The sequence below is a fragment of the Aquarana catesbeiana genome, linkage group LG05, assembly GCF_042186555.1.
Source record: "Aquarana catesbeiana isolate 2022-GZ linkage group LG05, ASM4218655v1, whole genome shotgun sequence".
NCBI lineage: Eukaryota > Metazoa > Chordata > Amphibia > Anura > Ranidae > Aquarana > Aquarana catesbeiana.
In genome coordinates, this window is record NC_133328.1 from 435,725,053 (window position 1) to 435,869,231 (window position 144,179).

The following is a 144,179-nucleotide window of genomic DNA, read 5'->3' on the forward strand; positions in this document are numbered from 1 at the left end:
AAATACCCAACATCAGACATAAAATAATCAGCACGAAACATCATTCCGAGTACAGAGAAGCAAATAAAGGAACCAAGATTTGCAACAACAAACACTGCAAACCGTGCAGCAAAATCAATCCATCAGAAAGTGTTGCACATGCAAAAGGGCACTTTAATATTACACAATCATACAACATCATGTAATTCAGGTAATGTCTACCTCATTCAATGCAAAAGATGCAACCAAGGATCTTATATTGGTGAAACAGGGCAGAAATTACAAAAAAAAGAATGAATTTATGCAGACACATCATAAAAGAACATAAAGAAGATGATTATGGAGCACCTGTGGGGCATCATTCTTCATAGCCAGACCACTGTAAGGAACACCTATATTTTTTTTTCTTGTTCAAGGGTTTTATTGAATTTTCAATAATCAATTATCAAATCTTACATTGACAGTAGCGGTTATATAATGCCCTGTACACACGGTCGGATTTTCTGACGGAAAATGTGTGATAGGACCTTGTTGTCGGAAATTCCGAACGTGTGTGGGCTCCATCACACATTTTCCATCGGAATTTCTGACACACAAAGTTTGAGAGCTTGCTATAAAATTTTCCGACAACAAAATCCGTTGTCGGAAATTCCGATCGTGTGTACACAAATCCGACGCACAAAGTGCCACGCATGCTCAGAATAAATTAATAGATGAAAGCTATTGGCTACTGCCCCGTTTATAGTCCCGACATACGTGTTTTACGTCACCGCGTTTAGAACGATCGGATTTTCCAACAACTTTGTGTGACCGTGTGTATGCAAGACAAGTTTGAGCCAACATCCGTCAGAAAAAAATCCATGGATTTTGTTGTCGGAATGTCCGATCAATGTCTGACCGTGTGTACAGGGCATAACTCTGTGTACACAAGTTAACATACAATATATTACAAAAAGTATTGGGACGCCTGCCTTTATATGCACATGAACTTTAATGGCATCCCAGTCTTAGTCCGTAGGGTTCAATATTGAATTGGCCCACCCTTTGCAGCTATAACAACTTCAACTCTTCTGGGAAGGCTGTCCACAAGGTTTAAGAGTGTGTCAATGGGAATGTTTGACCATTCTTCAAGAAGTACATTTGTGAGGTCATGTAATTTGTAATTCATCCCAAAGGTGTTCTATCTGGTTGAGGTCAGGACTCTGTGCAGGCCAGTCAAGTTCTTCCACCTCAAACTCACTCATCCATGTCTTTATGGACCATGTTTGAGCACTGGTGCGCAGTCATGTTGGAACAGGAGGGGTCATCCCAAAACTGTTCCCACAAAGTTGGGAGCATGAAATTGTTCAAAATGTCTTGGTATGCTGATACCCTAAGACAGTGGTCATTAACCCTGTCCTGAGGGCCCACTGACAGGCCAGGTTTGCCAGATAACTGAAATACATGACAGGTGATATCATTTGCTGCTCAGTGATTGCAGTATTCTAGTCTGCATCTCCCTAAGGTAATACTTAAAACCTGGCCTGTTAGTGGGCCCTGAGGACAGGGTTGATGACCACTGCCTTAAGATTTCCCTTCACTGGAACTAAGGGGCCAAGCCCAATCCATGAAAGACATCGCCACACCATAACCCCCCCTCCACCAAATGATTTGGACCAGTGCACAGAGTAAGGTCCATAAAGACATGGATGAGCAAGTTTGGAATGGATGAATTTGACTGGTCTGTACAGAGTCCTGACCTCAACCAGATAGAACACCTTTGGGATGAATTAGAGCAGAGACTGCAAGCCAGTGTAAAGGCAGGTGTCCCAATATTTTTGGTAATATAGTGTAAATCAATTACATTAACAGCCATAGACTAAATGTGGTCTGAAAGGTAACATGCAAAAGAAGAGACAAAAAAAACAAAACAGAATAATACCATGACTATGACTTATTTAGGTACCACGCTGAAGTAACAACAAGGATTTGTAAACTGAATTAACCATAAATATTGATCATCAGAGTCCTAAACATATCCATCATTATACAGGCATACCCCACTTTTAGGTACACAATGAGGTTTATTTACTAAAAAACGAATTGAACAAGCTGGGGTTAGAAGCTCATTGGTTTCTATGCAGAAGTAAGCCTGATTTTGTACTTTCCAGCTTTAGTAAGTAAACACCATTGCGTACTTAAAAGTGGGGTATGCCTGAGGGGGCGTAGCCTGGCGCGGACCTTGATGGATGCCTGAAGCCTGAGCTCCGTGCCGCTGACAGGATCCGAAGCGACTGTACGCCACAATCCGACCCCCATTCTGGCCACAAGGAGAGGGAAGGATATCAGGACCAGAGCGGGCATGTCTAGAAGGCGGAATAAGCCGCCAGCACCTCGCCGCCTCACAGATTACTATCCCCCTGCAGCCATGAACGAGGCCCAAGATGGCGCCGATGCTGGGAACAACACCTCAGGAGCGTCCCGCTCTGCACAATCTGAGGCACAGATGGCAGCTCCCCCTCAGGACGATCTTCAGTTCCAGCCACCTGAACTCTCTCACAGGGAAAACATGGATACTCTCCCATCGCCAGACGTCTCATCCTCTCAGCACAGCACAGATAGAGGTAAGAGACTGGCATCCTCCCCAGCCATCTCCCCCAGCAAGGAGCCACAATACAAAAGACATCAATGGGCTGACAGGGACCTTGACACAGCACATACACCAGCTCTAGCGACCATCCCTGCATCTGACAGCCCTGTGACAGAGTCCATGCTGAAAGCTATGCTCCTTACCCTGCAAAGAGACCTGCACAGAGAACTGCAACTCTCTGTCTCTCAGATACATGGCAGGGTAGATCACCTTGAGGAGAGAACGACTGTACTTGAGGAGAACATGCAGGATCATGTCAGGGCCCACAATGAGCTACTAGACGCACATGACCATCATGCCTCTGAAATACACCATATAAAGCTGAAATTAGCAGATTTGGAAGACCGTTCCAGAATGAATTTAATATTGTTCTGAGGTGTTCCTGAATCTGTTAAGCCAAATGAAATCACGCCCTACCTACAACAGATGTTCTCCAGTTTACTACCTCGCTTAAACGCACGAGACATCGCGATTGATAGAGCACACAGAATCGCCAAACCAGCACACCTCCCCCGTGAGACTCCCAGGGACATATTAGCGAGAGTGTACTACTTTCAGGTTAAGGAGCAGATACTGCAAATTGCCAAAACCACTAAACCGCTGCCAGCACCGTATACAAATGTCCTCATGTTTAGTGACCTCTCCAAGGCCACAATGGAGATGAGAAGAGCATTCACCCCCATAACCTCTGTGTTACAGGAGAAGAATATTACATATAAGTGGGGTTTCCCTACAAAGCTACTGGTAACCTACCAGCAACAGATAATCCCCATCCTCACTCCCAAAGATGGGTACAAAAAGCTGACTAATTGGGGATTTCTCCCCGTATCTGCCAACCAAAACGAATACAGGGGATCCTACTTGCGTCCTCCGCCAGAACGAAACGGGATACGTGATCCAGGTGATGTCATTAACAACAAGAAGGCCCTCGGTCCTCCGCATCACCAAGATCCCTGATGGGCGCAGTTATAGAAACAAATCCACTTCCTAAGGTTATAGTGTGCAAAGCACACTGATATAATTGTTTTGTTGACTTTCTTTTCTTAACAAAATATATATCTTTTTTTCTCTTTTTTTTTTATGGTTCTCCTAATATCGCTTACTCGTTCATACTGAACGTCTACTCACCGTTTGACCTACTTTTGCATTGTAATACCTCTGACAGTCCCAAGTAACCTCAACAGGTGTCTCTCGTGCGATTTTGGTGTATAACAGTCATACTCTGTATACTTACCTACTCTATTGTTTGCTTCCTATGTAGTCAGGACGAACAGAAGAGGTGTGCAATCTCGCTCCTATCATTATCACCTCGGGTCACTCCCCACTATCATGGCCCTCAAAATCACTTCCTTGAACGTAAAGGGCCTAAACTCACCCTTCAAACGCAACCTCCTCTGGAAAGAGGCACTATCCCATCAAGCTGACGTATTTTGCATACAGGAAACGCATTTCGCTAAAGATAGCTCCCTGAAATGCTCACACAAGCGATACCCACACTGCTTCTTTGCCAGTGCCCCCATCAAAAAAAGAGGAGTAATGATAGCGATTAGTTCCTCTGTCTCCTTCCAGTTGCATCACGGTGAGACTGATGAAGACGGCAGGTACCTGATTCTCTCTGCAACGATTGAAAACCAACGTCTTACCCTGGTGAATCTATACGCCCCTAACACTGGCCAAAAGAAAATTTTCAACACACTGATCTCCAAACTGTCACCATATAGATCCAACCCAGTGATACTGTGTGGAGACTTTAACGAAATTGTTGACATATCCTTAGACACCACTAACCCAACTAAACGTAGGCCCTCCGCCTTGTTCTCTCTTCTACACAAAGAAGATCTCTATGACCACTGGAGATGTACCCATGATACAGAGCGAGATTACACCTTCTTCTCCAGCCCCCAGCAGTCTTACTCTCGAATCGATATGTTCCTCACAGACAAATTTCTCCTCCAATCGATTACTGAAGCACGCATAGGTACAATCATGTGGTCGGACCACGCGCCCATATCCATCACTCTGTTCAATTGCAAAAAGACTACAAGTCATAACATTTGGAGACTAAACACGTCCCTCCTTACCAACCCATCCTATGAGAATGAGCTTCGATCCAAGATTGAGACCTACTTTGATAATAATGTACACTCGCTCACTGACCAATCTATTGTTTGGCATGCGCATAAAGCTTTCTCACGGGACCTCCTTATTAAATACGGAGCACAAGCTAAAAAACAACAGACGGCCACCATGGAAAAACTACTACAACAGATCAGAGCACTAGAACATGCCAATAAACAAAACCATCTGCCAAACTATCCCTAGACCTCAAAAATCTAAGATATGACCTTAGCGAACACCTCCACAAGAAATTTGACTATTACGTTAAATGCCTTAAGCTACAATATTACTCCTCAGCCAACAAGTCAGGAGCGTTCCTGGCCAAGCAACTACAAAAACACAGAGCCAATAATAAGATACAATACTTATCCAACTCCCAAGGTAAAAAAGTACATAATCCTCCTAGATATAGCGAACAAATTCAGTGCCTTTTATGCCAAACTTTACAATCTCAATGACCTAGACCAAGAAACCAAGCCAAACTTAGAAGATATAGATGCGTTTCTCTCCTCTATTCACCTTCCTTCACTATCCACCGAGCAACTAGACTCCATCTCTATGCCCTTCTCCCTGAGGAAGTTCGCATGGCCATCAAACGATTACCCCTAAACAAGGCCCCGGGACCTGATGGATTCCCAAACGAATACTACAAACATCTTTCTGACATGATCACCCCCTACTTATGCACCACCTTTAACCAGTATACTCTTACAGGCAAAATCCCCACGGAAGCCCTAGAAGCCCTCATTGTCACCATACCCAAACCAGGCAAGCCCCCTGATAACCCAGCCAATTACCGCCCAATTTCACTCTTGAATACTGATACCAAACTATATGCAAAATTACTAGCCCAACGTTTATCCAAAATCATCCCCTTCATCATACACCCTGACCAAGTCGGTTTTGTAACCGGCAGACAGGCCTCCGATGGTACCAGACGGCTTATTGATTTGAGCCAATGGGTGGAGCACAGTCAAACGCCTTCTCTCTTCCTCTCACTGGACGCAGAGAAGGCGTTTGACAGGGTGCAATGGAAATACATGGAAAAAGTTATGCTCAAGTTTGGACTGACAGGGAACATCCTCCAGGCTATACTCAACCTTTACTCCTCCCCCAGTGCCCGAGTATGGACCTCAGGAATAATATCGGACCCCTTTCTCATCACTAATGGCACTAGGCAGGGGTGTCCACTTTCCCCCCTGATTTTCGCCATGGTAATGGAACCACTTGCACAAGTCATTAGATCCACGCCAGCAATATCGGGCATCACTGTGGGGGATGTTGAACATAAAATTGGTCTTTACGCGGACGATGTTATCATTACCGAGGACAAAGTGATGCCGTGGGGAGGGGACAGAGGGACGCCATAGGGAGGGGACAGAGGGACGCTGCTGGGAGGAGGCATCTTTTAATTTGGGGGAGAGGGGGGTAAGGGGATATGTGCTGGGGGTGCTTTGGGCAGGGAGAGGATATGTGCTAGTGGGGGGATCAGACTAGCACATATCTTCTGCCATGGGATGAGGACAGAGGGATGCCGTGGGATGAGCACAGAGGAAAACTATGGGAAAAGGGCAGAGGGACGCCGTGGAAGAGGACAGAGGGATGCTGTGGGAAGAGGACAGAGGGATGCTGTGGGATGAGGAAAGAGGGATGTTGAGGGAGGAAGACAGTGTATATATATATATATATATATATATATATACTAAAAATATAGCATATACTATGTGTATGTATATAGTATCAGTAAACCATTGTGGGGGTCTGACGGACTTCGAAGAAATATATGAAGAAATATATGCATATCATTGTTCATTCTCTGTTACCAAACCAAGAATATACATGACTCGGGTACTTAACCCGTACTTAATTTAATTTGGCAGGGCTTGGTTTAGAATTTAATAGTGTCCAAATATTCTCAGTTCTCAGTAAAATCTTTTATTTTCACTGCAGCTCAGCAATGCTCAGGTCCATTTTTGGATTATTTTTTTCACAGCAGGATAGAATTCTGATTTCTGATGTACGAAACAAACCCAAGGATAAGGATATACATCTTGCTGTTATTACTGTAGCTTAAATGCCACTTCACTTATAAAGGCCCACATTACAGCAAATTCATGAGACCTAGATGCATAGTCAGTCTGACACAAAGCACCTCAAACAAACACAAAAATGTTTGAATCATTTGTTACTGATAGCTATTATTGTGTAGACCTGAAGATGGTAATCAACTCTTTGTCCTTCATAAAAAAAATAAAATAAAAAAAATCATTGTTAAAAGGTAAGCCTAAGTAACCTAGTATATGCATTCTGACAATTCTATTCTAACTTGTTATCAAAATCTAAACAGTTGCAACACAACAATTAAGGGCTGACTATTTTCAGGGAATTATGGAATATTCTTTTATGTGTTTAATTGTTCTCCATTGTTTGCTTAATAATGGCATTGCTGCATAAGATGAGATAATGTATGCTAATAAATATTGTGTACAATATGGCACGAGCTCCTGGCTGACATAAAGTTTATTTCCTTGTCAAAAGAAGTTTATTGAGTATACAATGTTATAAAGATACATAAAGTAAGTTTACAAGGATCTATAAAGTAAGCTCATTGTTTTACAGTAGGGTTTATATAGGTAAATATCATGAAATTTCAAATATTAAACATTGGGTTCACGTAAATCTAAATTAAAGATATATATCATTTCCTTAGTTACTTTTGTAGGTATTTAAATGATTTATTCCTACTATACATATTGTTTACAGGTAGAGTGTATATAGGTCAAATAAATTCTGATAATGAGCTTTAATCGTAAGGTGGAGAAAAGGAAAGAGAAAGAAGAAAAAGGGTTGAAAGGTAGAGGTATGGTCCACAAGGTTGTCCCGCTCGTCAGTTTATTATTCTTTTTAGTTCTCTTTGAAGCCTTAGAATGGGTGTCTCTGTAAGTCATTTAATCTGTTACCATGGCAACAGGACAGAGTCATTGAAGTTTGACAGGAACTGTTGTTTTATCCAAGGATGCCAAAGTTTTTCAAATTTCGGAATTTGATTTTGATCGATGGCTACCATCTTAGCATGGGACATTGTATTATTCATTCTGTGAATTGTTTCTGCTAGTACCAATGTAGGAGATTTCCATGCCTTGGCCACTGTTTGTTTTGCAGCCGTTATTAGTTGGATCATAAGTTTGAATTGAGAGAGTGTTAACCATTCCGGTTTTAGATTAAGTAAAGTTAAATATGGATCTGGTTGTATTATTTTTTTAAATATTTTAGATGCAATCACGAAGACTTCCTTCCAGAAGGTTTGGATTACTGGGCACGTCCACCATATGTGTAAATATGTGCCTATTTCTGGGCATCCTCGAAAACAAAGAGCTGAGGTATTAGGTGAATATTTTGCCACTCTAGCGGGTACAAGGTACCAGCGAGTTAGGACTTTATAATTTGTCTCCAGTGCTAAGATGTTGGGTGAAGATGACTTAGATGTGAGCCATATGTTAGACCAGTCCGTGTCTTCTAAAGTTCGTCCCAGGTCCTCCTCCCACCTCTGAACGTAAGAGGGTCTATTAAGATTTGCTACTCCATAAAATTGATTATAAAGTGATGAAATTGTACCTTTAGCAAATGGATCTTTTGTACAGATTGATTCAAAAATGGATAATTGGGATAATGGTGTATCCCCCTTTAGGAATGGTGTATAGAAATTTTTGATTTGGAGATATCTGAATATCTCAGAGTTTGGTAGATCATATTTTTCTCTAAGCGATGGGAATGAAAGGAATGATTTAGATGCTATGAAGTCATTTAGTGTCTGAATGCCTGATGTTGTCCAAGCTTTAAAAGAATTTGGGTAGATCCATGCCGGATAAAAGGCCGGATTTCTGATAAAAGAAAGGAGAGGATTGTGTGGAGATTGTAACTGATATTTGGTTTTTAGTTTATCCCAGAGAGATAAGAAGTGTTTAGTTATGGGATTCTGAATTTTAAAGCGGTCTTTAGGATCAAGCCATAATAAATTTGATATTAATAGAGGGTCATTTTCTGAAGCCTCTATAAATACCCATAATGGGATTTCCTGTTTTGCATGGTATTTGGACAGACTGGCCAAATGTGCTGCTCTGTAGTAGTTAGTAAAATTAGGGTATCCCAGGCCTCCTTTATTTTTGGGAAGATGTAGTGTGTGTATAGGTATACGTGGTTTAGAAGAGCCCCATATAAACGAAGTTGCTCTTTTTTGTACTATTCTCAAAAAATAGGAAGGAATTGGAATAGGGAGGACTCTGAATAGATAAAGCAATTTGGGTAGAATAGTCATTTTGATTGCATTAATCTTCCCTATCCAGGATAAAGGAAGTTGCGACCATTGTTTTATTAGATTTGTGATCTGTCTTAATACAGGAGGATAATTGGCTGAGAATAAGTCAGAATGAGATGCTGTTAAATGAATTCCAAGATATGGGATTGATTTTTCTGCCCATGTGAATGGGAGTGCAGCCCTAGCCGGGATCAATTCCATGTTTGTGAGTGAAATATTAAGCACTAGGCATTTCTTAGGATTAATCATAAGGCCGGATAGGGCTGCAAATCCATCAAGAGCTGGTATTAAGTTAGGACCAGAGACCTGTGGTGATGATAGAAAAAGTAATATATCGTCTGCAAATATACATAATTTGTGTGTAATACCTCCTACTTCAATGCCAGTTATAGTTTGGTTTGTTCTGATGTATTGGGCCATGGGTTCGAGTATAAGGGCAAATAATAAGGGAGATAATGGGCAACCCTGTCGGGTACCTCTTTCGATATTAAAGGCTTCAGATTTGTATCCAGCATATTTTATATAGGCTTTGGGTTTATTATATAATGCTTTGATCCATGTTAAAAAATGGGGTCCAAAACCCCATTTTTGTAATGAATATTGCATATATTGCCAGGATACTGTGTCAAATGCCCTCTTAATATCGAGAGATAGAAAACATAAAGGGATTTTCCGTTTTTTAGCAATATGTGCCAATAACACTGCCCTGCGTATATTATCGCCTGCCTGTCTATTTGGCATGAAGCCTACTTGATCTCTATGTATTAATTTTTCTATAATGCTATTGAGGCGTTTTGCTATTATTTTTGCTAATAATTTAATATCGAGGTTTAACAGAGAGATAGGCCGATAATTCACACAGGAAGTATCATCAGAAAGGGGTTTTGGGATCATACAAACAATTGCCATTAGTGTTTCTTGCCGAAAAGAATGTCCATCTAGAAGTTTGTTAAAAGTTTCAGTGAGAATGGGAGAGAGTATTTCTGAGAATGTTTTATAGTATAAAGCCGAGTAGCCGTCTGGGCCTGGTCTTTTGTTAAGTTTTAGGTCTTTTATGGCGTTAGCAACTTCATCTATAGTTATAGGCTCATCCAAACTGCTTTTTTGATTCTGAGATAACTCAGGTAAGGTTATTTTTGAGAAGAAGGATTCAGCTTCTGTAGGATTAAATTCATTGTTTGTCTTGTATAAAGTTGCGAGATGTGAGTGAAATTTATGGACTATTTTAACTGGATTACAAGTGTAAACATTTTTTGATAATTTCAAACGTATTGGTTTGAAAGATTTGTTAGTTGAATTTAATGCCCGAGCCAAATATGTACCTGGTTTGTTTGTATTCATGTAGAAATTGTGTTTGGAGCGTTTGAGGGATTTATCAACTGACTCAGTGAGAAATAGATCGTATTCCAATCTAGATTTTTCCAGATGAGATTTTGTACTCTGAGATGGATTATCTTGAAATGATATGTAGGCTGCATTAAAATTGAGTTCTAGTTTTTTTGCTAGATTTTTGCGTTCCCGTTTAAATAGTGCCATTTGTCTTTGTATTGTACCACGCAAGACAGGCTTATGAGCTTCCCACAGTGTTATTGGGGAGATGTCTGTTGTATTATTAATTGATATGTATTCCTTTAAAGCTTGTTCAATGGCCATCTGATGTAGTGGGTGTTTGAGCATTATGTCCGGTAAGTACCACGTTGGGTCATGCGCTTTTGGTATGGCTGAGGCTATAGTAGTGTATACTGCATTATGGTCAGACCACGGAATCGGAATAATATCTGATGCAATAATTTCTGGTATCATTCCTATTGTTAGAAAAATATGATCTATTCTGGTGAAGGTTTGATGAGGGTGCGAGAAATAAGTGAATTTCTTTTTCATTGGGTTACTTTCTCTCCATGAATCTACCAGATTGTATTTGGAAAGAAGTTGAGAAAAAGGTAATCTAGAGGTTATTTTGGATGGTGTAAAAGGTGATTTATCTAGAAATGGGAGGAGGACCTGGTTCGAATCCCCACACATTATCACTGTTCCTATTTTGTGTGTATTAATCACTTGTAATATATGTGAGAGGAATGGTGTAGGTTGTTTGTTAGGAGCGTAGTAGGAAATCACTGTGATTGCTGTATCCATTATATAACCCATGAGTATCAGGTATCTACCTTCTGGGTCTTTAATTTCTGATGATAAGGTGAATGGTGTGGATCGGTGAAATGCAATTAGAGTTCCCCTTTGCTTGGTACAGGCAGAAGCCGTGTAAATTTGTTGATAAAAAGGAGAAATATATTTTGGAGTAGAATCTTTGGTGAAGTGTGTTTCTTGGAGGCATACTATGTGAGCCTTCTTGTTATGGAAAGTACGGAAGGCTTTGGTCCTTTTTTGAGGGACATTTATTCCCTGAACATTCAGGGAAAGTATATTCAGTGGTGCCATGGCAATAGATCAAATAGTTTTGACTTACTTTTTGTTATGCAGAGCTGACTGCGCAGATCAACCTGTGTGGACTGAAGAGATGAATAGATAGAAAAGAAACCAGTGAATTCTGGAGTAAAGAGTAAACAAAAAACATATGAGATTAGATGATACATTGTATAAATTATTTTTTGCAAGTAATCACAATTTACCCGTGAAAGAGAATAAATATCTCTCTCAGGGCAATAAGTGCCTTCGTCACACTCCCACATAATATGGTTGGGAGAATGAGGAGGGCTAATGGGGGTACACGGATCTTCCGCTTACAGGAGAGAAGTGCTATGTCAAAAGACATCAAATGATGTTTCATTAATTGGAGTGCAGAATATAGTTTTTGTTGAAATTATTTATTCCAGGGTGGTTGTATATGGTTAGTCTTGCCCTAGGCTAAATAATTCAGTTAGAAAGGTACTGTTAATAACTTTGGTATTGATGAAGATAGTTTGAATTATTTTGGGATTTTAACCCTTTTAGAGTAAACAATTACATATTTTATTCATATGTAACTGTTTAGATATGTTAACTCATAAAATTGAGGTTGTATTGCTTCAGATTAGAATAAACAAAAACATAATTCTAGGAACTAGTTAGGTAATAATATATTTGTTTTAAGAAAAGAAAGAAAAAGCTTCCATTACTTCTGGATTATTGAACATATTTGTCCTAAAAAGTAATAAATCTATTGTTATTACCTGAAAATATATAACTGAACAAGAATTTCCTTATTTCACTTATATATTCTAAGGCTATATGAATCAGAAGTAATAAGAAATATAACTGGAATGTAACATGATCCCACACAGTGTGTGACTATCAGAATGCAGTTACATTCAGTTATAAATATAGGTTTTTTTATAGAGAACCATCTCTTAGTATAATAAATGAAGAGATATCAGGAATTAGGATGTCAGTCCATTGAATCTTCTTGGTCCATGGATGATGTGGCATAACGGCCTCTTTTGTGAGAATGATGATTCCCATTTTGTTCTGAAATTTTCTGGGTGCTGCCTGAAGGTGAAGATGACGCCATTCTTCTGCGTGTGGGAATGTTGCTGCTTGTGGGTTCTGTCAGATTTAATTTTAAAAGGGTTTGTTGTAGTTCATCTGCTGATCTGCTTCTGTAAATTGTACCTTGGTAGTTAAATCTGACTGAAAAGGGGAAGCCCCATTGATACATAATGTTGTGGCGTTGCAGTTCCATTAGTTGGGGTTTCATGGATCGTCTTTTAGTAATAGTAAGTTGGGATAGGTCAGCAAAAATTTGATAATTGTGTCCTTGAATTTTAAGTTCCTTTTTTTCTCTTGCAGCAATTAGTATTTGTTCTTTCGTTCTGTAATAATGAAATTTTGTGATTATATCACGTGGGGGTCCATCTTTCTTTTTGGCTGTGAGGGCTCTGTGTACTCTGTCCAGTTCTAAACGTTCAATAGGGATATCTGGCTTTAGTTCTTGTAATAGAGCAGTAATAGTAGATTGCAGGTCTGTCACAGTTTCAGGTATTCCCCTTATGCGCAAGTTTGAACGTCTGGCTCTATTTTCGTAATCTTCGAGCTTAGTTTGAAGTATTAAATTCTCTTTTTTTAATTGTTCCAATTCTGTTATATTTTCTTGGGTTGTAATTTCAATTTCATCCATTTTTATTTCTAAGGCTGCGGTGCGGTTTCCCAGCTCTCTTATTTCTTTGGTTAGGCTTTTTGTTATTTGGTCTGAGGTTTGTTTTAAAGCCTTATGAAGCATCTTTTCAAATTGTAATAATATTACTGGGGATACTGAGGAGGCTTGTGGAGAAGTTTGTGAGAGAATTTGTTCTGTATCTGACTCAAATGGAGAGTCTTGCTGTGACATTTTCTGTCTGTGAGAGCGCCCTGATGCTGTATCTTGTGAGGTGACTGGAGCTGCTTCAGCTGCAGTGAGTGCCTGTGAGCTCTTTGTGAGGTGATTTTTATTTCTGCCACGGTTTCCTCCCAGTACCATATTTCCTGCCCAAACTTTCACAGTTTGTTCCCTGGGGCAAAAAGGTTCAAATGGATACCTTTTGAGCCTGCAGGCTCCGCTTTGTCCTTCTCTTCTCTCCTCAGCGGTGTGGAGCTCTAACAATGCATGTCTGCTCCGCTAGGCTCCGCCTCCTGCCCTCCCCTCGACATAAAGTTTATTTCAACTTCTTTATTGATTTTCTTTATAGCAAATATATATAACAATAAAAAACACTTTTCAAACACCATCACAATTTACAGTTATTATACCCCCCACCATAAAGTTTATATACTATTCATTTGCTTATTGTTCATGGTCACATATTTTCATATTTACAGTTGTGCTCATAAGTTTACATACCCTGGCTGAATTTATGATTTCTTGGCCATTTTTCAGAGAATATGAATGATAACACGAAAACTTTTCTTTCACTCGTGCTTAGTGTTTGGCTGAAGCCATTTATTATCAATCAACTGTGTTTACTCTTTTTAAATCATAATGACAACAGAAACTACCCAAATAACCCTGATCAAAAGTTTACATACCCTGGTGATTTTAACCTGATAACATGCACACAGGTTGACACATAGGGGTTTGAATGGCTATTAGAGAGAACCATCCTCACCTGTGATCTGTTTGCTTGTAATTAATGTGTGTGTATAAAAGGTCAATGAGTTTCTGGACTCCTGACAGCATCTTTCATCCAGTGCTGCACTGATGATTCTGAGTCATGGGGAAAGCAGAAGAATTGTCAAAGGATCTGCGGGAAAAGGTAGTTGAACTGTATAAAACAGGAAAGGGATTTAAAAAGATATACAAGGAACTAAGAATGCCAATCAGCAGAGTTTAAATTCTGATCAAGAACTGGAAAATGAGGGGTTCTGTTGAAACCAAACCACAGTCAGGTAGAACAACTAAAATTTCAGCCACAACTGCCAGGAAAATTGTTTGGGATGCAAAGAAAAACCAACAAATAACTTCAGGTGAAATACAGGGCTCTCTGAAAACATGTGGTGTGGCTGTTTCAAGATGCACAATAAGGAGGCACTTGAAGAAAAATGGGCTGCATGGTCGGGTCGCCAGAAGAAAGCCATTACTATGCAAATGCCACAAAGTATCCCGCCAAACAGCACAGAGACAAGCCTCAAACCTTTTGGCACAAAGTCATTTGGAGTGATGAGACCAAAATTTAGCTTTTTGGCCACAACCATAAACGAGACATTTAGAGAGGAGTCAACAAGGCCTATGATAAAAGGTACACCATTCCTACTGTGAAACACAGAGGTGGATTGCTGATGTTTTGGGGATGTATGAGCTACAAAGGCACAGGAAATTTGGTAAAAATTGATGGCCAGATGAATGCAGTATGTTATCAAAAAATACTGGAGGAACAGCAAGGAGGCTGTGCATGGAACGTACTTGGACATTCCAACATGACAATGATCCAAAACACAAGGCCAAGTCGACCTGTCATTGGCTACAGCAGAATAAAGTGAAGGTTCTGAGTGGCCATCTCAGTCTTCTGATCACAATATCATTGAGCCACTCTGGGGAGATCTCAAATATGCAGTTCATGCAAGACAGCCTAAGAATTTACAGGAACTGGAGGCTTTTTGCCAAGAGGAATGGGCAGCTTTAGCATCTGAGAAGCTAAAGAGCCTCATTCACAAATACCACAAAAGACATCAAGCTGTCATTGATGTTAAAGGGAGCAATACACGGTATCAAGAACTAGGGTATGTAAACTTTTGATCAGGGTCATTTGGGTAGTAGACATGTGCATTCCCTATCGTCCGAATGTGTTTTCGTCCGAATTTCTTGGATTTTTATGTTCGTTTTAACAAAACGATAACAAATGCGCAGAATCCGAAATCCAAAAGATCCAAAATGAAAAAATGCTTTATTTTCATATCCATTATATTTTCGTATTGTTGCGACAACAGTTTGATATAGATAGATAGAATATTTGACATGAAGGTGACAATAGCGATCTGTGTCTATCGAACCTGCGGTCGAATGTGCCTAACCTAACTCTATTAGTCCAAGATTATTCGACAAAGAGAGAAAAGATTTGACAAGGTCGGGAACCAGTTAATTAATTCGGATTTTTGTAAGAATGCATTTTTAACTAAACAAAATAAATAAAAGCGAATTTCGGGAGTAACTAAATGAATGTATTTTTGAAACCGAAATTCCGAAACAAAATATTTCAGTGTGCACATGTCTATTGGGTAATTTCTGTTGCCATTATGATTTAAAAACAGTAAACACAGTTGACTGATAATAAATGGCTTCACCCAAACACTAACCATGTGTTATCATTCATATTCTCGCCAGGGTATGTAAACTTATGAGCACAACTGTATTTGTATTTTTTATTTCAATCTTTACAATTATCAGATCATGCAATTAGCCTTCAAGATAAATACTATTTCTTATGTTGATTAACTGTAAATCTGCAGTCATGCATAAACATATTTTTTTATAAATAAAGGTACATTTTCATATATTATGTCATGTATTATTTAAAACATTTAAGGCTCAGCTGGATCACCCTATCCACTTGGAGCAAACCAGCTTGATAATGAGTACACATGAGGTATGTGTCTGACACTCTGGGCTCAAAGAAAGTGAGTTGAATGAAATTGGCTATGCTTCAATCTGGAAGTGGAGCAACAGCAGAGATTGAAGGAGGAGTAGCACTGGAGAATAAGGAGAGTGAATACTCTTTTGGAACCTTTTTTTTAAATAAGGGGGGTTATTTAAAAAAAAAATGTGGAGTTGGGCTGATGGTACAATGCCTTAAGCCAGCCAGACATTTAAAGATTTTTTTTTTCATTCAGCCTGCAGGCCGAATTAAAAAAGTCTGATTGATATCTCCATCCATGCTAAAGAGAGCAGATAGACTAATTTCCTGCTGTAGGTAATGTATTTTGTTAACCAGCCTCAATGGCTGTCAAAATACCTGAACAGCCGACCTGAACAGCCGCTGCTTCTCATTGAATGCATTCACCGTTAAATGATAATTTTCTGCCAGGCTGTCAGAAACCATGAATCAGACTGAGACAGATGTACAGTTAAATCACACTTGTTTAATAACAAGTGTGATTGTAAACAGAGTAAACGTAGTCAAAACATGGTTCAGGGTTCAGGAACCGGAACGGATATTCAGACAAGCCAAAACGTCAGGGAGCTAGAAAGAATGTCAGCCAAGCAAGTCTTTAACAGGAACACAGGAGAGCGTCTCTAGAGATGTGACCAAGGCGAAGTCAGAGATCATCTGGACTGGACGGCTTAAGTAGGCAGGACCGACGAGCAGGATCATCAACAGTTGAGTCACTGTGGAGAGATAGGATCTGGCAATTAGCCGACAGCTGAGCGACCAGCTAAGAGAAGGAAGGGCTGGGCCCAGCCTTGACAGTACCCCCTCCTCAATGACCCCTTCCCCTTGGCGGACCACCAGGCTTGAGGGGAAAACATCTATGGAAATCACGGAGGAGGACAGGGGCATGTACGTCCGAGGATGGGACCCAAGAGCGTTCCTCTGGACCGTATCCTTTCCAATGCACCAGGTACTGTATGCGCCCATGAAACCTACGGGAGTCAACAATGGACTGTACTTCATACTCCTCATGGTTCTCAACCTGAACAGGGTGAGTATGTGGCACTGAGGTGGTAAAGCGAAGAATACGGAAAGGCCCAATAAACCGAGGTGCGAACTTCAGAGAGGGAACACAAAGTTGGAGGTTGCGAGATGACAGCCAGACCCTGTCCCCAACCTGGTAGGTAGGAGCAGGCAGGCGTCTACGGTCAGCATGGAGTCTGTACCTATCATTAGCATGTCACAAAGCCTCCTGGACTTATGCCCAAGTGGAACGAAGACCACGGAGATGCTCCTGTAACGCAGGAATACTCTGAGGAACAAAACAGTCAGGCAACATGGAAGGTTGGAAAACATATTTTGCCATAAACGGGGACAATCAGGAAGCAGAATTCAAGACACTATTGTGAGCAAACTCTGCCCACAGTAAGAAGTCTGACCAGTTGTTATGATGGTCAGAAATATAGCAAAGTAGGTATTGCTCCAAGGACTGATTGGCTCGTTCTGTGGCCCCATTAGACTGCGGGTGATATGCAGAGGAGAAAGCAAGCTGTGAACAAATGGCTGGCCAAAACCGGGACACAAACTGACTACCCCTGTCCGAGACAATCACCTTGGGTAGCCCATGTAAGCGAAATATCTCGCGCGCAGAAATGGAACCCAGTTCCTTAGAAGTCAACTTTTGGCAACTTTTTAAGTGGAATACTGTCAGAGAGCTCACCTTGCTGGTCGCGGGGCTGGTGCGCGCCAGTGCACACCGGTGCGCGTTGGCACGTGCATTCCTGTGTGTGCTGCTGTGCATGTCCCTGCAGGCGCTGGTCAGTGTACTGGTGTGCGGGCGCGTGCGTGTGAGCACGCGGGTGCGCGCGCGCCTGTGAGCATCGGTGTGCACGTGCGTACGCTGTTTGGAGCCAATCGGCCTATTTAGGTTTGCCATGCACTCTGCTCGGTGCTGCCTGATCAACAGCTTCTGGTTCCTTAGTTCCCACTACCTGTTCCAGTGTTCCTGTATTCCTGATCTCCTGATGACCCGGCCTGCCTCTGACTTTCCGCTGATTGCTGCCCGTACCCGACCTTGGCTGGTTTAACCCTTCTTCTGCCTGCTCCCTTGTACCGTGCTGCCTGTCTGTTGCCAAACTTTGCCTGTGTCCTGACCTGCCTGCTTGCTCCTGCTCAGCACCTGTTTGCCTGTGTTCCAGTTCTCTATCTGCTGCTTGAAGATCCCCTTCCACCCAGCACCTGGATCCCTCATCAGGCTCTCTTACCATTCCTTACTCCCGTGCTTCCTGTCCATTCTACCAGGGGCCGTGAGTGGGATACTTACGGGAGACCACCCTCTGCCCAAGCGGACTCACCGGTCTGGTAAGTAAAGTCTGACAGTATCAGGCAGCCATGACTGAGTCCGGGCAGGGGGCCTCCCCAATGGATGAACTTTGCAGACATCTGGCGGGTCTTACCCAAGCCGTGAAGAGCCTTCAGGAAGGCTATGCAAGATTGGAGGAGCGAGTTTTGGTTCTATCCTCTCCCTCCAATCCCCAGGGAGCATCTTTTGCTGGACTTTCATCTGCACCCTGCGTGGTAATGCTTCCTCCTGAGCCCAGAGTACCCACTCCTGAAAGGTTTCCCGGAGAGCACAGCAAGTACTGTGCGTTTCGCAACGCCTGCGAGCTCTATTTTGCTCTGCAACCACATACCTTTTCGTTAGAAGCAACAAAAGTGGGTTGTGTCATTTCATTGCTGTCCAGTGAACCCCAAACCTGGGCCCACCACCTACTGGAACAAAAATCAGTATCCTTGGATAGCTTAGAGGCTTTCTTCCTGGCCATGTCCCAACTGTATGAGGATACACAGTTGACTGCAACTGCGGAAGCCGCTCTGCACTCTCTACAGCAGGGTCGCAGGGCAGCGGAAGATTATGCGGTGGAGTTCAGACGCTGGAGCTCTGACACCAACTGGAACGACTGCCGTCACCAGTTTAGAATGGGACTTTTGGATCCCCTAAAAGATGAGCTGGCATGTGTTGGAATACCCCCCTACTTGGATAAACTCATCAACCTGTCCATCCAGATTGACCATCGGTTGAGGGAACGCCGGTCAGAGAGGTCTTCTCACCAGTTCCGCCCTACATGGATGCTACCTAAGGTTCCCAGTTCGGTCAGTCCGCTTCCTCCCATCTCTACCACACCTGCTCTAGATGCCCCAAAGCCTATACAGCTTGGCCTGCTCCGCCCCACACTGACTCCTGAGGAAAAGCTGCGTAGACGAGCCCGCAACCTTTGTCTGTATTGCGGTGAACCTGGGCACTATGTGAGGGCCTGCCCCAACAAGATGCGTAAGTGCCTTCCTGCTTCTTCATTTTGTGCATCTATTGTACCTAAGACCAGTTCTCACCTTGCTCTCTCCATCACTTTGCAGCTTCCAGGAGGGACTACCCCAGTGATGGCCATCATTGATTCCAGTGCCTGTAGTTGCTTCGTTGACCTGACTTTCGCTGCTAATCTCCGCATCCCACTTCAACCTAAGACCCAGGGACTTACAATACACCTGGCAGATGGCTCCATGCTTCGTTCTGACCATCTCTTTACTGGCCATCATTGGCACCAATCACCAGGAACTCCTTCATCTGGATGCCATCTCCTCTCCCCTCTTCCCCATCATCTTGGGAATACCTTGGCTGCAAGCCCATAATCCCAGTTTTAACTGGACCACAGGGGAAGTTACTTTTCCTTCCGAGTACTGCCAACAGCACTGCCTGTACAGGTCCTCTACTGAAACCTCTCCACTCCTTTGTATGGACTCAGATCAGGAACTACGACAGTCCATCCCTGAACCCTACCGAGACTTTGTGGATGTATTTAGTAAGAAAGGAGCTGAAACATTGCCTGTGCACAGGCCTTATGATTGTCCTATAGAACTCCTACCGGGAACTGAGGTTCCTTTCGGAAGAATCTTTCCGCTAACTGAGCAGGAGTTAAGCACACTAAAAACCTACATCGACGTAAATCTGGAAAAAGGATTTATCCGCCCTTCCACCTCTCCAGCCGGTGCGGGCATCTTTTTCTTCAAAAAGAAAGACCATTCCCTACGTCCCTGCATAGATTATCGGGAATTGAATAGGATAACTATCAAGAAGCGTTATCCCTTGCCCTTAGTACCAGAAATTTTTCAAAGGTTGGGAACTGCAGTCGTGTTCACGAAGCTTGACCTTCGTGGAGCTTATAATTTAATTAGAATCCGGGAAGGGGACGAGTGGAAAACGGCATTCCGCACTCGATTTGGGCACTTCGAGTACCTTGTCATGCCCTTTGGCCTCTGCAACGCCCCTGCAACATTCCAGCACTTTGTCAATGGCATTTTTCGTGACTACCTGGATTTATACGTAATAGTGTATCTTGACGATATTCTGATCTTCTCCTCCTCACTGGCCGATCACCGCAAACATGTCCGGAATGTCCTAACCCGGCTCAGACTACACGGTCTCTATGCAAAATTGGAGAAATGTGAATTCAAACTCCAGAGCATCCAATTCCTAGGTCTAATCATCTCGGTGGATGGCATCAAGATGGACCCTCAAAAGGTGTCCACCATCCTGGATTGGCCTGCGCCTGTGGATAAAAAAGGTGTGCAACGCTTCATCGGCTTTTCGAATTTTTATCGGAAGTTCATTAAAGGGTTTTCAGCAATAATCGCCCCAATAACCGAACTAACCAGGCAGGGATAAATAAAATGCTGCGCTGGCTCTCAAAACAAGTGAAAAAAATATGTGAAAAAATATAAATACAGGTTAAATGAACAGCAGCTGACACACAAACAAACCAAGTCAATACTAATATGCAAATAATAAAGTGCAGCGCTAATGTCCCCAGTATGAACTAGGAACATAAATGAAACATGTGTATATCTGTGCAGGGTTGAAAAAAAAAATATATATTATTAGAAAAATAATTGTTGAATAACACAGTGAAAGATATACAAAGAGATATGGGCAAAAATGTCTAAATTGAAATGTGGTATAGTATGGGACCAGAGTCTGTAAACATGGGATTAGTGGTAATCTTCTCATAGAGGAAGGTTATGGAACACTAGACAAATTGTGTTGATACTCAGATGTAAGGCAACCACAGGTAACACGCCACAAACATCATCACGAAAGAGATTGAGTACTCTTACCGGATCCTGTGGGACGTATCTGCCGTACAGCAGTACGTCTATTTAGGCATAAGGAGGTGACCTCCCGTAATATCCACCCAGATGGTATCCCGCAGGTCACGATCACTGATGAGGGGTGGTTGTTCTGGGTGGGAGTTGGTCCGCTGTCAAGCACACTCTCCAGTTCCGGAACGGAAGGGTCAGGAGAAACTAGTTGAAGATGGAACCATGGAGGAAGAGAAGAAAAGGACTCCACATGGTGTAAGTCAAAAACGAGTGTTTTTAATAAATAAAAAACCTTACAGGATAAAAAGTGATCACAAGCAGGTAAAAAATGGCAATGTAGGAAGCTGAAACGCCAGCCCTATGCATTTTGACTGCAAAGTCTTCAACAGGGGCAACTTGCCCGGACGAGCACCCCCCCTCCTGAGCCTTACCAGGCCGCATGCCCTCAACATGGGGGGTGGGTGCCTTGGGGAAGGGGCGCCCTGTGGCCCCCCCACCCCAAGGCACCTTGTCCCCATGTTGATGAGGACAAGGGCCTCTTCCTGACAACCCTGGCCGTTGGTTGTCGGGGTCTGCAGGCGGGGGGTTATCGGAATCTGGGAGCCCCCTTTAATAAGGGGGCCCCCAGATCCCGGCCCCCCACCCTATGTGAATGAGTATGGGGTACATGGTACCCCTACCCATTCACTTAGGGAAAAAAGTGTAAATAAAAAAAAAACACAGTACACAGATTTTAAGAGTAATTTATTAGGCAGCTCCGGGGTCTTCTTCCGACTTTGGGGGTCTCCTTCTGACTTCTCCCGGTGTTTGGCCTCTTCTCCCGGTGTTCCGCCTCTTCTCCCGGGCCCCTCCGCTATCTTCTTCCAGCTCTTTTGCCAGCGAGGGGGCCCGGCCTGCTGCCGCTGTCTTGTCGCCGCTGTCTCGTCACCGCTGTCTTGTTGCTTCTTCTCTTCTTCTCTTCTTCCGATGTTGACACGACGCTCTCTCTGGCTGGAATGCTGTGTGTGAGCTGCGGAGCCATTTATATAGGTGGTGACCCCGCCCCCTTGTGACGTCATGGTCCCAGCATGCGCAGGGACTCTGGGGTCACACCCCTTATGACGCCAGAGTCCCTGCGCATGCTGGGATTGTGACGTCACAAGGGGGCGTGGTCACCGCCTATATAAATGGCTCCGCAGCTCGTACACAACATTCCAGCCGGAGAGAGCGTCGTGTCAACATCAGAAGAAGAAAAGAAACAGCGAGACAGCGGTGACAAGACATCGGCGACAAGACAGCGGCAGCAGATCAGTCCCCCTTGCTGGCAAAAGAGCTGGAAGAAGATAGCGGAGGGGCCCGGGAGAAGAGGCGGAACACCGGGAGAAGACCCCAGAGCTGCCTAATAAATTACTCTTAAAATCTGTGTACTGTGTTTTTTATTTACACTTTTTTCCCTAGGTGAATGGGTAGGGGTACCATGTACCCCATACTCATTCACATAAGGTGGGGGGCCGGGATATGGGGCCCCCTTAATCCAGGGGGCTCCTGGATTCCGATAAGCCCCCCGCCCACAGACCCCAACAACCAACGGCCAGGGTTGTCGGGAAGAGGCCCTTGTCCTCATCAACATGGGGACAAGGTGCTTTGGTGTGGGGGGGCTGCAGGGCGCCCCCCTCCCCCAAGGCACCCACCCCCCCATGTTGAGGGCATGCGGTCTGGTACGGCTCAGGAGGGGGGCTCTCGCCCGTCCCCACCCCCTTTCCTGGCCAGCCGGGCTGCGTGTGCGGATAAGGGTCTGGTATGAATTTTGGGGGAACCCCACGCCGATTTTTTCGGCATAGGGGGTCTCCCTTACAATCCATACCAGACCTAAGGGCCTGGTATGCCCCTGGGGGGAATCCACGCCGTTTTTTTATTTAAAATTTGGCGCGGTGTTCCCCCACAGGATTCATACCAGACAGCTGTCAGCACCGCCTGTCGCTCATCGCGAAAGGAAAAAAAACTTCCTTTCCCGATGAGTGAGCCATCTCGGCGCTGGCTCCCGTGACGGGGCTCGCAGGTGTCAAATCTCACCGAGAAATGCGGCGAGATTGACACAATATTGCGGTCACCTACTGTACCATCCTGAAACGCCCTAATCCTGCTTTACCGTTTGTCCTGGAAGTCGATGCCTCAGAAATAGCAGTTGGAGCGGATCTTTCTCAGCGGCAAGGTGCCAAAGCTCTTTTGTACCCAGTGGCATTCTTCTCACGCAAGCTCTCAATATCGGAAAGGAACTATGATGTGGGAGATCAGGAACTTCTTGCTATCAAATCGGCTCTGGAGGGTGGCGTTACCTTCTGGAGGGTGCTGCTCATCCCATCTTGGTGTTTACAGATCACAAGAATTTGGAATATGTGAGGACAGCCAAAAGATTGAGACCACGACAGGCCAGATGGGCACTTTTCTTTTCCCGATTCCAATTCCATATCACCTATAGACCAGGTTCTAAGAACATTAAGCCAGACGCACTTTCACGCATGTTTTTGGATTACGAAAAGACTCTGCCTCCTGACCCGATCCTTCCCTCTGGGAACTTTTTGCTCCTTCAAGTGGACCTTTTAACCCAGATAAAACAGCCCTCTGTGGGAATGTCCCCATACCCTGAAACCAATCTGAGTGAGGGTCTGTTTTGGCATGAAGATAAGATCATAGTCCCTGCACCTTTATGGGTGGCGGTGATGGAACTTTGCCACGACCATAAGTTAGCCAGACATTTTGGTGTGTTGAAAACTACGGAGTTGGTGCAGCGCACCTTCTGATGGCCCCGACTGTCTAACGATTGCAAAAGTTATGTGGATTCATGCACCACTTGTGCCCGAAGCAAAAACAGCCAGACAAAGGCTTGGGGCCTACTAAAACCTTTACCCATTCCAGAGAGACCATGGAAAATGATATAGATGGACTTTATCGTAGAACTCCCTCCATCGGAGGGATTTTCCACCATTTTTGTTGTCATAGATAGGCTATCCAAGATGGCACATTTCTTGCCCATGAAGGGCACACCCTCGGCCATGGACACTGCAAAGATTTTTGTTAAAGAAGTGGTAAGGCTGCATGGAGTCCTGGCAAGTATTGTGTCCGATCGCGGTGTCCAATTTACCTCGAGGTTCTGGAAGGCTCTCTGTGGTTCCCTGGAAATTGAGTTGGTATTCTCATCAGCCTACCATCCTCAAACAAATGGGCAAACAGGGAGAACCAATCAAACCCTAGAGCAATATCTCCGCTGCTTCTCGGCGTTCTCTCAAAACAACTGGGTCTCTCTACTACCTATTGCAGAGTTTAGTTACAACAACTCATTGCATTCTGCTATCAACCAAACGCCATTCTTTGCCAACTACGGTTTTCATCCTTCCTTCTTGCCTAGCTCATTACCCGAGTGTACCGTTCCTGCAGTTGCTGAAACCATGAATTTTTTCTCCTCTAACAACAAACTTTTGCAGGAAATTATGGCCAAGTCTCAGGAGTACAGCAAAAGGATGTATGATAGGAAAAGGCATGGAGAACTGATCCTGGAAACCGGCAACCAAGTTTGGTTGTCCACCATTAACCTAAAAATGGCCTGTCCCTCAAGGAAATTGGGCCCCAAATTTATGGGTCCCTTCGCTGTAAAGAGGAAGATAAATGATGTTGCATATGAGCTTGATCTGCCTGATTCTCTAAAAATACACCCGGTATTTCATGTATCTCTATTAAAGCCTGCTATTCCGAATCCCTTTACTGGCCATAGGCCCACCTAAACCTGTCATAATTAATGATGAAGAGGAGTTTGAGGTTGAAGCAATCTTGGATTGTAGAAAGCGGAACAACAGAATTCAATATCTCATCAAGTGGAAGGGGTATGGGCCGGAAGACAACTCCTGGGAGCCAGAGAGCAATTTGCATGCCCCAGAACTTTTACGGTCTTTCAAGAATGTTCATGCCTCCAAGCTGGCTCAACTGGGCATCCGGAGGCTGCCCTTTAGGAGGGGGCACTGTCAGAGAGCTCACCTTGCTGGTCGCGGTGCGCGTTGGCGCACGCGTTCCTGTGCGTGCTGCTGTGCATGTCTCTTCAGGCGCTGGTCAGTGTACTGGCATGCGGGCGCATGCGTGTGCACGCGCGGGTGTGCTCGCACGCCTGTGAGCGTCGGCGTGCATGCGCTGTTTGCCACCAATCAGCCTATTTAGGTTTGCCATGCACTCTGCTCGGTGCTGCCTGATCAACAGCTTCTGGTTCCTTAGTTCCCACTACCTGTTCCAGTGTTCCTGTATTAATGATCTCCTGACGACCCGGCCTGCCTCTGACTTTCCGCTGATTGCTGCCTGTGCCCGACCTTGGCTTGCTTGACCCCTCTTCTGCCTGCTCCCTTGTATCGTGCTGCCTGTCTGTTGCTGAACTTTGCCTGTGTCCTGACCTGCCTGCTTGCTCCTGCTCAGCACCTGTTTGCCTGTGTTCCAGTTCTCTATCTGCTGCTTGAAGATCCCCTTCCACCCAGCACCTGGATCCCTCATCAGGCTCTCTTACCATTCCTTACTCCCGTGCTTCCTGTCCATTCTACCAGGGGCTGCAAGTGAGATACATACGGGAGACCACCCTCTGCCCAAGCGGACTCACTGGTCTGGTAAGTAAAGTCTGACAAATACAATGAGACATTTTTGAGAACCGGTCAACCACCATAAGGATAACTGTGTTGCCCTGGGAGTTGGGTAACTCCACAATGAAATCCAGAGACAGGTGGGTCCAGGGCCTCTCTCCATTGGGTATGGGTTGTAGGAGACCCACTGGAAGGTGTTGTGGAGTCTTACTCTGAGCACACACGTAACAGGCAGCTATGAAGGCGGCTACATCAGCACGTAGACTAGGACACCAGAATTGTTGGGAAATGGCCCAAAAGAGTTGATTCTTCCCAGGTTGGCCAGCAGTCTTGGGAGAATGATAAGTCTGGAGCACGGCAGTGTGGAAACTCTCTGGGACAAAGCAGTGGACACAAGGTTTCTCAGCATGGACCTGAGCAGCAAGAATTTTGTCACCCAAAGGAGAAGTGAGACTGGTGTGAACCATAGCCAGAATGTGATCAGGAGGAATCACAGGAACCGTAACCAACTCCATCTTGGAAGTGGAGGAAAATTGTTGTGACAAAGCGTCAGCCCTTACATTCTTAGTACCAGGTAAGAATGAGACAATGTAAATGAAACTTGACAAGAAAAGAGCCCATTGTGCCCTTCTGGGAGAGAGGTGTTTAGCCTCAGACAAGAATGTGAGATTCTTATGGTCAGTAAGAATGAGAACCGGCACAGTGGTACCTTCGAGGAGATGTCTCCATATTTTCAGGGCTAAAATGATCACTAACAGCTCTCTGTCACCAATCTCGTAATTGCACTCCACAGATGAGAATTTCTTGGAAAAGCAGCTGCAAGGATGCATAGCGCTCTCAAAGGTAGGACGTTGAGACAGAAGAGCACCAACTCCAGTCTCAGAAGCATCAACCGCAAGGATAAAAGGTAACATAGGATCAGGATGTGCCAACACAGGAGCAGAACCAAAGGCAGCCTTGAGACTATCAAAGGCCTTAATGGACTCCGGAGACCAACTCTGTGGGTTACTGTGCTTTCTGGTCATATCAATCAGGGACTTGACCAAAGACTAGAAGTTACGAAAAAAACTTCTGATAATAGTTGGCAAAGCCAAGAAGATGCTGCAGAGGATGTAAACCCATAGGTCAGGGCCACTGTAGGACTGCTGAAAGTTTCTCTGGGTCCATCGAAAAACTAGCAGTGGAATAACATAACCCAGGATTTTAACCTGTTCACAATGGAATTCGCACTTCTCCAATTTAAAATAGAGATTGTTCTCTCTTAGTTTCTGAAGCACACAACAGACATCTGTGTGGTGGCTCTCCAGGGACTTGGAAAATATGAGGATATCATCGAGATAAACCACCACACATACCTGCAACAAATCTCGGAGGACATTGATAATAAATTCCTGGGCGTTACAAAGGCCAAAAGGCATTACAAGATATGCATAATGGCCTGTTCTGGTATTAAACGCAGGTTTCCACTTGTCGCCCTCCTTAATCCTCATGAGATTGTATGCCCCTCTCAATTCAAGCTTGGTGAAAACCATTGCTCCCTTGAGGCGGTCAAATAAGTCTGTAAACGGAATCGGATAGGCATTCTTAATTGTGAAACGATTGAGACTCCTATAATCAATACAAGGTCTCAGTTCACCACTCCTCTTCTTCACAAAGAAGAAACCAGCACCAGCAGGAGATGAGGATTTGCGGATGAAACCTCGAGAAAGTGCGTTTGCAACATACTCCTCCATGGCCTTATTCTCCAAGATTGACAAAGGGTAAACCCAACCACAAGAGGGTATGACACCAGGTTGAAGGTCAATTGCACTTATACCACCAGTGTGGAGGCAAACTATCTGCTTGACCTTTGTCAAAGAAACCGCTAAAATTGCGGTACTCCTCCGGCAGGGAGGAGAGTGAAGAGGTGCACAGGACCTTGGCTACCTTCTGGACGCATGTCTTACTGCATTGTGGCGACCAGGAGAGAACCCCAGCACGGAGCCAATCAAAAGAGGGATTGTGCCTCTGTAAACAAGGATAACCAGTAACCAGTATAAACTTAGGTGAGATAACTTGGAATTGGATTATCTCATGGTGAAGAGCCCCTCCGGCCATGGACAATGGAACAGTCTCATGACTCACATGGGCAGGCTGTAGAGGTCTCTCGTCAAGAGCCTTAATGGCAAGTGGAGTGTCACGCAGCTACAACGGAATCGAGTGCTTCGATACAAAGGCACCATCAATAAACAGGCCTACAGCCCCAGAGTCGATTAGAGCCTGTATCTCGATGGACAACTCAGGCCAAGAAAGGGTAACCAAAACCAGGAGCTTATCCTTCTGGATAACTTGGGAGGAAACAACGCCCTCTAAGGTCTGTCCATGACAGGACCTCAAGGTTTGGGCGTTCCCTGGATGGGTAGGACAAGACTTCAAAAAGTGACCTGCCTGGCCACAATAAAGGCACAATCTTTCCTTCCTCCTAAAAGTTCTGTCATCTGCAGAGAGACACGTGAAACCCAAGTGCATGGGTTCACCTTCACTAACTGACTCGGTACCAGAAGGCATGGGAGGTGAGGGAGGCAAGAGTGGGACTGCAAAGCTCGGAGACAAATGTACAGGAGGCTTCCTCAAGTGCTCCTTAAAAGAGAGTCTTTCTCTGAGTCTGGAGTCAATGAGGATGGCAAAAATGATCAAGCTCCAGCTCGGTGGGTATATCTCAGGCTGCTATTTCATCCTTGATGGTATCCGAGAGACCATGAGAAAAAGCAGCCACGAGGGCCTCATTATTCCAAGCAACCTCTGCTGCCAGAGTACGGAATCCAATGGCATAATTGGCAATAGTTCTCATACTCTGATGGACATGAGGCACTTGGCAGCAGAGGCATCAAATATCCTTTTAAAAGAAGCCACAAACTTGGGGTAACTCAAGACAACAGGTTTTTGTGTCTCCCATAGAGGGTTTGCCCAGGCCAAGGCTCTCTCAGAAAGCAAAGATATCATGAAACCTGCTTTTCTTCTGTCCGTGGGAAATGCCTGGGGCAGCATCTCAAAGTATATCTCAACCTGGTTGAGAAACCCACTGCATTGGACTGGAGACTTGGCGCCCCCAAATCGTTGGGGAAGAGGAGCGGAACCAGACATACCTCTTATAGAGGTAATACTCGAGGCGGGTGGCTGCACAGAGACTGGAGCAGCAGCAGGAGGCCTGCAACACAGGTTGTACCAGAGCAGCCACAGTGGGAGATTCCAGGTGTGCCGTGTGACTCAGGAGTGTTTGTAACGCCATGGCAAACTGATCCATGCCGTGATCCTGCTCATCCAATGTGGAAAAAATATTGCCAACAAGTGGCTTGACTGCATCTTCTGAATTCATGGCCTTCACCTACTGTCAGAAACCAAGAATCAGACTGAGACAAAAATACAGTTAAATAACACTTGTTTAATAATGATAAAAAAAAGGTAAACAGAGTAAACGTAGTCAAAACATAGCCAGAGTTCAGGAACCGGAACGGATAGTCAGACAAGCCAAAACGTCAGGGAGCCAGAAGGAATGTCAGCCAAGCAAGTCTTTAACAGGAACACAGGAGAGCATCTCTAGAGATGTGACCAAGGTGAAGGAGAGATAGGAGCTGGCAATTAGCTGACAGCTGAGCGGCCAGCTCAGAGAAGGAGGGGCTGGGCCCAGCCCTGACACAGACTCTACTTTTGATTTTTCTATCAAAGATATCTTGAAGAACCTCTATGTACCAATATAATGTGCACCCAAAAGATCACAGCCCAAGCACCTGTCGTCCAGCATTTTCAGCTGTATCTGAGAGTTCTCCTCCCCAATTACATCTCTGATCTTACCACCATTTATTATAAGCAGACCTTCTGCATTGGAATCAATGGACTGAATCTCTGAAATCCTCACTTTCTGTAAGTGATCTATTTAACACATGTTAAGGACATAATTTGTAGGTCTTTCCTATAACAATATTTAGGCATCATTTTTGTTTCCTCTGTCAGGGTCAAGGGAATGGAGATTCTAGGGTTTTGGGGACTTTCAGACTCTGACATAAGTCAGAGTGACACCAGGGTCTCAGGAAGGGAAGAACAGGGATCAGGATTAATGCATATCAGACAAGGATGAGCTTGAAACTCAGAATTTAAAAAGGGCCTGATTTTCACCAAAGCAAACTGCAAAGGGTGATGGAGTTTGCTGCAGTATATCTTGTATGGATGGAGAGACCCAATGCTAGATCAATGCAAATAGTCTACAAAGTCTACAAAGTTTTATATATAAAAAATGTTATCTACTTATTGTGCTCTGATTTCTGAAATCATAAATTGCAGGTGTTCCTATCCTTACTCCCCTCTACCCTCCCCCTTTGGGTTCACAACACATGACTCCTTGCAAGCCCTGTGGATTGGGGGCTCATTTGGGTGGACATTGAGAAGGCATGCAGAGGTCCTGGATCATTTGATTACAACTGTTTTTAAGTCTCTGGTTTAACAAGGTCTACCAATTGAGGGGTAAATATATCATGAATTTAGAGCAATGTTTGGTTGATATATGATAATATAAATGAAGTAGTCTTCTACACTTGTTTTAAAAATTTAAATATAAAATGGTTAAAAAAAACTTTTTTTGATGTATCTTGTAGAATGCAAACAACACCCCTGAAGAAGACCATGAATATAGGGGTTGAAATGCATCAGGGTTTTCTCATGCATCCCATGATGTAATGTAACCTATAACACATTTGGGCTGATTTACACAGCATTTGCGTCATGAGTTGCGGCGCACGCTGATGCGCAAATGACATTTTCGTATCTACAAAACATATGCACCGGTAACACAGCGAAATTCCCCATTTACTATTCTCTTGCCGGGGCATGGAAAGAGGCGATCGGTACGCCACTATAGACATGGCGCACGGCATCTTTAACTGAAAACTTTAACAAGCTGGAAGTGCCAATATTATGGGGGTGATGTGGGAGATGTGAGGAAGTATGGTACTAACTGCCCAAGTCACAAATATGTCCAAAATAGAATGAGAAAGTAACTTTCTCTGAACAAGCCGGCTGCGCCGGCAAATACATTTCTAACTGCGGGAGGTCAATTTATGCACTGCACATGCTCAAATGGCATTTGCGCTTGTTCAAATGCGTTGGTTCAGTGCAAAATAGTAAATGTAAATGTCAAGCAACGTAAATGCATTTGCATAGGTTCAATGGGCGCAACTCTACACTTTTTTTTTCTTAACGCTGGTTCACTTCGCGGCTATAATGAAATGTCTGTCCGGCAATACACGTAACAGTTCATTGATAAAAACAGCAATAAGAAAAAAAAACAAAATTAAGACAAAAAAATGCATGGGGTTCCCCCCGAAATTCAATACCAGGCCCTGCATTCCAGTGCGTTTTTGGTGCGTTTTTGATGCAGTCCAGTGCTTTTTCCCCCCTCTTTTTTCTTAACCTTAAATAAGGACAAGTGTGTTGCAGTGCGTTTTTGGTGCATTTAGGTGTGTTCCAGTGCATTTTTGATGCATTTTACAGCGTTCCAGCACAGTCCAGTGCATAAAAAATGCAGCATGTTCTACTTTTTTTTGGGGAACTGGGACACACTGGAAATGCAAGCACTGGTGTGAACTATGCCATTGAAAACCATATAACCGACTTTCCATGCATTTTTGATGCATAAAATATGCACTGGACTGCACTGGTGTGAACTGGCCCTTAAGCAATTTGGCACATTTAAAGGCATTTCTCCTGTTTCGTTTTTGGGGTTGTCCAATTGGTGACATTGATATATGTCCCTTAGGGTGGAACCTGGGCCCCATACCCATTTTAAGGCCAATAACTGGAAGATAAGCCAGCCAAGTGGGGACTAGTAAAATTACCAAGTCAGTTCCCTTAGACTGCAATGGTATATGTTGTATAACTTTTGCACATGTTAGGCTCTTTAGTTGCCCCCCTGGACTGGGGGGTGTTTTGTCCCATCTGTAATTTTGGTGCATACTGGATGATGTGCTTAATTTTGGACAGGGAGGTGGCTTATTTTGTGCTAGCTGCATCTGGGTTGTTCTGGGCATGCTCGGGGACTTTGTTTTTTACCTGTGCCTTTTGGTGTGTGAAATGCATTTGGGTTGGTCTGGGCATGCTCAGGAATGTTGTTTTTATGTTGGTAGCTACTTTACTGGTGCCTTCATGGTAGCACGTGCATGGATTGTGCGAATGCTGCCATGGATAGTGACCAGGAAAATAACATTTCAGAGTGGTAAGTATTCAATTTTCATTTTGAGCAGTGGTTTGCAGCCTCGGTCCTCAAGTACCCCCCCCCCCCCCGACAGGACATGTTTAGGAAATGTATCTTATCTAAAATAGCTGTCCAAAATACAAAGCCATTGCCTTTGATTTAAAGCACCTGTGCAAGATGAAGGAAAACCTGCAAACGTGGCCTGTTGGGGGTACTTGAAGACAGGGTTGAAAAGCACTGATTTAGAGCACTAAACTAAAATCAAGCTGAAAACAATCCTGTTCTAATTGTGGACATTTGAGGGAAATCAAGAAATTTTTTTGGGGGGGGCTTTGTGTCCCTTTTTCTTAAAATTGGTTTTTTGTCACACAGCCAAACAGGAAGTGAGAGTAAAACCCTAACAATATTTTTCCTTGGGGACACACAGGTCAATCTGACTAGTGTCCCCATCATGCAAATTGCACTCTAGCACTTTGTTGTTTACACCCCAAATTATTAGGTATTTTGGGGTTTATTAAAGGCAAATCCTTTCTGCAATACAAGTGTAGTTGATGAAAATCAGAGGGGAAGCACTGGTGCTTTTATCATCCAATCATGTAGAGCCAAAGATGCTGTTTTTTTTCTTTTCCTTGCATATCCCCCTGGGATCTCCAGCAACTGCACTTTTAAGTGCACTTGTAGTGCAAAGTGGATTTACCTTTTAGTAAATAAACCCCAAGATACATAATAATTTGGGATGTACATGGAAAAACGCTAGAGTGCAATTTGCCGAATGGGGAAACTAGGGATGAGCTTCGTGTTCGAGTCGAACCCATGTTCGACTCGAACATCGGCTGTTCGATCGTTCGCCGAATTGCGAACGTTATGGGCCGTTCGCGCTAAATTCGTGTGGCGCGTCACGGCCCATAATTCACTGCGGCATCGCAGTGCATTGCTGGCTGATGATTGGCCAAGCATGCACTATGACCCGCATGCTTGGCCAATCACAGCGCCGTCAGTAGAGAGAGCTGTAATTGGCCAAAGCCAGGGTGCCTTTGGCCAATTATGGCTCAGGGGATTTAGTACACACCCCACACTATATAAGGCCGCCTGCACGGCGGCCCTGTGTAGTGTGTGTTCCGGTGTGCTGAGGCATAGAGAGAGAGAGAGACAGTGTCATTTGATTTGAGTTAGATAGATTAGGCAGAACAGTCAGTCAGTTAGCTGCACTTACAGTGTATTGTGTATATATATGCATCCCAGGTGTTGCATATATATATATACACTGTATTCAGTTTAGCTAGATCCGTTCCTGTTATCTTCTATCTAGACTATTTACATTTAATGCAGTGCGTCCTGCTCACAGTGTTCAGCTAGATCCGTTCCTGCTATTTACATTTAGTGCAGTGCGTCCTGCTCACAGTGTTCAGCTAGATCCGTTCCTGTTATCTTCTAGACTATTTACATTTAGTGCAGTGCGTCCTGCTCACAGTGTTCAGCTAGATCCGTTCCTGTTATCTTCTAGACTATTTACATTTAGTGCAGTGCGTCCTGCTCACAGTGTTCAGCTAGATCCGTTCCTGTTAAATTCCTACTGACAGGCAGGCTTGTCTGGTTACAGTATATAAAGCTACCTGAAGAAAATTACAGGTGTTCTATTTGATCCTATTAGTACCACGGTCAGGCAGCTAGACTATTTACATTTAGTACAGTGCGTCCTGCTCACAGTGTTCAGCTAGATCCGTTCCTGTTATCTTCCTACTGACAGGCAGGCTTGTCTGGTTACAGTATATAAAGCTACCTGAAGAAAATTACAGGTGTTCTATTTGATCCTATTAGTACCACGGTCAGGCAGCTAGACTATTTACATTTAGTACAGTGCGTCCTGCTCACAGTGTACAGCTAGATCCGTTCCTGTTATCTTCCTACTGACAGGCAGGCTTGTCTGGTTACAGTATATAAAGCTACCTGAAGAAAATTACAGGTGTTCTATTTGATCCTATTAGTACCACGGTCAGGCAGCTAGACTATTTACATTTAGTACAGTGCGTCCTGCTCACAGTGTTCAGCTAGATCCGTTCCTGTTATCTTCCTACTGACAGGCAGGCTTGTCTGGTTACAGTATATAAAGCTACCTGAAGAAAATTACAGGTGTTCTATTTGATCCTATTAGTACCACGGTCAGGCAGCTAGACTATTTACATTTAGTACAGTGCGTCCTGCTCACAGTGTTCAGCTAGATCCGTTCCTGTTATCTTCCTACTGACAGGCAGGCTTGTCTGGTTACAGTATATAAAGCTACCTGAAGAAAATTACAGGTGTTCTATTTGATCCTATTAGTACCACGGTCAGGCAGCTAGACTATTTACATTTAGTACAGTGCGTCCTGCTCACAGTGTACAGCTAGATCCGTTCCTGTTATCTTCCTACTGACAGGCAGGCTTGTCTGGTTACAGTATATAAAGCTACCTGAAGAAAATTACAGGTGTTCTATTTGATCCTATTAGTACCACGGTCAGGCAGCTAGACTATTTACATTTAGTACAGTGCGTCCTGCTCACAGTGTTCAGCTAGATCCGTTCCTGTTATCTTCCTACTGACAGGCAGGCTTGTCTGGTTACAGTATATAAAGCTACCTGAAGAAAATTACAGGTGTTCTATTTGATCCTATTAGTACCACGGTCAGGCAGCTAGACTATTTACATTTAGTACAGTGCGTCCTGCTCACAGTGTTCAGCTAGATCCGTTCCTGTTATCTTCCTACTGACAGGCAGGCTTGTCTGGTTACAGTATATAAAGCTACCTGAAGAAAATTACAGGTGTTCTATTTGATCCTATTAGTACCACGGTCAGGCAGCTAGACTATTTACATTTAGTACAGTGCGTCCTGCTCACAGTGTACAGCTAGATCCGTTCCTGTTATCTTCCTACTGACAGGCAGGCTTGTCTGGTTACAGTATATAAAGCTACCTGAAGAAAATTACAGGTGTTCTATTTGATCCTATTAGTACCACGGTCAGGCAGCTAGACTATTTACATTTAGTACAGTGCGTCCTGCTCACAGTGTTCAGCTAGATCCGTTCCTGTTATCTTCCTACTGACAGGCAGGCTTGTCTGGTTACAGTATATAAAGCTACTTGAAGAAAATTACAGGTGTTCTATCCCAGCTTAGTGCAGCTACAGGCCATTAGTATGTCTGGAAGGCCAAGAAGGAGAGGCAGACAGTCACAAGCCAATAAGAGAGGGCAAGCAGGCTCTGTGTCTAGTGCTGGTCGTGGAGACGGTGCATCCTCATCAGCACGTGGCCATGGGACACGCTTGGCCTTTTTTTCGGCAGCTGGCCGTGTTGAGCCGCAACATGCGGAAGACTTGGTCGAGTGGATGACCAAGCTGTCCTCATCCTCCTCATCCTCTCTCACCCATGCCCAGGGTGCTTTGTCTGGCAAAGCAGCGGCCTCTTCCCTCAGCTCAATGTCATCAGTGACTCCTTCCCTAGCTCCACCATGTCCTCATGAGGATTCCCTCGAACTGTTTGACCACAGTGTTGGGTACATGCTCCAGGAGGATGCCCAGCGTTTGGAAGGCTCTGATGACGATACTGAGCTCGATGAAGGCAGTAACATGAGCACGGACAGAGGGGGTGCCCAAGAAGGACAGCAATCTGGCAGTCATGCTCCCCCTGCTGCAGCATACTGCCAGGTTTGCTCCAGTGATGAGGAGGGAGGGGATGATGAGGTCACTGACTCAACGTGGGTGCCTGATAGGAGAGAGGAGGAGGAGGAGGAGGAGGCGGCACATCACCAACGAGGCAGGATGCCCTCCAGGGGCCAGCCTAAGGGCAGCACATTGACTGCATCACACCCCAAAGCTCCACATGTGCAGGGCGCTGCAGTCTCTGCGCGTTATTCAAAAAGTTCTTTGGTGTGGGCCTTTTTTGAGACGAGTGCATCAGATCGCACCGCTGCTATTTGCAACATATGTCTCAAGCGTATCTCGCGTGGCCAAAACATCTCCCGCTTGGGTACCACATGCTTGACCAGACATATGTTGACCTGCCATGCAGTTCGTTGGCAAGCGTATCTAAAAGACCCACACCAAAGAACAAAGAGGATCTCTCCTTGCTCCTCATCAGCTGAGATTTCCAACCCCACTAGACCTTCAGTCCTCTCTGAGACCTGCAGTGAGAGGAATGAAGGTGTAGAATTAGGTGTGTCACAGCCAAGTACTTGTGGGCAATCTGCTTTTGGTACACCGACGTCAGATTGTACCAGGCAAATTTCCCTGCCCCAGCTGCTGCACCGCCGAAAGAAGTTTGCTCCCAGCCATCCACATGCCCAGCGGTTGAATGCTAGCTTGGCAAAATTGCTAGCACTTCAACTGCTGCCTTTTCAGTTGGTAGACTCTGCCCCCTTCCGTGAGTTTGTGGAATGTGCGGTTCCTCAGTGGCAGGTACCCAAACGTCACTTTTTCTCACGGAAGGCGATTCCGGCTCTCTACCGGCATGTGGAAGGCAATGTCCATGCCTCGCTGGACAGGGCGGTCAGCGGTAAGGTGCATATTACCGCTGACTCATGGTCCAGCAGGCATGGACAGGGACGTTACCTAAGTTTCACGGCGCATTGGGTGACTCTGCTGGCAGCTGGGAAGGATGCAGGACAAGGTGCAGTAGTGTTGGAGGTTGTTCCGCCACCACGCCTCCAAAATGCTGATTGTGACACACCTCTCTCCTCCACCCCCTCCTCTTCTTCTTCCTCCATGGCCTCTTCCTCGGAACCAGCGGTGCTCCGTAGGCGTTCAAGGGGCTACGCAAGTACGCAGGCCAAAAGATGCCATGCGGTGCTTGAGCTGGTGTGCTTGGGGGACAGGAGCCACACTGGGGCAGAGGTTTTGTCAGCTCTGCAGGGGCAGGTTCAGAGGTGGTTGACGCCACGCCAACTTAAGGCAGGAATGGTGGTTTGCGACAATGGCACCAACCTCCTCTCTGCCCTCCGACAGGGACAAATGACCCATGTGCCCTGTTTGGCTCACGTCCTTAACTTGGTGGTGCAGCGGTTCTTGGGCAGGTACCCGGGCTTACAGGATGTCCTGAGGCAGGCCAGGAAAGTCTGTGTGCATTTCCGCCGGTCATATAATGCCAGTGCTCGGCTGACGGACCTCCAAAAGGAGTTTAACCTGCCCAAGAACCGCCTAATCTGTGACATGCCCACCAGGTGGAACTCAACGTTGGCCATGCTGCAGCGGCTGCACACGCAGCAGAGGGCCATCAATGAGTACCTGTGCGACTATGGCACCAGGACAGGGTCAGGGGAGCTTGGTTTTTTTTCCCCACGCCAGTGGGCCATGATCAGGGATGCATGCACTGTCCTGTCACCATTCGAGGAGGCCACGAGGATGGTGAGCAGTGACAGTGCATGCATCAGTGACACTGTCCCCCTTGTCCACCTGTTGGAGCACACGCTGCGTGGAATAATGGACAGGGCACTTGAGGCAGAACAGAGGCAGGAAGAGGAGGACTTCCTTAGCTCTCAAGGCCCCCTTTATCCAGACAGTGTTCCTGCGTGCCCGCCGATCACACAGGAAGAGGACGAGGAGGAAGAGGACGAGGAGGAAGAGGAGGAGGAGGAAGATTGTGTCAGTATGGAGGTGGAGCCTGGCACTCAGCATCAGCAGCAGTCTTTAAGGGATCAGTCCCAAGAAACACATGGACTTGTACGTGGCTGGAAGAAGGTGGCTGCGGACCATGTCGTTCTTAGTGACCCAGAGGACTCCGGACCGAATGCCTCAGCAAACCTACGCTGCATGGCCTCCCTGATCCTGCAAAGCCTGCGTAAGGATCCTCGTATTCGTGGTATCAAGGAGAAGGACCAATACTGGCTGGCAACCCTCCTTGATCCACGTTACAAGGGTAAGGTTGCGGACCTTATCTTGCCATCGCAGAGGGAGCAGAGGATGAAACATCTTCGGGAGGCCTTGCAGAAAGGTCTGTGCAACGCGTTCCCAGAGACTGGGAGGTTACAAACTCCTGTTTCTGGACAACGTGTTGCTGAGGCTTCGGTCAGTCAAAGAAGGAGCGGTGGAGAAGGTGGCCGTCTGACCGATGCGTTCAGACAATTTTTTGGTCCGCAGCCCCAAGGTATGATCGGTTCCAGCAACCATCGCCAGCGTCTGTTTTACATGGTGCAGGAATACCTAGGGGCAAGATCAGACTTGGACACCTTTCCCACCGAAAATCCTCTGGGTTACTGGGTCTTGAGGATGGATCACTGGCCAGAGCTTGCACAGTATGCAATTGAGCTACTGGCCTGTCCTGCATCCAGCGTTCTTTCGGAACGCACATTCAGTGCTGCTGGAGGCGTGGTAACCGATCACAGGGTGCGTCTGTCCACCGACTCGGTCGATCGGCTGACCTTCATAAAAATGAATGAGTCTTGGATCACCACCAGCTACCAAGCACCTGATGCTGATGTAACCGAATAATTTTTTTTGAAATCTCAGATCCCTTCAAAGACTGCCTATGCTGATGCTGAGTGACTATCCCTGAGTAATTATCCTCTTCCTCCTCAATCATCACGCTGATAGCTTGTAAGAACATTTTTGGTTCTGGGCGCCACCACCAGTGCCTAAGGCACAATTTTTCAGCCCCTGTTTAACAGGGGCGTGTAATTACAATTTTTGATGTAATACTTTGCAGCAGGGCTCGTTCCTGCATTCCAACTAGAGTGTCTGTGAGGGGTTGCAGTGTTGTGGCACCAGCACCAGTGCCTAAGGCCCAATTTTTCTGCCCCTGTCTAACAGGGGCGTGTAATTACAATTTTTGATGCAATACTTTGCAGCAGGGCTCGTTCCTGCGTTCCAACTAGAGTGTCTGTGAGGGGTTGCAGTGTTGTGGCACCAGCACCAGTGCCTAAGGCCCAATTTTTCTGCCCCTGTCTAACAGGGGCGTGTAATTACAATTTTTGATGCAATACTTTGCAGCAGGGCTCGTTCCTGCGTTCCAACTAGAGTGTCTGTGAGGGGTTGCAGTGTTGTGGCACCAGCACCAGTGCCTAAGGCCCAATTTTTCTGCCCCTGTCTAACAGGGGCGTGTAATTACAATTTTTGATGCAATACTTTGCAGCAGGGCTCGTTCCTGCGTTCCAACTAGAGTGTCTGTGAGGGGTTGCAGTGTTGTGGCACCAGCACCAGTGCCTAAGGCCCAATTTTTCTGCCCCTGTCTAACAGGGGCGTGTAATTACAATTTTTGAAGCAATACTTTGCAGCAGGGCTCGTTCCTGCGTTCCAACTAGAGTGTCTGTGAGGGGTTGCAGTGTTGTGGCACCAGCACCAGTGCCTAAGGCCTAATTTTTCAGCTCGTGTTCAACAGGGGCATGTAATTACAATTCTTGATCTAATATTTCACAGCAGGGCCCTGTGAGGGCTTACAGTGTTGTGGCCACAGCAACACCTAAGGCCCAAATTTCTGCTGAGTATATAGGGCAGGACCCTACTTTCAAACATCTAACTTACAAACGACTCCTACTTGCAAACGGAAGGAGACAACAGGAAGTGAGATGAAATCTACCCCTAGGAAGGGAAATTCTTTCCTGTAAGAGTTAATATGGGAAAACAATTTCTCCTTTCCACTGATGCTTTCCAATCCTTGTTCCACAAAAAAACCCAAATTTTCAAAAAACATTTTTCATTGGGACAAAAAAGTGAGGTGAAATCTTCTGAAGAGGAGGAAAGACAGCAAAACAAATGTCACAGGGGTGATAACCCTTCCCTATGTTTTCCAAAAAGCTTAGAAAAGATTTTTTGGCTGGAGCTAAACACGTTAAAAATGTTCAAAATTACAAACAGATTCTACTTAACAACAAACCTACAGTCCCTGTCTTGTTTGCACCGCCTGTATACTGCTGTTCAGAGTATATAGGGCCTGGTGGCCCCACACCTTTCCTTATTTTAATTTGGGTGCGGGGTTCCCCTTAATATCCATACAAGACCCAAAGGGCCTGGTAATGGACTGGGGGGTACCCATGCCGTTTGTCTCACTGATTTTCATCCATATTGCCATGACCCGACATGACATTGAACCCGCAAGCAGTTTTAAATGAGATTTTTTCCTTTAAAAATGACATTTGGTGCAGGGACTGTTCTAAACATGGGAAACACGCGTCACTTTACAGGCATACTATAGACACCCCCCAGGTACGATATTTAAAGGAATATTTCACTTTTTTTTTTTACTTTAAGCATCATTAAAATCACTGCTCCCGAAAAAACGACCGTTTTTAAAAGTTTTTTTTGCATTGATACATGTCCCCTGGGGTAGGACCCGGGTCCCCAAACCCTTTTTAGGACAATACCATGCAAATTAGCCTTTAAAATGAGCACTTTTGATTTCGAACGTTCGAGTCCCATAGACGTCAATGGGGTTCTAACGTTCGTGCGAACTTTCGGTCCGTTCGCGGGTTCTGGTGCGAACCGAACCGGGGGGTGTTCGGCTCATCCCTAGGGGAAACTATTTAGATTGACCTGTGTGTCCCAAAGGACATACATTGTTAGGGTTTTACCCTCACTTCCTGTGTAATCTTGAATGAAAAATTGGCAAAATTTGGAAGGTGTCTTCACCCTATCAGGGGTGTTGATGTCTGACAAAATGTCTATCCCCAAGCAAAAATAAGAAAGGATTTTAATTAGTTTAACTTTGCAAAGACATATTCCTAAGTTCAATTGTGATGCATGTTAATGGCCCATTTAGACCTTTAAGAGAAGGTCATCAGTTGCCTTTGACTCTAAACATTATTTTTGGCCAGTCCTAGAAATCTGCATCTGTTTTTCTATTAACCACTTGGTGTCTGTGCTATAGCCAAACAACGATCACAGCGTGTACCTGAATTTCTGGGAGGCTGTCATAGGACAGGCTCCCTGTGTGCTTCCATGCGTGCACTGAGTCACTGAGACTGGGGTGACCACAGATCAAAGTAAGGGCCGATCCCGGCCCCTTACCACGCGATTAGCTGTCAGCCAATGACGGCTGATCACATGATGTAAACTAAAGCTCGGTAATTGTTTATTTTTTCTCCTCACGCTGACAGCATGAGGATAAAAATAAAAGCTGATCACCAGCTTAGGTGCAAGGGACATTGGTCCCGAAGAGGCAATTCTGCCTCATCTGTGCTCACCAGTACCACCTGCCAGTGGTCCCAAGCAATGCTGCCTATCAGTGTAACCATTCAGTGCCGCCTCATCAGCATACATCAATGAAGGAGAAAAATTACCTGTTTGCAAAATTTAATATCAAAATATCCAAAAATATACAAAATTATTTAAAAATATCTGTCTTTTTTTTTTTTGAACAAAAGAAAAAAAAACACAGAGGTGATCAAATACCACCAAAAGAATGCTCTATTTGTGGGAACTTTAAAAAAAAAAACAAAAAAAAAGATTTGGCTAAGTATGACCACGCAATTGTAATTCAAAGTGCATCAGCGCTGAAAATTGGTCTGCACAGCAGGGGGGTTTAAGTGCCTAGTAAGCAAGTGGTTAATTTCCATGCCAAATATGGATTTCTGTAATAAAGATGTGTGCACACTGTGTATACGGCATGGGCGTAAGCAAGCCGCACACATATGAACGGTACTCATTGTAAATCATGGGGTAGAACTTGTGATGCAACTTTTCAGTCCAAAGTGGCATGACAAGTTGCAATAGTGGAAAACAAGCCGAAAAAGCACATTGTAAGTCACGCAACTTTGGGGTTGAAATAGTGGAAAGAGAGCATTAGGCTAAAACAGTAATAGGAAGATGCACTATAAGAATTACTTCTAATTGTAGAAAATAAAACAAGCTCTTGCACTGAATCTAATTTATAGAAGATCTAACTGATTGGCCAGTGTATGGTGACCTTTAAAGATATGAAAACTTGAATTTCTGGGGTTTAAGCCTCATACACAGGATGGGACTTTGTACAATCTTTCCCATGGATTTTTGTACAAAGGGCTATGGCCTTAGGGTTCTTTCACGTGGAGCCCGCTCTGCTCAGCGGGGGATGGCTCCGTGGATCCCCACTGAGCAGTCAGATAACAGGTCTGTCTCTGCACACTGTGCAGGGACGAACCTGTCAAAGTGCCGCTCTCCTCTACGGGGGATCGGATGTTGATGGACCGAAGAGTCCGTCATCACCCGATCCGATCCACAGACGGATAGAAAAATAGGTTTTTCCTCCACTTTTTCGGATTGGAGTGGGTCGGATGTCAGCGGACATGTCACCACTGACATCCGACCCTCCATAGAGGTCTATGGAGTGTCCGTTTAGGTCCGCAGGTTCGAGGCGGACCTGAACGGTCCGGCCGTGTGAGAGGGGCCTTAGGCCCCTTTCATACTTGGGCGGTGCGGGCGGCAGCGGTAAAACCATAGGCGTGGCGCAGGGGGTGTGCCAGGTGTGCCTGGGCACACCCTAATCACCTTGTATGGCGCAGATTTCCCCTGCTGATAGTTCACCAAAGCCCCTAAACAGGACTCCTAAAAAGAATTGTAAAAAAAAAAAATAAATAAAAAGAAAAACCTACTGACACCATCCACTGCCCTACTGAAACCAACCTTTGCCCTACTGACACGTCCCCTGCTCTACTAACACTGTCCATGTTTTATTACATTTGAGGTGCACACCCTAATGCAATAGGCTGCGCACACCTATGGGTAAAACAGTGCTATTTTAGCGCCGCTTTACCGGCAGTATTCGGCCGCTAGCGGTTTTAACCCCTGCTAGCGCCCGAAAAGGGGCTTATATAAATCCGCCCGCAAAACGCCGCTCCAAAGGTGCTGCTAGCAGGACTTTTTTCAGGCCCCTTTCATGCTGGGGCATTTTTAGGTGCTACAGCGATAAAATTGGAGTGTGAAAAACGCCCTAAAGAAGCGGCTCCATTCACTCCAGTGAGGGCTTTCACACTGGAGCGATGCGCTGGCAGGGCGTCACAGAAAGTCCTGCCAGTAGCTTATTTGGAGCGGTGAACTCACCGCTCCTCCCTATTGAAATCAATGGGGCAGCGCTGTGATACCGTCGGCAAAATTCTGCTCCAGCGGCGTTTTGCGGGTGGATTTTAGCCCTTTTCGGCCACTAACAGGGCGGTTAAAACCACCCCGCTAGCAGCCGAATAACGCTGCTAAAACGACAGTAAAGCAGACGCCCCCACTGCCCCAGTGTGAAAGGGGCCTTACTGTCCTGCTAGCGCACCGCTCCAGTGTGAAAGCCTGATTCACACTGGAGTGAATGGAGCAACTTCTTTAGGGCTCTATAGCGCCTGAAAAATGCCCCAGTGTGAAAGGGGCCTTAGGCCCCTTTCACACGGACGGATAGAATTGTGCTTTTAGCTGCGTTTTCTACCTTAGCTAAACACACACAATGCTTTCCTATGGCCCCATTCACACACTGTGTTAAGCTGCGTTTTGATTACATGTGGTTTGGTGCGGATAGAAAAAATAGAATTAACTGCATCCAGGAGCAATTTAGCGCAGCTATCCGCACAAAACTGCAGGTAATTGCAGTGCACTGTGTCAGCTGCAGATAGCATCGCTGAGCTGGCTCGCTCATCGGGAAAGGAAAAATTTTTTTTTCCTTTCCCAAAGAGCAACAAGCAAGGGGATCTGACTTGGATCCCCGCTAATACCAGGCACTGTGGTATGAATCTTGAGGGAGAACTCTATGCCAAATTTTACATAAAAAACGGCATAGTTTCCCCTCCAAGAGCATACCAGGTCCTTCAGTCTGGTATTGATTTTAAGGGGAACCCCCTATGCCGAAAAAACGGCATGTAGTCCTCCCAAAATCCATACCAGACCCTTATCCGAGCACGCAGCCCGGCCAGTCAGGAAAGGGGGTGGGGACAAATGAGCGCCCCCCCTCCTGAACCGTACCAGGCCGCATGCCCTCAACATGGGGGATGGGTGCTTTGGGGAAGGGGGGAGCGCAGCAAAGCACCTTGTCCCCATGTTGATGAGGACAAGGGCCTCTTCCCACAACCCTGGCTGTTGGTTGTTGGGTTCTGTGGGTGGGGGGATTATCAGAATCTGGGAGCCCCTTTAATAAGGGGGCCCCCAGATCCTGGCCCCCCACCCTACGTGAATGAGTATGGGGTACATGGTACCCCTACCCATTCACCTGGTGGTAAAAAAGTGTCAAGAAAAAAACACACTAGACTAGTTTTTAAAGTAATTTATTAGGCAGCTCCGAGGGTCTTCTTCCGACTTCGGGGGTCTCTTCCATGCTCTCCGGCCTCTTCTCTGCATCTTCTCCCGGTGTCCGGTTCTTCTGGGCGCTGTCCGGCCTCTTCTCCCGGTGTCTGGTTCTTCTGCCGGGCTCCTCTGCTATCTTTTGCTCTTTTGCCGCTCTTTTGCTAGCGGGGGCCCGGTCTTCTCCCGCTGTCCGGTTCTTCTCTGCTCTCCGGTATCTTCTGCCGGACTCCCCCGTTTTCTTCTTCCAACTCTTTTGCTAGCGGGGGCCCGATCTTCTTCCCCTGTCCGGTTCTTCTGTCGCTGTCGCTACCCCGCCCGCAGACCCCAACAACCAACGGCCAGAGTTGTCGGGAAGAGGCCCCTGTCCTCATCAACATGGGGACAAGGTGCTTTAGGGTGGGGGGGCTGCAGCTCACCCCCTTCCCCTAAGCACCCATCCCCCATGTTGAGGGCATGCGGCCTGGTACAGTTCAGGGGGGGCGCTCATCATCCCCACCCCCTTTCCTGACTGGCCGGGCTGCGTGCTCGGATAAGGGTCTGGTATGGATTTTGGGGTGGCCCCCCCACGCCGTTTTTTCAGCGTAGGGGGTTCCCCTTACAATCCATACCAGACCGAAGGGCCTGGTATACCCCTGGAGGGGGAACCCATGCCATTTTTTCTCGCGCTGCTTTAATAGGAAGATTTATTTTTCCTATTGTAGCGAGTGCGATGTACCTCGCCGAGAACCAGCATGATGGGATTGCGCTGGAAACATTCTCGTGGGCAGGTACTGCTGTGCGTGCGCTGGTTCACATGCTCAATTAAGGATTTATCCGGCGTACCAATTAAGGTGTGAACCAGCGCAGCACATTCATCTTAGTAAATAACCCCCATTGTGTTTATGAAAAAGAGGGGGAGGTTGGGACTTTAAATGAGGTGCGCATGATGAAGCCCAATCACTCTCACAGAGGTGCAAACATATATATGTTTATTAAGGACCAATGATCAACATGGCATAAAAACGCATTGCATACATTAAACATAAAAAAATCGCATATAGACAATAAATCTATGTATATACAACCATGGGACATGGGTGAGTACAATTATGCATCTTAATCCCCCAAACAAGATAAAAGTCATGTGAAGTAAAAAACATCTGAAAATTGGTCATTGTGTGTTTGATGCATCAAAGGTAGGCCCGACGCTGCGTTTCATGGACTTCAATCCACTCTTCAGGAGCCAGATGCATCTAAATTCTATAAAAGATGTATGAAAAGCAATATAGTTTCATGGGTCTAACAAAATCAGAAGAAAAGGGGGAAATTTGGGCATAATGGGCCATGCCAAAAAGGTTTCTCACATGATAGCCAAAACTGGGACCGTGCGACAAAACAAAGCTAGGGGTAAGCCATGGAGCCTGGCCCGGGAGCTGAGAGGGGGACCCCAATGAGGACCACCGGACCGCACACACCACCACCCGGCAGTGGAGGGGACTTCTATAATGTAGGGAATATATAAAATGTATCTATGATGATACAAGTAACAAAAAACAAAATGATATAAGCTGCGGATATCACCAAGGTGATTGAAAAAAGCACCCGGACGATTACCTTGGCGAATACATATGATGTTTGAAGCCACATAGATAGGAGAGGATCAGGGTGTGCATAGGTTGTATCAGCACCATCTCTGAATACCATGAAGCAGGAAGTGAGATGCAGCCCCAGTATGGAACGCCAGCTCCCCCTCAGCGTCACACAGGCACGACACAGTGGAGCAAACCTCGGCAAATGCCAGAGAAGCTCACCGCATGTCAGTCCAGCTGATATACCGGACATCTGTGTGTGCGATGCCCGACCAAGGAAGTCACATGCACAGTGCCGGGGGCGTGGTGCCGATGCACGGTGGAAAGATCCGCCCAGCCACCCACCCCCAACCCTGTGGAGGGGAGGTAGGAGGGCGGACACCAGCATGCATCGCAGCTCCCGGGAAACAGGACATCTGCCCACCCACCATCAATGAGTCACATAGACCCAGTCTGGCCACAGGGAGTATAAGATGTATGAAGTAGTGAGAGATCAAAGTATGTGATCTGTCAGTGCAATGAACATTCCATGAATTACGGCCGGACCCGGTAGGAATCCACCATAAGAGAGCAATGGGCTACAATCATGAGCACCTCCATCCCTAATCAATGCAAGCAATGGAGGGAAAAGCGAACTTAGGACTTTAATTGGGATGCAAGGGAAAGTTTGCGCCCCCATCCTTAATATCATGAAAAAGAGGGGGGGAGGTTGGGATGTATAATGTCACCCATCAATTTTGGCGACCTCGCCATACATGTATTGACAGAGCTCATATTTTAACTTTCTGTATAATTGAATCTTTGTCACATAATAAAACAATTAATTTTTTACTATAAATGCTTGTCCATTCTTGCTGCTAAAAAGCCCAGTAGGGAATTTTCCATGTTTTCAGTTTTTTGGGGTGTGCAGCTTCCCTGACTCTCACATATGTGTTTTTCTATGCAATAGTCTACAAAGTAATTGTGACATCCCCAGAAAAAGAATTGTGGCATTACATTTTTTTTGTCATATACTTAAAGCATGAATTTCCCCCCCAAAAATCTAAAAATAATTTTTCATCATAGATAAAAAAATGAAGCTTATTTGAATATCCAATAGAACTTCTTGCTGATATTTACATGCATCCATGTTTAGTACCATATTAACACCTCATAATCAGAGTATGCTCCCATGAGATGGAAAGTAATTGCTCATTTTGTAGATGTGGCACTTCTGGATCAAGAAGTGATTAAAATATTTATATTGCGCAGCTTGTTCAATTCACTCTTTTTATCACATTAATTTTCTTTAATTTAGTGTACAACAACGATTGCACGTTTTTCTGATAAATGATACTTGAAAGAGTACAAGATTGTATTACTTAAGATAAACACTTTATACAGTGTGTGTTTTTGCATAACAGTAACACAAGTACATACTCATAATTAACAGTTTTAAAATTATTCCATGGGAAAAAGATACATACAATGCATGTGTAGAAAATACTTATATATTGTCTTTAAAAGTTTCAAATTCTGTTTGCTATGAAGCAGCACTTTATTAATTATGATGCCCTTAACCTGCCTGTGAAGTAGTGCATCTGTACAATGTATAAAACTGACTGCAGCAAAACTGACATTCATAAAGAAAAAAACCTTTAACTTGCTGGCAAAATGATAGCTTTGGTGGCTTTACTTCCATTTGTAAGGAAACAGCCTTAGATGCCTTTCATCAATACCTGATCCTTATCCTAAATGAGGGTCTGATAATGATGTTAATAGGGGGAATGACATACAATTAAAAAAAAGAAAAAGAAAAGGAATCTTATATGAATATGAGGGGACAATTCTCTGTTTCTCTTTTTACACAATGGAATCCCCTTTTTACAACATGCTTAGGTTTGAAGCTGCTTGCTCTTTGGTTTTCTACATTCTTAATGGTTCATTGTACATGGTTATGCAGGGTGGTTAACCACTACTCTAGGTATCTTATCACATACCATATTTTTCAGACCATAAGACACACTTTTTCCCCCAAAAAATATGGGGGAAAATGTCTCTGCGTCTTATGGTGCGAATATACCACAGGAACTGCCCCCTGCTGCTTCCGGCACAGCCCCCCATCACCATCGCTACAGACCCCCGCCGCTGTTGCCATGTAGTACTGAAGAGAGACATCCCAGGCCCCCGCGACCGCCGGGTGATCTCCTGGCTGGGCCTGACACCTGCAGAGATAGAGGACAGAGCAGCCTGAGCAATGGCGCAGGTCAGGCTGCATTAATGGGAATGTTCAGGCTGCATTAATGGCAATAGTCAGGCTGCATAAATGGCAATGGTCAGGCTGCATTTCTTTGGCCCAGGTCAGGCTGCATTTATGTGCAATGGTCAGGCTGCATTTATGTGCAATGGTCAGGCTGCATTTATGGCAATGGTCAGGCTGCATTTCTTTGACACAGGTCAGGTTGCATTTCTCAGGCACTGGTAAATATTTTAGTAGACAATTTGGTTCAGAATATTTTTTTTCTTGTTTCCTCCTCTAAAACCTAGGTGCGTCTTATGGTCAGGTGCATCTTATGGAGCGAAAAATTCGGTAAATGTTATCTTCACTCTCCTGCCTGACGTGCATTACACCACATTGAGCATTCGGTTGATCTTCAGTTGCACTATGGGTGTCATCTCAACATTATCTTTGTATTTGAATGGTTCTTTTTCTATGATCTATCTGGTCAGGTCGCTACCATTATGTATGTGTTGTTTGAAAATGTGCACATTACTACCTGGAAATATTTGCTTATTACCCTCCCAATTTGGGGAGGTCTGGAGTTATCTTATGTTTTTACTACTGTTATTATTAGAAAATACCAATAAACATATTGAAATTTAGATGGGGATGTCATGGTTGTCAGGATAAACAATAAATAAAAATTGCCTAGCTAAAAATAAATTCTCCAAATATTTTGTCATATAGAGCAACATAAATTGGACAACAGTCTCATTAATCAGGTTGGAGTCCTTATGCCGCGTACACACGGTCGGACTTTTCGTCTACAAAAGTCCGACAGCCTGTCCGACAGACTTCCGGCGGACTTTCGGCGGACTTGCAGCAGACTTTCTAACGAACGAACTTGCCTACACACGACCACACAAAAGTCCGACGGATTCGTACGTGATAACGTACACCGGACTAAAATAAGGAAGTTCATAGCCAGTAGCCAATAGCTGCCCTAGCATGGGTTTTTGTCCGTCGGACTAGCACACAGACGAGCGGATTTCGGGGTCCGTCGTAGTTACGACGTAAAGATTTGAAGCATGTTTCAAATCTAAAGTCCGTCGGATTTGAGGCTGAAAAAGTCTGCTGAAAGTCCGGAGAAGCCCACACACGATCGGATTACCAGCCAGCTTTAGTCCGTCGGCGTCCGTTGGACTTTTGTAGACGAAAAGTCCGACCGTGTGTACACGGCATTAAGGATATTCAGATCAATTCCAAATCCCTAAAAGGATTATTCAATCAAATCCAATTGCTTCACAGATGATCGTTAATATTACCCTCCATGTAAAATAGATAAATTGCCCGCCCATTAGAGGTAGAGGCTGCCTTACTTAAAAGTGCCGCATGAATGCATTAAACAGCAGTCTCTGAAATAGAATTCCAATCCTCCAGCTTCCAGTAGACACCTTCATTCACTTGTAAACTTGGCGCTCATAAATCATCAAAAAATAAATAAAATAAATACTATATAGTGTAGTATACTGTACGTGATAAGGTGCAAATCCAAGACTTCCTCCATCACACTTATACATGCGCACTCACCGCCAATACATGCTGCCAGATGAGTGTGCAGCAAGAAAGTGTACTCTTGTGCTCAATTAACACCATACAGCAATGAAAACAGAAAATGCCATATAGTGTAGCATTTATTGTGCTATTAAAAGCGTAACAAGAAAATCAAAAGCATACAGCTCCTTACTGGCAGATTAAGAATACATAACCATTTAAAAGAGAGTCTGGCACATCAAATACCACCTAGAGATGGGCCAAATTACCCCCTATTCGGTACGCACCTGAACTTTCAAACATTGCGAAAGTTTGGAACCAAATAACGAACCCCATTGAAGTCTAAGGGACCCAAACTGGAAAAATCAAAAGTGCCCATTTTGAAAGCTTAAATGCAAGTAATTGGGCATACAATGGTTATGGGGTCGGGGTACTGCTCTGAGGGACATGTATCAATGAAAACAAAGTTTGTAAAAAACTTCATGTTTAAATGAGCAGTGATTTATTGATGCTTAATGTAAAAGCATAAAAATTAAAAATTCCTTTCAATATGATGCCTGGGGGTCCCCTTAGTCTACCTGTAAAGTGGCACATCTGTACTGTGTATAGAAGATGCTGCAAGAATAATTACATTTATAAAGCCAAAAAAATGACATTTTCCCTGCAAGCTTTCTTTATTTTGTAAGCAACGGCTTGGGGAGCCAGTCTGTATGATGAATCCACAATGTAGTGCACTGGGAATACAATTAGAGATTTTTGGATACATTCTGGTGTTTCTTCCACAGACTTTGGATAGAAGTAACAGGTGTGGAAAAAAATTAAAATGATATGCACCTGTCAAACAGGTGTGGAAAAATTGCTCTTTGGGTGTTGGTGGCGCCTTCACACCATAACCCTATAGAGGTACTCTTGGTGAAAGCAAGAATTGGGCTTACTATAAAAAATTGCAATAATATGCACCTGTTAAACAATTGACAAAAATTGGTCTTTAGGTGTCTGTGGGGCCTTCACACTATAACCCTATAGAGGTAATCTTGATGAAAGCAAGAATTGGCCTTGCTGTCAAAAATTGCAATGATGTCAAACTGGTGAGGAAAAATTGGTCTTTGGGTGTTAATTGTGCCCATGAAACCTACACCAAAAATATTCTTCCAGATGACATCAACACCTACAATGCTGGGCAGCCTAGAAATCCTGCAGAGATTCCCCATTCCAAAAACACTTATTCAGCAACATCAGCATCAGGGGCTTCATAGCTGCTGGTAATCCAGGACTGATTCATTTTAATAAATGTCAGACGGTCCATGGAATCTGTGGACAGACGCATTCTATTATCAGTAACAAAACCTCCAGCAGCACTGAATGCCCATTCAGAAAGCATTCTGGCCAGTGGTCTATTCTCATGACCCAGTAAGCCAGTGGATCGTGTACTGTAAAGCTCTCCATCTCTGTTTTTGCCCCTAAATAATCATCCTCCATGTGATGCAGACACTGCCAATGGGATGTGGAAGCTGACAGTCCTAGGCTGCGAGGACTAAACATTTTTTAAAATGCATCACTTAGGTGGCCAACTTCTCCACTGCTCCTCTCTTGACCAACAGAAGCCTCAAAACTACATTTTCCATGACACTGTAACCTACCAAAGTCAGGAAAAGTGTTAGATAAACTCCTCTTTAAGATGTCCTCAAGAGATTTTATCTTCTGCACTCTGTGTGGGGATGGTACGAGTTCTGAGACTTTCCCCTTGTAACAGTAGTCAAGGAGGGTTGCCAACCAATAGTGATCCTTCTCCTTTATGCCACATAGTCTTGGATCCTTTTGCAGGCTTTGAAGCATGAGAGAGCCCATGCACCGCAAATTTGCAGAGGCATGAGAAGCAGACTCCTCGGGGCCACTGAGGATTATAGTATCTAAAACTGCCTCGTCCCGGCCACATACTACTCCCAAGGGTTCTGGGGATGGAAAACCTCAAACTGTTTGATGTATGTCTTCCTCTGCTTCAATGCCTCCAAAACTGCCAGAATCCTCCTCCTCCTCCCTCTCCTCTTGTGTGTTCGGTGACGTAGGAACAATGGTGTCTGCATAAAGTGGGCCTTGAGAGGAAAGGAAGTCCTCCTCTTTCTCCCTCTGCTCTGCCTTGAGTGCTTTGTCCATAATACTATGCAGCATTTGCTCCAGCAGGAGCACAATGGGGATTGTGTCACTGATGCATGCATTGTCACAGCTCACCATCCTTGTGGCCTCCCTAAATGGTGACAGTACAGTGCATGCATTTTTTTATCAACCATTGGTGTTGTGAAAAAAAGCAGAGTCAGCCTGAGTCTGTCGTTGTGCCATACTCACACAGGTACTCATTGATAGCTCTTTGCTGCACGTGCAGCCACTGCAGCATTGCCAAAGTCGAGTTCTACCTGGTGGGCATGTCATAAATCAGGTGGTTTACGGGCAGGTGGCATTCCCACTGAATTTCAGCCAACCTAGCACTGGCTGTCTATGACCACCTGAAATGGCTGCAGACTCCTCTGGCCTCCTTTAGCAGATCTTCTAACCCTGGTATGGCACATGTGTCAACTTTCCCTGTCTAAGAGTGGATAAGAGGTTTGTGCCATTATCGCACACCACTATTCCTGGCTCCAGCTGACATGGTGTAAACCACCTCTGGGTCTGTCCCTGCAGAGCTGCAAGAATCTCTGCTCCGGTGTGGTTCCTGTCCCCTAGACACACCAGCTGAAGCACTGCATGGCACCTTTAAGCCTGACTCACTGAATAGCCCTTTGAACGCTTAGGGGTTACTTGTGGTTCATAGGACAATTCAGCAGAACAGGGTATAGAAGAGAAGGAGGAGGGGGGTAGAGCTGAAAAATCTCACATCATTACCACTAGCTGTATGTAGATGTGGCGGCACAACAAGCTGTGGCACTGAGCCCTGTCCTGCATCCTTCTGAGTTGCAAGCAGAGTTACCCAGTATGCTGTGAACAAAATATATCGTCCCTGACCATGCTTGCTGGACCCCGTGTCAGCAGTAACGTGGACTTTGCGGCTGACTGCTTTGCCCAATGATGCCACAATGTTGCCTTCTATGTTACGGTACAGAGCTGGCCTTACGTGAAAAGAAATAGCGATTGGGAACCTGCCATTGTGGTACAGCAGATTGTGCAAATTCATGGAAGGGGGAAGCCACCAGATGGAAAGTCAGAGGTTGTAGTGCCAGCCGCTTTGACAACATTTGGGTGGCAGTGACTATTTTTTTTTTTTTGCTGCAGCAGATGGGGCAGAGAAATTTCCTGGCTATAGTCTACAGCTGGTGGTGTGCTACTGGCAGATGTGCTGCAAGGACCTGGGACACCCTGCACTATACTATCATCCCTGTCAGTGGAGGCTGCTGACGTGACTTGGTATAGCGGGGGGGCAGACTGAGGTGAGTAAGGAGGAGGAACAGAATTGTGCCACTTTGTGCGGCTTTCAGGGGCTCATGCCAATGGGTTGAATGGTGTCTCCACTGCAGTGTCTATAATAAAAAAAGCACCTACTTATCTTAAGATCTGGACTAACTGTCTCATCATATGTCTTGTTTTGAGACCCCTAATCGAAATTAACAGAATGGTGCCTGTGACTTGGATACAGTCCAGTGGGCTCCCAGCCAGAGAGACAAGAAACTCACGTTGAGCAGACAAGTGGCCACTAGGAATGAGCCGAACACCCCCCGGTTCATTTCGCACCAGAACCTGTGAACGGACCGAAAATTCGCACGAACGTTAGAACCCCATTGAAGTCTATGGGACTCAAACGTTTGAAATCAAAAGTGCTAATTTTAAAGGCTAATTTGCATGGTATTGTCCTAAAAAGGGTTTGGGGACCCAGGTCCTGCCCCAGGGCCATGTATCAATGCAAAAAAAAGTTTTAAAAATGGCCATTTTTTCGGGAGCAGTGATTTTAATGACGCTTAAAGTGAAAAAAAAGTTAAATATTCCTTTAAATATCATACCTGGGGGCTGTCTATAGTATGCCTGTAAAGTGTCGCGTGTTTCCCGTGCTTAGAACAGTCTCTGCACAAAATGACATTTTTAAAGTAATAAAAGTAATTTAAAACTGCTTACAGCTTTAATGTAATGTCCGGTCCCGGTGATATGGATGAAAATCAGTGAGACAAACAGCATGGGTACCCCCCACCCAGTCCATTACCAGGCCCTTTGGGTCTTGTATGGATATCAAGGGGAACCCCGCACCCAAATTAAAAAAATGAAAGGCGTGGGGCCCCAGGCCCACTGAACAGCAGTATACAGGTAGTGCAAACAAGACAGGGACTGAAGGTTTGTTGTTAAGTAGAATCTGTTTGTAATTTTGAACTGGTACATTTTTAAAGTGTAGCTCCAGCCAAAAAATCTATTTTTAAGCTTTTTGGAAAACATAGGGAAGGGTTATCACCCCTGTGACATTTGTTTTGCTGTCTGTGCACTTCTTCAGAAGATTTTACCTCACTTTCTGTCCCAATGACAAATGTTTTTTGACAATTTTGGGTTTTTAGTGAAACAAGGATTGGTGATAAAGCATCAGTGGAGAGGAGACACGTTTTTCCCATATTAACTCTTACAGGAGAGAATTTCCCTTCCTAGGGGTAGATTTCATCTCACTTCCTGGGGTCTCCTTCCTTTTGCAAGTAGGAGTTGTCTGAAGAAATTGAGGCCTTAGATGTTGGTGTTGCCACAACACTGTAAGCCCTCACAGTTACCCTTGGTGGGCGCAGGAACGGGCTCTGCTGTGAAATATATTAGATGAAGAATTGTAATTAAATGCCCTGTTGAACAGGGTCAGAAAAATTGGGCCTTTGGTGGTGGTGGTGGTGGTGGTGCTGGTGCCACAATACTGTAAGTCCTCACAGTTACTCTTGGTGCCTGCCTGTGGTATTAATAGGAGCATAACAACAGCAATTGTCTCCAGGTAGTTTTAGGTGCACACTGTGCAGAGGACGCACTACACTAACTGTAAATGCTGTAGCTGCCTGCCTGTGGTATTAATAGGAGCAGAAGAACACCACGAATTTTCTTCAGGTAGCTTTAGGTGCACACTGTGCAGAGGACACAGTGCACTAACTGTAAATACTGTAGCTGCCTGTCTGTGGTTTTAATAGGAGCAGAACAACAGCAATTGTCTCCAGGTAGCTTTTGGTGCACACTGTGCAGAGGACGCACTACACTAACTGTAAATACTGTAGCTACCTGCCTGTGGTATTAATAGGATCAGAAGAACACCACTAATTTTCTTCAGATAGCTTTAGGTGCACACTGTGCAGAGGACACAGTGCACTAACTGTAAATACTGTAGCTGCCTGCCTGTGGTATTAATAGGAGCAGAACAACAGCAATTGTCTCCAGATAGCTTTAGGTGCACAGTGTGCAGAGGATGCACTACACTAACAGTAAATGCTGTAGATGCCTGCCTGTGGTATTAATAGCAGCAGGAGAACACCACTAATTTTCTTCAGGTAGCTTTAGATGCACACTGTGCAGAGGACGCACTGCACTAACTGTAAATACTGTAGCTGCCTGCCTGTGGTATTAATAGGATCAGAAGAACACCACTAATTTTCTTCAGGTAGCTTTGGGTGTACACTGTGCAGAGGACACAGTGCACTAACTGTAAATAATGTAGCTGTCTGTCTGTGGTATTAATAGGAGCAGAACAACAACAATTGTCTCCAGGTAGCTTTAGGTGCACACTGTGCAGAGGACGCACTACACTAACTGTAAATGCTGTAGCTGCCTGCCTGTGGTATTAATAGGATCAGAAGAACACCACTAATTTTCTTCAGGTAGCTTTAGATGCACACTGTGCAGAGGACACAGTTCACTAACTAAATACTGTAGCTGCCTGCCTGTGGTATTAATAGGATCAGAAGAACCCCACTAATTTTCTTCAGGTAGCTTTAGGTGCACACTGTGCAGAGGACACAGTGCACTAACTGTAAATACTGTAGCTGCCTGCCTGTGGTATTAATAGGAGCAGAACAACAGCAATTGTCTCCAGGTAGCTTTAGGTGCACACTGTGCAGAGGACGCACTACACTAACTGTAAATACTGTAGCTGCCTGCCTGTGGTATTAATAGGATCAGAAGAACACCACTAATTTTCTTCAGGTAGCTTTAGGTGCACACTGTGCAGAGGACGCACTACACTAACTTGTAAATACTGCAGCTGCCTGTGGTACTGTACTAATAGGATCAGAAGAACATCACTAATTTTCTTCAGGTAGCTTTAGGTACACACTGTGCAGAGGATGCACTACACTAACTTGTAAATACTACATCTGCCTGTGGTACTGTACTAATAGGATCAGAAAAACACCACTAATTTTCTTCAGGTAGCTTTAGGTGCACATCGTGCAGAGGACTCACTACACTAACTTGTAAATACTGCAGTTGCCTGCATTACTGTACTAATAGGATCAGAACACTAATTTTCTTCAGTTAGCTTTAGGTGCATGCTGTGCAGAGGATGCACTACACTAACTGTAAATACTGTAGCTAATAGGACTAATAGGATCAGAAGAACACCAGCAATTTTTTTCTGGTAGCTGTAAATACTGTAAAAACACCTGACTGCCTGTCAGTAGTAGGAATAGAATAACAGGAACGCATCTAGCTAAACTGAATACAGTGTGTGTGTATATATATATATATATATATAAACACCTAGGATGTATATATACACAATACACTGTAAGTGCAGCTAACTGACTCGCCTGCCTACTCTAACTAACTTAAATCACATTAAACTGTCTCTCTCTCTATCTATCTCTCTCTCAAAACCGGAACACACCACACAGGGCCGCCGTGCGGGCGGCCTTATATAGTGTGGGGCGTGTACTAAACCCCCTGAGCCATAATTGGCCACAGCCACCCTGGCTTTGGCCAATTACGGCTTTCTGTACAGATGGCGCTGTGATTGGCCATAGTGCATGCTTGCCCAATCATCAGCCAGCAATGCACTGCGATGCTGCAGTGAATTATGGGCCGTGACGCGCCTCTCAAATTTGGTGTGAATGGCCCATATTGTTTGGAATTCGGCGAACGACCGAACAGGCAATGTTCGAGACAAACATGCGTTCAATTTGAATACGAAGCTCATCCCTAGTGGCCACAGTAAGAAAACTGTTATTCTTACTTATTCTGCTCTTCGTGGCAAGTACTTAGTCGGTGTCTGGGGTCCATTGGCTGAAGGAGTCTTATGCTGTTGATGAGATGGTGAGATTAAGGTAAAATTAAGTGTAAATTAGAGTAATTTTGATGTTACATAGTTTGACCCAAAAACCTCCTTTACTTTACCTGTTGCAGAAATAATAGAGCCAATATTAATTATCAATGTTGATGTTTTGTTTTTATGCTTGGGGTGTCAATAGATTTATGAGACTTGTGAGAAGGTCTGACCAGAGGACCGTAGTAGTGAGCCTGTGTGGCGAGTAATGTCTATGTGGCAAGTGTACAGGCCTGTGTGGCCAAGTGTAATAAGTGCCATTTGACGGCTAGTGTGTGTAGCCCGGAGAAATGTATATATATATATATATATATATAATATATATATATATATATATATATATATATATAAATATATATATATATATATATATATACACATTTTTGGGTGATGACCCACAAATTGTTAGAGACTCGAGAGTGAGGACTCTAGATTGAGAGCATGGCACTCTCATGGGACTAGTTATGAGCCTGTCAAAGTTTTAATAATGCAAATGTTTAACAAATGTTTGAGAAGCAAAAAGATAGCTAGGTATTGCCGAGTTGAAAAAATAAGAGTAAGAAATCATTTTGGGGATGAGAGAAGCTTTCTTACATATTCCTCACCCTGCCTTTGTGTTTCAGTGTAAGGAGTGAAGAGAAACAGGTGGTTTGCAGAGATTTTCTTAAAAAGATTGTGCCCATCTGAAGCCAGAGATTTTTTTTAAATCTAAGTACAGTAGAAAATTGTAAATGAGAAAATTGAACAATACAGAAGAGAGAAATCAGGTTATTGATGGTTTAAAGAAGTAGATAGGAAACATGAAAGTGAATTGCACTGAAAGAAAGTGGACAGAATGTTGTAAAATTATTAATGAGGACTGCTGAATGTGAGACAAGAAAATGCTGAGTAGGAATGGCTCTCGCTGACTGCACTAACGTGAATGCCATAGGTTGTAAGAATGCTGTTGTGATGGGACTCAGAGAAGCAATAAGGAAGCGGCTGATGGCAGCATAACCGGTTTGGAAACAGGGATTTGACTGGGCTTTGCTAAGAGAAGTGTGCAGTAGCATTGAAGCCCAGAGAGAGGAGAGAAAAGAGAATAAAACAGACTTGATGTTTTTATAGCCCAAAATAATGATAAATATGTCAGTAAAGCAGCATGAACTTTTTGAGCACACAGAAATTTATTTGTGCATCTCTGAGACGGATGGTAAAGACACTTTTGTAACATTATGCTTTCCACAACTAGCAGATCAGGAAATGCTTAGTCGATTCTGGCTCTGCCAGGACTATAATTCAAAAGTCTGCCTATCAAAAGACATCCCCCTCTCAAGGAAATATCCCCCATATAAATTGGAATTGGAAGCAACAATATGTTTCATAAGCTGCTTGTCGCTGACATTGTACCATGCAACCTATTGGGAAGAGACCTACTGAGTTACTTACAAGCCTGTGTACAGTATACACCCAACGGAGTAGAAGTACATGTTGGAGAATTTGATGAAGAAATTATATGTGGAATGACAGCAATTGAATTAGAGCAAGAAATTGGAAGTAATATTCCACCTGAAATTGTTGCTCAAATACCTGATATTCTCTGGGCCAAAGGAAAATATGATGTATGTGTCTACAAGTCCCTCCGGTTAAAGTCAAAATCAAATCCCACGCATACCACAGTATTCACTGTACAAATAAAAGAATTACTTGAAGCAGGTGTCATAAAGAAAACAAAGTAGAGCACAAACTCCATTGTTTCCTGTAAAGAAAAAGGTCAAAAAGGGAGAAAAGCCAGTATATTGAATATTACATGATTTAAGGGTCATCAATCAAATCAAGAAGGAAGGCACTCCTGCTGTTCCTAATCCCAGTACTTTTCTCAAAGACATACCTACAGGAACACGGGTGTACACCGTAATAGAGCTGGCAAATGCTTTCTTCAGTATCGCCTTGGATGAAGAGAGCCAAGAACTCTTTGCTTTGAAGGAGCAAATGTTTATGCTCATCTGATGCTAGAGACCAGCAACATGAAGAAAAAGATGGTGATGAAGGCAAAGATCAGACTGGTGCCAGTACTTTAGCATTAAGTTCAACTGAGAGGTGTCCAATTTGTCTGAACAGTCTTTCCCTGGAGGTTGGCTTTCCAGAAGTATGTTGTCATGTTTTCTGTATATCCTGCATTTTTAAATGATGTGAAACCTCCTCATCCTGCCCTGTTGACAGCAAACCCTTTCAAACCGTGTATGAAATAGATCCTGTTGGTGGATGTACCAAGATCCATGTTGTGGCAAGAACACAAAAAGAAAACTGCAGCTACAACCTGTGCCAGTGGTGCTGTACAAAAGGGAAGATATGTTTTAGAATGGATGTTATGAAGAAATTTGCAAACTAAATCTTGAAAAGAGCAAGGACGAAACATTTGTCATCAGCATGGCTGAGCAAGTATGAAGCAATCCTGCTTGAATTTAACCATAGATTTTTATTGTAAATTTGCATTAGATACATAAAATACAAAGCTTTGTTTACAACAAATGACATAGCAGGGTGAATGATAAATGTCAGATGTAATTCTACAAAGAGATATGTCCACCTGAGCCACCCATATCTACGTAGTTTACAACCTCAACAGGAGGTAGGACCTGTCACCCCTACTGGGTACATACTGTGAGCAGGAACCTCTGATTGTCTTGAACAAAGTAGCTCTCTAGCGACCTTAATGAGGGTCACTAGTGGCTGTTTACAAGATATGCTTAATTTTTACTTTGTAGATAACTATCTTAAAAACTTCAAACCGTGATACTGTCTTATTATAGTAATAACATAAAACACATACTTTATAGTGTAGTCACAACCTATTAAAATCCGTCTAGGTTCTGCTGATGTGACTACTCCCGGAATTGTTATTTGTTTATTGGTTTACTTATCATTTTCTCTACTTATTTAAAGTCTTAAACCACTATCTGCCTAGTTGTTTTACTACATATCATGAAAAACAATTCACATTTCACAAATGAGAGGGAGCAAACTGAGAAGATTTCCAGACATCCCAGTGTTTATGGAAGGCCTGGGTTCTTCTTTCCTTATATGCAAGCATTTTTTCCATTGTGTAATGGGTATTCACTCTAAAAAATTACTTCCTCAATTTTTGGGGGGGTTTGAGAGTGCCATTCTCTTGCTAGTGATATTCGTGCCGCAAATAGTATATTAATAACAACCTTTCTCGTCAAGTGAGGAAAGTTTTCTATGCCCAGACTTAGGAGGGCAAGTTCAGGGTTAAGCGTGACCATAATATTTGTGATTGTATGAATGATGGAAGCTACTTCCTGCCAGAATTGTTTTATTATCTTACAGCTCCACAAAATGTGTAATAGGGTACCTGTGTTGTGACAGTTCCGCCAACAGAATGGTGGAGTGTTCGGATTCATTTTATTGATGCGTAGAGGTGTAAAATACCACCTGTGCAGTATCTTCTGTGCGTTTTCCCAATGATCTATGCAAGCTGAAGATTTGCCATTGCTTTTTACAGCTAGATGCCATTGGTGCAATGGGAATTCTTTGTTTAGTTCCCGTTCCCACTTTCTCATATTGGGCACCTTAGTCTGCATGTATAGGGGGGTAGCAAATTTGTAGAATAGAGATATTCCTTTGTGTTTCCCCGGGTTTTTGCTTAGTAGATAATGCCAAAGTATTTGGGGAATTTTTAGTGGTCTAGGGGTATTAGATTTAATGTAGTGCTTAATTTGAAACAATTGATATCTTTCCAGTGTTTCCTGTCCCTGTAGGTCAGATGTAAGAAAGTGTTCCCCATTCCTTTGAAAAGTTTGGGTCGAGATATTTGGAATCAGATATTCATACGTTGCTAATGGAATATGTATTTCATGCATTGTTGTATCCGTAAATGGGTGTCGTAGCATAGAAGACCACGCCATTATAGAGGCTTGTATAGTGGGGAATTGTGGTGTAGTAGGTCTGTGATGTATGCCGGCTGCTAATGCCAGTGCTGGGAGATTATGGCCGGGGGTAATTTCTTGTTCTATTTCAGACCATCTATTGTCCGTTTGACATGAGAACCAGTATCGAGTTTGTTCTAGTATAGCTGCTTGGTAATAAATGTAGGCGTTGGGAAGTCCTACCCCACCTAGATGTTTGGGTTTGTACAGATGATTCAGTGAAATTCTGGGTTTTTTTCCTGCCCAAATAAACTTATTTAGTATTTTTGCCAATTGTGTGAAGAATGATTGGGGGATAGGTATGGGTAGTGTTCTAAAGTGGTATAGGAGTTTGGGTAGTATCTGCATTTGATATGCAGCTATTCTCCCCATCCATGATATGTGCAGTTTGCCAATTTGGACCATCTCTTCTTCTATATTCGCAAGTAGGGGAGGGTAATTGCTAGGGTATAGCTTAGCGGAAGAGGAGGTGAGTTGCACACCGAGATAGGTGAGTGATGGGGGGTTCCAGTTACAGGGGAACAAATGTTCGATAGTATGCTGTTCCTCTGTGGGTAAGTGAAGTGTTAAAGTGAAGCATTTATTTGTGTTGATTTTGTAAAAGGAGACTTGACTGAAAGTTTGCATTAGCTTTTTAAGTTCTAGTATAGAGTCTGCTGGTTTAGATAAAGTCAGTATTATATCGTCGGCAAAGAGTCCAATTTTATGGTTTTCTTTACCTATTCTAATGCCATTGATAGCTTCATTGGACCTGATACTTTATGCCAGAGGTTCTATAATGAGTGAGAAAATTATTGGGGAGAGAGGGCATCCTTGTCGCGTACCATTAGATAGTGGGAAAGGATCAGATAGGAGACTAGAGGTATAGACTTGGGCTGTGGGGTTGGAGTATAGGGACATAATCGCTGAGTGTATCAATCCCGATATTCCAAATTTGAGTAAAGTTTTTGATAGGTAGCCCCAATGCACCCTATCAAACGCCTTTTCGGCATCTAAGGCTAGAAAGATACTCGGTACTTGATTGACTTCTGTGAATCGCAGGAGGTCTAGCATCCCTCTAGTTCCATCTGGCGCTTGTCTGCCTTTTACGAATCCTACCTGATCCAGTCCTATAAGAGAAGGGGTAATTTCTAATAATTTATTTGCCAATATCTTTGCATATATCTTCAGGTCAGAGTTAAGCAATGATATTGGCCTATAGTTTTGGGGGTGTGAGTCGTCTTTGCCGGGTTTGGGTAAGGTAACTATTATTGCTTGGAGCATTTCTCTCGGGAAAGATCCTGTTGTGGCTGCTATGTTAAAGACATCTACAAGGTTAGGTGCTAGGAGGGAGCTAAAAGCTTTATAGTACTATAGAAAAACCGTCCGCTCCTGGTGATTTGTGCATGGGAAGAGATTTGATAACTGTCTCGATTTCTGCACTAGTGATTGGTGCATTAAGGGTTTGTAGTGTTGTTGAATCTACTAAGGGCAGTTGGATTCCTTGAAGGAAATCATCTATTTCTTTTTCTGTAGGTTGGTAGGTGGGTGGGTCTTTGTTGAGGTTGTAAAGGGATTTGTAATAGTCCCCAAAGGCATTAGCTATGTCTTTAGGATTGTAGAATGTGGTGTGGGAGTTATGTTGTTGAATGCGAGTAATATTGGATTTAGCATGTCTTTTTTTGAGTTGTGCGGCCAGAAGTTTGCTAGCCCTATTATTTTGGGAATAAAAGGATAGTTACAGCCTTTTGAAATAAAGGTCGTAATCTGCCCTAAGTTCCTGTCGCAATTCTTCACGACAGGAATTAAGGCGTTTCAAAATGTTGGGGGATGTGGTGCGGGGATCCTTGTGTTGGGCCTCTAGGTCTGCAATGGACTTGTGGAGCTGTGCTAAATGTTTTGACTTCTTTTTTCTTTCCCTAGAGGCAATCTGAATAAGAATTCCCCTAGCAAAAGCTTTGTGTGCGCACCATATTGTTGTTGGAGAGCATTCCCCATTGGCATTGAGTTTAAAATATTCTTTAAGTTTCTCCTCTATCTCAGCTTTGATGTGGGGGCATGACAAAAGGTAGGTATTGTTGCGCCATAGTGGTTTATGGGAAGTTTTGTCATCCGCCTCCACCTCAATGGCTACGGGTGCATGGTCAGACCAGGTAATATTGAGTATATCAGCTTTTTTCACCTTCTGCAGTGTGTACATATCTGTTAGGAAGAAATCAATCCTAGAGTAGCTATTGTGCACTGTGTAATAGTATGAGTAGTCCCTCTCGGTGGATCTAAGGCAGCGCCATGGATCAAAGAGTCTTTCTTCATGACTCCAGGATCCTAAAGAGGGCCTCTTCCTCACAGCCATCGAGGAAGAATCTAGTACATCATTCATAACCATATTGAAATCCCCACATATTATAAGATTGCCCTTTTGTAAGGATTTGGCAAGTGTGACAACTTTACGTATAAACTTCAGCGGTTTAACATTTGGGGCATATAGATTTACCAGTGTGTAGAGGACCCGGTCTATTTCAGCAACCAAAATAATAAAGCGTCCATGGGGGTCATTATGAATCTGTAATAAAGAAAAGGTTAGTGTGTCCTTAATAGCGATCAATACCCCATTTTTTTTTTGAAATGTCATTGGCGGTGAACACTTTGGGGAATTTCTTGTGCGTGCACTTTGGAGGTTTGCTGCTGGCGAAGTGTGTTTCTTGTGCACACAGGATGTCACATTTCAGGTCCAGAGCTGACTTCCACATGGCCCTGCGCTTGTAGGGGCTGTTTAAACCTCTCACATTGTGTGATACTATTTTAATGTTCATTCAGTTCAATTAGTGCCAGCTGCTGCCATCTAGTGGTAGGAACCAATAAGCAATATGCTCCTGAGATGTTGAAGGGTATGTGTATTATTTGAGGTAAAGATCCTGAGGTAATTTTCAGAATATCAAAAAGAAAAGAAAAAACATGAACAAAAAACCAAGCTGAGTTATGCAGCAATATGGAACAGTCAAACAATAAAGTTTGCATAGAACAGTTCACAGGAGTCATCCTGTAATTGAATAAGGGGGATAACTAGGGTTCATTTTAGCCGAACAACGGCTGCTTCTTTAACCTACACTTAAATGCAGGAGAAGTTTGGAAGTTGTCAGGGGTTAATGGTGCTGAGATTGGTACCGCACATTCAGAAAGGCCATCAGCCGCAGTGTTCGTGTAGCATAGCTGTGCCTATCTGCCCCTTCTGTTTTGACGGTGATTATTTCTTTTGTCATGTCGGGGATCAGGTTCTGCAGCTTCTCCGTCTGGAGGTAGAAGACGCCATCTTTTGAGGAGCTCCATCCCTTTTTCAAGTGAAGTGATCGTGTGCGATTCGTTCTGCATTTCTAGCAGCAGTTTAGCAGGGAATCCCCACTTGTAAAGAATCTTATGGTTGCGTAAGATTTTTGTAATGGGGACCAAATTGTGCCTTGCCGTTAGTGTCGCTTGCGATAAATCTGCATACAATGCGATTCCGGTGAATGGATCAGGGAGCGTGGGGTGCTGTCTGGCGAATCGCATCAGCTGATCCTTTATGTGGTAAAAATGGATCCTAGCGATGACATCCCTGGGGATTTGGTCAGACAGGAATGAGGGTTTTGGCAGTCTATGGGCTCTATCTATGATTATGTCGTTAGGCCCCAGAGACGGCAGAACCGTGGTCATGAGCTTTTGGAGGTACGCTGTAAGTTCAGCTGGTTTGATTGATTCAGAGATCCCTCTGAATTTAATGTTGTTCCTGCGTGCCCTGTCTTCGATGTCTGCCATTTTGAGGCACATGGATTTGATCTCATCTTCCACATCAAAGTGAGCATCCACCAGCTCATTGTGTGCTAATATGAATTCCTCCATTTTTTTTCCACATAAGTGACTCTGCTGCTGATCGCTGACAGTTCAGTTTTAGTGTTCTGCATAAATGAAGACATGTCCTGCTGAAGGGCCCCCCTGAGAGTCAGTAACATTTCCTTCATTGTGGTATCTAGGATGGGCTGTCCTGAAGTGGGGAAAGCATCTAGCTGCTGGCCATAAGGGGAGGATTCCTCCATTATGTCTCCCTCCGTCCCTGCCTCATCCTGATTCTCCTCTTCCACCCCAATCTTCCTCTTTTGTTTCACAGGGCTATCAGAGGGTGAGGATGGCAGTGGATAACATTTGGGATCAGACTCACCCAGGGATGGCGACGGATGGCTGCAGGAGTGTGCAGGGGATGCTGGATTTCTTTCTGCAGAGCGGGCGCCATCTTGGAAATCTCGGCCGGCCGTGAGGGGGTAAAAATCGGTCAGTTTTCTCGGTCCCTCTCTCGATTTCCTTTTATTCATTGTGACCGCTTTGTTCCTCCTGATCTCCCCTTGCTGTGGGTGCAATTCGGGTCCGTGTAGGTTAGCTGTGAGCCGCGATATACAGGCTGTTGTGGCAGAGCTTTCTCCTCACACTACCATCCGCTCTGGCCGCTGGCTCCGCCCCCCCCTGACAGCTTTTTCCTAGAGAGAGAAGAAGACCTCGAAGAGGAGGGTGACTACATCTGCTTAAAACTTATGGAAGAAGTAATGCAGCACATCTCCCCAGTAAAGGACACTCCTTTTGAAAATTCTGAACTGATCCTGTTTGCAGAGGGTTCACAACTGTACAAAGATGGAGTCCCAAGAATGGCATATGCGGTGATAACATTGGAGGAAGTGATTGAGACCCAACTACTCCCTTCATCACTTTCAGCGCAGGTCGCCAAAGTGGTAGCACTCTCCAGAGTCTGTGAGGCCACAAAGGTTCAAACAGCCAACATCTACACTGATAGCAAGTATGCTCTCGAAGTAGTCCATGATTATGGACCCATAAGGAAGAACAGAAGATCCACAACTGCTGCAAGAGAACCAATTCAAAACTGAAAATATGTTCAAGAACTTTTTGAAGCAGTCACTCTCCCAAAGGAAGTAACCATTCTGAAGATCAAGGCATATACTGCCAGGAAGACTGCTGAAACACCAGTGGAAACAATCATGACCCTAATCACTGATTTTGCAAAGGAATAAGAAGCCCGTAACAGATTGAAGAAAAAGAAGAGAACAAATACTCAAAGTAAAAGAACTGATTAAGAAATTGCAAGAATCTGCGGCTGATGATTAGAATGAAATCATGGAAAGGGACAGAGCAAAGAAGAACCAAGAAGGATTTTTGTGCAAGGAAAATGGAATGATTTAACCTCAAACGGAGAAGATGATCATGCAACTAGCCCATGGCCCGAGTCATGTAGGCCCTAAGGCAATGGAGAGAAACATAAGCAAGGCTGGATGGTTTATTCGATACTCCAGAAATGGATGTCAAGACTTTGTTGAGGGATGCATAATCTGAGCTAAAAACAACCCAGGAAAACCGACCAGAGTAACACAAAGACATTTGGCCAGGCCCCTTTTCCTTCTCCAAAGACTTCAGATTGATTACATCTAATTGCCCATATCAGGCCAATTTCAATATGTTTTGTTGTGTGTAGACATGTTTTCAAGCTGAACAGAATTCTTACTGGTGGCTAAAGCAAATGCCAAGACAACAGTAAAGAAGCTCCTTTCCGAAGTAATATGCTGCTTTGGAGTCCCTGAAACCATAGAGAGTGACAGAGGAACTAATTTCACTGGACAGATCCTGCAAATTATATGCAAGGACTTGGCAATTGAGCAGGCATTCCATGCCACTATCATCCTCAGAGTTCAGGGAAGGTAGAAAAATATAGTGGAATCATTAAAGGAAGGCTATCTAAGTGAATGCAGGAATGGGAGGAAGGGTCAGTAAAGAAACAGTGGCCAGGACTGTTGCCTTTGGTTCTTTACAACATCAGGATTACCCCTACTTATAGATCAGAGAACTCGAACCCTTATGAGATTTTGTTTGGGGGGCCCACCTAAGACAGGGTTATATATTCCACATCAGACTGCTGTAATGTATAATGATTTTGTTTTGTTATGTAATTGTCTAATACAAGCAACTAACTGCGATGCACAAGTTTGTTTTTTATTCAGATCAAGCAACTGGAACACATGATTTACAGCCAGGTGATTGGGTCCTAGTAAAAGAACATATGAAAGTATCTTTGGGACCAAAGTTTGAAGGACCCTACCAAGTGTTCCTGACAACTGCTACAGCTCTAAAGTGACGTGGATACATGCAAGCCATTGCAAGAAAGTACAGCTAATTTCAAAAGATGAGTAAACTACTGTTATGCCTTTGCTTGATCTTAGCAGTCAAGGCTATAGAGGAAAATTACCTGTACAAATTACACATGCTAACAGGCATAAAGAGTAATTTGAGTAATTGCTAGATATGTTCACATAGGCCACATAGGACAGTTCATAAAAAGGCACACACCTGGTACGCATTTACTTTCATTTTGAGTTTAAGCCATACAAAGCTGCCAAAAATACCAGTATGTCTAGAAATACCACAATTGTTCTATTATTGTGAAAATACATTTTATGCTAAATATAACTTAAGGCCTTTGGGAATATGCCCTTGTTTAGTAAGGGAAAGAGGTATACAATGTGACATTATAATAGGAAATATGACAAACCCAGATTACACTTTGTTTAGAAATGGTACATTTTCATGGATTTTCAACAGATAATTTTTGTCCTCATAGGAATCATCATCATAGGGTTGCTTGTTTGTTTATTTGTTTTTTTCAGGTATTCTAAATGTGAAATACAAGAATTACTACAATGGCAGTTAGAACTGAGGAAGATGACCCAGAGAAAGAGATAGAGTGTTATCAAATAGTCAGATTAGCAGATTTGTCTGATGCCGAGATGGGTGATGCGAATGAGTAAAAATATGTATCCACATACACAAAAAGAAGAACTTTACTCTCCATAGATGTGAAGTAGTAACGTGGACCCTCTGGTATCATACTAGGTAGGGTCGATATGGTAGTGACCCCTCTATAGGGGCCAAGAGGAGGGAAATGAGAAGAATTATAGGGGTCTGATAATGTTGAGTTATATACTGTATATGTATGTATGTATAAAGAGACTGTTGCCTTAGGAATTTGTAATATACTTTCTTGCTTCTTCTTAGACAGAGTTTTCAGTCTATGATGACCTTCACTGCCAGATAAGAAGTAACAGTTTACTCCCTTTTTTCTCAGAGAAATGGACAGTCTTATCTAGCTGGTCTGAACCAGTACCAAGATGGCGGAGCCCATGTTTTCTTTCACTTTCTATCAGTCAGATGATGTAACTACCCATTTAACTGTTCCCTTGCTACTAAGAAGATATGAATGCTGATTGGACTAAACTATACGATCACACCTATAACACGCCTAGTGCTTATGCATATTCATAAAGTATATATTGTTAAACTTGATGTTTTTAAGTCAGAGACACTTCCTTCTACGTTTGGCCTGGTAGTGCTGAATATCTACAGTATGTGTGTGTTGTGTCTCTCTACTGTAGTGTCTATAATAATAAAAAGCACCTTCTTATCTTATCTTAAGATCTGTACTCACTATCTCATCATCTGTCTAGTTTTGAGACCCCTAAATCGGATTTAACAGAGGTTAAATGCCTTGTCAAGCATATGGTACCCAAATGGCTGGTGTTTTTGCCACGCTTGATATGCTTGAGATAAAGTTTGCAAATTGCAACAATGCAATCGGCTGCATGTGTGCTTAAATAGCTCCAAAAAGCTGAGTTGTGGGAAATGGGCTGGGAGATAATAGCTCCAAAATCTGATGGATTAGGGTGGCTGCTCTCTACTCTTCCATGATAGCTGCCTCATTGGGGTTGTGCCTCACCCTCACTTTCCTCCTCTGCACCCAAGTCACATCAGTGACCTTCTCATCATTAGGGATGAGCCGAACACCCCCCTGTTTGGTTCGCACCAGAACATGCGAACAGGCAAAAAATTTGTTCGAACACGCAAACACCATTAAATTCTATGGGACTCGAACATGAATCATCAAAAGTGCTAATTTTAAAGGCTTATATGGAAGTTATTGTCATAAAAAGTGTTTGGGGACCTGGTTTCTGCCCCAGAGGACATGGATCAATGCAAAAAAAGTTTTAAAAACGGCCATTTTTTCGGGAGCAGTGATTTTAATAATGCTTAAAGTGAAACAATAAAAGTGTAATATTCCTTTAAATTTCATACCTGTGGGGTGTCTATAGTATGCCTGTAAAGGGACGCATGTTTCCCGTGTTTAGAACAGTCTGACAGCAAAATGACATTTCATTTTTTTTTTTTTTGTTTAAGTTTAAAGTAAAGTTTATTGAAATATCGAGAAAATACATCAAACAGTAAAAAAAAAAAGAGCAAAACGCTCAACGTGTACATGGTGTAGTAGTAGTACAGCAATTACAAAGAATGATTACAGCAGATCGTCATATGCCCTTTTCTTAAAAAAAATAAAGTAACCAGTCGCTGAGGACTCAGGAATTCTCGTCACCAGAGCCCCGTCTGGGAACTAACTGCTCTGGTGAACTGGGAATCCCCAAGCCCGCCTCACTACCCAATGTGAAAAAATGCTTAGAAAAAGGAGACAAACAAAAAGAAAAAGAAAAATAGAAAAGGGGATTTGTATCTATATGATAGTTGAATACTACAGTAATATCATACTTAAACGAGCAACAATTAGTCAAGAAAGCGACCTGGAGGATTGAACTCTCAAGGCAGATTGAACCATAGTCAGTTGACCAGGACTGGGACATACTATGAGGAAACAATGTCCGGGAAGCTACCCCGAGAACAACCCTTAGGCTAATAACATAATTAGTATAGAATACAGAGAGCCTGAGGAGACAGTATTGAGAAGAAAAGATGCTTGAGGGTGGAAGGAAGAAAGAAAGAAGGGGAGAGGGACAGAAGAGGTGGGGGGGGGACGAAGGGAGTAACTCACCGTAAAGGATAAGAGGAAGGGAGTGCACAGGAGACCACCATGAGAGGGAGACTGGAGGCCGTCCAAGGAGGAACCGCACTCACGGACCATCGATCACACATACAGGGGAAGTCCAATGAGGGTAGCCCAAGGTTCCCAAATAATCTTGAATTTGTCTAGGGTATCCAGAATAGTATTGGATATCTTTTCTTGCAACATAATCCAAGAAATTTTTTGTTTAGCTAACCGAATGGACACTTTCATTGACTTCCATGACTGGGTGATAGTCATTTTGGCACCCAAAAGAATAAACCTAATCAACTTCTGGGTATGCTTGGGTATTTTGGGGATGGGACCATTAAGTAAAGCAATAGTTGGATCTTGTTTCAGTGCACAACCACATATTCTGCGGATGAGGGAGAATATCTTGTTCCAAAACATTCTGATTTTAGGGCATTCCCATAGTATGTGTAAAAGAGTGCCCGTATGATTGCAACCTCTAAAACAAAGAGGTGACGTTTGCGGATAGAATTTGGCAAGTCGTGAAGGTACCAGATACCAGCGTGTAAGAGTTTTCAGACCCACTTAATTTAGAGAAGTGTTCACAATACCTTTGAAGGAGCGGGCAAAATTAGAATGCCAAGCGTCTAGTTCCCAGCTGAAGTCAAGGTCTCGCTCCCAGCTCATCATATAAGCCGCTTTCTCTGTGGGCTCCGCTAGAGAAGAATAAATGAGAGAGATACCTCCTCTTGTGTCTAAGGCCGAAGTGCACCATTGTTCATAGGGCGTTACTGAAAGTTGGTTCTCACCACTCTTCCATAACCGGTTCAAAAAATGTGATAGTTGAAAAAACCTAAATTTTTTGATTGGGGGCATTTCAAGTTTAGAAGTACAGTATGTGAAAGTGAGGGGACCATTAGAGTTAAAGAATTGTCCAATTCTGTAGAGGCCTTTGTCTAGCCACCATTTGAAGGCTCGGATGTTTAAGCCAGGGGGGAAGTTGGGGTTCCTGAAAATATGTGCAAGTGGGTGCCAAGTAGATATGAGGGGTTTTAGCTTATGGAGGGAGTCACATAACTTCATTGAATGAGACAATGTGGGCGCTATTATAGGGGGGCGTTTTTTGGGGATGTTCCAAAGTAGAAAATCTGAAGTAAAATTAGGGGCCGCCTCTCGTTCCATGTTCACCCAGTCTGGTTTGAGTCCCTTCATGTAAATTATGGAAAATTGGCTCAGCTGCGCTGCCTGATTGTACCACCATAGGTTAGGTACCCCCAGGCCTCCCTTCTTTCTGGGTCTAAATAGCACCTCTTTAGAAAACCTGTGACCCTTTTTGTCCCAAATAAAGCGAATGATGGCAGATTGTAAGCGTTGAACGTGCGATTTGGGGACCGGAATGGGTAGGGAACGAAAAAGATATAAAATCCTAGGTAGAAGCGTCATTTTGACCGCGTTCACTTTGCCTAACCAAGAGAGATTATAAAGTGACCATTGGGTCAGATCGTCAGTGAGCTTTTTGAACATAGGAAGAAAGTTATGTTTAAACATTAGGTCAATACTGGACGTGAGATTGATGCCGAGATAAGGGATGGAGGTTGAATTCCATGAAAATGGAAATTTATTTCTTAGGTTATTAACAATGTCTTGAGGGGTGGATACATTGAGAGCGACTGATTTGGAGACATTAACCTTAAGTCCGGAAGCGAGTTCAAAGTCGTGTAAAAGTTGAATTATGTTGGGGGTAGAAATTAAGGGGGATGTGATGAACAGGAGGACATCATCCGCAAACAAAGCGCATTTGTGAGTGGATTGTCCGCAACGGACTCCATAGATGTCCGGATGTTGTCTTATCGCGATGGCTAAAGATTCAATAGCCATCACGAAAAGAAGGGGGCAGAGGGGACAACCCTGCCTCGTTCCCTTCTGTATGGGAAATTTGTCTGAGAGGTGTCCCTGTATTCTAACCTGTGCTTTCGGTTGATGATATAGAGCTTCCAAAACATTAATAAAGTTTGGGCCAAAACCCCATTTATGTAGAATTGTGAAAAGGTAGGGCCAAGCCACCGTGTCAAACGCTTTTTGGAGATCAATGGAGAGGAGTAGGCCATCCTGAGGGGGGCCCCCATCCCACCCAGACTTCATTAAGGAAACTGCGTTTATTGCTCTCCATATCTGATCCGGGCCCTGTCTCCCCGGTATGAACCCCACTTGGTCCTTATGTATGTAAGAACCTATAAAAGAAGCGAGTCTATTCGATAATATTTTCATCATAATTTTTAAGTCATTATTAATTAATGAAATGGGTCTGTAGTTGCTCACTTCACTGGGGTCTTTACCCGGTTTTGGGAATGACCGAGATGAAGGCCAAATTGGCATCAGGATCCAGAGGGGAGGATTTGCTTAAGAAGTTGAAGAGATGAACCAGATACGGAGAGAGAATATCTGTAAAGGTTTTGTAGTAATAATTTGAAAAACCGTCCGGGCCTGGGGCAGAATCTTTTCTGAGATCTTTAATGACTGCTCGAATCTCGGATTCTTGAAATGGGGATTCTAGAATGGAGCGATGAGATTCAGAGATTTTGGGCAGTGGGATTTTCTCGAGAAATGCGTCTAATTTCTGTTGAGAAATTGGGCTATTGTCAGAATATAGGTTGGCATAAAATGATTGAAATGTTGTTAGGATTTTGCTGGGATTTTGGGTGAGTGAACCTGACTGAGATTTTATTTTGGGAAGGGCAAAAGACCTATGTTTCGGGGTGAGTTTGGCCGCTAACTGGGGGCCAAATTTGTTCACGCGCAAATAGAAACTGCCACTAAGCCAATGAAGATGCTTATCTGCATTGGAGGTCAAGGCTGAATTAAGGGACAGTCTAATAGTGTCAAGTTTAGAGAAAGTGGTGGGATTGGGATTCTGTTTATGAGATATACTGAGGTCCTTGAACTCTTTCTCTAGCTTCAGGATATCTGCTTGCCATTCTCTCTTTAATTTGGTAGAGAATTGGATCAATTTCCCTCTAATTACCGCTTTGTGAGCGTTCCAGAGAGTACTAGGAGAGATATCCGCAGTGTCGTTAATCAAGAAGTACTCTTTAATATCCTTCTCCAATATGGTGAGGTGAACAGGGTTAGATAAGATTTTTTCATTTAGTCTCCAAAGACGAGAGCCGGGGGGGACAACGAGTTAGATAATCTTAAGGTTACTAGGGAGTGATCAGACCACAGAACATCTAGGATAGAGGCATGATTAGCAGTGTGTATATCAGGGCTTGACATAAAAACATGGTCAATTCTAGCATAGGTCTTGTGCGGAGCTGAGTAGTGAGTATAGTCCCTTGTTGAGGGATTTAGTTCCCTCCATGTATCAATAAGGCCTACTGAGTGGAGAAGTCTGGCAATCTGGAGTCCCTGTTTGGGGTTTTTTTTAAGGTGAGGGATCCCCTGGTCCGATTTATCTAGAGTTTGATCAAACGTGATGTTGGAGTCCCCATCCATAATCACCCTACCCTCAAAGTGGGGTGAGAGTGTGGCAAGTAAGGAGGAGAAAAACTTAGCTTGGCCCTTGTTAGGTGCATAATAGGAGATGATGGTGTAGAGGTTACCTTCAATTGAGCCCTTGACTAAAATATATCTCCCATCATTATCCTTGATAGTCAAAGCGTGTGAAAATGTGGTCTGTTTAGAGATTAGGATGGCAACCCTGTGTTTTTTCTCGCCAGCGTTTGTAAGGAAAAAAGTGGGGTATTCATTGTGTAGAAAAGAAGGAGAATAATTTGAGGGAAAATGGGTTTCTTGGAGAAGAACAATATCTAGTCCTCTAGAATTATAGCTTTGAAAGGCTTTGCGCCTTTTGACAAGGGAGTTGAGTCCTTGGGTGTTATGAGAGGCAATCTTAAGAGCCCTCTGTAAAGGAGGGGAATCAGCCATAGTCACAGGAGGGGTAAAACTGGTGCATTTGGTGTGAACCTACCTGGTTCCTAATTGAAGCGATTCTGAGTCTGGGAGGGAGAGCTCGCAGCCGCGGCGAAAGATTCTGGATATTGATGGTCTCCTGTGCACATCCCTGAAATAAATGAAGGGGGAAGAAAAAGAAGAAGAAAAGAGGGGAATGAGAAGAATATAAGGAAAGAAAGGGAGAATAATTAAAGAAAGCAAACTACTAAGTTCAAAAATGTCCAGGCTTAAATGCCTAGTAAACAGAGGAACTGGACTAATAAGTTCAGTTCAAATCCAAGACCCAAGGAAAAAGGGGGTCTCAGAAAAACAAGAACAACCTCAGCCGAGGTTGTATGTCTGATGTGACCAGAGGGAAGGTCCCCCTTGATCACAACAGAAGGAGTGGCAATGCTAGCCCAGCAGAGCCGCCGGGCCCCCAACAATAGGGATGATATGGAACCCAAAAATGTGGAGATTAAATTATCCTATATATATACCCAAATAAAGGGAAACGTAAATAAAAACTTGAACATACCCTCTAAGAGGAACAAGAGCAAATCACTACATTGCATAAAAATACCTAAACAAGACATACAATGGTTATCATCCTGCAAGTAATCGGGGAGGGAGAGGGAAGGCAGGGAGAGGGAAATGGAAGGGAAGGGAAGGAGGGGATAGTGGGCTGGGATATGAGTCTATGCCCTGGGGTCACCAGGACCCAGTAGAACAACTAGGGCGGTCCATCATGAAGACATGGAAGTATTTTCAAAAAATAACTCTGAGTTGTCTGACAATTTTTTATCTCCTTTTATCATCGCAGAGAGGAGCTAAGTGGAGAGGGATCGGAGAAATATTGCTGTTCCCTCTGGTGGATATGGAGAGTCAAATAGGGTGTACACAATGTACACAGATACCCCTCATTTAAGGGGAAGATCCTGGAGGGGAAAAGATATCGAAACAACCCTGGTAGGGCCGAGCAGAGAAAAAGTCATCTGGGTGGAATGGAGTCACGGTGGCGCTTCGTTTGCTGTTTATTCCAAATAGGAGTGATGGGGCTGCATGGCGGAGGCCTCTTAGAGGAACTTGGCTTGGACTGGGGTTCCTGGGTGGAAACTTCTTGGGAGATAAATCCTAGTCTCAGGAATAAATGTTCACCCTCTTGGAATGAAGAGAAGCCATATGATCTTTCTTTGTGTTGAAACAGAAGGCGGAAAGGGAAGGACCAATGGTACTTAATTGATCTCTGTGAGAGGATTTCAAGAAGAGGTTTTAATGCTCTCCTCTTTAGAATTGTGGTCTTGGAAATGTCTGCAAAGACTTGAATCTTGTTTCCTTGGAAGGATAAATTATCCAGATTCCGAGATCTTTTCATAATTTCCTCTTTGGTCTCGTAATAGTGGGGTTTAACCACTATATCCCTCGGGAGACCGTCCTGTCTGGGTGGTTGCAGCGCTCTGTGGGCCCTGTCAATCTCTAGTTTATGGTTAGAGATGTCTGGGATAAGTTCTTTCATGAAAGGCTTCACTGTGTCATGAACATTGGTAACAGCCTCAGGGATGCCTCTTATACGAAAGTTACATCTCCGGTTACGATTTTCTAAATCGTCGATCTTCCCTAGCGCAATATCAAGTTGAACCTGCAGCAATTGAATGCAGTCAGTGTTCTGGTTGGTGCGCGCTACTGTATGATCTACTGCTTGTTCGATCACATCTATGCGTGCCCCCAAGCTCTGTAAATTAGGCTTTATAGACGTGGTAATTTGCGTGGCATTCTGGGCCAGGCCTGCAGCTAGCATATCTAAGAAACAGTTCAGAAGCTGGGCCATGTCTGTCTGGTGGGGAGAGTTAAGGAGGGCAGCCTGCTGTGTGGCTGGGGATGGGTTGGAAGCATGCATTGTGGGGATATGAAGCATGTCAGACAGGGTTCTGTTGAAGAGGGAATCTGTGCTGGCGGGGCATATAGTCTTAGATGATTTAGTACTCATGGAGGACTCCGATGTAGGGGAGGCAAGCTGATCATCTGCAGGGATGTCTGCAATGGAGTCTCCTTCTCCTGTGTCTCCGTGAGAGGAGGCCGCGGCCGCCATCTTGGAAGCAGTGGGGGTGAGCAGGCCGAAGGTAAGTTGCAGACTAACCGCAGGTTTCTGAGTGCGGCTCTGCATATATAAATGTGCCCACGACCCTCCTCTACCAGGGGATGTCAAGCAGGAGGGGTTCCGCTAACGGTATCTGCGTCTGGGGACCGCGGAAGGCTCGGCTGGGATGGAGCTCCCGTTCAGTGCGTCTTCCCGGAAGTCCCGCACTGCAAAATGACATTTCAAAGGAAAAAAAGTCATTTAAAACTACTCGCGGCTATTAATGAATTGTCGTTCTGACAATACACATAAAAGTTCATTGATAAAAATGGCATGGGATTTCCCCACAGGGGAAATTTTTTAAAAAATGGCGTGGGGGTCCCCCTAAATTCCATACCAGGCCCTTAAGGTCTGGTATAAATATTAAGGGGAACCCCGTGCCAAATTTTTTTAAAAAATGGCGTGGGGGTCCCCCACAAAATCCATACCAGACCATTCAGGTCTGGTATGGATTTTAAGGGGAACCCCATGCCAAAATTAAAAAAAATGGTGTGGGGTCCCCCCAAAAATCCATACCAGACCCTTATCCAAGCACGTAACCTGGCAGGCTGCAGGAAAAGGGGGGGACGAGAGAGTGCCCCCCTCCTGAACCGTACCAGGCCCTCAACATTGGGAGGGTGCTTTGGGGTCCCCCCAAAGCACCTTGTCCCCATGTTGATAGGGACTAGGGCCTCATCCCCACAACCCTTACCTGGGGGTTGTGGGGGTCTATGGGTGGGGGGCTTATTGGAATCTGGAAGCCCCCTTTAACAAGGGGACTCCCAGATCCCGCTCCCCCCCTGTGTGAAATGGTACCCCTACCATTTCACAAAAAGAGTGTCAAAAATGTTAAAAATGACAAGAGACAGTTTTTGACAATTCCTTTATTTAAAGTCTTCTTCTTTTCCATCTTCTTTCTTCTATCTTCTTTCTTCTATCTTCCTACAGTTTTTTCCTCCATCTTCTTCTTCCTCTGGTTCTTCCTCCGATCCTCTGCTTCTTGCTCCTGTGTCCTCGTCCAGCATCTTCCTCCATGGCGTCTTCTTCTCTTCTTCGTTCTCGGGCCGCTCCACATCCATGATGGGAGGCTCCCACTGTGTGACGCTTCTCGTCTTCTGACACTTCTTAAATAATGGAGGGCAGGGCAACCCGGTGACCCCGCCCCCTCTGACGCAAAGGGACTTCCCTGTGGCATTCCCCGTGATGTCAGAGGGGGGCAGGGTCACCCGTTAGAAAGAAGATAGAAGAAAGAAGATGGAAAAGAAAAAGACTTTAAATAAAGGAATTGTCAAAAACTGTCTCTTGTCATTTTTACCATTTTTGACACTTTTTTTGTGAAATGGTAGGGGTACTTTTACCCCCTTACCATTTCACACAGGGGGGGTGGGATCTGGGGGTCCCCTTGTTAAAGGGGGCTTCCAATTCTGATAAGCCCCCCACCCGCAGACCCCCACATCCACTGGGCAAGGGTTGTGGGGATGAGGCCCTTGTCCCCATCAACATGGGGACAAGGTGCTTTGGGGGGACCTCAAAGCACCCTCCCAATGTTGAGGGCATGTGGCCTGGTATGGTTCAGGAGAGGGGGCGCTCTCTCATCCCCCCTCTTTTCCTGCAGCCTGCCAGGTTGTGTGCTCGGATAAGGGTCTGGTATGGATTTTTGGGGGGACCCCACGCCGTTTTATTTTAATTTTGGCGTGGGGTTCCCTTTAAAATCCATACCAGACCTGAAGGGTCTGGTATGGATTTTTAAGGGGGACCCCCACGCCATTTAAAAAAAAAAATTGGGGCAGGGTTCCCCTTAATATCCATACCAGACCTGAAGGGCCTGGTATGGAATTTAGGGGGACCCCCACGCCATTTTTTTTTACATTTTGGTTTGGTGTTCCCCTGTGGGGAAATCCCATGCCGTTTTTATCAATGAACTTTTATGTGCATTGTCGGACCGACAATTCATTAATAGCCGTGAGTAGTTTTAAATTACTTTTTTTCCTTTGAAATGTCACTTTGCTGTCAGACTGTTCTAAAGACGGGAAACATGCGCCCCTTTACAGGCATACTATAGACACCCCCCAGGTACAAAATTTAAAGGAATATTACACTTTTATTGTATCACTTTAAGCATTATTAAAATCACTGCTCCCGAAAAAACGTCCGTTTTTGATCCATGTCCCCTGGGGCAGGACCCAGGTCCCCAAACACTTTTTATGACAATACCGTGTATATAAGCCTTTAAAATTAGCACTTTTTATTTCTCCCATAGACATTTAAAGGGTGTTCTGCGGCCTTCGAATTCACCGCGAACATCCCAAATTGTTCACTGTCCGGCGAACTGGTGAACAACCGATGTTCGAGTCGAACATAAGTTCGACTCGAACTCAAAGCTCATCCCTACTCATCATCATGTCCTCCATCCTCATTACCACTAGAGACAACTTGGCAATACACTGCAGCTGGGGGAACATGACTGCCTATTTGTGTACCAGTGTTCTCCCCTCTCTGTAGGCTCATGTTCCTGCCTTCCTCAACCTCAGAACCAACATCTGAATCAAGTAATGGCTGTGCATTGTCAAGGAGCAAATGACTGATGCTGTTTTCAAATAACTCAGCTGACTCCTCCATGCCTGATGCTGGGGCTATGGCAGGAATAGCTGTGGACAGGGAGGCAGGTTTAGCCACTCTGGCAGCTGCAGTGGACTGCGTATTAGTCTCTGCTGGGGTGATGGAGGATGAGATGGATGGTTTAGTAAGCCAGTTCACCGCCTCCTCTGCATGCTGTGGTTGGATAGCAATGGGCAACATCATTAAACAGAGGAAATGATGCCCTGCCTGAGGCTTGACATGTCCACCTTTGCCTGTGGACACATACGCTTCTGGGCCCCTCACAGTGCCATGGGAATGTCTGCCTCTTGTTGTTGTCCTCCCAGACATGGTCAGGGGGTGTTTATTAACAAAGTGTAATAAAGGTGTGGAAATGTGTACATGGGTGCACTTTAATCAATGGAAAGTGGTGTTTGGTGCACTTTAACTTGAGTACTCACTACACAGACACACTCCACTGATACATTATAATATACTGCAGTGAAACTGCACTGGAGTACTGCAATATACTGCATCAAACATGCAGTAACGCACTGAAATATATGGCGTTAAACTTTCAGTAACACACTGAAATATACTGCGTTAAACAGCATGTAACGCTCTGAAATATACAGCATTAAACTTGCAGTAACGCACTGAAATATACAGCATTAAATGGCACATAATGCTTTGAAATATACTGTGTTAAACGTGCACTAACGCACAGAAATATACTGCATTAAACAGCACATAATGCACTGAAAAATACAGTGTTAAACTTGCAGTAACACACTGAAGTATACTGCGTTAAATGCGCACTAACACACAGAAATATACTGGGGGTCATTTACTATAGCACCGCAGCGCTAATTTGTGCAAATTGCCGCAAATTATAGTGCTAATTTGTGCTAATTCATGCTAAAATGGTATTCACTATAGCGCTGGTGAGAAAATACTCCCAAAATCGAATTTACTATAGTTCCCTGAAACCAAATAGCTCCCAAACCCTTACTCTGCAAAAACCTGGAGAATTGCACATGGAAATAATGTTTAGAGCATGATATAATTGCCTAAATGGTACTGAAATATGCAGTATATTATTTAAAGATAATCTGCTTTTAAACTGTGTGAAAAAGTGATTTCTACACTGAAATATCTTTAAAAGTCTGAAAAGTTAAAAATTCCCCGTTTTGGACAACTAGGTGCCAGCACAACTGAGCATGTTCAGACCTGAAAATAACTCTCATTTTAACTCAATTGTCTTTTTTACCTGAAGCTATAGTAAATACCAAAATGAGAGCTAATTAGAGAGCATTTTTTGGAAGTTAAAATCTGCTCTATTTTAGTCCAAATGAAGTTTCAGTCACTGATTCTAATGGAACAATTCTAACTTTCACAAAAAACCTTTTAATGTTGAGATGAAATGTATCTTTCTGTGAAATAAATTTTCCTTTGCAACATTGTTGCTTCTACTTAAAATATTTTGATTTTAAGAATGCTACAATGTGGAATGTTTTGATGTTTTGGTAAAATATATTTTTCTCTGTCACTTTCACTTGTTACTCTCCATCTCACAACAATCTTTACCCCAAACTCACACAGGAGTCTTTACAATCCACAAACAATACCATTGCTGATGAAAATTTAAAATGAATCACAATTTTTTGTGCTTTTTATTATTTCCAAATATTCATAATTTGAGCCCAAAAATGTGATATGTGTATCAACATCAGAAATCAAAATGTAATTCCCAAAAATTTGAGGGTAATATTCTACTCTCACCCACAAAAAAAACACCAAATATCACAGAATAAATCAAGAAGAATAACTCTTGAGTAATGTAATACCATCACCTGTATGTCCAAAGAAATGCAGAATTTATGTGGTTTTATGTGTAGGGGGTTCCCACATGTGGCAGCTCTGTGGCTTAGAGGTTAGAACTTCTGCTTAGTATCACTGAGTGTCTGGGTTTGAATCCCAACCATGTTACTTCATGTAGAGAAGTTGTCTCATCTCCCAGGTCCTATAACTATGTCTAAATGTAGTATTTATGTGTAGGAGGGTTCCACCAACATTGTAAGTCTTTTCCAGATACACTTTTTAGCCAAAAGGATGCCTGCCTTTACACACACATGAACTTTAATGGCAGCCCAGTCTTAGTCCGTAGGGTTAAAATTTGATTTGGCCCACCCTTTGCAGCTAGAACAGCTTCTGGGAAGGCTGTCCACAAGGATTAGTGTGCCTATGGGAATGTTTGATCATTCTTCCAGAAGTGCATTTGTGAGGCCAGGCACTGATGTTGGATGAGAAGGCCTGGCTCACAGTTTCTACTCTAATTCAGCCAAAGGGTGTTCTATCAGGTTGAGGCCAGGACTCTGTGCAGGCCAGTCAAGTTTCTCCACACCAAACTTGCTCATCCATGTCTTTATGGACCTTGCTTTGTGCACCGGTGTGCAGTCATGTTGAAACAAGAAGGGGCTTTCCCCAAACTGTTCCCACAAAGTTGGGAGCATGAAATTGTCCAAAATGTCATGTTATGCTGACGCCTTAAGAGTTCCCTTAACTGGAACTAAGAAGCCAAGCCTAACCCCTAAAAAACAACCCCACATCATAATCCCCCCTCCACCAAATCATTTGGACCAGTGCACAAAGCAAGGTCCATAAAGACATGGATGAGTGATTTTGGGGTGGAGGAACTTGACTGGCCTGCACAGAGTCCTGAACTCAACACAACAGAACACCTTGGGCTGAATTAGAAAGGAGACTGTAGGTCAAGCCTTCTCGTCCAACATCAGTGCCTGGCCTCACAAATGCACTTGGAAGATTGGTCAAACATTCCCATAGACACACTCCTAAACCTTGTGGACAAGAAGAGTTGAAGCTGTTATAGCTGCAAAGGGTGGGCCAAATGAGTTTTGAACCCAATGCTAATACTGGGATGCCATTAAAGTTCATGTGCGTTTAAAGGCAGGCGTCCCAATACTTAGGCCAATATATTGTATATTGCTTGTGACACTGAGCATGGCTATGGACTTAGGGATGGTTCACACCACAGAGATGAGAGAACATGTGTGAGGCTGCCTGGTGGCTAAGTGGGTAGCAGTTCTGTCTAGCAGCACCTGGGCTGTTGGTTCAATTCCCCAACATGCTAATCCTTGTGTTGAAGTTTATATGTTCTCCTTGTGTGGGTTTCTCACCACAATCCAAAGCCATGCTGGCATTCTATTTGTCTCCTGTCGAAATAGGTTCTAATGTAAGAAAGTTACTTTTGGACTTTAGATTGGAATCTCATTGCAGCCAGGGACTGATGTTAATGTTTATTAGCACTAATCATGCTCAGGGACTTGGACATTTCAAATTTTAGGGTTTACACTGCACGGGTACATATGCTTAGAAAACTGTTGCTTTGTTTATGTGGATGCAAATGGACTTTGATCTTTGCCCTGTAGTTGGAGATTTGATGCACATAGCCAAGGGCTAACACAGTTGTGAATCCTATTATGTGTTCCTGTTCATCAGGTGCAATCACTTTAGACATACATCAAGAGACAGATTGAAAGATAGTGGTGGGCGTGTACTTCTATTGGGTGTGTCAGTGTGCTAACAATACAACCTCTCTTATATAAAGGCCTGCAGTAGGGGGGGTTTGTTTGGCCTGAGAAGGTCAGGTTTTTTGTTGTGAGGGAGAAGGAATGATATTGGGAGATTTGATGAATTTCTTGTGCATTTTTTTTTTTTCAATCAAAAGTGGGTTTATGTGGCCATGCTGTGCATGTATTGTTCCTGTCTGATCATGCAAACATTGTTTGAAAGCATCTGCTGACCTACTCTTTTTTTATCTCCTTAATCGTGTACACCGAAATGCAGCTTCCAGCAGAACATGGTCACCAATGTATGTATGTGTGGATTGTGGGCTGGTGGTGGGTGTTTTGATTAAGTCTTTTGTAATATTATGTGGGATTGCTTTGTAAGAATGACGGTTAAGTATGTTTCTATAATCTTGCAGATAACAATGTGATGTGTTGCCCATTATACACTGAAATTAATGCTGTGTCCACTCTAAGGTTTTGTCAAATTTTTAGATTGTAAGCTCCTATGAGTAGGGCCCTTAGCACCATATATCCTGTCAATTTTTTTGAATTTAGTAAATGAATGTAAATTTCTTTTTTTTTTTCTGCTGGTAAAATAAACATACATTATTGAGCTTTGTTGTGGTGGTGTTTTTTTTTTTTTTTTTTTTTTTCTACTTTTCTTTCTCTTTAGTTTTTGTGGGTGGTGGTTTTGGGAAAGTGCAATCTTATATTTTATTTCAATATGTATTTGTGGACCAAAAAACTAATCTATTTGCCCTGGTTCACATTGCTACTTTGAAATCGCGCTACTTCACTTGAAGTAGCACGATTTCAAAGTAGCAAGGTCAGTGTGATTTCAGGTGCAACTTGATAGACATCCGTGTGGCTTCATACACAAATGTCTATTGAAGTCGCACCTGAAATAAGCAAAAGTATAGTGCAGGAACTACTTTAACAAATTGGTGTTGCATCTATTGGAACAGTGCCATTGCCGCTAATGGGCTGTGTCTTGTCATGCAATTTGATCTCTCAAATAGCTCCAATGTTAACCTAGGCTTCAGCACACCTGCAAGTAAGTGATAAAGGTGTCTTTGTATAATCTTTGTATATAACAGCTGTGGAGAATTGCAGGTAATGAATTCAGCTGGTGGATAGGCGGTGTTTGAATGTGTCAGCTCTGGTTCACATTGGTGTGATTTGGCATGTCCAATCGGTGGCAATTGCACCGTTTTAATTGGTGCGATTTATATTGATATTGGTGCAGAAACCTACACCGATGTCTCTGATGTTGCCCCCACAGTCGGGACTGACATGCGGGAATGAGATTGTGAGTTCTGCTGAATGCTTTCCTCCCACAGTCAGTGCGAACCAGGGATCAAACTGGGCCTTTTGTCTTTGTAATTCACCTGCTGCTATGCCAGGGACACTATTTCTTATCAAACTCCCTTAAGTTTACCTTCAAATATATGTAGAAATACAGATTTGCATATCAGAAAATAAATAATACTAATCGTGGTTGAGATCAAATATTCGCAGCTGCAATCAAAAGTGTGGTTTCCAGCTAAAGTGAGAGTGAATGGGCACCTGTCGGACGCCTTCTCCATATCCAATGGTACTAGACAGGGTTGCCCCCTGTCCCCTTTGATCTTTATTCTTACTATGGAACCCCTCCTACGCAAACTTAGACAAAACCCAGACATTAAAGGAGTAGAGATTAATCATAAGCAATTTAAAGTAGCCGCATATGCGGATGACGTCCTACTATTCCTTACTGACCCAATTACGACCATTCCCAATCTCCTCAAAGACTTTGAAACCTTCAAATCCCTCACAAACCTAAAAATAAACTTCTCCAAATCAAAAGCCCTTAACATCTCTTTACCTAACGACCTCGTCACGCAATGCAAACAAAACTTTCCATTGAGCTGGGAACCCAAAGACATCACATACCTAGGCATTAAATTACCTTCCAAACTGACAGATATCTTTAGCCTAAATTTCTCACCCATCCTACAAACCCTCCAAAACGACCTACATAAATGGAATATGAGACCCTTTTCTTGGTTTGGCAGAGCAGCGGTCTTAAACATGAACGTGCTACCTAGATTGCTTTACCTATTTCAAACCATACCCATACACATTCCTATATCCTTTTTTTCCACACTCAAAAAGCTATGTAGAAATTTTATTTGGTCCTCCAAACAACCTAGAATAAAATGGACTAGACTGACGACTCCCAAATAGCTGGGGGGTCTTCAAATACCGGACATACAAAAATATTATTGGGTCTGTCACCTCTCCAGAATTGTCGATTGGCACACTAACGACACCAATAAAGACTGTGTATTTATCGAAAACGCATTCTCCCCAATACCGGTGAGACTCCTACCGTGGATCGATCAAAAGAAAATACCGATAGAAATCTCACTACACCCACTCATTAACCCCACGCTGAAAAACTTTGCGGCAGCTAGCATAGTGCTCCAACTGAGACCCACTCCTGGCCCTATGACACCCTTGGAGAATAACCCTGACTTTGAACCTGGAATACACCCACGCATCCCCTCATCAGACCCGCATAGACCCAGACTCAAAATACAACAGCTGTTCCACCAAAAATCTCTCATGACATTCCAGGCCTTGACCACCGCATTCCCAGACTACCACATCCCATTTTACAAATATTTACAAATACGTCACTTTATTCATGGCCTCAAGCCCACCGCAGACTTACACAGGGAACTTACACCCTTTGAACTCTTGTGCACTGCTCAAGAACCCCAAAGACATCTCATATCATCCATATATGCACTGCTATTTTCCAATCATGACCTTAAACAAGACAAACTAGTCAGACAATGGGAACAAGATTTGAATTTAGATCTCACCACCGCGGACTGGACACATATTCACAATCACATGCATAAAGGCTCCCTCAACACCTCTACCCAGGAAAACAGATATAAAATCTTTGCGAAGTGGTATAGGACTCCTGACAAAATTCACAAATTCCAACCTACTATTCCTCCACTCTGTTGGCGTTGTAACGCAACCAAAGGTACACTACTGCATATATGGTGGGAATGCCCACTCATTCAAAATTACTGGGCTGAAGTTCACCGCTTGATCATTCAAATAACAACATACTCCCCTGACTTCACCCCTGCTCAATATTTACTTCATCACACCTCGCTCCCACAAAGAACTTATAAAAAATCCCTGGTTTTACACCTCATCAATGCGGCCAATCTATGTATCCCAGTACTTTGGAGAAGCACCTCTCCCCCCACTGTTCAAGATTGGATTTGGAGGGTAGATAGATTGGCTGAAATGGAGAACCTTATCCATCAATCTTCCGACACTCCGTCCAAATACAAACACATTTGGGCGTGCTGGTTTCATTTTAAATCAACCACTGCCGAGAATTACTCAGCTAATTGCCTTCTCCCGGAGCTCGAGGGACGAACGGACACATAAATACCTGAACATATACACCAATAAACATGTAACAGGCTGACAAAACCTCCGTCTCATCCTCCCCTCTCCTCCCCCCCTTACCCCTGTTCCGCAATCCCCACCATTCTCAAGATTCCTTTGCAATGGCTCCGTACATTGGGAGTCTCCTCTACATCATGAGGAACCTACTCGTATAACGCTGACATGTTTCTATAATAGCTACGCCTGTGTTCCCCCTGCTGGGCACAGCTAGATCCCCTTGGGGGTGTCCGGGAGGGGGCGCAGAGCTCATTTGGACGATTACCATCGAACAATATAATTAATGATTACCTATTACAAATCATTAATCACAAAATCCAATCATACATATCTACAGAGAAAACATTACTGTTGTAGACACCCACGACTCCCCTCTTATGATACACCAGCACTAGCATCTTATAATACAGGGTTAGAGCTCACAATTGCACTCACGTCAGATTGATTGGTCTTCTCTCCCTTCTGATACTAATCTGCGAACAGCGCTGATACAATTGTTGATATTATGATCCATATTGTAATGCTTTATCCCTTTGGATTTACTTGTTTTACTCATCTTATGTATTCTTAAGACATGTACCTCTGTAACTCCTGCTGTAATCTTGTGAAAACTCAATCTTTAACAAAAGTGTGGTTTCACCTTCTGACCCGGAAATTAGTTATTGTATGCACCCAGAAGTTCCTGTGCTGTTCAGGTTCTCCATCTAGGTGGACATGGTGAGGTCTCTTTAGCAAAGACGAGGTGCTGCTCATTGGCTGGGTAAGGGTAGGATATGTATATGTACTTAATCAATGAGGGGGTGGATGTGGTAGTTAGATTTGGTGTGGGTGGGCTTCATTGATTTGTTTGGCATCACCACACATTTGCTTTTGTCCCATGTGCACACATCACTTCCTGCATTTGTTCTGCTGATGTAAATCAGTAAGGACTATACAAGTATAAATGAGAACTCCTTTTATTAAAATATTTATGACTTGTTTCACAGTTGGGCGAATTTTCCAGCAAATTTGGACCTCTGGGTTGCATGACAAGTTGTACTCCATGATTCTCAATGATAACCATTCATATCTGTGCTACTTTAAGTCGCACCAACTTCAAAGTAATCCCTGTACTACTTTGGTGTGACTTTCATTTGACTTGAGGTATATCGGGTACAATATTACACATGCATGCCCAGAAGTTGGGGCAAAGTGGCAGCAAAATAGTGTGACTTTCAGGTTGCAGCAGTGTGAATGAGATTCAAGGATAACACCTTTGAATTTGGCCCTATTGTCACTTGTGCATACGGAAAGTGCAGCAAATTCATCCCTGCACTACCTTGGTTTGACTTTGATGCAATTTGAGGTCTATACACCACAAGATTACACAGACATTGCTTCAAGTCATGGCAAAGCTGTGCAATTTTAAGGTCGCACAAGTACAAATGGGGCCTTATTGAAAGGTGTTTTCAATTAATCTCATTAGGTTACTTTCACACTTGGGTGACTTTTCATGCAGCTTTGGACCTCAGAGTCACATGAAAAATTGTCCCCCATGATTTCCATTCATGTTTATTAGAGCTGCACGATTAATCGTCATCGTGATTTTTTTCCCCCTTTGCGATCTTGAAAAAAGCGTTTTACGATTCTTGCTATGCAAAGAATTCTCTCAGCTCTTCTGAAGCCACAGCCATCAAAAGAAAGGAATAGAAAAACCGGGAAGTCTGCCAAGAATTAGAACATTCTTTATCAGTGAACTTAACTAGAAACCTTGTAATAATTTGTCACTTCAAGCTAGAAAAAAAACAGAAAAGAAGGAAGGCGCACCAACCTAGTGCATTACCACTGATAAACTTTAATGCAGCATAAAAACAGTAAAAATTATACTCACAAACGAGCTTGCAAAACCAGCTCTGAAAAGGGCGCAACAGAGCTGTTTCTGTGAATCGACACACCAGGACCTATTGCCAAGAGGGTCAAACCGGTGCAAATGGCTAACGCGTTTCAGGGGAGCACCCCTTTCTTCAGAGCCGCTACTAAATATTTTTTTAGTAGAGACCCTAGAGAATAAAATGGTGGTTGTTACAATATTTTATGTCACACTGTATTTGCACAGCGGTCTTTCAAATGCAATTTTTTTTAGAAAAAATTATTTTAATGAATAAAAAAAAAAAGTTAGCCCAATTTTTTTGGGGATAATGTGAAAGATTTTACGAGAATCATGATCTTTTTATTCTAAGCAAAAAATGTGTGATTCTCATTTTGGCCAGAACCGTGCAGCTCTAATATCTATACAACTTCACCCATGTTCACATAGCTCTGAATTGACATGTCAAATTGCAGGCCAAATCGGCGCCTATTGATGGCAATGAAACTGTCTGAATTGGTGCGACACCACAACGATTCTCAAAAGTAGTTCCTGCACTACTTTGGGTGACTTCAGGGGGCGATTTCTTACCTCCCAACTTTTTGAGATGGGTATAAGGGACACCTATTAGCAAAAGTAGGTAGGCATAGGACACCTTCTTAAAGGAGAACAGTTGGGACCTATGTGATTTCACTAGACATCTGTGCAGGAAAGTGCACTGATGTCTCTGAAATCGCTCACAAAGTCGGGCTGAGTCACACTTGTGCGACTTTGGACATCAGAGTCGCATGACAAGTCATACCCCATGATTTTCAATGTGTACCATTCATATCTGTGTGACTTCAAGTAACACTGACTTCAACGTAGTCCCTGTACTACTTTGGTCTGACTTTGATGCGAGTTGAGGTCCATAGACCTTAAGTTTACACAGGCATTCCCTGGAATTGCAGCAAAATTGCTAATGCAAAATCACGGGAAAGTTGCGTGCCTCTCCCTGCGACTCCTGCATCCATAGACCTCAAGATTACACAGGCATTGCTTAAAGTCTCATCAAAATCTCGCAACTTTCAGGTCGCACAAGTGTGAAAGGGGCCTGAGCCCCCGTTCACACCTATGCGAATTAGATGCGGCTTACACCGCATCTAATTCGCAGGACATTTTAAAATACATTCATATGAATGCATCTGGTTCACATATGTGCGTTGCATTCGCACTGCGCATTGCACAAAAAACGTGTGCATTTTCTGGGCATTGCGGTGCGAATTACGAGCCCCTTATCTTCTATGGGAACGCTTCGCAGATGCATTGCGTTCTGAACATGGATTTTCTCCTTCTCCTCACTACACCTCCCCCTCTCCCTGCTCACTGATCCTGAGCTAAAACGCAGATGAGCTTTTGATCAGGAGATTTTTATCTTCCCAGTGAAACCTGAGCTTCAATTCGCACCGCACATATGTGAACCCAGGCTAAGTCACTGTGCTGAGTACTATTATACCTAGAATATAAAGTAGTCCCACCATCAAACACTAGTAAATGTATGTTCTCAATATAATTGTGCTCAAATGGCTGAAAATCACACAGATGGTATCACCTACTGAAAGCTTGCATTAGATGGGCGGCACAGTGGTCTAGTGGTTAGCACTTTCACCTAGCAGTAAGAAGGGTTGCTGGTTCGGATCCCAACCACAACACTACCTGCCTGGAGTTTGCATGTTCTCCCTGTGACTGCATGGGTTTCCTCCAGGTACTCCGGTTTCCTCCCACACTCCAAAGACATGCTGGTAGGTTAATTGGATCCTGTCTAAATTGTCCCTAGTATGTATGAATGTGAGTTAGGGACCTTAGAGTGTAAGCTCCTTGAGGGTAGGGACTGATGTGAATGTACAATGTATATGTAAAGTGCTGCGTAAATTGACGGCGCTATATAAGTACCTGAAATAAATAAAATAAAATAAAATGAATAAATTAGACTCAGCAGCATATGCTGAAAAGAGGCAAATGCCTATTAGCCAATGCCACATCGGCATGAGCATGGTTGTTACTATAATATTAATGCCTGAACTGCAAAACATTATTTTATAGAATCAAACATTAGTAAATGTATTTTGTCCATAGGTATGTGCTCAGTTCTGTAGCATAGCAGTATGCCCTGCTGCCCTCAAAGGTTCAAGCCATGAGTTCAAATCCCACTGACAGCATCACTTCCTGGAAGTGTGCATTGTACTCAGAAGCATAGTTAGCCAATGCCCATCAGCTTGGTTTATTCCATATTTTAACTGTTCAAATGCATGCAATGGTATGTACTTATTCAATAATATTATGGTATGGAATTCCAAAATTCAAGGAAAAACATGTTGTAGGGTCCCCCAGTACATACCAGGCCCTTCGGTATGGATTTTAAGGGGAACCCCACATCAAAATGTAAAATAAATTTGATGTGGGGCCCCCCAAAATCCATACCAGATCCTTATCCGAGCATGCAGCCTGGAGGTCAGGATAGGGGGGACGAGTGAGCACCCTACCCTTCTGAGCCTTACCAGGCCACATGCCTCAAAGCACCTTTTCCCATGTTCATGGAGACAAGGGCCTCTTCCCAACAACCCTGGTTGGTGGTTGTCGGTCTGCGGGCAGGGGGTTTATCAAAATCTGGAAGCCCCCTTTAACAAGGGGGCTCCCAGATCCTGCCCTCCTATGAGAATAGGTATGGGGTACATTTTACCCCTACCCATTCACCAAAAAAAGCAGTGAAATGTAAAAAAATCAATAGCCGGTTTTTGACAAGTCCTTTATTGTAAAATAGCTCCGAGCTGTCTTCTTCCCTGAGACATCTTCTCCAGACGCTGTCTCTCCCTCCTTCATCTTCTCTCCGAGCTGTATTCTCCCAGAGCCGTCTCTCCTGCCGCTGCCATCTTCTCCATCTGCTGTGTTCTTCCGCACCGCTGGTTACACGCTAATAAAAAAAAGCTGCTCTTCTTCTGTGGCAGACTTCCTCCGCTGTGTTGTCACCCGCTGTGTGGCGTTTCTTACATAGCCATGGAGCGGACTCTCCAGGTGACATTATCGAGCAGCTTTTTTTTATTAGTGGGTGACCAGCTGTGCGGAAGAACACATCAGTGGGAGAAGTTGGCGGCAGCAGGAGAGACAGCTCGGGGAGAATAAACATCAAACACTAGTGAATGTATTTTCTGTGTATGACTGTGCTACGCCCAATAGGCTAGTGGTCAGCATGTCTACCTTGAAGAACTCATGGGTTCAAATCCCACAGAGAAATACTAAAAGATTGAATTGGTGAAAAAGGCAAATGACTATTAGCCAATTAGCCAGAGCAGCATATGCTGAAAATAGGTGAATGCCAATTAGCCAATGCACTTTAAGTTTGGCTGATTCTATTATATTAACTCTTCAAATGCATGCAATGATATGTAAGTATTCAATACTATTATGGTGTGAAATTCCAACCACCACACACTAACGGGCAGATTACATTTTTTTGTTTATTTATTTTAATTCGCTTGTGCACTGAAAAAATAAACACAGCTGGTGGATGGTATTTGAACTTGTACCTTGAGTGCTGTGGAGACATCTGAGAAGACCACTAAGCCATTGTGCTAAGTATGAGACCTGCATGATAGTGTAGTATGATTAAAGAATGAATATAAATAATTACCGCTTTATAGTCACCTAAATTAAAAAATAAAAAACAACATACAACAAATAGGTAACCTAAATGTTTAATACATGTAACTTTACAGAATAGCAGACATTACTATGTAATAATCATTCATAACTGCATTTGTTAGCAAAAGAAGGAAAAAAAACTAGGAATACTAATTGCAACATACATCAATAGATGCACACGAAGTAGAGAACATCTCACATAAAAATGTTTCTTTCACATAAATGGATCATGGTTACAGTGATCCATGAAATGTAAAAAAATCAATAGCCGGTTTTTGACAAGTCCTTTATTGTAAAATAGCTCCGAGCTGTCTTCTTCCCTGAGACATCTTCTCCAGACGCTGTCTCTCCCTCCTTCATCTTCTCTCCGAGCTGTATTCTCCCAGAGCCGTCTCTCCTGCCGCTGCCATCTTCTCCATCTGCTGTGTTCTTCCGCACCGCTGGTTACACGCTAATAAAAAAAAGCTGCTCTTCTTCTGTGGCAGACTTCCTCCGCTGTGTTGTCACCCGCTGTGTGGCGTCTCTTACATAGCCATGGAGCGGACTCTCCAGGTGACATTATCGAGCAGCTTTTTTTTATTAGTGGGTGACCAGCTGTGCGGAAGAACACATCAGTGGGAGAAGTTGGCGGCAGCAGGAGAGACAGCTCGGGGAGAATAAACATCAAACACTAGTGAATGTATTTTCTGTGTATGACTGTGCTACGCCCAATAGGCTAGTGGTCAGCATGTCTACCTTGAAGAACTCATGGGTTCAAATCCCACAGAGAAATACTAAAAGATTGAATTGGTGAAAAAGGCAAATGACTATTAGCCAATTAGCCAAAGCAGCATATGCTGAAAATAGGTGAATGCCAATTAGCCAATGCACTTTAAGTTTGGCTGATTCTATTATATTAACTCTTCAAATGCATGCAATGATATGTAAGTATTCAATACTATTATGGTGTGAAATTCCAACCACCACACACTAACGGGCAGATTACATTTTTTTGTTTGTTTATTTTAATTCGCTTTTGCACTGAAAAAATAAACACAGCTGGTGGATGGTATTTGAACTTGTACCTTGAGTGCTGTGGAGACATCTGAGAAGACCACTAAGCCATTGTGCTAAGTATGAGACCTGCATGATAGTGTAGTATGATTAAAGAATGAATATAAATAATTACCGCTTTATAGTCACCTAAATTAAAAAATAAAAAACAACATACAACAAATAGGTAACCTAAATGTTTAATACATGTAACTTTACAGAATAGCAGACATTACTATGTAATAATCATTCATAACTGCATTTGTTAGCAAAAGAAGGAAAAAAAAACTAGGAATACTAATTGCAACATACATCAATAGATGCACACGAAGTAGAGAACATCTCACATAAAAATGTTTCTTTCACATAAATGGATCATGGTTACAGTGCAGTACTATATAAAAACTTGATAGGAATTGGCATTTGGATATACGCGGAAGAGCTAATTAGCGCCGACTTAGAATTTACTAACGTGTGTTTCTCACTAATAACGCTAATTTTCATTCGCACATTCGCCTGTTGAAATTTTATTTGGCTAAAATGGGAGCTATTATTTGCCATAGTGCCCAGTACTTCCTGGCGCTATAGTAAATGACTCCCACTGTGTTAAACGGCATGTAACACACTGAAATATAGAAAATTGGGAAAAACTGTGCTATAAACCAAGTGAATGTTCAATTATTGTGAAAAGCTGCAATCCCCACAAAAAACATCAATTGTGGATAAACATAGGAAAAAATAAGGGATTGCGCTAATACCTGTGTAACATAACATAAAATCTACAGTGAAAGGAGATTTAGATAATAAATATAAATATAAATATAACTAAAATAAATGTGCAAAACATTTGATAGTGATCTAAAAAAGTCCCATCAGGTGAAACATCAATAAGATATCATAGTGACTCCAAATCACCAGCAGAAAAAACAAAAGTCCAAGTGATGATTAGTGTTAATCCGTGACAGCAAGGGAGGGTCCACCACCAGAAATGGAAGGGGTTGCTCCTTACCAGATGGCCATGACCCCCCACCACAGAGGATCACAGCAAGCAGAAATCTTTATAAGCCAGAAAATGGGAACTGCCAGCGGTGTCCACCAGAGGTCATCTCATCATCAGCCACACCAACGAACCCATGGCAAAGATACCATAAAATATAAAGGGAGCTCACATAGTGTAAAACCGACAAGATTTATTTGAATTTAAAATACAAAATGCACACTTACAAAGCGTGATGAATAAAACAGCCTTAAGTCCGGCTCCGTGGCCACCGGAGTTCGGACAAACCCGTCCTGCTGGAATACGACTTGCTTGGGGGTGACGTCAGCGTGTCGTCTGGCTCCGCCCTACACGTTTCGTGACATCATCATGTCTTCCAGGGGCACAGGCGGCGAGCTGCGTCACCTCCCTTAAATAATTCCAAAGCTAAACCATGCCTCGCTGTGGATCGCTACACACTGTGGGTCACCCAAACCACCACAAACACTTCTGGCATCCGGATGCACTCCACAGCACGAGCGATCAGCAGAGGCTGTCTATTTCTGGCAATCCATACGGACCAATACATGTTCATAGAAATCCTATACAATTAAACAGCATATCCAGACACAAACACTGTGCGAATGCACACCATACCTAATGCATGTATAAAGCTGGACATGAAATGAGCAGAATAAAATAAACCATTCTTACATTTCTTAGCAATATTAAATCTCTAGTTAGTGACAAAAACTCCAAGTTTAGTGATTTGAACTAATCAGAAATGGAAACCAGCGAGATCTATATGAAAGTAAAAAAGGACTATTAAAGGAGGAATTAGGGATATATATACCCATATTCCTCCATCCTTACATCTAGGTCTAGATTTTGGAGACCTGAAATGCTATAGTTAATGAATAGTGGTCTCAAATCTGACTCTCCCACATGGGTACAACAGCGCCATCTGGTGATTGGGTCCTAAAGGCCCATTGGGAGACATGCATCATTTTAGTGAGCAATCAAATGTTGTAATACAATTGGGATGGCTTCTGGTAGGTGGGTTGGAACTAAGGGGAAAAGGGTCCCCAAAGGGACTTCTATCCAGTTGCTCTAAACATAATAGATATTCCTCACCACCTTAAACTTAGAAGTTGCAAAAACCGGAAGTGGAGTAATATGTTGATTGCGGTCTCCAACCAACAATCCCCACCACTACTTAGTAGCGCCATCTAGTGGATGTATCAAAAAATGCTACAAACACCTATAATATGGACTAAATTGCCAAAATGTCCCCATTAAATGTAAAACAACATCCAAAAGATATATAAAACCAAACATTAGAAAGATAAACAAAAAAAATTATTAATAAATTGTTGAAAATAAAATTTGACTAGTACAAGTCAAAATAATGTAGTGTAAAAATAGCTAGTCGGAACTACCAGTGCCATACAAAAGATATACAGCAAATGGTTGTGTATATATATAACGTACACTCTGGCCCTGTAGATACAGATGACCAAATGCATTAAGAATTGTTGATAAATGCATTGACATCTGTATCTACGTTTAACCCAAAAGGGGCATAAGTTCTTAGTCTGTAAATCCAAGACATTTCGCATTTGGAGATTTCCCTTACAAGAGAACTCCCCCTCCAATGTGGTCTGTACTTGTCGATCCCTACATACAGAGTATTGGAGGGGTCCCTACCATGTACTTCATCGAAATTCCTCGACGCAGGGTGCTTATCAAAACCCCTGCGGATATTATTAATATGTTCGGTCAATCTGACCTTAAGGGCCCTCTTGGTCCTGCCCACATATTGCAATCCGCAGGGGCATTGTATAAGATAAATGACCCCCTCGGACGTACAGGTTATAAATGGTTTAACCTGATAGGCCCGTGAGGTACTGGTGGACGTAAATTGGCAGATTTTCCTACCCCTACAGCTGTTGAGGGAACAAACTTGACAGTTCCTGCATTTGTAGTACCCTGTAAGATCATGAAAAAAGGATCTATTAATAATGGGTGGGTCCTGCACTGTTGGGGCAATTTTGTTCCCCAATGTGGACGCACCCTTAAATACAATACGAGGGTTTTTGGGTAGAATTGAACTCAGGACTGGGTCCGTGGTCAAAATGTGCCAGTGTTTTTTTATTAGGTCCTTAATCTGACGATGTTGAGTGGAGAATGTGGTAATAAAAGGTAAACTAAGATCACCCTTAACCTCCTGATGTTGTCCTGTACCTAATAACAGGGATCTGTCTTTATCTCTTACTTTTTCCAACGATCTTGATAGTGCAATTTGATCGTATCCCTTCTCAATAAACCTCTCAGTTAAGATAGTTGCTTGGTTGTCAAAAGTCTCAATTTCCGTGCAGTTCCGCCGAAGGCATGTATATTGCCCTTAAAGGGACCGCTTTCAACCAAGGTTCGTAGTGGCAACTATCTAGGGGAATAAATGAATTTTTATCCGTTGCCTTAAAGTGGGTGGACGTCACCAGTTTATCCCCCTGGACCCTAATCTTAAGGTCAAGGAAGCTGATCTCCACTATACTGGTCTCAAAGCTCAATTTAATACCCCTATCGTTCTCATTCAGAAAAGTCATAAAATTCACAAGCTCTGTCTCATTGCCGTCCCATAGGAGGAGGACGTCGTCAATGTATCTGGCCCACAGGACCACCTGTGGTCTGTCCCAAGCCTTAACGACGTCCTCCTCCCACTTGGCCATGAAAAGATTGGCCAAGCTGGGGGCATATTTTGCTCCCATAGCCACACCCCTATCTTGGTGAAAAAATTGATGATCAAATCAAAAATAGTTATGGCTCGCGGCGTAGTAGAGCAACTCCATGATGAAGTTCCTTTGGGGTGGAACAAGATCGGAATCTCTGGTCAGATACATATCTACTGCCTCAAACCCTAAATCATGGGGTATGATGGTATAAAATGAGGTCACATCGGCTGTGACCAACCGTATACCCGGCTTCCACACAATGTGGGACAGCATGTTTATGACCTGTGTGGTGTCCTTGATAAAAGATGGAACCTTCTGGACTAGAGGCTGCAGAAAGTGGTCTATATACTTGCCCACCCGGGATGTGACCAAATCAATGCCACTGACAATCGGCCGTCCCGGGGGGCAAGTAAGGCTTTTGTGGACCTTGGGGAGAAAATAAATTACCGGGGTGCGAGGAGCACTCGGCACTAAAAAGAGTTTTTCCTTCTTATCGAGGATCCCCTGACGATAACCCCTGTCCACTATCACCTCCAGTTCTTTTTTATACTTAACCACAGGGTCCCTGATGAGGGGAGTATATGTATCCGGGTCATCTACGATGCGATGCATCTCCTCCAGATAGTCACTCCGATCAAGGATGACTATCCCCCCACCTTTATCCGCGGGGCGAATGACCAGGGATTTGTTGTTGCATAAAGATTCTAGACCCGCTTCCAGATTCCCACTCATTTTTGTTTTATTGACCCTGATGCGTTCCAGATCTCTCAAAACAACCTCTTTAAATGTTTTGATAGCTGGAGCAAGGGAGCCTGGAGGATTGAAAAGTGAGGCATTGGCAAGGCCCGAGTGTCTATAACCAGAGCCACCACTGGCGTCACTTGTAATGGGGTTATTTAATATATACCTCTTGATTAGGGATGAGCCGAACACCCCCCGGTTCGGTTCGCACCAGAACCCGCGAACGGACCGAAAGTTCGCACGAACGTTAGAACCCCATTGACGTCTATGGGACTCGAACGTTCGAAATCAAAAGTGCTCATTTTAAAGGCTAATTTGCATGGTATTGTCCTAAAAAGGGTTTGGGGACCCGGGTCCTACCCCAGGGGACATGTATCAATGCAAAAAAAACTTTTAAAAACGGCCGTTTTTTCGGGAGCAGTGATTTTAATGATGCTTAAAGTAAAAAAAAAAAAGTGAAATATTCCTTTAAATATCGTACCTGGGGGGTGTCTATAGTATGCCTGTAAAGTGACGCGTGTTTCCCATGTTTAGAACAGTCCCTGCACCAAATGTCATTTTTAAAGGAAAAAATCTCATTTAAAACTGCTTGCGGGTTTAATGTCATGTCGGGTCATGGCAATATGGATGAAAATCAGTGAGACAAACGGCATGGGTACCCCCCAGTCCATTACCAGGCCCTTTGGGTCTTGTATGGATATTAAGGGGAACCCCGCACCCAAATTAAAATAAGGAAAGGTGTGGGGCCACCAGGCCCTATATACTCTGAACAGCAGTATACAGGCGGTGCAAACAAGACAGGGACTGTAGGTTTGTTGTTAAGTAGAATCTGTTTGTAATTTTGAACATTTTTAACGTGTTTAGCTCCAGCCAAAAAATCTTTTCTAAGCTTTTTGGAAAACATAGGGAAGGGTTATCACCCCTGTGACATTTGTTTTGCTGTCTTTCCTCCTCTTCAGAAGATTTCACCTCACTTTTTTGTCCCAATGAAAAATGTTTTTTGAAAATTTGGGTTTTTTTGTGGAACAAGAATTGGAAAGCATCAGTGGAAAGGAGAAATTGTTTTCCCATATTAACTCTTACAGGAGAGAATTTCCCTTCCTAGGGGTAGATTTCATCTCACTTCCTGTTGTCTCCTTCCGTTTGCAAGTAGGAGTCGTTTGTAAGTTAGATGTTTGAAAGTAGGGTCCTGCCCTATATACTCAGCAGAAATTTGGGCCTTAGGTGTTGCTGTGGCCACAACACTGTAAGCCCTCACAGGGCCCTGCTGTGAAATATTAGATCAAGAATTGTAATTACATGCCCCTGTTGAACAGGAGCTGAAAAATTAGGCCTTAGGCACTGGTGCTGGTGCCACAACACTGCAACCCCTCACAGACACTCTAGTTGGAACGCAGGAACGAGCCCTGCTGCAAATTATTGCTTCAAAAATTGTAATTACACGCCCCTGTTAGACAGGGGCAGAAAAATTGGGCCTTAGGCACTGGTGCTGGTGCCACAACACTGCAACCCCTCACAGACACTCTAGTTGGAACGCAGGAACGAGCCCTGCTGCAAAGTATTGCATCAAAAATTGTAATTACACGCCCCTGTTAGACAGGGGCAGAAAAATTGGGCCTTAGGCACTGGTGCTGGTGCCACAACACTGCAACCCCTCACAGACACTCTAGTTGGAATGCAGGAACGAGCCCTGCTGCAAAGTATTACATCAAAAATTGTAATTACACGCCCCTGTTAAACAGGGGCTGAAAAATTGTGCCTTAGGCACTGGTGGTGGCGCCCAGAACCAAAAATGTTCTTACAAGCTATCAGCGTGATGATTGAGGAGGAAGAGGATAATTACTCAGGGATAGTCACTCAGCATCAGCATAGGCAGTCTTTGAAGGGATCTGAGATTTCAAAAAAAATTATTCGGTTACATCAGCATCAGGTGCTTGGTAGCTGGTGGTGATCCAAGACTCATTCATTTTTATGAAGGTCAGCCGATTGACCGAGTCGGTGGACAGACGCACCCTGTGATCGGTTACCACGCCTCCAGCAGCACTGAATGTGCGTTCCGAAAGAACGCTGGATGCAGGACAGGCCAGTAGCTCAATTGCATACTGTGCAAGCTCTGGCCAGTGATCCATCCTCAAGACCCAGTAACCCAGAGGATTTTCGGTGGGAAAGGTGTCCAAGTCTGATCTTGCCCCTAGGTATTCCTGCACCATGTAAAACAGACGCTGGCGATGGTTGCTGGAACCGATCATACCTTGGGGCTGCGGACCAAAAAATTGTCTGAACGCATCGGTCAGACGGCCACCTTCTCCACCGCTCCTTCTTTGACTGACCGAAGCCTCAGCAACACGTTGTCCAGAAACAGGAGTTTGTAACCTCCCAGTCTCTGGGAACGCGTTGCACAGACCTTTCTGCAAGGCCTCCCGAAGATGTTTCATCCTCTGCTCCCTCTGCGATGGCAAGATAAGGTCCGCAACCTTACCCTTGTAACGTGGATCAAGGAGGGTTGCCAGCCAGTATTGGTCCTTCTCCTTGATACCACGAATACGAGGATCCTTACGCAGGCTTTGCAGGATCAGGGAGGCCATGCAGCGTAGGTTTGCTGAGGCATTCGGTCCGGAGTCCTCTGGGTCACTAAGAACGACATGGTCCGCAGCCACCTCCTCCCAGCCACGTACAAGTCCATGTGTTTCTTGGGACTGATCCCTTAAAGACTGCTGCTGATGCTGAGTGCCAGGCTCCACCTCCATACTGACACAATCTTCCTCCTCCTCCTCTTCCTCCTCGTCCTCTTCCTGTGTGATCGGCGGGCACGCAGGAACACTGTCTGGATAAAGGGGGCCTTGAGAGCTAAGGAAGTCCTCCTCTTCCTGCCTCTGTTCTGCCTCAAGTGCCCTGTCCATTATTCCACGCAGCGTGTGCTCCAACAGGTGGACAAGGGGGACAGTGTCACTGATGCATGCACTGTCACTGCTCACCATCCTCGTGGCCTCCTCGAATGGTGACAGGACAGTGCATGCATCCCTGATCATGGCCCACTGGCGTGGGGAAAAAAAACCAAGCTCCCCTGACCCTGTCCTGGTGCCATAGTCGCACAGGTACTCATTGATGGCCCTCTGCTGCGTGTGCAGCCGCTGCAGCATGGCCAACGTTGAGTTCCACCTGGTGGGCATGTCACAGATTAGGCGGTTCTTGGGCAGGTTAAACTCCTTTTGGAGGTCCGTCAGCCGAGCACTGGCATTATATGACCGGCGGAAATGCACACAGACTTTCCTGGCCTGCCTCAGGACATCCTGTAAGCCCGGGTACCTGCCCAAGAACCGCTGCACCACCAAGTTAAGGACGTGAGCCAAACAGGGCACATGGGTCATTTGTCCCTGTCGGAGGGCAGAGAGGAGGTTGGTGCCATTGTCGCAAACCACCATTCCTGCCTTAAGTTGGCGTGGCGTCAACCACCTCTGAACCTGCCCCTGCAGAGCTGACAGAACCTCTGCCCCAGTGTGGCTCCTGTCCCCCAAGCACACCAGCTCAAGCACCGCATGGCATCTTTTGGCCTGCGTACTTGCGTAGCCCCTTGAACGCCTACGGAGCACCGCTGGTTCCGAGGAAGAGGCCATGGAGGAAGAAGAAGAGGAGGGGGTGGAGGAGAGAGGTGTGTCACAATCAGCATTTTGGAGGCGTGGTGGCAGAACAACCTCCAACACTACTGCACCTTGTCCTGCATCCTTCCCAGCTGCCAGCAGAGTCACCCAATGCGCCGTGAAACTTAGGTAACGTCCCTGTCCATGCCTGCTGGACCATGAGTCAGCGGTAATATGCACCTTACCGCTGACCGCCCTGTCCAGCGAGGCATGGACATTGCCTTCCACATGCCGGTAGAGAGCCGGAATCGCCTTCCGTGAGAAAAAGTGGCGTTTGGGTACCTGCCACTGAGGAACCGCACATTCCACAAACTCACGGAAGGGGGCAGAGTCTACCAACTGAAAAGGCAGCAGTTGAAGTGCTAGCAATTTTGCCAAGCTAGCATTCAACCGCTGGGCATGTGGATGGCTGGGAGCAAACTTCTTTCGGCGGTGCAGCAGCTGGGGCAGGGAAATTTGCCTGGTACAATCTGACGTCGGTGTACCAAAAGCAGATTGCCCACAAGTACTTGGCTGTGACACACCTAATTCTACACCTTCATTCCTCTCACTGCAGGTCTCAGAGAGGACTGAAGGTCTAGTGGGGTTGGAAATCTCAGCTGATGAGGAGCAAGGAGAGATCCTCTTTGTTCTTTGGTGTGGGTCTTTTAGATACGCTTGCCAACGAACTGCATGGCAGGTCAACATATGTCTGGTCAAGCATGTGGTACCCAAGCGGGAGATATTTTGGCCACGCGAGATACGCTTGAGACATATGTTGCAAATAGCAGCGGTGCGATCTGATGCACTCGTCTCAAAAAAGGCCCACACCAAAGAACTTTTTGAATAACGCGCAGAGACTGCAGCGCCCTGCACATGTGGAGCTTTGGGGTGTGATGCAGTCAATGTGTTGCCCTTAGGCTGGCCCCTGGAGGGCATCCTGCCTCGTTGGTGATGTGCTGCCGCCTCCTCCTCCTCCTCCTCCTCCTCCTCCTCCTCCTCCTCCTCCTCTCTCCTATCAGGCACCCACGTTGAGTCAGTGACCTCATCATCCCCTCCCTCCTCATCACTGGAGCAAACCTGGCAGTATGCTGCAGCAGGGGGAGCATGACTGCCAGATTGCTGTCCTTCTTGGGCACCCCCTCTGTCCGCGCTCATGTTACTGCCTTCATCGAGCTCAGTATCGTCATCAGAGCCTTCCAAACGCTGGGCATCCTCCTGGAGCATGTACCCAACACTGTGGTCAAACAGTTCGAGGGAATCCTCATGAGGACATGGTGGAGCTAGGGAAGGAGTCACTGATGACATTGAGCTGAGGGAAGAGGCCGCTGCTTTGCCAGACAAAGCACCCTGGGCATGGGTGAGAGAGGATGAGGAGGATGAGGACGGCTTGGTCATCCACTCGACCAAGTCTTCCGCATGTTGCGGCTCAACATGGCCAGCTGCCGAAAAAAAGGCCAAGCGTGTCCCATGGCCACGTGCTGATGAGGATGCACCGTCTCCACGACCAGCACTAGACACAGAGCCTGCTTGCCCTCTCTTATTGGCTTGTGACTGTCTGCCTCTCCTTCTTGGCCTTCCAGACATACTAATGGCCTGTAGCTGCACTAAGCTGGGATAGAACACCTGTAATTTTCTTCAAGTAGCTTTATATACTGTAACCAGACAAGCCTGCCTGTCAGTAGGAAGATAACAGGAACGGATCTAGCTGAACACTGTGAGCAGGACGCACTGTACTAAATGTAAATAGTCTAGCTGCCTGACCGTGGTACTAATAGGATCAAATAGAACACCTGTAATTTTCTTCAGGTAGCTTTATATACTGTAACCAGACAAGCCTGCCTGTCAGTAGGAAGATAACAGGAACGGATCTAGCTGTACACTGTGAGCAGGACGCACTGTACTAAATGTAAATAGTCTAGCTGCCTGACCGTGGTACTAATAGGATCAAATAGAACACCTGTAATTTTCTTCAGGTAGCTTTATATACTGTAACCAGACAAGCCTGCCTGTCAGTAGGAAGATAACAGGAACGGATCTAGCTGAACACTGTGAGCAGGACGCACTGTACTAAATGTAAATAGTCTAGCTGCCTGACCGTGGTACTAATAGGATCAAATAGAACACCTGTAATTTTCTTCAGGTAGCTTTATATACTGTAACCAGACAAGCCTGCCGGTCAGTAGGAATTTAACAGGAACGGATCTAGCTGAACACTGTGAGCAGGACGCACTGCATTAAATGTAAATAGTCTAGATAGAAGATAACAGGAACGGATCTAGCTAAACTGAATACAGTGTATATATATATATGCAACACCTGGGATGCATATATATACACAATACACTGTAAGTGCAGCTAACTGACTGACTGTTCTGCCTAATCTATCTAACTCAAATCAAATGACACTGTCTCTCTCTCTCTCTATCTCTCAGCACACCGGAACACACACTACACAGGGCCGCCGTGCAGGCGGCCTTATATAGTGTGGGGTGTGTACTAAATGCCCTGAGCCGTAATTGGCCAAAGCCACCCTGGCTTTGGCCAATTACAGCTCTCTCTACTGACAGCGCTGTGATTGGCCAAGCATGCGGGTCATAGTGCATGCTTGGCCAATCATCAGCCAGCAATGCACTGCGATGCCGCAGTGAATTATGGGCCGTGACGCGCCACACGAATTTAGCGCGAACGGCCCATAACGTTCGCAATTCGGCGAACGATCGAACAGCCGATGTTCGAGTCGAACATGGGTTCGACTCGAACACGAAGCTCATCCCTACTCTTGATATTGATTTTGCGTATATATTTGTGTATATCCATATAAGTTTGAAATTTGCTCAGGCTCCTGGGCGGAGCAAATTTCAAACCCTTGTCTAGTAGCTGTAGTTCAGAATCCGTCAATGTCTGTTTGCTCAAATTAAACACTCCAGTGCCTAGGGACGCCTTCTTTTTGGTTTGTTGGGCCCGCCTCCCCCCTCTGACTCCTCTTTTCATTCTCCTGGCCTTTTTTGGCCCTGGTTGGTCCTGGGAAAACCCCAATTGGAACTGCCCTGTACCCCTTGTGGTCTAGGGACGGGGTTCGGTCTTGGTTGGTCGTAACCACCTACATGCCTTGCGGGGTAATAAGATCCCCCGTTTCTCTCAACTTCATTATAGATGTATCCCTGGGAATGTTGGTCATAAAAACCCGGGGCCTCAGAATCAGAGAGGGGAAAGAAACGATTTTGAGTAGGGATATTGGACCCAAAGTCCCCATTTTGAACTGGATAGTGAGTATAGTTGTTAAAATTAGGGCCAGGTTGATGTTGAGAGGCACCTGGTCTCGGTCCACCCATTGGGGTACCCCATGGACGTGGGGAGTTAACCCTCTGATGATTGGACTGATTAGGGTGATTATAATCATAATGATTATTATACGTGTTGGGGGGTACGCCTGAGTGGGGCTGCATGGATGTAGGTACAAGGGGTTTGCCCTTGGTCCTATTGTTCTTCCTATTACTATTCCTATTGGGGATATTTCTCATGGGGGAGTGTTGGTACCCTCTCTCCACTTGAGCGGGAGTGGGTTTCAATATAGGTATTACGCCCTCCCCATTGGCAGGTTGTGTGTCCATAGCCATATCCCCTACTTGTTCTGAGGCAAGTTTCTTCTGCCAGACAAAGACTAGACCCGCTTGATAGTCTTCCTTGTCTCTCATATATTTTTTCTTTTTTTGACCTTTTGGTCTCTCTCTTCCTTCTCTAATGTTTTGAGTAGGGTTTTGGAACATTCCCTATACTCATCGCTAGTAGCCGAGGGTGTTAATTTCTCCTTAACCGTCTTAATTTCCTCGTCCAGACGAGCTAGTTTATCAGTCTTCCTCTGGACAAGGAAACGCAGGAGGCTGACCCGGAGTCGTTAAAGTACTTAAACCACCCCTCTAAGTCCACGTCTCCTTTTTGAGGGGGTACTTCCCACCTCAGACTCCTAGGGACCATAGCCTCCCTGATGTAAGTCTCGAGGTAGGCTATGTCCCATTGAGTATGTAATTCGGATACAGTGAGGTTCCTTAAACGAATAAAGAGACCACTTGTTCCTGAGTCTACAGAGGTGGGGTTAGAATCAAAAACCCCAGTGGTGTCAACCACCCTCTGAGCCCTGAATTCGGAGATATCCATGTGCTAAACTAGTAAAATAATCTAAAGAGTTTTAAGCAGCAATTAATTGAATGTTTAAAAGTAAGTATAGAAAATTGGGAAAAACTGCGCTATAAACCAAGTGAATGTTCAATTATTGTGAAAAGCTGCAATCCCCACAAAAAACATCAATTGTGGATAAACATAGGAAAAAATAAGGGATTGCGCTAATACCTGTGTAACATAACATAAAATCTACAGTGAAAGGAGATTTAGATAATAAATATAAATATAACTAAAATAAATGTGCAAAACATTTGATAGTGATCTAAAAAAGTCCCATCAGGTGAAACATCAATAAGATATCATAGTGACTCCAAATCACCAGCAGAAAAAACAAAAGTCCAAGTGATGATTAGTGTTAATCCGTGACAGCAAGGGAGGGTCCACCACCAGAAATGGAAGGGGTTGCTCCTTACCAGATGGCCATGACCCCCCACCACAGAGGATCACAGCAAGCAGAAATCTTTATAAGCCAGAAAATGGGAACTGCCAGCGGTGTCCACCAGAGGTCATCTCATCATCAGCCACACCAACGAACCCATGGCAAAGATACCATAAAATATAAAGGGAGCTCACATAGTGTAAAACCGACAAGATTTATTTGAATTTAAAATACAAAATGCACACTTACAAAGCGTGATGAATAAAACAGCCTTAAGTCCGGCTCCGTGGCCACCGGAGTTCGGACAAACCCGTCCTGCTGGAATACGACTTGCTTAGGGGTGACGTCAGCGCGTCGCCTGGCTCCGCCCTACGCGTTTCGTGACATCATCACGTCTTCCAGGGGCACAGGCGGCGAGCTGCGTCACCTCCCTTAAATAATCCCAAAGCTAAACCATGCCTCGCTGTGGATCGCTACACACTGTGGGTCACCCAAACCACCACAAACGCTTCTGGCATCCGGATGCACTCCACAGCACGAGCGATCAGCAGAGGCTGTCTATTTCTGGCAATCCATACGGACCAATACATGTTCATAGAAATCCTATACAATTAAACAGCATATCCAGACACAAACACTGTGCGAATGCACACCATACCTAATGCATGTATAAAGCTGGACATGAAATGAGCAAAATAAAATAAACCATTCTTACATTTCTTAGCAATATTAAATCTTTAGTTAGTGACAAAACTCCAAGTTTAGTGATTTGAACTAATCAGAAATGGAAACCAGCGAGACCTTTATGAAAGTAAAAAAGGACTATTAAAGGAGGAATTAGGGATATATATACCCATATTCCTCCATCCTTACATCTAGGTCTAGATTTTGGAGACCGGAAATGCTATAGTTAATGAATAGTGGTCTCAAATCTGACTCCCACATGGGTACAACAGCGTCATCTGGTGATTGGGTCCTAAAGGCCCATTGGGAGACATGCATCGTTTTAGTGAGCAATCAAATGTTGTAATACAATTGGGATAGCTTCTGGTAGGTGGGTTGGAACTAAGGGGAAAGGGGTCCCCAAAGGGACTTCTATCCAGTTGCTCTAAACATAATAGATATTCCTCACCACCTTAAACTTAGAAGTTGCAAGAACCGGAAGTGGAGTAATATGTTGATTGTGGTCTCCAACCAACAATCCCCACCACTACTCAGTAGCGCCATCTAGTGGATGTATCAAAAAATGCTACAAACACCTATAATATGGACTAAATTGCCAAAATGTCCCCATTAAATGTAAAACAACCTCCATTGGATGTTGTGGGGATCACAGAAAAGATATATAAAGCCAAACATTAGAAAGATAAACAAAAAAAATTATTAATAAATTGTTGAAAATAAAATTTGACTAGTACAAGTCAAAATAATGTGGTGTAAAAATAGCTAGTCGGAACTACCAGTGCCATACAAAAGATATACAGCAAATGGTTGTGTATATATAACGTACACTCTGGCCCTGTAGATACAGATGACCAAATGCATTAAGAATTGTTGATAAATGCATTGACATCTGTATCTACGTTTAACCCAAAAGGGGCATAAGTTCTTAGTCTGTAAATCCAAGACATTTCGCATTTGGAGATTTCCCTTACAAGAGAACTCCCCCTCCAATGTGGTCTGTACTTGTCGATCCCTACATACAGAGTATTGGAGTTCTCTTGTAAGGGAAATCTCCAAATGCGAAATGTCTTGGATTTACAGACTAAGAACTTATGCCCCTTTTGGGTTAAACGTAGATACAGATGTCAAGCATTTATCAACAATTCTTAATGCATTTGGCCAGAGTGTACGTTATATATACACAACCATTTGCTGTATATCTTTTGTATGGCACTGGTAGTTCCGACTAGCTATTTTTACACTACATTATTTTGACTTATACTAGTCAAATTTTATTTTCAATAATTTATTAATAATTTTTTTTGTTTATCTTTTACCTTCTAATGTTTGGTTTTATATATCTTTTCTGTGATCCCCACAACATCCAATGGATGTTGTTTTACATTTAATGGGGACATTTTGGCAATTTAGTCCATATTATAGGTGTTTGTAGCATTTTTTGATACATCCACTAGATGGCGCTACTGAGTAGTGGTGGGGATTGTTGGTTGGAGACCACAATCAACATATTACTCCACTTCCGGTTTTTGCAACTTCTAAGTTTAAGGTGGTGAGGAATATCTATTATGTTTAGAGCAACTGGATAGAAGTCCCTTTGGGGACCCTTTTCCCCTTAGTTCCAACCCACCTACCAGAAGCCATCCCAATTGTATTACAACATTTGATTGCTCACTAAAACGATGCATGTCTCCCAATGGGCCTTTAGGACCCAATCACCAGATGGCGCTGTTGTACCCATGTGGGAGAGTCAGTTTTGAGACCACTATTCATTAACTATAGCATTTCAGGTCTCCAAAATCTAGACCTAGATGTAAGGATGGAGGAATATGGGTATATATATCCCTAATTCCTCCTTTAATAGTCCTTTTTTACTTTCATATAGATCTCGCTGGTTTCCATTTCTGATTAGTTCAAATCACTAAACTTGGAGTTTTTGTCACTAACTAGAGATTTAATATTGCTAAGAAATGTAAGAATGGTTTATTTTATTCTGCTCATTTCATGTCCAGCTTTATACATGCATTAGGTATGGTGTGCATTCGCACAGTGTTTGTGTCTGGATATGCTGTTTAATTGTATAGGATTTCTATGAACATGTATTGGTCCGTATGGATTGCCAGAAATAGACAGCCTCTGCTGATCGCTCATGCTGTGGAGTGCATCCGGATGCCGGAAGTGTTTGTGGTGGTTTGGGTGACCCACAGTGTGTAGCGATCCACAGCGAGGCATGGTTTAGCTTTGGGATTATTTAAGGGAGGTGACGCAGCTCGCCGCCTGTGCCCCTGGAAGATGTGATGATGTCACGAAACGTGTAGGGCGGAGCCAGACAACGCGCTGACGTCACCCCCAAGCAAGTTGTATTCCAGCAGGATGGGTTTGTCCGAACTCCGGTGGCCACGGAGCCGGACTTAAGGCTGTTTTATTCATCACGCTTTGTAAGTGTGCATTTTGTATTTTAAATTCAAATAAATCTTGTCGGTTTTACACTATGTGAGCTCCCTTTATATTTTATGGTATCTTTGCCATGGGTTTGTTGGTGTGGCTGATGATGAGATGACCTCTGGTGGACACCGCTGGCAGTTCCCATTTTCTGGCTTATAAAGATTTCTGCTTGCTGTGATCCTCTGTGGTGGGGGGTCATGGCCATCTGGTAAGGAGCAACCCCTTCCATTTCTGGTGGTGGACCCTCCCTTGCTGTCACGGATTAACACTAATCATCACTTGGACTTTTGTTTTTTCTGCTGGTGATTTGGAGTCACTATGATATCTTATTGATGTTTCACCTGATGGGACTTTTTTAGATCACTATCAAATGTTTTGCACATTTATTTTAGTTATATTTATATTTATTATCTAAATCTCCTTTCACTGTAGATTTTATGTTATGTTACACAGGTATTAGCGCAATCCCTTATTTTTTCCTATCACACTGAAATATGCGGTGTTAAACTTACAGTAATGCACTGAAATATACTGCGTTACACAGCACGTAAGGCACTGAAATATACTGCATTAAACTTGCAGTAATGCACTGAAATAAACTGCGTTAAATGGCATGTAACACACTGAAATATACGGCATTAAACTTGTAGTAATGCACTTAAATTTACTGCGTTAAATGGCATGTAACGCAGAAATACACAACATTAAAATTGCAGTAACACACTGAAATATACTTTGTTAAACGGCACATAACACAGAGAAATATACTGCGTTAAGTGTGCTTTAACGCACTGAACTATACTGCCGTAAACCTGCCCTGACAAAATAAACTGACACTAATGTAAATGTGAATGGTCACTAAACTCACACTGACTGAACTATCACTAGATTCACATTTAACTGATATTCTACATTGACAATAGAATCACAATAGAACACTATAGCACATTAACTGCCTAGTATCACTGAAGAGAGCCCTGTTCTATCTCTCTCCACGCCAATATCCCACTACAAATGGCCTCTATTGAAAGAATACTTTTATAGTGTGGGGCGGGTCTAAGAACAATGAGCCATGATTGAATAGAGTCATCATGACAGCGTCCAACCATGGCTCTGACAGTGCTCTGTGCCCTGATTGGGCAAAGCTTTCATTGCTTCAGTCAATCAGGGATTCCAATGCACTGTGCGGCAGCGCAGTGCATTGTGGTCATTCAGTGGGCGGAACAACAGTCGAACGCCCCAATAATTTGGGTATTCGCCAAATTGGCAAACAGCCAATGTTCGGCCCAAACTCATGCTCGGGCCGAACCATTCGCCCATCCCTAACCACCACTCGGATAACTGATGTAGCAGTGTGACCTCTCGCTCTCTATATCACCCTACCTGCATTTCACACAACTGTGCATACCCAGGGGCCTCTGAATATTCCTAAGGACTCCAACCTGTTGTCCAATTCTATGTTGCTCTATATGATATAATATGTGTTTATTGTTTATGATATAGGTTTGTATATTGACCTAGATTTCAAGCAGCTTATTTTTTTTTAATGTTTTTTTCTTTTCTTCAATGGTTGTCAGGATGCTACCACTGCTGGTTTCTTAACAGCCAGCCTGAGAGGAATCTGTCACATTTAGAAACTGTTGTAAAATTGTGCTTAACCATTTCCCTACAGGGCACTTTCACCCCCTTCCTGCCCAGGCCATTTTTCAGCTTTCAGCGCTGTTATACTTTGAATGACAATCGCGTGGTCATGCAACACTGTAACCATGTGAAATTGTTATCATTTTCTTCACACAAACAGAGCTTTCTTTTGGTGGTATTTAAATCACTGCTGGATTTTTTTATTTTTTACAAAAAAAGACAGGAAATTTTGAAAAAAAAGAAAAGTTTTTCTTAGTTTCTGTCAGTAAATTGTGTAAATAAGTAAATTTTCTCCTTCACTGATGTGCACTGATGAGGCTGCACTGATGGGAACTGATAAGCTGCACTGATGGGCACTGATGAGGTGGCACTTATTGGCACTGATGATGAGACACTAATATGCCGCACTTATGGGCACTGAAAGGTGGCACTGATATGTGGCACTGATGAGCACTGTTAGGCAGCACTGAGGGGTGACACTGGTGAGTACTGATAGGTGGCACTGGTGGGCACTGATAGACGCCACTGCTGGGCACTGATAGGTGGCATGGATAGACGGCACTGGTAAGCACTGATGGGCAGCACTGATGGGCATTGATGAGTGCTAATAATGTGTGGCACTGGTTGGCATTGATGGGCAGCACTGATGGCCATTGATGGGCAGCACTGATAAGCGGTACTAATCGGTACTGAAAGTCAGCACTGACTGGCATCACTAATGGACACTTACTACTGGCACTGGTGGCACTTTAGTGTAATCAGGGCACTGATGATCAGTGCCCTGATTACATGTCTTGTTGTTCCCTGTGAGGAGGTGCCACTAATCGTCTCTCCTCTCTACACACTCAGTGTGAGGCGATGTGAGGAGATGCCACTAATCGGCTCTCCTCTCCACACACTCAGTGTGAGGTGAGGAGAGCCGATTACCGGCACTTCCTGTATTTACATGTGATTGGCTGTGATTGGACACAGCCGATCACATGGTTAAAGAGCATCAGCGGCTCTTTACAGAGATCGGGGTCACACCGTGTCCTAGCAACATGATGTTTCCTCAATTGCCATGCTGCGGGAGTGGGCATTTGGGTGCGCCATCATATGACGTCCACCCAGAAAGAGAGCTGCACCGTCCCTCCGTCATTTGACAGTGGGCGAGCGGCACCTGGTTAAGGTTATCACTCCCCATTGTTTCCAGAGGTTTTACTCAATCGAACAACCAATTTAGTTTGGTTAGTTGCTGAAATTCCAAACAAGCTAAATTCAGTCCTAAGGTTCATCCCCCTATGCTGTGTGGAAGGTAAAATCTGTCAATATCAATGCAAGGATTTAGAGCATGACTAATTGTGATGGTAAATACAATAATGTATGCTTTGTGTTCCACTACCTACAGCTTCACCATAGTCAAGTCCAGTAGTCTTGTAGTGTAACAAACAACAGTTATAGCCTAGCCATTGATGGCTTGGTTAGAATAGTCACAAATGAGTTTCATTTTAACATTTCACAACTATTTCAACTCTTAATTTACTGGATTTTTTTTTGTTTTATTTTTACACAGTTTATATTGTCAGTTTGCAAGATGTTCAGGTATTATAGCTGTTGTTTGATACCCTTGATCTACTTTATGCAGAATTACTGGAAATGGGATCATAGATTTTATGAACACTAATAATAAATATAACCCCTCTAGAGGGTAAAGAAATGACTCTTTCTGGAATACAGTATGCCTCTCTCTGGATTTAACCTTGATGCACTCCATATTCTACTATACGTTCTGCTCTTCAAAGTATGACTGCCTTCCAAGCAAACTCATTTATTCCAGTCATCTCCAAACATTTGAGTATCCAGTCATAAAGCAATAAGTTAAAGTTAATAAGACATGTTTTTCTTCCTGATTTTTCAAATATCTACTGTTTATCAGGAGTTGATCTTGTATACCTCTAGTAGTTCAGAGATTTACTCTCTTTACCTCGTCACCTTAATAAAGTTGTGCCTGAACATGATGGGGTATTGGGTGCCATGGAGGTTTTTGTTTACTATGTTTGCTCCACTGGGTAAAAAATGGTTCTTTTCCAGATTAGGTGGACAAACAGCAAATTGGAAGATAATGTATACAAAAATGGGATTAAAGCAAAAATTGTCAAACCTGTCGCCCAACACACCCAACCCCAACACCATGACCAACCAGTCATGTTTTAGCTTTTAAATTATAACCTATGCTGGTAAAATGAATCAAGAAATGTGTTCACTGCCTTGAACATTGATATATGCATTGGACAATGTTTATGCTTATTTTGATATCATAATTAACATTGCAACATGTGATTGCTAAACAAGTGTGACGATAAGCTTGAAACACTTCATTTTTAAATTTGCTGCATGCAACACGAATAACAATTTAAACTTTTTTTTTTTTTAAATTACATGAGAGATCATAGAAACATACTGTATATAATTTATTACCTGTCAGCGTTTATAAAGCACCATCAATTTACTTAGCATTTTACATACTGTTCATTCACATCTGTTTGATTTGATATATGTAAAGAGACAGCACAAGCCATTACTGTACAGAAGCCATGTTTACTGAAAGACCCAGCAGGAACAGGAAACACCACACAGAAAGAAGTACAACAGAGATGCACCATAGAGTTGCATTTAAAGAAACATATCATCCATAACATCTCCCCCTTTTAGTTTTAATAAATGAACATTGTGAAATTCAAAAGAGACACGGCAATAATGCATTCATAGGTGGTTTTGAACATCTACCACTACGGGTGAAGACTGGCCCTTGTGCAAGGATTACTTTAGCCCTCTCTGAAGTTACTGGGCTCCTCTCATCACGTACTGGCACGCTCTGTGCATGACAGCTATCGGGTATACTTGCTTGCCCAGAACTGTCATTGCCATTGGTATGAGGCATTGCCTCTGTACATGCCTCACTGTCAATGGGTGAGTATGTCCTTGTGAGACTGGGTGAGTCTGATCTATCAACAGGATACTGAGATTCAGACTGCTCTGCCACTCTCAAATCCACTTGATTGCGGCGATAGAGAGTTCCTTCAAAGTCCAAAAGATAGGAGCATGGTGCAACCTTTTGCAGACAAGTACCTATTCTCCAACGTCCTGTTCGATCACCAGGTAATGGTTTCATACAGATTCGTTCCCCAATATTCAATTCTGGCAAATCTCTGGCCGAAGTGTCATATCGTGCCTTTAACACTTGTCTCTTAATCCTTAACTTTTCTGTAACACCTTGTATGACAGAGGGTTCAAGCAGCCTATTTTCTACTGGTAAGGAGGTATTTAATGTCCTTGACATCAGTCTTTGTGCCGGACTACTATCCATGCCTTCAGTCGGAGTGTTTCTCCAATGTATAATGGCCTTCCCTGGGTCTTTACCTTCACTTTGTGCTTTCTTGCATACATTTTTAACAATCTTTACAGCTGATTCAGCTTTGCCATTAGCCTGTGGATGACGTGATGAGGAAGTAACATGCTCAAACTCCCATTCAGTGGCAAATTTTCTGAATTGTAGGCTTGCAAACTGAGGGCCATTGTTGGACATCACTTTATCTGGTTAGCCAGGTCTATTTCCCAGAAGTCTGAATAATGATCGACTAATGCCGCGTACACACGATCGGACTTTACGGCATACTTGGTCCGGCGTACCGGATTTCGTCGGACAATTCGATCGTGTGTGGGCTCCAGCGGACTTTGTTTTCTCAAAAGTTTGATGGACTTAGATTTGAAACATGTTTCAAATCTGTCCGACGGACTCGAGTCCGGTCGAAAAGTCCGCTCGTCTGTATGCTAGTCCGACGGACAAAACCCGATGCTAGGGCAGCTATTGGCTACTGGCTATGAACTTCCTTGTTTTAGTCCGGTTGTACGTCATCACGTACAAATCAGTCGGACTATGGTTGATCATGTGTAGGCAAGTTCGTTCATTCGGAAAGTCCACCAGACAAAGTCTGCCGTAAAGTCTGCTCGTGTGTACGCGGCATTAGAGCAGGTATTCCTTGCCTGCGTAGTTGAATAAGTCCATACTTATAATCTGCCACAAACGTGTAGGTATCTCATTTGACATCATGGGGTTTTTTGTTGTGGGCATATTCATTGCAGGTGGGACAATTACTGACAAAGTCTTTGATTTCGCCATGCATGTTGGGCCAGTAAAGAGTATCACAAGCTTGTCTGTAGCATGCTTCACCACCAATATGGCTGGAGTGTATGCGTAATAACATCTCTACGCTCAGTGACTTTGGCACGATGACCCTTGAACCTTTGTACAAGATACCATTTTGTATGCTGATCTCATCTCTAAAGGACCAGTATTCCCTTACAATTCCAGGTACTGCCTCTTTTTCATTTGACCACCCACTCAAAACAATAGACTTCAAAGTTTGTAAAGTTGCATCACTGTTAGTGTGCTGTATGAGTTGATGTAGTCACTGATCTGTGACATTAAGATGGTCCGTGTAACGGAACGTTCCACACGCCACTTGAGTGCTTCCCTCAGTATACCACTTCCTCCCAGTCTGGATACAGATATCCGATATTCCAACCGCTCATAACGCTCATAAGCACAAAACAAGGCGACACTTGTTTCACTGCTAACATGGACTGACTTTTTATTTGAGATCTCACACAAATATACAGCAGTATAACTAAAACCTAACCTAATTAACATGAGCTAATTATCTAATAAAGAGACATGACCTTTTAGAACAATCTTGTGGTCACCGAGCTTCACACAGTACATTATACATTATCATAAGTACAACCACAGGACATTTTCTCACAATAGCAGGAGCTAATTACAATTAACAATACAAACAGTGATCCCCTCCTCCTTAGCCTAGTCATCAACAAACTATAGTAGGAGTAGACTGTTTGTCTCCTAGCCATTGACTATTCAATACACATTACCATAAACATCAACACAGGGTTAATTAGAACAAACAACAATATGTGGAATACCCTTAGAACCTGTGGTGAGCCAGACTAGACTCATTTACATTAAGCATGTTATAGGAGACATCAGACAGGTGAGTGGAGTTGATATTAGCATCTCCTCACAGTATGTGTCCCAACAGTATGTCACTATTGCTAATATGGCAAATACAGGGTCCCCAGAGTCTGTGTGTCCTGGGGGACAAGGACCCAAAGCCAAAGTAACAACACCTCAAGGGTACCCCAAATGCCAGGGCCCATAATCTGTAGGCAAGAGGCTCACATTCAGTCCCCTCCAACAGCCTCTGTCCCAGGTGAGTCTGTCACAGTCTGCTTGATTGATATCAGCAAAGAAATCTTGTTCCTATTACAGCAGAAAAATTGTACGATGCTCATGCTCACCTCCAGGTGCCACATTATCTGATGTAGCTCTGCTCAGGGTATTGCTGATATACATTTCACATCCTGGCTTGTAGAAAATATTGAGGTTGTAAATGCTGCAATGTAAGCATCATGCTCTGCAAATGCTTGGGAGCACACAAAAGGGGCTTTTTGAATATGGCTATCAGAGGTTTGTGTAATTGAATCCTGTCCATAAAGATAACGATGGAAACGCTGGCAATCAAATACAATGCTTAAACATTCCTTCTCAATTTGAGCATAATTTTGCTCAGCTGAGGAAAGAGCTCTGGATGCATATGCAACTGGCTGACCTTTCTGCAAAAGGCAACAACCTAGACCATTTTTACTGGAGTCACTTTGTATCATAACAGGCTTTGTGACATCATAGTATTTCATCACTGGGGCAGAGGTGACCAAGCGTTTCATATCCTCTACTGCCCAGTCATTCTTGAGAAGCCAGTGCCAAACTGCATCTTTGTCTATAAGTCACGTTAATGGCTCACACACCTCAGATAAGTGTGGCAGGAATTTTGCTAGGTATGTAACAAAGCCAATAAATCTCTGTACCGCTTTGACATCAGCAGGCTGTGGCATGTCCACAATAGCTTTAATCTTATCCGGGTCAGCTTTTAAGCCTTGTGAAGACAAGATATGTCCATGGAAATGGACTTCTTCCACCTTGAACTGCAATTTCTTCACACTAAGCCTCAGCATCACCTGCCTACAATAATCCAGTAGCGCTATTAACTTTTCATCATGGTCATGCTCAACCACCTCTGTATTACTGCAGCCACTATAAGAATGTCATCAGCTATTGGCTCAATTCTGCAAAGACCACCTAATAGTTCATGCTGCTTTCCCTGGTATACTTCAGGTGCTACAGAGACTCCAAATGGTAGTTTAAGCCATCTCTTTCTGCCCCAAGTAGTCCAGAACGTGGTCATGTAGCTACTCTTTTCATCCAGTTTGCACTATAAAAAGGCTACTCTAGCATGAACAAGTGTGAAGACATCGAATCTTGGCATTAAGTAGTGTGACCATTTCAGGGCCATATTCAGAAACTTGGGATCAGTGCATATTCTGATCTTCTCAGGCTTTCTGATAACAACCATGTTACTGATCCAATCTGTAGGCTCTGATACTGAACTTAGATGTCCCTCAGCTTCATATTTATCTAGTTGAGCTTTAACCTGTGGCTTAATGGTGATAGGCACATTGCATGGGGCAAATTGTACAGGTTGAGTGGTAGGATCAAGTTCAAAACAAACCTCTCCTGGAACAAAGACTATCTGGCCCTCAAACACATCACTGTAGAAGTGAAGAATTTGCTGTTTTATCAGTGGCCTTGTCAGAGATTTTGCAGGCTGATTATCAACATTATGTAGCTCAGCAGGAATGGTGAACAGCATCAGTCCAAGGCGCTCGCATGTTGAACCCGATAATAGCGGTTTCTGATCGACGTCAACAACCTCAAAGTTCAGTTTGTGTATACAATCACGTATGCTGCATTCTGTTTGGAATAGCCCCAATGATTCCATTAGTTCCCCTGAATACAACTTTAGTTTGGTGCTACTAGGTTGAAGGGGTGCTCTGGGTGCCAGTTTTATTTTGTTCTTTATACTCATGACATCACACGTTGCACCCAAGTCCAGCTGGCAGGGTTGGATTATATTGTTTAATCTGAGGTTTACAAACCATTTTTTGCTCTTTGTGTTTACTGCACCAATGCATTCTGAGGAGTAAACCATATCAGTGCTAAGCAGGTGTGCGTCCTCCGGATCTGACATTTGCTCAATTGTGTGCAGGTTCCTTGAGTCCATTTAACTGGAGAGACACACTCTTGTGTGATTTGGTTTACCACATGAAGTACAGATTTCCCCATATGCAGGACACTTTTCTTTCTCTCATACATGCACAATGCCACAATACTTGCATGATGCAGGCTTCCTCCCAGGTGAGTTGTGTAGGTGACCCTTGTGCTGAAACTTATGCTGGTGGTTTTTGAAGCTTTGCTGTGGTTTAGAGGCTGCATTGATATTGTCAATCAGTTTATCCTGCTCCATAGCTTTCATACGTTTGTCAGTAAGTTCTGCAGTGTGACATATCTCAATTGCTGTTTGTAGATCTAAATCATGTTTCCTCAATATGTGGCGGCGTGTGCTTTCACTGATGATATCCAAAACTATTTTATCACAAATAAGTTCATCTCTCAGAGAGCCATACTCGCAGTTTGCAGCTTTTTCTATTAGCCGTGTGACAAACCTGTCCATTGATTCACAGTCTTCTTGCTTACAGCAGCCAAATATATATCTTTCATATATGACATTTTCAGAGGGTCTGAAGAAAGCTTATAATGCATCCAGAATGGTTTTGGTGTCACTCTTTTGCTCCTCTGTGAGTTTCAGATTATGCTTGTAAACATGGAGGCATTCACTGCCCATCACCCTTCTCAGTGTGGCTGCTTGCACTGCTACAGGCTGCTCATTTAACCCTGTGGCTAGGACGTAGTCCTCAAACTCTTCCCTGAAATTGTCCCAGTTACTGCTGACATCTCCACTCACCCTCATTGCCTCAGACAGTGGAATTCTGTCAGTTGCCATGAAGCTGTTTTCCTTGCTGCAAATAGTCAGCATCCAGGACAGGACTGCAATTGTTAGGAGGCACAATCAGTTCCAAAAACAGTCACATCAAGGCTATCAGGCTCTCAGCATCAAGTGTGTAGAAAGAGCATGGATCCAGAAATCTTCTGACATCATGTTTGATGTGATATATGTAAAGAGACAGCACAAGCCATTACTGTACAGAAGCCATGTTTATCGAAAGACCCAGCAGGAACAGGAAACACCACACAGGAAGAAGTACAACAGAGATGCACCATAGAGTTGCATTTAAAGAAACATATCATCCATAACAACATCTGCCCCTGCCCTCAATGAGCTTATGGCCAAAGGTCCCTGTCTCACATACATGTACATACTAGGGCCAATTTATCTATTAGCATGGACTGAGAGGAAGCCCACATGAGCGCACAATGAACTTGGAAACTCCAGACAGGGTCCCGATCACACTTTGAACCAAGGACCCAAGTGCTTCAGGGCAAAATTGCTAACTACTAAACCACTGTGATGCCTAGAACCTGTAAGACAAACATTTGTAACCCTTTGTGAATTTTCAGTTTACAAGAACAGTTCTTACAATATGTTCAGATCCTCATGTACTGTAAACATTAACAGACTATCTTTATTTATTCGTTGCTCAAAATATAAAAGATATGTGCTGTCTCATGTGAATCAATAAAGTGAAGTATTGCGAACAAACACAAAAATTACCACCATGTGATTAAACAAACATAATAACATAATATGAAACCAAATTCATCAGATAATTATTCATCAAAAACATACATAATATTCATCAAAAAATAAAAATTCAACAATTTTTTTTTTATAAAATTTTATTTTTTCCAGCAAAAAAAAATACATATAAAATGTCCTGGTGTTTTCATTTCAATCCATGTTCAAATCTTTCTATAAATCACGTGAACCACTTCCAGTGAATCCCTTAATAGGCTACTTCTGGGAATGGAGGAAGTAGCTTATTAAGGGGAAACATGTTGGAAGGAGATGAGAGCTGTGATGTGATGATCCATACTTGTTGATTGTCTCTTGGTTGGATTACCCTCTCCATTGCTTAAATGTATCCTAGTTGCCGTAATTGCATTATTTTAGCTTTAATAAACCTTTTTGTAAACGTGTTATGTTATGTGCCTTCCCTATGATTAAACCCCACACATACACTGAATGGAGAGCATCAAGTGAGTCCAGGCTGGAGTGTGCAGGGCTGGGAAGCTAATTAGGAGGCTGCTGGATTGATTCATCTAGGAGGTTGGGTTAAATACAGGAGGAATCCACATATCTGTTCACCTCATGCAATATGTCATCTCTTATAACTTGGAGATCATTGGGATCTGGTAAGCGACACATTTAATTGTATTTGGAAAAACGGATTGAAAATATTTTTGCACTGGAAGTTGTTCACTTGATTTTATAGGAAGATTTGAACATGGATTGAATTTAAAACACCAGGATACTTTATATGTATATTTTTTTGATGAAAAAATATAATTTTATGTCTTTTTTATGAATTTATATTTTTTTGATTAATATTTTTTTTTTTTTGATGAATAATTTTCTTATGAATTTGGTTTCATATGTTATTTTGTTCGTTTAATCATATGGTGGTAATTTTTGTGTTTGTTCACAATACTTCACTTTATTGAGTCACATGAGACAGTGCATAACTTTTATATTTTGATCAGCGTATCTTCACCTCCTCATATTCAAGGAGTGGTAAAAGTGCAGCAGTCTTACCTATATTTAGCGCAAGGTTTTTCTATACTAGCTTTATTTATTATTATGACTATAAAGATCAGATCACATTTTAACCACCTAAGTTCTTTGGATTTATCCTGTATGCCCAGGCATGGGAGTGGCTTGTTTCTATGTTTAGCAGCAGGCTAAGGGTGATTTAGTAAAGTGATATGGGCTGTTGTGTAGTCACCCGATCTCTTTTATGGGACTGAAATTGTACTGTCATCCCCCATGGGTACCAAGCTCCCCCACACCTTCTGGGAGTCCAGCACTACAGTAAACACTTTGAGGATGGTGAGCAGGAGGACACTGGGAAACATCCATTCCACAATGTCTTCTGCACTACGTGTACTCTAAAGCACTGAGAATTTCTTGGTTCATAGCTGACAAAATTTCAGCCAGTAAACAGCAGATAAAGCACATTCTGTGCTTTATTGGCTGGAGTAGAGGGCATGGTAGACATTAATGGTTTAATAGATACCTGATGTCTCCATACAAATTAGCTGTAATCTGCATAATGCTACTACATAAGGAGCTTGTTAGGACTCTTGTGACAGCAAGCTAAGTGAAAAAAAGTAAAAAAAAAATAACTATAATAAAATAAATAAAAATAACAAAATAATGTTCAAATAGCTCCTGTCACCCTGAAAACACACATACAAACACAAGCATGTTAACATTTTTAAATAAAATATAAAATAAACAAAAACAGCAATAAAAATGTAAGAGCACACCCGTCATCTTGCACACACATACAGTATCTCACAAAAGTGAGTATACCCCTCACATTTTTGTAAATATTTTATTATATCGTTTCATGTGACAACACTGAAGAAATGACACTTTGCTACAATGTAAAGTAGTGAGTGCACAGCTTGTATAACAGTGTAAATTTGCTGTCTCCTCAAAATAACTCAACACACAGCCATTAATGTCTAAACCGCTGGCAATAAAAGTGAGTACACCCCTAAGTGAAAATGTCCAAATTGGGCCCAAAGTGTCAATATTTGATGTGGCCACCATTATTTTCCAGCACTGCCTTAACTCTCTTGGGCATGGAGTTCACCAGAGCTTCACAGGTTGCCACTTGAGTCCTCTTCCACTCCTCCATGACAACATCACAAAGCTGGTGGATGTTAGAGACCTTGAGGTCCTCCATCTTCCATTTGAGGATGCCCCACAGATGCTCAATAGGGTTTAGGTCTGGAGACATGCTTGGCCAGTCCATCACCTTTACCCTCAGCTTCTTTAGCAAGGCAGTGGTCATCTTGGAGGTGTGTTTGGGGTTGCTATCATGTTGGAATACTGTCCTGCAGCCCAGTCTTCGAAGGGAGGGGATAATGCTCTGCTTCAATATGTCACAGTACATGTTGGCATTCATGGTTCCCTCAATAAACTGTAGTTCCCCAGTGCGGGCAGCACTAATGCAGCCCCAGACCATGACACTCCCACCACCGTGCTTGACTGTAGGCAAGACACACTTGTCTTTGCACTCCTTACCTGGTTGCTGCCACACACGCTTGACACCATTTGAACCAAATAAGTTTTTCTTGGTTTCATCAGACCACAGGACATGGTTCCAGTAATCCATGTCCTAAGTCTGCTTGTCTTCAGCAAACTGTTTGTGATCTTTCTTGTGCATCATCTTTAGAAGAGGCTTCCTTCTGGGATGACAGCCATGCAGACCAATTTGATGAAGTGTGTGGTGTATAGTCTGACAGGCTGACCCCTCATCCCTTCAAACTCAGCAGCCAATCTGACAGCAATCATACATCAATTTCCCAAAGACAACCTCCGGATATGATGCTGAGCACGTGCACGCAACTTCTTTGGTTGACCATGACGAGGCCTGTTCTGGGTGGAACCTGTCTTGTTAAACCACTGTATGGTCTTGGCCACCGTGCTGCAGCTCCGTTTCTGGGTCTTGGCATTCTTCTTATAGCCTAGACCATCTTTATGTAGAGTAACAATTATTTTTTTCAGATCCTCAGAGAGTTCTTTGCCATGAGATGCCATGTTGAACTTCCAGTGACCAGTATGAGAGAGTGAGAGCGATAACACCAAATTTACCACACCTGCTCCCCATTCACACCTGCGACCTTGTAACACCAACAAGTCATGTGACACCTGGAAGAGAAAATGGCTAATTGGGCCCAATTTGGACATTTTCACTTAGGGATGTACTCCCTTTTGTTGCCAGCAGTTTAGACATTAATGGCTGGGTTAAGTTATTTTGAGGGGACAGCAAATTTACACTGTTATACAAACTGTACACTCACTACATTGTAGCAAAGTGTCATTTCTCACATGTCACATGAAAAGATATAATAAAATATTCACAAAAATGTGAGGTGTATACTCACTTTTGTGAGATACTGTATACTAACACAAACATGAGGGCGGGGTGCACACCTGTATGTAAACAATGAATGTGCAACATATATTGGGTATCACCACATACACCAGAGTAAGAGAAATAATTCTAGCTCTCTCAGTTATGGTTAACTCTAAACTGATTAGCTGTAAAGGCATTTAAAGTGTTGTCTATTGGCAATTTCAGGCAATGTCATTTTTATTTTTTTTTGCTTTGTAAGCACACACAGTTTTAAGGATTGACATATTTGGTATCCCATCACTAAACACAACCCCATCTTTATTTTTTCACCAAAAAAAAAAGAAAAACTGAAACTATGTGCACAAAAACTGTAATTTCTTTGTTACTGAAAATATAGATTTGATAGACAGTAGTGCACGTATTGTAAGACATAAGAAACTTCAGCTACCATATTTCTATTCTAAATATCCTCTCCTTTCAAAAAAAATGGAATGTTACTGGGGTGTTAAGTAATACTTTTCTAGCTAAAAATTCAGATTTTAACATGTGTGTGATGTGATGTGATGATCCATACTTGTTGATTGTCTCTTGGTTGGATTACCCTCTCTATTGCTTAAATGTATCCTAGTTGCTGTAAGTGCAATATTTTAGCTTTAATAAACCTTTTTGTAAACGTGTTATGTGATGTGCCTTCCCTATGTTTAAAACCCACACATACACCGAAGGGAGAGCATCAAGTGAGTCCAGGCTGGAGTGTGAAGGGCTTGGAAGCTAATTAGGAGGCTGCTGGATTGATTCATCTAGGAGATTGGGTTGCATACAGGAGGAATCCACATATCTGTTCACCTCATGCAATATATCATCTCTTATAACTTGGAGATCATTGGGATCTGGTAAGCGACACATTTAATTACATTTGGAAAAACGGATTGAAAATATTTTTGCACTGGAAGTTGTTCACTTGATTTTATAGAAAGATTTGAACATGGATTGAAATTAAAACATTACACGTTATATTTATATTTTTTGATGAAAAAATATTATTTTTTTTTTTTTTGATGAATTTTTATTTTTTTGATTAATATTATTTTTTTTTATGAATAATTTTCTTATGAATTTGGTTTCATATGTTATTTTGTTCGTTTAATCATATGGTGGTAATTTTTGTGTTTGTTCACAATACTTCACTTTATTGAGTCACATGAGACAGTGCATAACTTTTATATTTTGAGCACCGTATCTTCACCTCCTCATATTCAAGGAGTAGTAAAAGTGCAGCAGTCTTACCTATATTTAGCGCAAGGTTTTTCTATACTAGCTTTATTTATTATTATGACTATAAAGATCAGATCACATTTTAACCACCTAAGTTCTTTGGATTTATCCTGTATGCCCAGGCATGGGAGTGGCTTGTTTCTATTTTTAGCAGCAGGCTAAGGGTGATTTAGTAAAGGGATATGGGCTGTTGTGTAGTCACCCGATCTCTTTTATGGGACTGAAATTGTACTGTCATCCCCCATGGGTACCAAGCTCCCCCACACCTTCTGGGAGTCCAGCACTACAGTAAACACTTTGAGGATGGTGAGCAGGAGGACACTGGGAAACATCCATTCCGCAATGTCTTCTGCACTACGTGTACTCTAAAGCACTGAGAATTTCTTGGTTCATAGCTGACAAAATTTCAGCCAGTAAACAGCAGATAAAGCACATTCTGTGCTTTATTGGCTGGAGTAGAGGGCATGGTAGACATTAATGGTTTAATAGATCCCTGATGTCTCCATACAAATTAGCTGTAATCTGCATAATGCTACTACATAAGGAGCTTGTTAGGACTCTTGTGACAGCAAGCTAAGTGAAAAAAAGTAAAAAAAAAATAACTATAATAAAATAAATAAAAATAACAAAATAATGTTCAAATAGCTCCTGTCACCCTGAAAACACACATACAAACACAAGCATGTTAACATTTTTAAATAAAATATAAAATAAACAAAAACAGCAATAAAAATGTAAGAGCACACCCGTCATCTTGCACACACATACAGTATCTCACAAAAGTGAGTATACCCCTCACATTTTTGTAAATATTTTATTATATCGTTTCATGTGACAACACTGAAGAAATTACACTTTGCCACAATGTAAAGTAGTGAGTGCACAGCTTGTATAACAGTGTAAATTTGCTGTCTCCTCAAAATAACTCAACACACAGCCATTAATGTCTAAACCGCTGGCAATAAAAGTGAGTACACCCCTAAGTGAAAATGTCCAAATTGGGCCCAAAGTGTCAATATTTGATGTGGCCACCATTATTTTCCAGCACTGCCTTAACTCTCTTGGGCATGGAGTTCACCAGAGCTTCACAGGTTGCCACTTGAGTCCTCTTCCACTCCTCCATGACAACATCACAAAGCTGGTGGATGTTAGAGACCTTGAGGTCCTCCATCTTCCGTTTGAGGATGCCCCACAGATGCTCAATAGGGATTAGGTCTGGAGACATGCTTGGCCAGTCCATCACCTTTACCCTCAGCTTCTTTAGCAAGGCAGTGGTCATCTTGGAGGTGTGTTTGGGGTTGCTATCATGTTGGAATACTGTCCTGCAGCCCAGTCTTCGAAGGGAGGGGATAATGCTCTGCTTCAATATGTCACAGTACATGTTGGCATTCATGGTTCCCTCAATAAACTGTAGTTCCCCAGTGCGGGCAGCACTAATGCAGCCCCAGACCATGACACTCCCACCACCGTGCTTGACTGTAGGCAAGACACACTTGTCTTTGTACTCCTTACCTGGTTGCTGCCACACACGCTTGACACCATTTGAACCAAATAAGTTTTTCTTGGTTTCATCAGACCACAGGACATGGTTCCAGTAATCCATGTCCTAAGTCTGCTTGTCTTCAGCAAACTGTTTGTGATCTTTCTTGTGCATCATCTTTAGAAGAGGCTTCCTTCTGGGATGACAGCCATGCAGACCAATTTGATGAAGTGTGTGGTGTATAGTCTGACAGGCTGACCCCTCATCCCTTCAAACTCAGCAGCCAATCTGACAGCAATCATACATCAATTTCCCAAAGACAACCTCCGGATATGATGCTGAGCACGTGCACGCAACTTCTTTGGTCGACCATGACGAGGCCTGTTCTGAGTGGAACCTGTCTTTTTAAAACACTGTATGATCTTGTCCACCGTGCTGCAGCTCAGTTTCAGGGTCTTGGCATTCTTCTTATAGCCTAGGCCATCTTTATGTAGAGTAACAATTATTGTTTTCAGATCCTCAGAGAGTTCTTTGCAATAAGGTGCCATGTTGAACTTCCAGTGACCAGCATGAGAGAGTGAGAGCGATAACACCAAATTTACCACACCTGCTCCCCATTCACACCTGCGACCTTGTAACACCAACAAGTCACGTGACACCTGGAAGGGAAAATGGCTAATTGGGACCAATTTGGACATTTTCACTTAGGGGTGTACTCACTTTTGTTGCCAGCGGTTTAGACATTAATGGCTGGGTTGAGTTATTTTGAGGGGACAGGAAATTTACACTGTTATACAAACTGTACACTCACTACATTGTAGCAAAGTGTCGTTTCTCACATGTCACATGAAAAGATATAATAAAATATTCACAAAAATGTGAGGTGTATACTCACTTTTGTAAAATACTGTATACTAACGCAAACATGAGGGCGGGGTGCACACCTGTAGGTAAACAATGAATGTGCAACATATATTGGGTATCACCACATACACCAGAGTGAGAGAAATAATTCTAGCTCTCTCAGTTATGGTTAACTCTAAACTGATTAGCTGTATAGGCATTTAAAGTGTTGTCTATTGGCAATTTCAGGCACTGTCTTTTTTTTTTTTTTTTTTGCTTTGTAAGCACAAAAACTGTAATTTTTTTGTTACTGAAAATATAGATTTAATAAACAGTAGTGCAAGTATTGTAAGACATAAGGAACTGCAGCTACCATATTTCTATTCTAAATATCCTCTCCTTTCAGAAAATATGGAATGTTATTGGGGTGTTAAGTAAAAATGTTCTAGCTAAAAATGCAGATTTTAACGTGTGTGAAAAAATTAAAAAAGATTCCTTTAGAGATTAACTGGTTAAGAGCCATTCATACAGCAAGCCAGAAGAATCAGGAGCATCAGAAGGCAGAAAACTTTTTCTTACAGTTGTATATGATTTTGTGATATGCCCCTAATGCACAATAAATGCCAATCCTAAAAGCACACTTTTAAAACATTTATGGTTTTTACGTTATATAGAGTTAATGGTTTGACTGTGCATGTGTTTCTGTAAACAGCTCCTATTACAGAAATGTTGCATTTCACACATCATATTACATTTAAAATGAAGGAATTCATTTTATTCTGACTGTCTCTCTGCATCCTCGTTTTATTAAGTTAACATTGTTATACCTGACAACTTCTTTGCCTCAAAAGTGCATGTCAAAATGTTCATTTAATAGCCTTTTGTAACATTAACAGGTTAGAAACTTTTTGAAGGTTTATTTTTATACTGTCCAGACAGATTCTACTGCTCTCACAGGTGTTCATTCTGAAACTTTATCTCATAGCAGATTTAGATACAAAGATCAAATTTCCAAACTCCCAGCAGTGAGACTACAAAAAAAGGCAATAAAATCCTTAAGTAAAAAATGATGAAGCTTCCTGCTCATAATGAGATGCTAGTAGAAGCAGCTCTTTAGATTTCTCGAGGGGCCTCTAGTTGCCAAAGACAGACATAATATTTTCTCATTATTAGCTCTTCAGCAGAAAAAAAAAGCAGGGTATCATGTTCTTTCTGAGCATATAGACGAAGGGGCACTTTACCACTAGTAATTCAGGGCAGCATAATGAAGCAAAAGATGGCTTCAGAACACCAAGTGATGTATAATTATATTTCCAAAGAGTAGGCTTGCAAATACCCTTGGTGATCTTCATTCAAAATAACTTCTCTAGAGGACTGTGATTTAGAAAGGGTTGAAATGCAAAACAAACAACTTTCTTTCAGAGCTTCTCTTGATTTTCCCACATCCCCAATTAAAACTTGACATGTAGATTAGTGCAATGGTCATTCTATTTGCGCAAGTCAGCATTTGAGTTGATATCTCCATTAGATAAGGTGTATGCAAAGCTGAAAAGGTACAAAGAATATACAATACTTACACCATCTATCCAAAAAAGGAATTTAATATAATGCATTTTATTTGCATAGTGAGAGCAAGGATTTTGTTCAGGCTGATCAGGCTTGACAAAGCAATGTGAGATAACATTAAAGTTGGTATCTCAGGGTTTGGTCATATTACAGTATTGCAAGACACGTTCGCATTAGATGCATATCACATTATCATTATACTTACATCACTTACATTAGTCCCAGGACTACATTTATATGTTCGCATATTATCATTATTATTAATAGTACTTTTTTTTTTTTTTTTTACTCACTTACTTACTGCTCACAAGAGTTTTATGGATTTATGGATTAAACAATGACATCTTTCACCACAAACCTACAAAATTATATGTCACTACTTAAAATAATAAATTAAAATCTTTGAAAGCAAACAGAATAAGCTTTCTATTGTTGTTTTGCTTATAAAGACATAATTATACATCGACCTGTGTTAACTCCAAATACCAAATCAGGCTGAGGTGATTAAAAATAAAATGTAATATTTCATTTGAACCTGAATTGGTGTTTGAAGTGAAAAGCTATCATAACTTGCTCTATTAGTAGATCAGTTTCTTTTTTAAATAAAGTTTTTATTTAGAAAGACAGACATGAACCCAACATTGCAAAGCAGAAGAACACCCCCTGTACTCAAGAGAAATGCCCTGACAATGATTTATCACAATCTTTCTGCTATTGGCAAGTTGCAGTCCCCTCAGGGCTTGGGATGCCCAGAACTCACACTGGAAAATAAAAACAGAGGGTGCCCCAGCCTTGTGCATTATCTTTATGACAGCTTTATTAAAAGGATGGCAATTCAGATGGTTTTCTTCTTGTGGTTGGGACTTTTTCCATTGACCTGGTCATTCAGGACACTGTGGATACTGATGTGCTTGAAAATTCATGCTGTTTGTGAGTATATATCTGTTTTATCCTTTTAATAAAACTTTTGCAAAGATAATGTGTAAGACTGGTGTGTTCTCTGTTTTTGTTTTCCAATGGACTCAACATTTTCTGAGGCAGAGGATATTTTAAGAAGTAAAGTCATCACTATTATAGTAAAAATACCTTTGTATATATCAAATTTATCAACATGCGTAATCAGAAGAGAAATTTATACATTACAACCAATAATTTGTTAATAATAATTTGTCAGCTAGAACAAAAAATGAATGGGGAAAACCAATAGGACAATAGGTGTGATAATGGGTAGTCTAATGGGGGAATAGTGCAAAAAAAGTGCAAAAAAAAATACCTTTGTAAGGTGAGATCAGGTCCTTTTTTTTTTTCAAATATGAGTTTTATTCAACTCCAAACAGGGGCGAGAACCCCACATAACAATCATGAGTGTGTACATTACCATGGCAACACAGGTTATGCAAAGGGTAAATACATTTGGAGTAGTTAACATTTCATATGCTAACCTGTAAAATAGTGCCCAGTGATTAACTCCGACTGGGGTCACACTCACGTAGATCAAAGCCCGCTTGGGTATCTTAATGTCGGGGCTCTCCCTCCCTACCCTTTCCACCTTTCAAAAAAAGGGGGAAACAAGGGTTTTATTGAGGTGGGGACAGGCAGGGGTGTAAGGAGTATGTTAGGGGGGGAGAGAGGTGTGGAGGGGTTAGAAAGAAGAAGATGAGAAGAAGAGAAGACATGGCGGAAACCGAGTTCTGTGGATTTACGAGAAAAATAGGAATGGGCTATGACCCCAGCAAGTGCTGTCTCTCATCAGAATATATGAAGACATTCCATATATCCCAGGTCTTCTTATGGGCCTCTTGTTTATGTTGTGCAGTGAGGATCAGATCCTCCATTTTCTTTACCTCCTCTACTCTCCGCAGCCAAAGTGCGATGGCTGGGGGCAGGTGTTGTTTCCAACGGAGGGGGATACACGCCTTTGCTGCATTGAGCAAATGATGTATAAGTGACTTCTTATATGTCCTGATGGGGATCATAGAAAGGTGTAGTAGAAAAAATGCGGCATCGTCGGGGATGACATATTCTGTAAACTTCTGATACGCCGGACCTCCCCCCAGAAATCCTTCAGCCTAGGACACGACCAGAAGATATGGATCAGAGTTCCCTCCTCCTCAGCACAGTGCCAGCACCAGCTCGAGGCAGAGGGAAAGCATCTCTATAGTCTGGAGGGAGTCAGGTACCATCGGGTGAACAACTTAAAATTAGTTTCTTGCAATTTAGTACTAATTGAGGATTTGAGGGCAAGAGTGATGATACGTTGCCTTTGTGTTGCTGAAAACGTGCAATTTAGGTCTCTTTCCCATCTGGTCAGACAGGGCAAATGTGGTTGTTCTTTTGGAGAGATTAACAGTGAGTATGTTTGGGATAATATATGGGCTAATGGGACGGTACCCGAGTAAAGATCCTCAAATGACGTTTGCTGTCGCGCAAAGTCTTGGGATCTAGGGAGGGAGTGGAGGAAGTGGTGTAGTTGTACTGCTTTCCAGAAAGGGAGTTGGTAGGCTCCTGTCGGTTTAGTCAGATCTAAGATGGATGGCCATTTCCCATCAGTGATAAATTTGGCTGCATGGTCGCTGTCAGAGTCTCTGAGAGTGATGTATTCCGCAGGGTGTAAGCCCGGTTCAAAGTTTGGGTGGCCAAGTATTGGGAACAGTGGTGAGTCTTTGGACGTGAGGGATGTGTGGATGGCAATTTGATGGCTATGCCTCAAAGTAGTACCCATTAGCGAGTGTGACTTTAGTCCAGGGGGTAGATCACCATAACACCATAGCGCTCCTTTTAATGGTATGTAAGTTTGGGACTGTTCAATTTGTACCCAAAGTTTGGATGTCTTATTTTTTTCTCCAGTCGAGTATTCGCCCCAGGTGGGAGGCTAAATAGTATTGTCGTGTGTCAGGTATGGCTAATCCTCCGTAGTGTTTGGGGAGCATCATCAGTGAGCGAAGTAGTCAGAGTTTTTTGTGTGCCCATACAAATCTGGTGAAGAGGGACTGTATTTGCTTGGAAAAGGAGGGTGGGATATGGATAGGTAGGGCTTGGATGAGGTAAATGAATTTGGGTAGTATGCTAATTTTAAGGAGGTTACACCTTCCGAACCAGAAATGGAAACCTGTTTGCCACTTCTCTAGTAGGATGCGGGTCTTGGTCAATAGGGGGGGAAGTTAAGGTCAAACGTACGTGATATGTCAGGAGGGATCTTCGTACCTAGGTATTTTAGGGCCGTGTCGGTCCTTTTAAAACAAAAGTTGCTTTGCAGTTCAAGTAAGGTGTGAGGGGGGACTGCAATACCCATAGTTTCAGACTTAGAGAAGTTTATCTTTAGATGAGAGATTACCCCATATACTCTAAATTCTCGAAGGAGGTTTGGTAAAGAGATTCTAGGTTTTGTTAGAGAAAATAGTAGGTCATCAGCGTACGCTGATATTTTGCAGTGAGAACCACCCACTTCAAGCCCTGCAATATCTGCATTTAATCTGATCGTGCAAAGAAACGGTTCTAGGGAGAGGGCAAAAAGAAGGGGGGATAATGGACACCCCTGTCTTATTCCATTTCCAATAGGGAATGAGCTCAAGAGCACTCCATTCACTTTTACTTGAGCTGAAGGATTTGAGTAAATGTTGCTTATCAATTTCAGCATCTTATCCCCTAAACCAATGTGACGGAGAATGGAGAACATGTAGTTCCAGTTCACCCTATCAAAAGCCTTTTCCACATCAGTACTCACAAATACACAGGGGATCTTATTGGCGTTTGCTGCTTGAAGAAGGTTGAGTACCTTAATGGTATTGTCTCTCGCCTCTCTAGTGGGTATGAACCCGACCTGGTAAAGATGTATTAGGGTTTGGAGATGTTGTGCCAGTCTAGTAGCTATTATTTTCGAGAACAGGTTTAGGTCCGCATTTAAAAGGGAGATGGGCCTGTAGCTTCCGGATAAGCCTGGGTCTTTCCCCTCTTTGTGGATCAGGGAAATATGGGCTCTCAGGGTATCACTAGGAAAGTTGGTATCTGCTCCCAGAGCATTGAAAAATGTCGCCAAACGCAGGCCTAAAATTGGGAGGAAGGTCTTATAATATTGGGCTGTGTTTCCGTCCAGGCCCGGGGCTTTACTCACCTTCATAGAGTTCACCGCCATTTGTAGTTCTTCTAAAGTTATCGGTTCATCAAGTATTTCCTGGGTTTCTATCAGAAGTGATGGAAGCTGGGAGTCTGAGATACTGTATATTTGTCTATATTCGCCTGGTTGGAGGAGGAGCTAGGAAGGTTATATAAGTCTGAGTAGAAGTCGCCGAATCCCTTTGAGATTTGCGTCAAGGGAGATCAGGTCCTTTTAACCTTTTGCAGCATCACAATTTTAATGTTTCCTCTCCTAAAAAGACATTTACCAAACACAAAACACAACACCTTTCCTAAAAAGCTGTTTACTAAACATGACCACATCTTTATTTTGAAAATGTTTCAAAAACCATTGTTTATGCTCACTCATATTCTCAAATAAATTAAAATAGGGGAAAGCTCCTTTGATATTCTAGGTCAGTGATGGCGAACCTTGGCACTCCAGATGTTTTGGAACTACATTTCCCATGATCAACTACACTGCAGAGTTCATGAGCATCATGGGAAATGTAGTTCCAAAACATATGGGGTGCCAAGGTTTGCCATCACTGTTCTAGGTATTGTCCTTTTTTCTTGGGTCTCACCTACTTAGCAACGATATGCCAAGTAAATAGGCTTGTAGCACTGAGGCACACACCACTATAAAGTGGGATCTTTACAGACATTTTACAGATATGTACAGAAAATGTTTACTAAGCCATGTTCAAACTTTTATATCATTGTACAATGGCTCTATATACACTGCTCAAAAAAATTAAAGAAACACTTTGAAAACACATCAGATCTCAATGGGGAAAAATATTATGCTGGATATCTATACTCATGTGGACTGGGTAATGTGTTAGGAATGAAAGGATGCCACATCGTTTGATGGAAATGAAAATTATCAAACTACAGAGGGCTAAACACCCCCAAAAAATATCAAAGTGAAAAAATGTGGCAGGCTAATCCATTTTGCTAAAATGTAATTGCAACAACTCAAAATGGTACTCAGTGGTTTTTATGGTCCCCACGTGTGTGTATGCATGCCTGACAACATTGGGGCATGCTCCTAATGAGACGACAGATGGTGTCCTGGGATATTTCTTCCCAGATCTGGACCGGGGCATCGCTGAGCTCCTGAACAGACTGAGGTGTGACCTGGCGGTGTCGGATGGACTGAAACATAATGTCCAAGAGGTGTTCTATTGGATTTAGGTCAGGCAATCATGGGGGCCATTCAATGGTATCAATTCCCTCATCCTCCAGGAACTGGCTGCATACTCTCACCACATGAGGCTGGGCATTGTCGTGCACCAGGAGGAACCCATGACCCACTGCACCAGCTTGGCATCTGATAAGGATTTCATCCCTGTGACGGATCCTATCCCACACTCCACTGAGTGCCTCCGTCAATAACACCGCTTACTCCAGTATGACCATCAGACAGATATAATATTATAGCTGCAGTAAATACAAGTCTAGTCGATAATAGCTTGTAGAATCTTGACTGCTTTATTGGACAGAACACAGCCTTTTTATACACATTTAACACAAGGGGTTAGATAACGAGGTAGGGCTGACTCATGGATACTCCCCCCTCCCCTCTAGCAAAAACTTAAAAGACAATAATATAATTAACATGTTAATTAACACAACACTTAAGGCAGACCTGGTGACCAGACAGTTCGTCTCTGCAGGTTAATGTGATCAGCTCTTTCAAGAATCATGTATTGGGCAAGTTCAAAAAAAATAAAAGATTAATATAGAAATACCAAATAACAGGGTGAATGTGGACAGAAAAAGGTCCTTGCAGCCAGTGTCCGCGACAATCCCGATACCTAATGACAGTCAGGGTGCCACTGTCTAGCCTGTAGAGGTCTGTGCATCCCTCTATTGATATGCCGTTCCAGACCATCACTGACCTACCAACAAATCAGACATATTGAACAATTTTACAGGTAGCATAACATTCTCCATGGCTTCTCCAAACCCTTTCACATCTGTCACATGAGCTCAGGGTGAACCTGCTCTCATCTGTGAAAAGTGCAGTGTGCCTGTGGCGGACCGATTCTGGTGTCCAATGGCAAATGCCAATCAAGCTCCATGGTGCCAGGCAGTAAGCACAGGGCCCACTTGAGGATGTCGGGCCCCCAGGCCACCCTCATGAAGTCTGTTTCTGATTGTTTGTCAGAGACATTCACACCAGTGGCCTGCTGGAGGTAATTTTGTAGGGCTTTGGCAGTGCTCATCCTCTTCCTGCTTGCACAAAAGGAGCAGATACCTGTCCTGCTGATGGAATCTCCTGGAATCTCCTCCATGCTCTTCAGACTGTGCTGGGAGACACAGCAAACCTTCTGGCAATGGCACATATTGATGTGCCATCCTGGAGGAGTGGACTGCCTGTGCTACCTCTATAGTGTCCAGGTGTCACCTCATACTACCAATAGTGACACTGACCCTATTCAAATGCAAAGCTAGTGAAAAAGAGTCAGAAAAGATGAGTAGGGGGAAAAAATATGAGCAGCCGCCACCTGTAAAACCATTCCTGTTTAGGAGGTCATCTCATTGTTGCCCATCTAGTGCACCTGTTGTTAATTTCATTAATACCAAAGAAGCTGAAACTGATTAACACCCCCATCTGCTACTTAACTGACCAGATCAATATCCAGGAGTTTAATTGACTTGATGCTATACTCTGATTCAAAAGTGTTCCTTAAATTTTTTTGAGCAGTGTATTTTAAAATATTGTATGTAGAGAACTACAATATTTATTACGTGAAAACAATATACCTTTTACAAGTTTTTCCTTAATAAAGAACTTTTTTTTAGTCAGGGCACTGAGCATCAAGGGTTGGACAATCTTGAGGAGTAGGTAACTTTCATTTTTGTATTATTAAATGCCTTGTTTTCTGTTGTCTCAAGATAGATAGTTCTGTTAGAAATATTCTTTGGAAAATAATGTTTGGATGTGTATTGCTCAAAATTGGTCTGGGCAGGAAGAGGGTTTAAGTGCCCAGTAGTCAAGTGGTTAAAGTGGTTGTAAACCCCATTCATGAAATCTGACCTGGGAACATATATCTGTAGTGTTTACTTATCTACCTCTGTTAGCAGTCACTTCTGACAAGTTTTCTCAAACATGACATAACAACAGCTGGAAATTTGTGTTGGGAGGGTGCTTAGAGGTAGATAAGCAAAGAGCTTGTCTATTCACAGTACAGCTCTGCATGTTCCTTCATTCCTCTGCCTATGTAGAAGGGGGTATGTGCCTTTCCTTTAATCAGTTCTCACTGTCAGGGCTGGGCTCAGCCTTTCCTTCTCAAAGCAGGCTGCTCAGCTGTCGGCTAATTGCCAGCTCCTATATCTCCACAGTGACTCACCTGTCGATGATATCTTGCTCAACAGTCCTGCCTACTTAAGCCGTCCAGTGCAGAGGATCTCTGCCTTCGCCTTGGTCACATCTCTAGAGATGCTCTCCTGTGATCCTGTTAAAGACTTCTTTGGCTGACATTCCTTCTCATTCCTTCTGGTTCCAGATCCTGCTTTCTGTTCTACTACGCTCATCTCTGTCTCCCTGACGTTTTGGCATGTCTAACTATCCGTTCCCTTTCCTGAACTCTGGCTATGTTTTGACTACGTTTACTCTGTTTACCTTTTTTATTATTATTAAACAAGTGTGATTTAACTGTACTTCTGTCTCAGTCTGATTCATGGTTTCTGACAGTAGGCAAAGGCTATGAATTCAGAAAATGCAGTGAATCCACTTGTTGGTAATATTTTTTCCACATTGGATGAGCAGGATCACCGCATGGATCAGTTTGCCATGGCGTTACAAACACTCCTGAGTCACACGGCTCACCTGGAATCTCCCACTGTGGCTGCTCTGGGAAACCTGTGTTGCAGGCCATCCCTGCTGCTGCACCAGTCTCTGTGCAGGCACCTGCCTTGAGTATTACCTCTATAAGAGGTATGTCTGGTTCTGCTCCACTTCCCCAGTGATTTGGGGGCAATCCAGTCCAATGCAGAGGGTTTCTCAATCAGGTTGAGATATACTTTGAGATGCAGCCCCAGGCGTTTCCCACGGACAGAAGCAAAGTAGGTTTCATGATATCTTTGCTTTCTGAGAGAGCCTTGGCCTGGGCAAACCCTCTATGGGAGACGCAAAAACCTGTTGTCTTGAGTTACCCCGAGTTTGTGACTTGTTTTAAAAGGGTATTTGACGTCCCCGCATGCTCCGCTTCTGATACCAAGTACCTCATGTCCATCAAACAGAGTATGAGAACTGTTGCCGATTATGCCATTGAATTCCATACTCTGGCAGCAGAGGTTGCTTGGAACAATGAGGCCCTCATGGCTGCTTTTTCTCATGGTCTCTCGGATACTATCAAGGATGATATAGCAGCCCGAGATATACCCACTAAGCTGGAGAGGTTGATCATGTTTGCCATCCTCATTGACTCCAGACTCAGAGAAAGGCTACCTTTTAAGGAGTGCTTGTGGAAGCCTCCTGTACATTTGTCTTCGAACTTTGCAGTCACACCCTTGCCTCCCTCACCTCTCATGCCTCCTGGTACCAAGTCGGTCTGTGAAGATGAAGCCATGCACATGGGCTTCACGCATCTCTCTGTGCATGAGAGCACTCTTAGGAGAAGGGAGAGATTGTGCCTTTATTGTGCCAAGGCAGATCACTTTTTGAAGTCTTGTCCTACCCGTTCAGGGAACACCCGAACCTTGAGGTCCTGTCCCGGACAGACCTTAGGTGGCGTTGCTTCATCCCCAGTTATCCAGAAGGCTAAGCCCCTGGTTTAGGTTAACCTTTCTTCCTTACTGTTCCATCGTCCATGGCTGTAGGGACTCTTTACCAAGAGATAATCCAATTCCAAGTTATTTCCTCACCTCTGTTTCCGCTGGTTATTGGCTATCCTTGGTTACAGAGGCACAACCCCTCTTTTGATTGGCTCCATGCTGAGGTTCTCTCCTAGTCGCCACAATGCAGTAAGACATGCTTCCAGAAGGTAGCCAAGGTCCTGTGCACCCTTTTCACTCTCCTCCCTGCCGTAGGAGTACCGCAATTTTAGCAATGTCTTTGACAAAGGTCAAGCCGGCAGTTTGCCTGCACACTGGTCATATGATTGCATAATTGACCTTCAACCTGGTACCATAACCCCTCGTGGCCAGGTTTACCCTTTGTCGGTCTTGGAGGATAAGACCATGGAGGAGTATGTTGCAGACGAGGTTTCATCTGCAAATCCTCATCTCCTGTTGGTGCTGGTTTCTTCTTTGTGAATAAGAAGAGTGGTGAACTGAGACCTTGTTTTGATTATAGGGGTCTCACTCATTTCACGATTAAGAATGCCTATCTAATTACATTGATTATGGAGTTATTTGACTGCCTCAAGGGAGCAATGGTTTTCATGAAGCTTGATTTGAGAGGGGCATACAATCTCGTGAGGATTAAGGGGGCAATGAGTGGAAAACTGTGTTTAATACCAGAACAGGCCATTATGAGTATCTCGTAATGCCTTTTGGCCTTGGCCTGGAGAGCCATCACACAGATATCTGTCGTGTGCTTCAAAAACTAAGAGAGAACAATCTCTATTGTAGAAGTGAAAGAAAGTGTAGAAATTGGAGAAGTGCGAATTCTATCGTGAACAGGTCAAATTCCTGGGTTATGTCATTTCCACTGCTGGTTTTTCAATGGACCCAGAGAAACTTTCAGCAGTCCTACAGTGGCCCAGACCTGTGAGTTTACATCCTCTGCAGCTTTTTCTTGGCTTTGCCAACTATTATCGGAAGTTTATTCATAACTAGGGATGAGCTGAACACCCCCCCTCGGAAAATTAGCATTAACGTTAGAACCCCATTGACGTCTATGGGACTCGAACGTTCGAAATCAAAAGTGCTAATTTTAAAGGCTAATTTGCATGGTATTGTCCTAAAAAGGGTTTGGGGACCCGGGTCCTGCCCCAGGGGTCATATATCAATTAAAAAAAAAGTTTTAAAAACAGTCGATTTTTCGGAAGCAGTGATTTTAATGATGCTTAAAGTTAAAAAAAAGTGAAATATTCCTTTAAATATCGTACCTGGGGGTGTCTATAGTATGCCTGTAAAGTGGTGCGTGTTTTCTGTGCTTCGAACAGTCCCTGCACAAAATTACATTTTTAAAGCAATAAAAGTCATTTAAAACTGCTTGCGGCTTTAATGTAATGGCGGGTCCTGGCAATATGGATGAAAATCAGTGAGACAAACGGCATGGGTACCCCCTAGTCCATTACCAGGCCCTTTGGGTCTTGTATGTATATTAAGGGGAACCCTGCACCCAAATTAAAAAAAAGGAAAGGTGTGGTGCCACCAGGCCCTATATACTCTGAACAGCAGTATACAGGAGACGCAAACAAGACAGGGACTGTAGGTTTGTTGTTAAGTAGAATCTGTTTGTAATTTTTAATAATAATTTTAATAATTTTTAATAACTGGTATATTTTTAACGTGTTTAGCTCCAGCAAAAAAATCTATTTTAAGCTTTTTGGAAAACATAAGGAAGGGTTATCACCCCTGTGACATTTGTTTTGCTGTATGTGCTCCTCTTCAGAAGATTTCACCTCACTTTTTTGTCCCAATGACAAATGTTTTTTGAAAATTTGGGGTTTTTAGTGAAACAAGGATTGGTGATAAAGCATCAGTGGAAAGGAGAAACGTTTTTCCCATATTAACTCTTACAGGAGAGAATTTCCCTTCCTAGGGGTAGATTTCATCTCACTTCCTGTTGTCTCCTTCCGTTTGCAAGTAGGAGTCGTTTATAAGTTAGATCTTTGAAAGTAGGGCCCTATATACTCAGCAGAAATTTGGGCCTTAGGTGTTGGTGTTGCCACAACACTGTAAGCCCTCACAGGGCCCTGCTGTGAAATATTAGATCAAGAATTTTAATTACATGCCCCTGTTGAACAGGGGCAGAAAAATTGGGCCTTTGGTGATGATGGTGGTGGTGCTGGTGCCACAACACTGTAAGTCCTCACAGTTACTCTTGGTGGGCACAAAAATGGACCCTGCTGTTAAATATTAGATCAAGAATTCTAATTACATGTCCCTGTTGAACAGGGGCAGAAAAATTGGGCCTTAGGCACTGTTGCTGGTGCCATAACACTGAAACTCCGCACAGATACTCTAGTTGGAGCGCAGGAACGAGCCCTGCTGCAAAGAATTGCATCAAAAACTGTAATCACATGCCCCTGTTAAACAGGGGCTGAAAATTTGGGCCTTAGGCACTGGTACTGGTGCCACAATACTGCAACTCCTCACAGATACTCTAGTTGGAGTGCAGGAACGAGCCCTGCTGCAAATAATTGCATCAAAAATTGTAATTACATGCCCGTGGTAAACAGGGGCTGAAAAAATTGGGCTTTAGGCACTGGTGCTGGTGCCACAACACTGCAACCCCTCACAGATACTCTAGTTGGAGCGCTTGAAAGAGCCCTGCTGCAAAGAATTGCATCAAAAATTGTAATTACACGCCCCTGTTAAACAGGGGCTGAAAAATTGGGCCTTAGGCACTGGTACTGTTGCCACAACACTGCAACCCTTCACAGATACTCTAGTTGGAGCGCAGGAACGAGCCCTGCTGCAAAGAATTGCATCAAAAATTGTAAGTACATGCCCCTGTTAAACATGGGCTGAAAAATTGGGCCTTAGGCACTGGTGGCGGCGTCTAGAACCAAAAATGTTCTTACAAGCTATCAGCATGACCATTGAGGAGGAAGAGGATAATTACTCAGCATAACAGGATAGTCACTCAGCATCAGCATAGGCAGTCTTTGAAGGGATCTGACATTTAAAAAAAAATATTTGGTTACATAAGCATCAGGTGCTTGGTAGCTGGTGGTGATCCAAGACTGATTCATTTTCATGAAGGTCAGTCGATCGACCGAGTCGGTGGACAGACGCACCCTGTGATAGGTTACAAAGCCTCCAGCAGCACTGAATGTGCATTCCAAAAGAACGCTGGATGCAGGACAGGCCAGTAGCTCAATTGCATTCTGTGCAAGCTTTGGCCAGTGATCAATCCTCAAGACCCAGTAACCCAGAGGATTTTCGGTGGGAAAGGTGTCCAAGTCAGATCTTGCTGCGGACTAAAAAATTGTCTGAACGCATCGGTCAGAAGGCCACCTTCTCCACTGCTCCTTCTTTGACTGACTGAAGCCTCAGCAACACGTTGTCCAGGAACAGGAGTTTGTAACCTCCCAGTCTCTGGGAACGCATTGCACAGACCTTTCTGCAAGGCCTCCCAAAGATGTTTCATCCTCTGCTCCCTCTGCAACGGCAAGATAAGGTCATCAGCATCAGGTGCTTGGTAGCTGGTGGTGATCCAAGACTGATTCATTTTTATGAAGGTCAGTCGATCAACTGAGTTGGTGGACAGACGCACCCTGTGATAGGTTACAAAGCCTCCAGCAGCACTGAATGTGCGTTCCAAAAGAACACTGGATGCAGGACAGGCCAGTAGCTCAATTACATACTGTGCAATAGGGATGAGCTTCGAGTTCGAGTCGAACTCATGTTCGGCTCAAACATTGGCTGTTCGCAAGTTCGCCGAACAGCGAACAATTTGGGGTGTTCGCGGCAAATTCCAATGCCGCGGAACACCGTTTAAAAGTCTATGGGAGAAATCAAAAGTGCTAATTTTAAAGGCTTATATGCAAGTTATTGTCATAAAAAGTGTTTGGGGACCTGGGTCCTACCCCAGGGGACATGGATCAATGCAAAAAAAAGTTTTAAAAAGGGCCGTTTTTTCAGGAGCAGTGATTTTAATAATGCTTAAAGTCAAACAATAAAAGTGTAATATCCCTTTAAATTTCATAGCTGGGGAGTGTCTATAGTATGCCTGTAAAGGGGCGCATGTTTCCCATGTTTAGAACAGTCTGAAAGCAAAATGACATTTCAAAGGAAAAAAGTCATTTAAAACTACTCACGGCTATTGCATTGCTGGTCCGACAATACACATAGAAGTTCATTGATAAAAACGGCATGGGAATTCCCCACAGGGGAACCCCGAAACAAAATAAAATAAAAAAATGACGTGGGGGTCCCCCTAAATTCCATACCAGGCCCTTCAGGTTTGGTATGGACATTAAGGGGAACCCCGGCCAAAATTTAAAAAAAAATCAAAAATTAAAAATCAAAATTAAAGAAAAAAAATGGCGTGGGGTCCCCCCAAAAATCCATACCAGACCCTTATCCGAGCACGCAACCTGGCAGGCTGCAGGAAAAGAGGGGGGGACGAGAGAGCGCCCCCCTCCTGAACCGAACCAGGCCACATGCCCGCAACATTGGGAGAGTGCTTTGGGGTAACCACCCAAAACACCTTGTCCCCATGTTGATGAGGACAAGGGCCTCATCCCCACAACCCTGGCTGGTGGTTGTGGGGGTCTGCGGGTGGGGGGCTTATCGGAATCTGGAAGCCCCCTTGTGAAATGGTAAGGGAGTACAAAAGTACCCCTACAATTTCACTAAAAAACTGTCAAAAATGTTAAAAATTACAAGAGACAGTTTTTGACAATTCGTTTATTTAAATGCTTCTTCTTTCTTCTATCTTCCTTCATCCTCTTCTTCTGGTTCTTCTGGCTCTTCTGGTTCTTCCTCCGGCATTCTCATCCAGCATCTCCTCCGCGGCGTCTTCTATCATCTTCTCCTCTGGCCGCTCCGCACCCATGGCATGGGTGGAGGCTCCTGCTCTTCTCTTCATCTTCTTCTCTTCTTCATCTTCTTTTCTTCTCTTCTTCATCTTCTTCTCTGGGCCGCTCCGCACCCATGTTGGTATGGTGGGAGGCTCCCGCTGTGTGACGCGTCTCCTCTTCTGACGGTTCTTAAATAACGGGGGTGGGGCCACCCGGTGACCCTGCCCCCCTCTGATGCACGGGACATGACGGGACTTCCCTGTGGCATTCCCCGTGATGTCACAGGGAAGTCCCATCAAGTCACCATGAGTCAGAGGGGGGCGGGGTCAACGGGTGGCCCTGCCCCCCATTATTTAAGAACTGTCAGAAGAGCAGACACGCCACACAGTGGGAGCCTCCCTCCATGCCAGCATGGGTGCGGAGTGGCCCGGAGAAGAAAATGAAGTAGAGAAGAAGAGAAGAAGATGAAGAAGAAGATGAAGAAGAGAAGAAGATGAAGAGAAGAGCGGGAGCCTCCCCCCATGCCATGGGTAAGGAGCGGCCCGAGGAGAAGAAGATAGAAGATGCCACGGAGGAGATGCTGGTCGAGAACGCCGGAGGAAGAACCAGAAGAGCCAGAAGAACCAGAAGAAGAAGAAGATGAAGGAAGATAGAAGAAAGAAGAAGCATTTAAATAAAGGAATTGTCAAAAACTGTCTCTTGTCATTTTTAACATTTTTGACAGTTTTTTAGTGAAATGGTAGGGGTAATTTTGTACCCCCTTACCATTTCACACAGGGGGGGGTTGGGATCTGGGGGTCCCCTTGTTAAAGGGGGCTTCCAGATTAAAATAAGCCCCCCACCCGCAGACTCCCATAACCACCTGCCAGGGTTGTGGGAATGAGGCCCTTGTCCTCATCAACATGGGGACAAGGTGTTTTGGGGGGCTACCCCAAAGCACCCTCCCAATGTTGAGGGCATGTGGCCTGGTACGGTTCAGGAGGGGGGGAACTGCTCTCTCGTCCCCCTCTTTTCCTGCGGCCTGCCAGGTTGCGTGCTCAGATAAGGGTCTGGTGTGGATTTTTGGGGGGACCCCACACCGTTTTTTTTTTAATTTTGGCGCGGGGTTCCCCTTAAAATCCATACCAGACCTGAAGGGTCTGGTATGGAATTTAGGGGGACCCCAACGTCATTTTTTTTTAAATTTTGGCCGGGGTTCCCCTTAATATCCATACCAGACCTGAAGGGCCTGGTATGGAATTTAGGGGGACCCCCACGTCATTTTTTTTTTTTTAATTTTGGTTCGGGGTTCCCCTGTGGGGAATTCCCATGCCGTTTTTATCAATGAACTTTTATGTGTATTTCCGGACCGGCAATGCAATAGCCGCGAGTAGTCTTAAATGACTTTTTTCCTATGAAATGTCATTTTGCTGTCAGACTGTTCTAAACACGGGAAACATGCGCCCCTTTACAGGCATACTATAGACACCCCCCAGCTACGAAATTTAAAGGGATATTACACTTTTATTGTTTGACTTTAAGCATTATTAAAATCACTGCTCCTGAAAAAACGGCCGTTTTTAAAACTTTTTTTTGCATTGATCCATGTCCCCTGGGGCAGGACCCAGGTCCCCAAACACTTTTTATGACAATAACTTGCATATAAGCCTTTAAAATTAGCACTTTTGATTATTCATGTTCGTGTCCCATAGACTTTAACGGTGTTCGCGTGTTCGAACAAACTTTTTTCCTGTTCGCATGTTCTGGTGCAAACAGAACAGGGGGGTGTTCGGCTCATCCCTACTGTGCAAGCTCTGGCCAGTGATCCATCCTCAAGACCCAGTAACCCAGAGGATTTTTGGTGGGAAAGGTGTCCAAGTCAGATTTTGCTGCGGACTAAAAAATTGTCTGAACGCATCGGTCAGATGGCCACCTTCTGAATGAATGAATGATTTGTAAAGTGCTGCAAATGCGAACTGAATCGCCTCAAGGCGTCTTCTCCACTGCTCCTTCTTTGACTGACCGAAGCCTCAGCAACACGTTGTCCAGGAACAGGAGTTTGTAACCTCCCAGTCTCTGGGAACGTGTTGCACAGACCTTTCTGCAAGGCCTCCCGAAGATATTTCATCCTCTTCTCCCTCTGCAACAGCAAGATAAGGTCCGCAACCTTACCCTTGTAATGTGGATCAAGGAGGGTTGCCAGCCAGTATTGATCCCTCTCCTTGATACCACGAATACGAGGATCCTTCCGCAGGTTTTGCAGGATCAGGGAGGCCATGCAGCGGCATTCGGTCCGGAGTCCTCTGGGTCACTAAGGACGACATGATCTGCAGCCACCTCCTCCCAGCCACGTACAAGTCCATGGGTTTCTTGGGACTGTAAATGACCCCTTAAAGACTGCTGCTGATGCTGAGTGCCAGGCTCCACCTCCATGCTGGCACAATCCTCCTCCTCCTCTTCCTCTTCCTGTGTAATCAGTGGGCACGCAGGAACACTGTCTGGATAAAGGGGGCCTTGAGAGCTAAGGAAGTCCTCCTGCCTCTGTTCTGCCTGAAGTGCCCTGTCCATTATTCCAGGCAGTGTGTGCTCCAACGGGTGGACAAGGGGGACAGTTTCACTGATACATGCACTGTCACTGCTCAACATCCTCGTGGCCTCCTCCAATGGTGACAGGACAGTGCATGCATCCCTGATCATGGCCCACTGGCATGGGGAAAAAAAACAAGCTCCCCTGACTCTGTCCTGGTGCCATAGTTGCACAGGTACTCATTGATGGCCCTCTGCTGCATGTGCAGCCGCTGCAGCATGGGCAACGTTGAGTTCCACCTGGTGGGCATGTCACAGATTAGGCAGTTCATGGGCAAGTTAAATTCCTTTTGGAGGTCAGCCAGCCAAGCACTGGCATTATATGACCGGCAGAAATGTACACAGACTTTCCTGGCCTGCCTCAGGACATCCTGTAAGCCTGGGTACCTGCCCAAGAACCGCTGCACCACCAAGTTAAGGACGTGAGCCAAACAGGGCACATGGGTCATTTGTGCGGAGAGGAGGTTGGTGCCATTGTCGCAAACCACCATTCCTGCCTTAAGTTGGTGTGGCGTCAACCACCTCTGAACCTGCCCCTGCAGAGCTGACAGAACCTCTGCCCCAGTGTGGCTCCTGTTCCCCAAGCACACCAGCTCAAGTACCGCATGGCATCTTTTGGCCTGCGTACTTGTGTAGCCCCTTGAATGCCTATGGAGCACTGCTGGTTCCGAGGACAAAGCACAGGAAGAGGCCATGGAGGAAGAAGAAGAGGAGGGAGTGGAGGAGAGAGGTGTGTCAGAATCACCAGTAGTGGCATTTTGGAGGCGTGGTGGCGGAACAACCTCCAACACTACTGCACTTTGTCCTGCATCCTTCCCAGCTGCCAGCAGTGTCACCCAATGCGCCATGAAACTTAGGTAACGTCCCTGTCCATGCCTGCTGGACCATGAGTCAGTGGTAATATGCACCGTACCACTGACCGCCCTGTCCAGCGAGGCCAAGATATTGCCTTCCATATGCCGGTAGGGAGCCGGAATCGCCTTCCGTGAGAAAAAGAGGCGTTTGGGAACCAACTCACGGAAGGGGGCAGAGTCTACCAACTGAAAAGGTAGCAGTTGAAGAGCTAGCAATTTTGCCAAGCTAGCACTCAACTGCTGGGCATGTGGATGGCTGGGAACGAACTTCTTTCTGCGGTGCAGCAGCTGGGGAAGGGAAATTTGCCTGGTACAATCTGACATTGGTGTACCGATAGCAGGTTGCCCACAAGTACTTGGTTGTGACACACCTAATTCTACACCTTCATTCCTCTCAGTGCAGGTCTCAGAGAGGACTGAAGGTATAGTGGTATAGTGGGGTTGGAGATCCCAGCTGATGAGGAGCAAGGAGAGGTCCTCTTTGTTCTTTGGTGTGGGTCTTTTAGGTATGCTTGCCAA